The sequence below is a fragment of the Prionailurus bengalensis genome, chromosome B1 (genome assembly GCF_016509475.1).
Source record: "Prionailurus bengalensis isolate Pbe53 chromosome B1, Fcat_Pben_1.1_paternal_pri, whole genome shotgun sequence".
In the NCBI taxonomy this organism is placed as follows: Eukaryota; Metazoa; Chordata; class Mammalia; order Carnivora; family Felidae; genus Prionailurus; species Prionailurus bengalensis.
In genome coordinates this window covers 45,095,966-45,240,144 of record NC_057344.1, presented here as the reverse complement: position 1 = coordinate 45,240,144, position 144,179 = coordinate 45,095,966, and the positions used below count along the sequence as shown (strand labels likewise).

At 47.2% G+C, this 144,179-nt stretch overlaps 1 long non-coding RNA gene and 1 other non-coding gene across 3 annotated transcripts; both read right to left on the bottom strand.

The window, feature by feature from the left end:
* Window positions 1–36,875: 36,875 nt before the first annotated feature.
* On the bottom strand, window positions 36,876–36,983 carry LOC122479231. Its single transcript, XR_006296296.1, has one exon. It is a non-coding gene; the product is annotated as a U6 spliceosomal RNA (small nuclear RNA).
* A 7,503-nt stretch (window positions 36,984–44,486) lies between these two features.
* LOC122473756 lies at window positions 44,487–97,041 on the bottom strand. Of its 2 annotated transcripts, none has more exons than XR_006294710.1 (4): window positions 96,692–97,041; window positions 95,662–95,791; window positions 94,268–94,468; window positions 44,487–44,662 (listed from the first exon to the last, which is right to left on the bottom strand). It is a non-coding gene; the product is annotated as an uncharacterized LOC122473756 (long non-coding RNA). The 2 variants fall into 2 exon arrangements; XR_006294709.1 differs by lacking the exon at window positions 44,487–44,662 and adding an exon at window positions 63,009–63,243.
* Between the last annotated feature and the right edge of the window lie 47,138 nt (window positions 97,042–144,179).

Genomic DNA, 144,179 nt, shown 5'->3' with positions numbered 1-144,179 from the left:
ACTTCACTTCCCTAGAGGTTTGTGCTTGGCCCCACCCACCTGACCTGCCTTCATTTCCCTTCTACTTGCACATCCATATAGGCTGCTTCCTCTGCCAGCAATTCTCACCTTCTCTTTTTGGCTGGTTAGCCCTACTCACCCTTGAGATCTCAAAGCAGCTGTCACTTCCCTGGGGATGCTCTCTCTGCTCTCCCTGATGAGGTAAAACCCCATCCCCACTCACCACAGGCTCTGGTGGCATCATATTCTGTGTTAGATTTGTTGGAATGGTTGTTTTACAAATGACCTTCTCCCCCCTACCTGCTTTTGTTCATCATTGCATCCACAGCACTCAGCACCTGGTGGTCTCTTAGCAAATATTTGGCTGTATCCATTCTGTCAGGAATCGTAGTGTTTATTTCTAAGCTCCCTAAGTGGTCTCTTATAAAAACAATTTGATCTTGTTTCATAATTTCCTGTTCTTGTTTCATGGAAATAATCTCTTTTATCTCCTTAAGGATATTAAATATAATTGTTTTAAAGCCTGTGCTGCTGGCTCTACTGTTTGTTTCCTTTTGCATAAGAACGTATTTTATCATCACTCGTTCATTTTGAAGGCTTTCCTCAAATGTTTCATAATTTTTCACTGAGTGTCAGTCTTCTGTAGCAGAAGTGGCTCACATGTAGCCAGAGTGGCAGCTCCTCTCTGCATTCTTAAGGAAAAGTCACTCTTTAATCACCTCACGCTTAGAATTCTACATTTCCTGCTCACATATTTTACCTCAATTTCTCTCCAAAAGAACTCTAGGTAGTGGAAAGAACATATCTTATGGTTAGCTACATTTTACAATTACATAAACTAAAATTCTGAGAAGCTGTATTTTCTAAAATCAAATGGTTAATGAAATATCCTATCCAAACTCATAGCAGACCACCCAATTCCATATTCCACACTCATCACACCACACTATTGCTTTCTTTCACGTGGATCTACTCAGAGGTGGGCATATTAGTCAGGGTTTCCAGTTACAAGGGACAGAAACCTGGCCAAGCTAACAGACCAAAGAGACAATTTCTACAACCCAAGAAAGGCACAGAATTCTCTTTATCCATCTCGTGCCTCTGCTCCTCTGTGTGTTCACTTCATTCTCTCCTTCTGCAGGTTCTTTTCTCCACTTGGGAATGTGCCTGGCCTCCAGGGACCCCATCCCAGCAGCCCCGCCCTCCTACTCTCAGAGGAAAGAAAGAATTTCACTCTCCCAGCTTCAGTTTTTAAAATCCTCAAGAAGGATTCTGGTTGGTCCCGTTTGTGTCACATGCTCACCTCCTGAACCAATCACCATAGTCATAGAGATAAGATATTATCATTGGCCTGATCTAGGTTATGGACCCACCCCTGTGCTGGAAGGCAGGGCCTAGTGCCAAAATCACATGAGTGTGTTTTCCCCTTGTTCTGTGGATCACCTAATAGGATTTGCATTGGATGGTTGCTCAGTAAGTCTTGCACACATAAGAACAGTGATTAGAAAATGGGTTCAGAGACATAGCTGTATATTATGAAAACCTGTCATGCTTCGGCCCGATGTAGTGAGAAAAGTTGGACTTGGATTTCAGACTCTGGGTTCAAATCCCAATGCTGCTCTTTAAGAACTGTGTGACCTTGGACAATATGCTTAACAAGAATACTTGAGTATTTGTTATTCTCTTGAGCAGATCTGCTCAACTTAACTTGGCAGATCATAAGTCCTCAACAGTTACAAATAAACCTCTCCTAACATCTGTACTGTCTATTTCCTTCCTAACTGTCCAGAAAGCAGTGATTCCCAGCCAAGATTTGCAGCATTCCCAGGAATATCTTTGGTTGTTTCAAAATTAGTCATGAAAGTCTCAAAATGTTTTAATAAAAGTTGCTTTAGCTCCTATCACTTAGAAAAAATGATTGTATTTGTGTCTCCTTTTTAGAAGGAAGGCATGAAACCAAATAATCAGAATTAAACAAAGGGTTGTTGTAGGCTGAATTGTGTTGCTCTCAAAATTCAAATGCTAAAGCCCTAATCCCCAGTACCTCAGCCCATGACTGTATTTGGAGACAGGGCCTTTAAAGAAATAGGTAAGATTAAATAAGGTCATATGGATGGGCCATAATCCAATATGACTGGTGTCATTTTGGTGACCAGTGTCCTTATTTGAAGAGGAAGAGACACTGGGGAGTGTGCCCAGAAGAACAATCATGTGGAAAGGTGGAAGAAGACAACCATCCACAAGCCAAGGAGAGAGGCCTCAGAAGAAACCAATTTGGCCAACACCTCGTGTTGGACCTCTAGCTTCAAGAACGGTGAGGAAATAAATTTTGTTGTTTGGGCCCCACAGTCTGTGATATTTTGTTATGACAGCCTTAGCAAACTAATACAGTGGTGTCACAATTTTTAAAAAGAAAATGTAGGGGTCACTATCTCCAATCAAGAAGTCCATTTCTATGTAAACTCTATCGTGTTGAGACAAGATCCTACTCTGCTCCCTCCAAATTTATTTCAAACTCTTTAGTTATAGGAAAAATAACAACAGCAGATTACATAAGCTGTATTCGACTACTTCCATTAACCAGCACATTGCATCTAAACACTTTCTTCCATCTTCTTCCATCCATCTTCCCATATCCATTGAAGCCAGCTCTTCCTATGCCTTTCCCTATTATGCCATGGCCAAGGAATTGCCCTTTATGGACCAGACATGAGTCTCTTTATTAAGTCATAGGCATTGCTGCCCTAGTAGGAGCCCCATTGTTTGGAGAAATGTAAATTATAATTATACTAAAGAGAGTTCCCTTTCAGGGCACCTGATGGCTTATTCAGTTTAATGTCCAACTTCTGCTCAGGTCATGATCTTGTGGTTCGCAAGTTCGAGCCCTGTGTGGGGCTCTATGCTGACAACTCAGAGCCTGGAGCCTGCTTCAGATTCTGTGTCTCCCTCTCTCTCTGCCTCTCTCTCTCTCTCTCGTTCAAAAATAAATAAACGTTAAAAAAATTTTTTAGAGAAAGAAAAATGTCTATTCAGGTCCTCTGCCCCCTTTTTTAATCATGTTATTTGGGGTTTTTGTTATTGTTTTTATTGAGTTGTATCAGTTCTTTATATACTTTAGATATTAACCCCTCATCAGACATATGACTTGCAAATATCTCCTCTCATTCAGTAAGCTGTCTTTTCATTTGTTGATAGTTTCCTTCACTGTGCAGAAAAGCTTTTTGGTTTTCTGTAGTCGCATTTATTTTTGCTTTTGTTTTTCTTGTCCTTGGCTTCAGATGCCCCAAAAATATCGCTACAACCAATATTAAGGTGCCTTACTGCCTATGTTTTCTTCTAAGAGTTTATGGTTTCAGGACTTACATTCAAGTCTTCAATACATTTTGAGTTTATTTTTATGTGTGGTGTAAGAAAGTGGTCCAGTTTCATACTTTTGCATGTTGCTGTCCAGTTTTCCCAGCACCATTTGTTGAAGAGACTGTCTTTTTTCCATTGGATACTCTTGACTCCTTCAAAACTGATGCCTCTTTTAAGGGTTTTGGGGAGAGTTAAATGTGACAGTGTGCATAAAATACCAACATGTTGTTTGGCACATTCAGTGCTCAAAAACTGAGAGCTACAAGATACAGTACACATCTATGAGAATGGCCAAGATCCAAAACACCAACATCAAATGATGGTGAGGTTGTGGAGCAAGAGGAACTCTCTTCGGTTGCTGGTGGGAATGCAAAATGTTGTGGCTTCTTTGAAAAGAGTTTGGTGGTTTCTTACAAAACCATACCCTTACCATGTTATCCAGCAATCACACACCTTGATATTTACCCAAAGGAGTTGAAACAATTTCCACATAAAAACCCACATGCAGGTGTTAATAGTAGTTTTGTACATAATCTCCAAAACCTTGGAAGTGGCCAAGATGTCCTTATCAAGTAAGTAAATGGATAAATAAACAGTGGTATATCCAGACAATGGGATACTATTCAGCATAAAAAGAAATGAGCTACCAAGCCATAAAAAGACAGGGAGGAACTTTTTTTTTTTTAATTTACATCCAAGTTAGTTAGCATATAGTGCAACAATGATTTCAGGAGTAGATTCCTTAATGCCCCTTACCCATTTAGCCCAACCCCTCCAGTAACCCTCTGTTTGTTCTCCATGATTAAGAGTCTCTTATGTTTTGTCCCCCTCCCTGTTTTTATATTATTTTTGCTTCCCTTCCCTTATGTTCATCTGTTCTATGTCTTAAAGTCCTCATATGAGTGAAATCATATGATATTTGTCTTTCTCTGACTAATTTCGCTTAGCATAATACCCTCTGGTTCTATCCACGTGGTTGCAAATGGCAAGATTTCATTCTTTTTGATCGCCGACTAATACTCCATTGTATATATATACCACATCTTCTTTATCCATTCATCCCTTGATGAATATTTGGGCTCTTTCCATTGGCTATTGTTGGTAGTGCTGCTATAAACATTGAGGCGCATGTACCCCTTCGAAATAGCATATCTGTATCCCTTGGATAAATACCTAGTATTGCAATTGCTGGGTCATAAGATAGTTCTATTTTTAATTTTTTGAGGGAGCTCCATACTGTTTTCCAGAGTGGCTGCACCAGTTTGCATTCCCACCAGCAGTGAAAAAGAGATCTTCTTTCTCTGCATCCTCGCCAACCTCTGCTGTTGCCGGAGTTGTTAATGTTAGCTATTCTGACAGGTGTGAGGTGATATCTCACTGTGGTTTTGATTTGTATTTCCCTGATGATGAGTGACGTTGATCATTTTTTCATGTGTCGGTTGGCCATCTGGATGTCTTTGGAGAAGTGTCTATTCATGTCTTTTGCCCATTTCTTCACTGAATTATTTGTTTTTTGGGTATTGCGTTTGATAAGTTCTTACAGATTTTGGACACTAACCCTTTATCTGATATGTCATTTGTAAATATCTTCTCCCATTCTGTCTGTTGCCTTTTAGTTTTGCTGACTGTTTCCTTTGCTGTGCAGAAGATTTTTATTTTGATGAGGTCCCAATAGTTCATTTTTGCTTTTGTTTCCCTTGCCCCTAGAGACGTGTTGAGTAAGAAATTGCTGTGGCCAAGATCAAAGAGGTTTTGCCTGCTTTCTCCTCAAGGATCTTGATGGCTTCCTGTCTTACATTTAGGTCTTTCATCCATTTTGAGTTTATTGTTGTATATGGTGTAAGAAAGTGGTCCAGGTTCATTCTTCTGCATGTTGCTGTCCAGTTTTCCCAGCACCACTTGCTGAAGAGACTGTCTTTATTCCATTGGATAGTCTTACCTGCTTTGTCAAAGATTAGTTGGTTATATGTGTGTGGGTCCATTTCTGGGTTCTCTATTCTGTTCCATTGATCTGAGTGTCTGTTTTTGTGCCAGTACCATACTGTCTTGATGATTACAGCTTTGTAGTATAGCTTGAAGTCTGGGATTGTGATGCCTCCTGCTTTGGTTTTCTTTTTATCTTTTTTTCTTTCTTTTTTTTTTTAAACATTTATTCCTTATCAAGAGAGAGAGAGAGACAGAGTATGAGCATGTGAGGGGCAGAGAGAGGGGGAGACACAGAATCTGAAGCATGCTCCAGACTCTGAGCTGTCAGCACAGAGCGCAACACAGGGCTCGAGCTCACAAACCATGAGATCATGGCCTGAGTGGAAGTTGAATGCTTAACCAACTGAGCCACCCAGGCACCCCTTGTTCTCTTTTTCAAGATTTCTTTGGCTATTCAGGGTCTTTTCTGGTTCCATACAAATTTTAGGATTGTTTGTTCTAGTTCTGTGAAGAATGCTGGTGTTATTTTGATAGGTATTGCATTGAATATGTAGATTGTTTTGGGTAGTATCGACATTTTCACAATATTTGTTCTTCCTATCCAAGAGCATGGAATATTTTTCCATTTTTTGTGTCTTCTTCAATTTCTTTCATAAGCTTTGTATAGTTTTCAGTGTATAGATTTTTCACTTCTTTGGTTAGATTTATTCCTAGGTATTTTATGGTTTTGGGTGCAATTGTAAATGGGATCGATTCCTTGATTTCTCTTTCTGTTGCTTCATTGTTGGTGTATAGAAATGCAACCGATTTCTGTGCATCGAGTTTATATCCTGCAACTTTGCTGAATTCATGAATCAGTTCTACAAGTTTTTTGGTGGAATCTTTTGCGTTTTCCATGTAAAGTATTATGTCATCTGCAAAGAGTGAAAGTTTGACTTCCTCCTGGCTGATTTGAATGCCTTTTATTTCTTTGTGTTGTCTGATTGCTGAGGCTAAGGCTTCCAATACTATGCTGAATAACAGTTGTGCGAGTGGAGCTCCCAAGACAGGTAGGAACTTGAAATGCATATTACTAAGTGAAAAAAAAAAACGATCTGAAACGGTTATACCCTGTATGTTTCCAACTCTATGGCATTCTGGAAAAGGTGAAACTATAGAGATGGTTAAAAAAATCAGTGATTGCCAGGGGCTGGAGGGAGGGAGGGAAGTATAGCTAGAGCACAGAGGATTTTTAGGGTGGTGAAAATACTATGTGTGTTACTATAATAATTGGAATGTATCATTATACATTAATCTAAATGCATCAAATGTACAACACCAAGAGTGAATCTTAGTGAACCTTTGTGTGACAATGTGCCAGCACAGTTTCATCAGTTGTAACAAATGTACTACACTGGTGGGGGTTGTGGAAATGGGGGAAGCTATGTATTTGTGGGGGCAGGGGGTTCATGAAAAACATTGATGCCTTCCTCTCAGCTTTGCTATGAACCTAACACTGCTTTTAAATAGTAAAATCTTAAAACAAAACAAAACACTGGCGGGGAGGGGGGGTGTGTCTGGGTGGCTCAGTCAGATAAGCATCTGACTCTTGATTTTGGCTCAGGCCATGATCTCAAGTTTGTGAGATCAAGGCCCACATCGAGCTCCAGGCTGATAGCACTGGAGCCTGCTTGGGATTCTCTCTCTCCCTCTCTCTCTCTGCCAACCCCCCTCAAAATAAATAAATAAACGTAAAGAAAAAACCACATGGGGCACCTGAGTGGCTCAGTTGGTTAGGCATCTGACTTTGGCTCAGGTCACGATTTCACCGTTCATGAGTTCCAGCTCCGTGTTGGGCTCTGTGCTGACAGCTCAGAGCCTGGAGCCTGCTTCGGATTCTGTGTCCCCATCTCTCTGCCCCTCCCCTGCTTGTGCTCTGTCTCTATCTCAAAAATGAGTAAACATTAAAAACATTCTTAAACAAAACAACACTGTGGCTAGCAGTATTTCTAGCCTGGCCATTACAGGACCTTGGGCAAATTACTTAAGGAAACGGGACAGCTATCCTTTATTATCTACATGCAGCAAGCCCTGCTCGGGCACTGTCATGGGTTATATCTGCTTCCCCATTTGTGCAGCGAAGGGGCAGGATCAGGTGATACTCAAGATCCAGCTTGGACATCTACCATCGTGAAGGCCTGTACTAAGACCACCAGGCCAGGCGAGACAAGGCAGCACCAGGGAGGCACTGGGGCCTCGGGGGCCCCACAAGGATTTCCCAGAAATCCACCGGGCCCTTCAGAACTCTCAGAGACTACTGGAGCATACCCCCACTCCATACCCACGTATTTTTACACCAGCGGTGAGCTTGGTGAGATGGCCCCGCTGGTGATCTGAGGATTCAGAGCGCTTGGGATAATCAGTTAAATTCTTATCAAGTTATACCTTTGATTTGCCCATGGGCTTGGGGGCACGTGCAGGATTCTAGGCCTTACCCCGGACAAGAAGTTTTTCTCCTCTTTATGACAGTACTAGTGGGAATGGTCATGGTTGTTTTCTGAGCACCCAGGGTGTCTCAAGCCCTACACATATATAATTCTCACTCACATTATTCTTACTGAAACCTCACAGCGATCTCGGGCTACAGATGAGGAACCAGAGGCTGAGAAGTGACATAACCTGTCCCAGGTCTTACGGCCAATAATTGAGCAAAAATCAAAACCCAGGCCTGTCTGAGTCCAAAACCCAAATTCTTTCTGCTGTGGCCTACTACCTGTCAAAATGAAATGGACAGTCTTCACAGCCCTACCAGACAGAGGTGGGCCTGCTCCTGAGGTGCCCTCACAGGCTGCAAACAACAAAGGCAGAGCCAGGAGAGGGGAGCAGGGGCCCAGCTGGGGGTGGACAGGGCGCGGGGCTTTTGTTAAGTCCCTTGGGGGAATGAGTCTCAGGCCCAGAGGTGGTCTCTGTACTTGGTTGTTGTTTTTTTTTAATGGTTTATTTATTTTGGAGAGAAAGACAGAGTGCAAGTGGGGGAGGGGCAGAGAGAGAGGGAGACACAGAATCCCAAGAGGCTCCAGGCTCTGAGCTGTCAGCACAGAACCCAACTCGGGGCTCAAACTCACAGACCGTGAGATCATGACCTGAGCCAAAGTCGGGTGCTTAACCGACTGAACCACCCAGGTGCCCCATGGTCCCTGCGCTTAGAGGACACATTTACCTTCTTCCCCTAGCAAAATATTTCCTTGTTTGTGGCAAATGTGACCAAATCGGCCCAACCCCAGTTACCCTTGACTGGGACTCTGTCTTTCCAGCCCAAGGTGAGGCCCTCCTGGGGGACCCACCCCCTACCCGGCAGCCCTCCCTTCTTCCTCCTCCGGTCCCCTTCCTTTCTTCCCACAAAACCTCCCAGCTTCATTTCCATAGGAAACCTGGGCAGGGCAGGAGGGAAGTTCCTTCCCGGGGCTGCTCCCCCCACACCCAGGAAAGCGATTTTTCTCCTCAGCCTCAGGGCTTCTCTCCTGCTGCTCGGTGCTTCCCCAGCCTTCACAAAAGAGGCTGCGGGTGAAGGTTTTTACATTTAATTTCATTTCTCATCATTTTTACCCCTTTTGGATGGTTCACATCTGAGAGTCTCGGTGGATTAACTGGCCAATCAGATTTCATTATGAGCCCAAGTAGTTCTTATCATTAAACCTGTAATTTATTTCTTCTGTGTTTCATAAAATGTGAAATATTACCATTCTCCAGGAGCTTGAAGAGAGCAGGGATGCTCCATTAAGTCCAACACTGCTCCTCCATAAGAGACCATAATTATATGCGGATTTTTTTCGAACAGCTAAGTTTCTACTTGCAGATGCTAACAAAAGAAATAAGCTTTTAATCCAAACATAATTAATATGAATTACCTCCCCAGTACACCCTGGCTTTGCACCATTAAACTTAATTTTTGTTTTGCATGATAATTGTGTTATCATTACCGTTTATAGGAGAACTCAGGGACCCTCACTTTGTTTTCAGTCAAGACCAAGGGGACTGGAAATGACTTCCCTCCCCTCTGCCAGCCAGAAGCCCGTCGGCCAACCTCCCTGACCTGGCCCTTGCGGCCCCTGCGGCTGGGGGAGCCCCGGGGCTTTGCGCCACATCCATGGCCACAGGCTTCTCTCCCACACAAAAAGGAAACCGATCCCTCCTCCTAGGGTGGAGGCTTTGCTGGGGCTGCCGCCTAATCATCAGCATCGGCGTCACCATCACCATCACCATTATTATCATAATTGTTATTATTGTTCCCCACTGTAATGAGCACTGCACAATCTCTTTGCAGCATGCTCCAGCTACCCTGCCATTGGTTATTTCTGCTAACTATGTGGGGAGTCCAGACTCTGAATTATTGAAGCAAAGCCCCAGAAAAGCTCAGATTGAGCACCAAAGCCCTGGGCTTTATTCAAACTTCTGCTCAAGACTCTGTTCAAGGCCATTTTTCTCTCTCTCACCCCTGTGCCTCGGTTGCCCTCTTTCTCTTCCTTTCTACTTTATAAGGAAGACTCATCTTTTTTTTATAAATCTGAGAAGGAAACTAATACCTTTAGAGCTGGGCACTATATATATATATACATATATGCATATATATACATATATGTGTGTATATATATACATATATGCATATATATACATATATGTGTATATATATATATATATATATACACACACACACACACTGTGGCCTACCATGGAGTAGATACTGTGAAAATTCCATATATATATATATATATATATATTCATGACTCCTATCATCAAGGAATTTATAATCTACTTGAGGGAAGAATAGAGATGCCCAAATGTTTTTAAAAAGGAGAGGAATTATATAATCCAAAACGACAACACCAAAGATGGGAATCGGAGCACCTGCTGGTGTGAGCATTAGTGGAAGAAGAGATAGCAGACGTGTTCAGGGAAGATATAGCATGGGAATAAGAGCTGGGGCTGGCCTAGAAGGATTTGTAGACATGACGTCACAGAGCAGGTGAGGGTGGAGAAGGGGGAGCACAGGCCAGGAGGAAGGAACACACAGAGCATCGTCGAGGATGGCAGATGGTAAGGGGATCAAACTAGCTACGGCAAAGTAACGGGGTAGAGGAACAGTGGGAGATGGGAAAGGCCATTCGGAGTCAGAATCCGGAGAGTTCTGAGCACGAGGCCAGGGAATATAGTAAAGGGGGGGAGGGGGGCAGTTAATGGAAGTGACTTCTTTAGCTGGTCAGTCTGGGAGCACCCATAGGAGGGTTAGACCAGGGAGAGGCTGAGGCCAGGGAGCCATCCGTTGCAACAGTGAGCAGAGATGAGGGGCCTAGCTCAGACGGGACAAAAAGAACTGAAAGGAGGAATATCTGAAAGAGAATCCACAAGAGTTGGGAAGGAAAGGAGTGAGCAGAAGGAACACGTGGGAACTCACAAAATTTCACAGAAGTGATCACTCTGTGTCTCCTACAGACCACTCAAAACATGGCACACGGTGCCTGACACAGGACAAGCACTGGTGACTATTGGCTTTTGTTACTAAGTATTAGTATTAGTGTTTCATCCTGATTTACCCTCTCAGTATCCTTGTGGAACTGTCCAGGATAGCTCTGTTATGCACATCACATAGCTGCGCAAGGAAAGCCACTGAGAGACTAAGGAATGACCCACACGTAATCTTTTTCTTCTTTTACTAACCAAAGCAACAACTGTTGTCCTTCAGACTCTTTTCTCAACAATATTGTTTTAAAAAAAATCAGGATGGTGGGGCACCCAGGTGGCTGAGTCAGTTATGTGTCCGACTCTTGATATCGGCTCAGGTCAAGATCTCACAGTTCGTGGGATTGAGCCCCACGTCGGGCTCTGCGCTGAGCCTGGAGTCTGCTTGGGATTCTCTCTCCCTCTCTGCCCCTCCCTTATTTGCTTGCATGCTCACTCATGCTCTCTCTCTCTTCCTCTCTCTCTCAAAATAAATAAATAAACATTTAAAAAAGATAGAAAGAAATGTTTCCAGAAAACAGATGCTTTCCCAGTATGATATAAGAATTAAAAAAAAAAAAAATCGGGATGACAATAATGAGGAGCATCCCGGCCAGACTGCAAAATTATGACTCTTGTCATCAAGGAATGGACGAGATTCCTCACCAAGAGTGTTTCACATGCAGAAGCCATGCCACCGAGTGGTACATCTTCAATCTCAACACACTTTCTTTTCTCTAGGGTGGTGGAGTGGGGAGTTGACACCCTCATTGTTCTTCAAGCACACGGCATCACCAGGAGCTGGAGGATGCTGTTGATGCCCCTCTCCCGTGATATTGGCTCCATTTTACTTGGCAATCTAGTCACCAATGACTTGGATAATGCATTTGGTTGCAGAGAAATTTTGCTCTAAGAAAGACCCTTCTATGAAAGCAAGACTCATCAATGGCCCAGTAGCTGTAAATAGCGAACACAATTTTAAATTCATACAAAGGCTATATGAGCTGTGCTGACAGCTCAGAGCCTGGAGCCTGCTTGGGATTCTGTGTCTCCCTTTCTCTCTGCCCCTCCCATGCTTACGTTCTGTCTCTTTCTCTCTCTCAAAAATAAATAAACATTTAAAACAAGTTTTTAAAGCTGGAGAATGCACATTCTTGTTTAGAGAGAGGCCTTTATAAAAACTTTCAATGTAATCATATATGCATATTAAAGAATTTTTGGCAAATACACACACACACACACACACGAGATTTTTAAAAAAATCTTTCCCATCCATTGCTACCCATGGTCCCTATTGCATTTTGTCAGCTTTTTCTTCCAGTCCTTTCCCTGTGTTCTGATGGGCAGTTTAATGGAATTATAACCATTCAGTCTGACACCATTTCCCAAAACTTCATTCTGCGGAACACTAATGCTTGGGGATGGTAGTCGACGTTGGTTGGATAAAGGACTGCGGGGTACAATAAGTTCAGAAGCAGTAGGTCAAACCACAGAATTTCTCAGAACCTTCGGTGTTGATGTGCATTCGGAAGTCCTAAGTGGGACATATGATATCAAGCATTTCCCAAATACATTTGACACGGGAGTAGGATTCCAAAAAACACACTGTGGAAAAACGCTCCTCTACAATTTTGTATTCTGCGTATCATAAGCATTTCCACATTTTTGTGCACCTCCTTCACATCCTTTTAAATCACAGCATAATAATCTACTAAGAAGATGTACCAGAGATCACTTAACCATTTTGCTACAGTGAGACATTTCGATTAATTTCAAATTCATTTCAAATCTTGCTAATAATAATAAGGCTGCTTGTTTGAAAAAAAAAAAAAATGAGGATGTAGTGAGGATTAATTTCTTAGGACAGAGTCCCAGAAGGAGAATTACTGGGTCAGAGGGTATTCATGTTTTGAGTTCATGGTGCATGGTACCAATTTGTTTTTCAACACGTCTGTATCCATTTTCACTACCCAGCACAGTGTGACTGTGCCCACATGCCACACCCAGAGCCAGGTGATTGGTCAGAAGGCTAAAAGTGGGGCTGCTGATGGCTACCTTCATCAGCCTTCATTAGCACCCCCTCTGGCGACAGCTTTGGCAGCTGTCAGATCGGGTACCAGCCCCTCTACCCTCCTCCCGCCTTCTCTCTCTCCCAGGTCCTCAAACACAGGCTCCAAAGTACCTCTGATTTGCGCTGTCTGAGCTAATTGCACAGTCAGAATAAAGACTGCACCAACATCCCCACCCCTGAACACTAAAGAGGCATGAAAGAGGTTCTGCTCCCAGTAGGGTGCCGGTAAATATTTAACAACCAGCTCTCCAGGGGAGAAAAGACCCTGATTTGTAGCATTTGCCACTCTGCAGTAATGACACTCTCACCATGACTGACTTCGTGCTAACAACCTGTGAACGTAATGTCACTGGGCTTGGAGTTCAGAAGGTCTGTACCAGACAGGCTCTTGGAAGTCAGGAAAGCCAGCTCCGGAATCACTGCCCAGCCACAATTGCTAGCCCGCCGAACGTCTTTCTTCTCTCCTCCCTCCATGGCTCCAACCCCCATCTGAATTCCCCTTCATGTCCAACCACGCCCAGGATCCACTTGAGCCCCTGCTGCTCCCACAGCCCCTGAGCTGCAATACCATCTACACACATCCCAGACTGGGGCTTCAACTTGATTCACTACAGACGTCCATGGGGTTCAACTGTCACGTACTCTAACCCATAGCTACCTTCACTCTATGCCATCAACTCAGACACCACAGTGCAGCTGTCCCCCACCCCAGCACTCTGCTCTGGCCACAAAGTCTTGGCCTATCTTGCCTTATGCACATCCCCTCCCAGCTCCTTGCCTCCCTACTTGGATATCAACCAGGCTCCTGATCTCTATCTTTGCCTCCAGGTTCCCACCCGGGATTTACTCCACGGATCTGGTGACAAATCCAATTTCCACCTCCATAAACAATTAGATGATATTTTTAAATCATTCTCTCTGGCTGTTGCAGAAGCTTCCTTTGCCAACCCCTCTTTTCCCACCCCACCCCATGATCTTGTATACCCCCTCTGAGGATTAAATGGTCTCTCCACCCAGTAGGAGACCCTGGTACTTTTCCAATCTTCCACCCCCGGGATCAGGCACCCTCCACTGTGCCCTCCACTCAGTATGGACAGGGATTTTTCACTTCCAACAAACTTCCAAATTAAACTCTTCATTGGAACATCTTGCCGTGTGTCCCCCTCCAACTAACTGGATAACCCATAATTGTCCAGTCCAGAATCACAACTGGAAACCGCTGAGTCCCCTTAAAAAACCTGTAGCTGCTGCCCAGGCCATGCCATGGGGAACAAGTGGAGTCTGCCATTCCTAATATCAGGAGTCTCAAAGAGAAAACACTCTCCCAACCACAGCGCACATTACGTCCTGGCTAAGGCTCCCACAGCCCTACTGCGTACTTTCACTCTCATGGTCCGTACAGACAACCTGATAGCTCTCATGGGTCAGCCTCAGCTAGGATGAGTAGGCTAGGATTCAGAGGAAGAAGAAAAAAGTGAAAAACCCAAGGGGACAAGGAAAAGGAAAAAGAAAAAAAAAATGGAAAGTAGAAAGGAACAGTAGGGCACCAGGGGTAACAGAAGGCATTACGTTCTCCAACATTTCATTGGGATTTCCAGATCCTAGAAAATGTAAATATTTTTTTTCGTTTTGCCTAAAAACAAAACAGAAAAAAATAGATGCATTACATTCAAGATCCCAACGAGGATCCACATCCCAACTACTTGCATTGTTCATCCCATCCAAACGTGTACGAAATAGTTAACAGTAATATTCCTGAGTTGAAGCAGGGAGGGTGCTTAACAGTGTTACAAGGAAGCATATGGATCCCCATATTTTTTACCAAAGGCAATCTATTCTAAGCTCGGACTCAATCTGGAAGTTACTCTTCCCCCAAAATGAGTCAAGCTCAAACCCCTTCACCCTATCACCATGCAGGGCACTGTGCGGAATACGGGAGCAGCAGGCGGGAGGAGGCAGCGAGAAATAGAAAGCTAGGATCATTCAAATAGAAATCCCATATAAAATAAAGCTAGTAGTTGGCATTTGGCTGATTATATTAGAGGAAGCGCCCTTCCTAAGGAGTACGGCTGGTAAAGATTCTTCACTTAAGCGAACCTGGAGGAACTGCATAAACAGAGACAGATAATTTTCTGTGGTTAGTAATGAAGAGCTTGATACGAGAAACACAATATCCCAACCCAAACCACTGGGGCAGTAAGTATAACACAAGGCATGGCAGGGGGGTGGGTGGTGGGCGGGGGGGGGAAGGATAACCTGAAAGAAGAAGGGTTGAGAGTAAATCATAATAAAAACTATCTCCTTCTTCCTGCCCCCAGCCACACATGATTTGGTTAATTCCTTAATGAGGATGGATTGTAATTAATATCAGAACTACACAGTATAATTATTGCGTATAATTATGCTTGAGTTAACTGTAGAGTAAAATCGCATATAGCTTGATTCTATAGCGTGAGTCTTCAGTTACTCTTTTCTGCAAGCGGGGAGGGTGCTTCATAAGATCCGTCAATAAAGGGGCACCTGGTTAGCTCAGTCAAAGCATTCAACTCGATTTCGGTTCAGATCGTGATCTCACAGTTCAGTTTGTGCGTTCAAACCCCATGACAGAGTCTGTGCTGGTGGTGTGGAGCCTGCTTGGGATTCTCTGTCTCCCTCTCTGCCTCTTCCCCACTTGCTCTTGTACGCTCTCTCTCTCTCTCTTACAATAAATAAATAAACATAAAAAAATTTTTAAAAAGATCCTGGGGCACCTGGGTGGCTCAGTGAGTTAAGCATCTGGCTTCGGGCTCAGGTCGTGATCTCACGGTTCGTGGGTTCGAGCCCCGCATCGGGCTGTGTGCTGTCAGCTCAGAGTCTGGAGCCTGCTTCCTGCTTCAGATTCTGTGTCTCCCTCTCTCTCTCTGCCCCTCCCCTGCTCGTGCTCCATCTTTCTCTCAAAGATAAATAAACATTAGATAAATAAATAAAAATAAATAAGATCCTTCGATAAAGAACATCTCCGGGAATATACGTGTATCAGGTAGATCCTTGGCTGTTACATTCAAGGTTGTGATGCTCAGAATTGCCAGTACCAAGCAGCTTATATCTCTTACAGATTCTGCCTTATACAGATTTATTTGTATCCAATGGGCCAGCCCAGAAAAGAGGCAGCTACTAGCTGATCCAGAACCTGCCTCAGAATTAAGGTCACCTCTTGGCCCTCAGGTTGCTGAGGCCTCATGTGGACTCTGGGGGTTGTTTCTGTGGGTCCCTGACCCCCTCATCTCTAGAGGCTACGTGTCCTTAACCTGTGTCTCTCTCATCCCATTTTCTCCCCCACATCGTCTGGAACCTGAAAGCTCTTTCCACTCCTTTCCTGATTCTCAAAGTGCAATCTATGGACCGCTGATGGTCATAAAGTTCAACAAAGGAAGGACAGCAGGCCTCCAACGGCTCCAAAATGCACACCGCACATAATTAATGAAACGTGGACTTCTCCAGGATGCAGTCTGTGGGGTGCGTGTGTTGGGGGTGGGGGGTGGTGTGTTAGAGAGAGAAAGGGGCAAAGAGACAGGTCTGGTCTCCAGGTGAACCCCAGAGGATGTGGGGCTGGGGGGGAGGGGCAGCCAATTCACTAGGAGCCATTCTCCCTTCTCATTTCCCACCGGCACTGGGGTGGTGTTTCTTGCACAAAGACTTTGCCACCATCTTGGAATAGCTGCTCCTTCCTCCAGGGTCCGTTTTCATTCCCAGCACCCACCCTTTCCTCATCCCCATGCCCTATCCCCCAGAGTGGCTATAAGAACCCTTTCCAGGGGCATAGGACATTATCTCAGGTGAAAAGACTTCTTTACAAATTAGTTAATTAATTAATAGAAGTATCTACTTCTAACTCTCCCTTATGAACTCAATTTCCCTGAACACTTTCTCTCTTTGCTCTCCAAAATCCTTCTCTCCTCCTCATTCATTAGCCCTCCTGGGCTTCCTGCAGCATGGGGTCTGGGGTAGCTGAGGTTCCTGGCCCAAGCTGTCTGCTGCTCAACAGTAACTGAACAGCAAGCCTCTGGCCCTATCCCTTCCAGCTTCATCATCCTCTAGAACAGTCTCAAGTGTAAACCTTTTTTTTTTTTTTTTTTTTTATAAATTTTTTTTTTCAACGTTTATTTATTTTTGGGACAGAGAGAGACAGAGCATGAACGGGGGAGGGGCAGAGAGAGAGGGAGACACAGAATCGGAAACAGGCTCCAGGCTCTGAGCCATCAGCCCAGAGCCTGACGCGGGGCTCGAACTCAGGGACCGCGAGATCGTGACCTGGCTGAAGTCGGACGCTTAACCGACTGCGCCACTCAGGCGCCCCTCAAGTGTAAACCTTTGACCTCTTTTAAGAACCACTCAGACCAGCAGCGCCCCCACGTCTGGAGGGGTCAAAAAGGCAGAGGATGAGCAGAGAGCTCTGTTCCCCCAGGACCTGTACGCATCTATCCTCCGCTGTCCTCTTCCAGCCGGTAGTACCATGGCTGACCTGCCAGACACCAGGAAGGGATGCAACCACCCATGTCTGCCCCCAGCCCCAGCCTCCTGTCCCCTCAGCCAGCTTTCAAAGGCCATCCTTAGACAGAGTAAGTGACACTAAAACCAGCAATTCTCCACCCCCCCACTCCACCCCCTTCTGCCCACTGATAATAATGGGCCGAGACACTTTTATTATCATTATTAATTAGCACTTTCAAGCAATGGAATTAAATCAATATGGTGGACTGAAACTAATTTTAACAAGCCATTGAGATCAATCATTGGGACTTTTATCTACATAAATGCCACTAAACTCAGCTCGTTAGTGTAACATTAGCTGGAAAGAAAAAGAAGGGAGACTGGCGGGGTTTTAATTAGGAAGACATAAACCGAGCCACAATTTTTCTTCTTTGATTTGCTTTTAATCTCGTCTGCAAAGCTCTTCTGGTGCTGCCCGGGCTGATTTTCAGTCCCAGGCCACTTCAGCACAAAGGGGAGGGGACAGAGTGAGGAGAAGCAAAGGGCAAGCAGCAAGGAGCACTCAGATGGGGGCCCACCCCCAGAAGGACCCGGTTATCTCCCCGTAGCCCCTAAATCTGAAATCTCCGATTCTCCTTGTCAGAGCTGACTACTGTTCCCTTTTGTGTTCACCATTGTTTAACATTTATTCATTTCTGCATTGCATGAAAATTATTTATGTTCATTGATTCATTCAGTGAACAATAGATGAGCACTTAATATGTGCCAGGCACCCTGCTCACTGCCCTAAGAGAATTAAAAAAAAAAAAAAAATTGAGTAAGATGTGGTGTTATACCCCCGAGGAGCCTGCGTCTGGTCTTCTGTCCCTCCTAGATTGATGGCCCCTGGAAGGTAAAGACTATAACTTCTTTATCTATGTACCCCCCACCCTATCTAGCTCTATGCTCTGCACCTATGGAAACCCAGTCAATGTTGGGGTTAGTGGTTAAGAACCCACATGTCTCCCCTCTCTGTGTCTGGAGCCTGCCACACCACACCTTCCCCATTCCGTGGGCACGTAGCCCCTTTCTGATCTCTACGCCTCTGCTCTTGCTGTCTCTTGCTCTAACAACACCCTTCCAGCCTTGTTCCCTGACCATCTATGGCTTCTTATTCTTCAAAACCTGGTTCTCAGGTCGCCATGTGAAGGACAATCGTGATCTGGCAGTCTGGGCTCCCCCAGCCGCCCAATTCTCACCCTGTGATCACCACTGCTCCATATTACTGTTCTCTTCCAATGGGTCCTGCCTGCTGTTCTACTAAACTGTGAGCACCTTGCAGGTAGGGCCTGGACTTCAGCAATCTTTCTATCCCGGATGCCTCCTCCAATGCTTGGCAGGGAGCTGGCACTCAGTGCAGAATGTAAGCAAGCGTGGAGCCATCTATGTTTACCAAGATCAGGGCAAAAACCCAAGTCAGCATTCAAGGTTCACCCAAGCCTTGCCATCGAAATACTTCCCAGTATTTCCTCTTCAACACAAGCCCACCATTCTAGATGTGCTTTGCACATTCGGTTGTCCACATTCTTGCCCATTCCACATGATCTTTTCCCATGAGTCCTGCCCTTCCTGCTCACCTTTTCAGGTCTGACTCAAGCCCCATCCACCCTTCCCCCCATTCCATGCAGCCCTTCTCATCACAGGAGCCCTCCCTGCTCTCTCTTTGTTTGGCTTCCATATGGGCCTTATCACCAACTACCTTCCACTACTAGATACACATTGTGCCCTGGCTTTCCTTCTGGGCACGGAATAGAAATCTGTCCATGTGGTACTATTTCTAGGAAGCAAATCATTCCTCAGGGCAACAGAGTGCCTGAGGTCACATATATAGCTTTACTACTTACTACATTCATGGCCTCAGGTAAATTACTTAATCTTGCTATATCTTAGTTTCTTCACCTATAGAATGGGTATGTGCTTGAGTTTTTTATAAAAATTAAATGCATTAAATTGTATAAGGCACTTAGCATAGTAAGTGGTCAATATGTTTGTTATTATTGCCATCGTTGCTATAATTATTACTATTATCAATTTGTTGTGCTCTGATTTCACCCCTACCTAGCAACCTGTTGATTATAATTTGGCTTCCCTACAAGAAAGCCTCACTGATCCGTTAGTCAACATGAAAGAAAATCAGTCTGTGTATTAGACATGTTTCTCTTTGCACATCGCTAAGTCGACCTCCTAAATTTTATCTATCAGTCTTTTATGGGTTAGATTCCTAAATCCAGTTCAATCCTGGATATACTAGCAATCAAATTCCTGAGGCTGAAGCCCTACATCTTGGTAACCATACCATGGAGCCACCAACTTGGGGCTCTATCTGTGCAGCCAGCAAGGCTTTGTGGGCCGTATCATGTCTTAGACTTGTTTTTCTTCTATAAGCAAGCTGCTTAAAATCTCTGAGCTCAAGTTCTTATCTGTAAAACAAGGAAAATATTGTAGCACCTGGATCAAATGGGTGGCCTTGAGAACTGGATGGGATAATGAGTTGAAAGACCTAGACTACAACCTTGCACAATAACTGTTACCTGTACAAGCAATTAATCATTATTCCACCTCGCCATATTTTTTTGCTCTTACGACAGTCTGAACAATACATTTACATTTACAAAATGCTTTCACATGTGTTACCGTACTTCTCGTTGACAATCATTCCCGCCTAACAGAGAAGGAAATGAGACCGAACAAAGTCACTTTCTCAGGGTCACACAGTTTTCAAATTACAAAGCTGGAACTCAAACCCAGGTCTTCCCCCAAGAAATGTCCTTTCTTTATAAAACATCTGCCTATCTGATACACATCAAACATACAAACAAAACCCTACTGTTTGTTTAATTAAACTTTAAAACTATTGTTTGAAATTTTGAAATTTTAGCAGCACTCTGAATTCCTTCCACATCCCGCCCCTCTGGCCCCCACTAGTCATACTAGTAAGATACCCTGCTTTTCAATGCCCTGGATCAGAAAACTAACCCACTTGCTCTATGGTGGGTTGCTCTATGGTGGCCTGACAAATGCAGGCCTGGAGTCGGAGAGCTGACCAGATTTTCTTCATCCCTCGGGTTTCTTCATAGGGCAGCTTGTTCTGGGAGGAGCCATCTCTACAGCATCTCCTAAAGAATAGGACAGGCCTCAGACACAGCAAAGGCCTCCCTTCATCCTAAGGGCTGTTCGTATGTTCCTGTGTAGTATGGCAGGTTCTCAAGTCACAGAAGCTTGGAAAAAAATACGTTTACTTGATAGTCACAGATATGGTTGCTGTTATGCTATGAAGTAGCTAACACTAGACAGTTTCCTCTCTGGAGAGTCCCCACATCTGGATCCCCAAATCACAGATGGTGGATGGCTATAGGCCTTGAGGGTGGAATCCTTGAAAAAAGTTGAACTGTGTTACCCCTCTGTGCTCTGGTGAGCTGTCCTTATGCTCAGGGCCATGGGCAGCCCAGTCATTACCCTGTAGTTCCAATTTTCAACTCAGTGCTATATTTTGACTTAGAAACTAGACATATCAATTGCCCTTATGACTTCCTCTTGAACTGAACTCATCACCGACCCCTCTCCTCACCATCTTCCTGCCCCTACTAAAAATGTCTTAACTTCCTCATGTCTAACAATGGTCCCACCATTCTCAGAGCCTCCCAGACACAAGACCCTGCAGTTGTTCTTAAAAATTCTTTCATTGTAATTCTGCAAATTCAAGGAGTACTAGGTATAGGTGTAGACTGGATACAAGATGTAGACTTTGATCATGGCCCTTCCCATTTAAGGTTTAGAATCTACAGGAGTTCCCAAATTTGTCTTCCTAACAGCAGAGTTCTTCCTAGTCAATCTTTCTAAATCAAAAACAGCAAACCTCTTCCAAAAAGGGCAAGATAATAAATATTTTAGGCTGTGTGGTTCATGTAGTCTCTGTCACAACCACTTAACTCTGCTGTTGAAAAGAGCAACCATAGACAAATATGAATGAATGGGAGTGGCTGTGTTCTAATAAAACTTTATTTACAAAACAGTGGAAGGCTGGATTTGGCCTATAGGCTGCAGTTTGCCAACCCCTGTCTTATATCTTTCTTGTACTGATCTTCCTTAAACACCGTAGTTCTCAGCATTTTTGCAGTATTTTGCAGAAGCAGCATAATTAGGTCCAAAAACAAGATGGCAGTTTTAGTCTTCTGTAGCAGACATTGGTGATGACCTGTTTCCTATTTCCTTAGTCCACCTCTGAATACCTGCCGCCTCAGATGACAGATCCTGGGAACACTGATAGTTTCCCACACGAGTCCATATCTCTCTGCTTCACTGCCCAAGGGTGTTCTGTGGTGCTCTGGGAGCTTGCTTAGCTGGTGCTCAAAGAAGAGACACTGGGCCTTTAACACCCTGAAGTTCAACCTCACCAATGGGATGTGAATTGGTATATAAATATTACACCTTCCCGTCCCTTGGGAAGACAGTTCTGAGGTGCATTCTATGTGGATCCACAGAAAGTCCTATTGAGAGCCAACTGCCCACAGCAGTAACCAGTCAACCAGCTTCTCTTCATCAGCTCTTGTCCCAGAGCTGCCACATTTTCTCCAACCCCTCAGTTGCTCCCTAGCATCTTGGTCTCTGGGACTAACCCAAAATGTCTCTGACTCCTAATCCAGGACATTTTCTTCTCATTTTATTTCCCTTCATAAGTGTCTACAGTGGCACTTTTGCTTCTGACAATAAGAAAAACTAAGCAGCCTAAACATATCTTCTGTATTACTCAGCCACAAAAAAAGCAGGAGATCTTGCCATTTGTGACAACATGGTTGGGCCTGGGGGTGTGTTATGCTAAATAAACCAAGTCAGACAGAGAAAGATAAATGCCATACGATTTCACTTAGATATGGAATCTAAAAAACAAAACAAATGAATAAATAAATGAACAAAAAGCAAAACTTGACCTATAAAAACAGTACAAGACAATGGCTGCCAGGTGTGTGGGGGTGGAGGGATAGGCAAAATGGGTGAAGGAGAGTGGGATATACAGGCTTCCACTTATGGAATGAGTAAATCACAGGAATAACGGTACAGCATGAGGAATATAGTCAGTGGTGTCATAATAGCTTTATATGGTGACAGATGGCAGCTATACTTGTGAGCACAGAATGAGGTATAGAGATGCTGAATCACTATGTTGTACACCTGAAACTAACATAACATTGAGTGTCAACTAACTTAAATCAAAAAATAAAAAGAAAAGAAAAGAAAAATATCTTCTGACCCTTAATAAAATAGCTAATTAATTAATGTGGCTTTGTTGTGAATAGGAATTGGGAGGCTACACCTTGACATTATTCAAGGGTGAGGAGCAAAACCCAAGACCTCCACATAGAGCTATATCCGCCATGAAAGTACAAAGTGAAGAAAAGATACAGCCTCCTAACAAAGGAAAACTGCCTCTGTGGTGGCTTTATGTATTTTTTCTACATATATAAAATAATATCCCCTAAGAATTCATAACCTAGATCTCTGTTTTCACTGGGGTCAGGAGTTTGGATTCATACTATGCACATGTAAAAGAAACCTCCAAGTCAAAATTAAAGTTGTCCAAATTTGGTAGTGCCCCAATTCCAAACAAAAACAAGTATAACCCCTTCTGGAAAAAAGGTCCTCAACACAGACCCCATAGATGATGTTCAAGCAAATAAGAGCTCAAGTAAAAAATTATCAAACGCAAGGAGAAACAAGCTACCATACGTCGGCATCAGCAAATAAAAAACAACAAACGTGTGCCCCCTCATATTCTGGATATTGGGTTATCAGAAAGTGAATATAATATAACTAATTATGCAGTGTTTAAAGAACATAGATAAAACTGGGAAAATGAACAAAGTGCAAGAAAACTTCAAAACTTAAGAAAATAATGTTAGCTGAAATTCAAAATATAATAATTGAAATTAAAAACTCAAAGCAAAGGTTTAACATCAGACTAAACACTCCTGAAGAATAAATTAGCGACACTGAAGAGAGCTGATTATTTATGTAGAATCTAGCATAGTGTTAGGAGATGGAAAATATGAATGAAAGAGAGGTCAAGAAACGAAGGATGGCATTAGAAGGCATAGAACATGTGTAATTGAAGTTATAGAAACAAATTGAAAGAGAGGCAATGTTTAAGAGATAATGACTAAGAATTTTCCAGAATTTGTGAGATGTAGATCTATACATAAAGGACACACAACTATACAGTGTAAATAAAATGAAATGCATACCTATGCACTTGGTAGTGAAACTGCAGAACAGCAAAGACAATTAAAACATCTTTTCAAACATCCAAAAGACTGATTACCAAAAATAAAAATATGGAAAAAAAAGGAAATTAATAATTAGACTAGCAACAGACTTCTCACTTGTGACAATGGAAGTCAGAAAATAATGGAAAAATATCTTCAATGTGCTGGGAAAAAATAACTGTCAATCTTGAACAGTGTATCCAAAAAAACTTGTATTTCAAGTTCCTTTCAGATTAAAAAAATTAAATAGTTTATTGCCAAGATATCCTCACTAATAGACTTAATTTAAGAAATATGAGGCAGTTGAGTGGCCCAGTCAGTTGACCAGCCAACTCCTGATTTCAGCTCAGGTCATGATCTCACAGATTCATGGGTTCAAGCCCTGCATCAGGCTCTGCACTGACAGTACAGAGCATGCTTAGGATTCTGTCTCTCTCCCTACCTCTCTGCTCCTCTTCCACTCATTTTCTCCCCCTCTCAAAATAAATAAACCTTAAAAAAAAAGAAAAGAAATAAAATAATCCTGGGGTGCCTAGGTGGTTCAGTCTGTTAAACATCTGACTGTTGATTCCAACTCAGGTCATGATCTCACCATCATAGGATTGAGCCCCATATCAGGCTCTGTGCTTGGTGGGGAGCCCCTTAAGCTTCTTTCTCCCTGTCCCTCTACCCCTCCCCCTCCCTCACTCTCTCTCAAAAAAGAAAAAAAAAAAAAACTAAAATAATACCAGAAAAGAATGCAATGCAAGAAGGAATTGTGAGCAATGCAAATGGTAATACGTATAGAAGTTAAATATAAATATACTTTCAAATGTAATATAAACACATTATATATGACATTATATATAAAAAAACATAACATACAGCATAATGTAATTTAAAGTTATATATTAGGGTACCTGGGTGGCTCAGTCAGTTGAGTGTCCAACACCAGCTCAGGTCATGATCTCACGGTTGGTGGGTCCGAGCCCCATGTCGGGCTCTGTGCTGACCGCTCAGAGCCTGGAGCCTGCTTTGGATTCTGTGTGTCCCTCTCTCTCTGCCCCTCCCTGGCTCACACTCTGTTGCTCTCTCTCTCTCTCTCTCTCAAAGATAAGTAAACATTTAAAAAAATTTTAATTATGAAAGATCTAGAGTGGCTCCATATTGCTCCATTAAGTTTAAACTCATCAGCATTTTATGCCTTTCCCCAACTGAGTACAGCTTCTTTGACTCCTGCCCAGTAAGGGTTCCTTGCTCTAGAGGGAATTCCCTGTTGCCATTCTTCAACTCTTCATTCCACTACCAGATTAATTCATATCTCCAAGACTTTCCTCATGCTCCTCTTCATCTTTTCTTCTATCTACAATGCAAACTCTACAGTTCCTAGAAGAAAAATAATAATAATAATAATAATAAGACATGAAGCCTTCCAGAATTTACCCCAGACACAAGGATCTCTCAGTAACATGAAATGCTTCTGGGACTAGTGAACTCTGTCCGCCAGACACCCTTGGTGTTCAGTGTGGGTGGCAATCTTGTCTCTCAACTAGCCAGTGAATTCCCGAAGAGCAAAGAGAGTCTGATATTTCCTTTTACATCTCACTACCTCTAGCCAGCACTGGAGTCAGAAAATGCACTCAGTCAACATCCACTGAAGAAAGGATAGCATGGGATCCTTTCTTAATTTTTAATTTTCATAGAACAGGTTCTGTTTGAGAATCTGGAACACCTTTATGTCTTCACTTCTCAAGTCTTCCTGAGGTCCAGTTGTATCCTGCCACACATCCCTTTCCTACTTAAACCACTTAGCTATTTTTAACCTGTTCAAATTTATTTCTGTTACTTTTTGACCAAACAGTTCTCATTAAGAAATGTCCGTCTAAGACTCGGGGCAACTCAAGTTCATGCCTCAACAAAAATTACAAATTATCACAGCCATTGATCTTCAAGATTGTTCACAAGCAACAAAGCTGTGAATGGCAAGGGTGTAATGAGTTAAATTAGGTGTTCAAGATCCACAACTAGTTCTTTACATGGTAGTAATGCAAACCTAAGTCTCTTGACACTCATTCCGGGGTGCTTTTCATTTCCCGATGTGCTTATGGATGTTATTTTAGAAGTTATAAGATTCTTTTCTCTTCTGAGCCTCATAAAAAGGGTCCTGATAAAATAGCAATTAACCAATACCTTTGCCAATAGGTAGCTGAGAACTATGGGATGTTCCTTTATTATCCATGTATTCATTCAGCAAATATTTATTGAGTGTTTTTGTGGCAGGCATTGTCCTAAGTGCTAGGGACATTCTAGGTAAGGGAGTCTTGACAATAAAGTAAATAGGTCAAATATATTTTATGTCAAATATTGATGCATGCTATGGAGAAGAATATAGAGGGAAGGGCATTAGCATTGTCAGGAGGTTAAGATAGATACCTCAGGGTGGACAAAGAAAACTTTCTTTTGAGAAAGACAACATTTGAGAAGACAACATTTGAACACAAATATCCTAAGAATGGATGCAGAAATAAGGGAAGAATAAAAGAAGAGATAAAGAAAGAATGAATTAGAAGTGAGTTGCCAGTAGCTCTTGGATAGCCTGCTAGGCCTGATTCTATGGTCTTTTCTTGGACCCAAAAAGATAACAAGGACAGAGAGCTGGCAAGGCTGTTCTGCAAAGCAAAGAAGTCACAGGTCTGGCTGAACTGAGTAGTAAGCTGAGGTAGAAGCCAGCAAATCTTGCCTCTCAAGAAGTAAACAACAGAAAGAGATGCTTTAAGGACCAGAGTTTCCCACTTTCATAGCAGACTTTTAAATTTCTTGGCTTCTTTCTCTCTCACATAGATATCACACACTATACACACACATGCATACATACACATATACACAGGTGTGCATGCACACACATACAGCCATGTACACATATCAGTTCCTAACAGAATATCTGACAAGACACTCCCTCACTGTTTTTGGAAGCTTTGAGGCAAACTCTTAGGACTTCTATGATTTCACCAGGTTACTTATGGGGAGAAATCTATAGGCCAAGGAACTTGGTTGGGAGGTTGGGGGAAGAGTTATTTGAACACGCACAGTATGAAATCCTACCACTAAAACAAACAATCAAAAAAGACATGGAAAATAATTATTCTATCAAATTATCTAGCAATTGCCAGAGATTAATCTGTTTCTAGAACTCTCCTGGGCTCCTCTGATATCATCTAGGAAGGTCCAAGACACTGATGTAACTGTGATATCCCACCTTTCATCCATCCTTTGAATCAACATGGGCCTCCTCCTGTATTTTCTATGGAAAGCATGGGTTTTGGAGTCAGACCTGGGTTCAAATCCCAGCTCTGTGTTTGACAGAAACTTGTTTTTATGCTTAATTTTGTTAACTGTTTTGTTTTGGTTTTGGTTGTTTTGTTTTGTTTTGTTTTGTTTTGTTTTGTTTTGTTTTATTCAGCATTGCACAATTTCTCCTACCTGCTGTTTATTTCCAAGGACAGATCTGGTTTCCTTGACTATATTACTCAGTAAGCCACTTTATGAGTCCTTCTAGGGGCATTCTGGAGTAACAATGAACTGTCCCAAACTGCTTCCTAGGAGCTTTCTATTTCTTTGTCTCATACAGCCTTTTAAAACCCTGTCATCCCAAGAAATTCAGCTCTGGCTCAGCTAGCATACCATGTTCAGCAAAACAGAAGTTTCAGTCTCTCTGATTCACTATCCCAGCTAATGACTTCCATCCTCAAGGCCACCTCAGGGTTTGAGATGACTGTGGAGTTCTAGTCATCATGTCTGTGTTACAGGTCTGAAGGAGGAAAGGCAGAAGGACAAATAGGGGCTCCTCCAGGCTGAGTCATTACCCTTCAAGATGCCCTCCCCAAAGTGCCACTTATATCTCACTGGCTAACACTCTGTTACATGGCCACACATCACTGCAGGAAAGGCAGCAATATGTCCTGTTAAAAGTGAAGACCTATAATTAGGGAGGAAGAGGAGAATAGAAGTTTGATTGGGCCACCAGTGGTCCCTGCCAAAGTGCTGGAAGTCACCATTAAAGCACATGGAGATGGGAGGCCTCCCACACACATGGATCCCACATTAAATGAGGACCTCAAACCCTCATGCTTTTGCACCTTAACTCAAGCTCATCACCAGCCTGGAGGCTTATCTGCCCTTTTAAGCTAACTCTAGTCTTTCTTTGAGACAGCCCTGCTATGGTACCTCCAGAAAATCTTCCTTATCCACTGCCCAGTTCCCCACCCTTCACTCTCTGGTTTTGCCTATTGCGGTGCTTTTCACATTCCTTGTAATTCTGTGTTAACTGATCTTGCCAGAGTAATAACCAGAATAAGAATACATCCCTGTGCTATACTAAGTGCCAGTCAATTTATTTATTCCTATTATTTCTCTCCTTTTCCCTGCTTTCTCTTTCTTGCTGCCCATTTTTCTTTCCATATTTTTCTTTGTCTCATTCCTTTGCCTGTTTCTTGGGTCTGCCAGGAGCATTGAAGGTAGGTCATCTTTGAGTTCCACTGATGGTCTATAAGGTCAAAGAGTATCCTGATCCTGAATCCATTATATCAAAGCTTGGAAGCCAGAAATTGGTCACTAATGGGCCTAAAAAGTCAATACAGCTCCCAATCTGTCTTAACTTACTCTTAAGAAAGAATTTATGCTCTAGGAGAATCTGGTCCAAATTATGCCATTTCAACGTCCTTGATCTTGAGAAATGACAGAGTTTCCTTTATAAAATATTGTGACAAAGAAGGGGGAAAGTACAAAAAAATGCTGCAACCTTTGCAGAGTGCATGTAGATTTCACATGAGTTGTGGGTGTCCTTGTGTCACTTTGAGTAGCTTCTCCCAGTTGGGCCTTCAAGACCATACCCCCATGGTTGAGACAGATTACCAAGGAACCGGGAAAACTTCAGTCAGGAAGAAGTTACTGGGACACAGGGCTTCCTTCCATAAGTCCTCCTGGATCAGAAGGTCCTTAATTGTGTCTTGGTGTCACGTCTTAGAAATGGCCTATAGCAGGGGTGGAGACAGGGGTGCTAGGTGTGTAGATGAGCTCCCTAGGTGATGGGGGCTAGCTGCAAACGTCCCATGAAGAAAGGCCAAAAAGCATGGAAGAGAAATTCTCTGATAGCACTGCCTGAAGCAATGAAAGACAAACCCCTTCTTACAAGGCAGATTCAGATTTCATATCAATTTCTAGGTTTAATTCCCTTTTATTTATTATACTCAATCCTTTTGTAAAGTCGTGTTTATAAGCTCCTTACTTATCTTTGTGGGCTCTATAGTATAAAGAGAGAGGTCTCAGCTCAATACAAGACCCAGGGGTGAAAGCGGAAAGTTTCTTTTTCCTCCTTCCCAACCCTGAGGTCAAGAAAGTAGCTGAAATTGTAATTGCTGAGGAGATCAGAAGTATTTACTTTTCTTAAGAAAGGTGATAATCTATAGCATAAAAAAAATCAGACAAAATTTCCTGCTAAAAAACTTATTAGGGTACAATGGAAAACCCCTAATATTTTGATCAGAAAACCTGGGTTTAGACCTCTGTCCAGCCACTTACTGAGTGACTCGGAACCATCTACTTAACCTTCCTGAGAATCAGTTATCTCCACTATAAAAGAGGGATTATAAAATCCACTTCAGAGTGATGTCATAAATATTGAATGGGATGTTACACCATAAATATAAATAAATAGCTTATATTAGAGTAGGTATCTATAAATGTACTTTTGAACCTGATTCAGACCCTGGAAGAGAATGCCAGGGCAAAGACTCTTACACTCCTTTCCTAAAGCTAGGGAAGTTAGTTTACTCCTCACGAATACTTCAAGATACTGACATGATTTCACTAAACTGCTATCAATAAATTCGTATTGAGTAGCTAATACTACTCTCTCAAGCACTGGCAGGGAATGGGGTGGCATGGCGGGATACAGAGTCAGCTAAGTGAGATTTACTGTATGCAGGACCTTACAGTTTACGTGGGAGAGAAGACTAACCCCCTAAAGAGCCATCAGCAAATAATAACCCTCATCCCAAAGGCTGGGGAGCCAATGTGTGTTTCCGCTAAGTTGCCGAATACATCTAATCTTTTTATATATTCAGGAACAGGTAGGAAAACTATGGCGAGGGTCCATACGTTCACCAAGAGATGCACCCATGTGAGATGGATTTATGCCAAAACTTCATTTATCATCTATCTGATCACAAAAAGTTCCCACTTTGACTGGTGGATCACAGTGGCATTTGGCAAGACCAGTGCCAATTCAGAGCCAATTCACTGTGCAGTAAATCCCTGAAAGGTCTGAGAATTTCCTTTTATCTAGTGCACGTGAAGTCTAGTAAATGGCCCAAGGCCCCTTTGGAGAAGGCTTGGAGGAATATTTACAGAATATGGTTGTAGCAGGGTTGCATGTTCATTCTCGAGGGAGACCAGCCTCCCCTTCATTCAAGTGGCTCAGGTTCTGTGATCTGGCTTATACCTGAAGAGTAAGAAGCTAAGACTCTATTGTGCCCAGTCAAATTGAGTTCCTGGATGTCAGATCTAGAGTGTTTCTTTTATATAGAGGAAGTAATATTTTAGTAGCCTGCCCATCTATTTCACTCCTAGGGACACAATAATCAATTAGTCATGGTCAAAGAGCCCAGCAGGTTATTTGGTTTACCTCTTTATCCCTCCTTCCCATTATAGTGATCATGTCTACCTTGTCCCTAGCAGTTAAGAGCTAGTCCTTGGCCACAAATTTTCCAGCATCCCCATGGAAATCAGGGAGCATATCTTCTAACTACATCTCCTCATGTGTAGTGAGGACGCCATAATGCTTTTCAAAGATGCTAGTGTTCTCATCATTAATATGGTACCCAATTTCTCCTCTTAACAAAAGGAAGAAATAAAGAGAATTGTCTAGGGCCTTTGGGAGGCTATAGTAAGAGTGTGGAGGAAGGGCATGCAGTTTGCATATGAGAAATTCACTCCCATATTCCTATTTCATCAAACATTTGGAGTCAATCTACATTATGCTTCAACATCACTCAACATAGACCATTTTTGAGTCAAAATTTCAGCCAACCAATCAGGTAAATTAATTTTCAGAGATACTTCTAACATTAGATCTATCCTCTCTGCTACATGCACCAATATAATGAATTTGGTTTGATCCAGTTTTATATTCTGTCCTCCTCGTTTTGACACCCTTAGAATTCATTCCCATACATGTTCCATGCACATTCATGCTGCTATAAATTAGCAACATTTTGCATTTGTATCGGAGGATAAACAGAAATGGGGGCTGGGAGGCTTGAGGAGAATAGGCACCTTCACAAGGCACCCGTTCTAGGTGACATTACTACTGGGTCTTTAACAAAGAAAGAGCTGATTTTGTCAGCCCCAGAAGAGCAGGTTGCTTCCTCTTACAGGCAAGGAGACTGGAGAGTTCAAATCTCAGTTTCAAACAAGTCAACCCAAGCAGAAACTTGGTGTGTCTATGACTTCAGCTGACATTATGACTATACAACACAGCTAAATTTCAAGTGTAATATTCATCATGGTTTGCCTTGTACATGGGAAGAGATTCTTTTGGGCTCTCTATAAAAGCACACTGGTTGTGTGAACACCTGAGTTGCAAATTTAAACTTATCATTATCTATGTGTGACTTCTGCAGTGCAGTTAGAAGCATCTATTCCAGGTTACAGTTCTGATAATTATTATTATTGCCATGTAAGTCAAATCCAGTAGCTACTTGGTCCCCAAGACACTTAGGACAATAAGCACTTTATCACAATCAATCGTAGCCGACAATTTTATCATATTATCGTTGCACGGTATGGATTTGCCATTGGCAAGGAGTTCAACATTGTGTTCAAAGCCAGCAAAAAAACCAAACCAGGCCCAGACATTTTTGAGGGTCTTTTTCTTCTAAACACTTCCGTTACCAGCATTTTATCCACCAGTGTCCAATCAGAAAAACAGACCACAGTAAGTATATCAACAGGAAAATAATTTAATTAATTACACAAGTACTGGTAGCCTGAAAAAGCAAAAAGAAAACATTGAGCTCTTACGTTGCTAATAACTAGAGGAAGCAGCTACCAAGCTAGGGTTTGGGGGACAAGAGGAAGAGGCTGAGGTTATCAGATCAGAAGTTTGAGGGAGGACCCTCAGGAAGCTGGACCCTCAAGGGCTTATACCACTGAGGAGTAGACATAATTGAATGCAGCTGGTCCCTCAGGAGTTCATAACAAGAACCCAGAGAGCTGAGACTCAGCCCTCAGAAGAGGTTTGCTGCTTCTGCCCTCACAGCTACTGGTGGTATCTCTGAGGAGTCACTCTAAGGCTGAAAGGCACTGAAAGGAGCTGGAGGACAGAACTAATTGCTGCCTTCAGAGTGAAATGTTCTTGCTGAGCATTGCTGATAGGTCCAGAAGTAAGTTGGAAAGCAGAATTACCTTCCAATTTCCTTCTAGAATTTCCTACTGCAGAACCTAACAAGAACACAGATGACAAAGAAGAAGGTTGTTAGCAGAGTCCGAACACTGGCATTACAGAGCAGAAACTACAAGGGTGTACTTAGAAATCAAAGGCAGCAGCTTAATTACTAGTACAAATATATCTTACTAAAACTGACACAAGAAAAATAGAAAACCTTTATGTTCTGACCAGTAAATGATTTAAGAAGTCAAAAGTCTTCCTATAAAGCAACCTACAAGCCCAGATGGCTTCACTGGCAGGTGCTACCAATTAGTCAAGGAAAAAATAATTCCAATTATACACAACCTTTTCCTAACTCATTATATGAAGCTAGCATAACTTTTTTATCAAACTCAACAAGGATAGTACAGAGAAAATTATATTTCTATTTCATCCATAAAAAAAATCCTACACAAAAGACTAGTAAGATGAATTCAGCAACATATAAAAATGGATAATGTATCTTACCAAATTGGATTTATTCAAAAAATGCAAAGTTGATTAAATGTTAGAATATCAATTAGTGTAACCCAATACAGTAACATGTTAAAGAAAATATAATCCAAACATCTCAATAGATGGATAATAAAAGTACTTGATAAAATTCAGTGTCCATTCCTAAATTTTTTAAATACTTTGAGGCTTAGGAATAGAAATCATTTGTCTGGTATGACAAAGTTTATCTATTTAAAAAATTATCAATAATATACTACCAAAGTGTTAAACTAGGAAAGTTTCCCCTTTGAGATGTGGGACAAATGAAAGAGTTTTCTATCACCATTTCTTTTCAACACTTTATTAGATGTGCCAGCCCATGCAGTGAGACAAAAACAATACTGTCATGGGGTGCCTGGGTGACTCAGTCAGTTTAGCATCCGACTTTGGCTCAGGTCATGATCTCAAGATTTGTGAGTTTGAGCCTTGTGTTCAGCTCTGTGCTGACAGCTCAGAGCCTGGAGCCTGCTTCAGATTCTGTGTCTCCCTCTGTCTCTGCCCCTCCCTGGCTCACATTCTGTCTCTCTCTCTCTCAAAAATAAAATAAACATTAAAAATGTTTTTAAAACTACTGTCATTAAACACAGATAATATGATTGTGTACATTAAAAATCTAGAAGAAACCACAAATTAATTCTTTGAATTAGTAAGAAAATTTCAGGGTATGTATACACACACACACACACACACATATAATCATCAATGTACAAAAATCCATGGTATAAACCATTCTGAGATAAGACAGTAGTTTCTATTGGACTAACATTCTCACAGATAACACATACAAAATACTTAAAAACCTACTATTTATGGGTACAGAGAGCAACCAAAAGCAGCCAGAAACTGGTGAGAAGTCAAATTTTGAAATAAGGAAATTGCCCTCGGTCTATTTTTGCCCAAGTATACTTTATGGTCTACATAACATGAGACACCTAGATGTCAAACAGAAAGCTTGACTGGCTTACTCACTTACTGGCTTAAAGAGTCAGGAAATGGGCTTCCATAGCAGCTGAATAGTAAAATGAAATTTCTGTAAAAGAGTGAGACATGAGAAGAGCCTCCAAATCTACACATAATTCCACCTAAATCATTGTCCAACCCCTGAACTTTATACAAGAGAGGTTCTCAGGAGACCAATGGGAACCAACAGCAGCATGGCTGAAAGAACTGAACCAGAGCAAGGATTTCAACTATTGCCTACTGCAGAAGAAATAGTTCAGAGTTTCAGCACAGCCAAGTTAATGACTTGCTAGAACAAAAATAAACATTCTTCAAAGAAAGATAAGGGATATAGTGTCTATAATTTATCATTGACAATGTCTAGGTACAATAAAAATTACCAGACAGGGGCAGACTTCAGTCAGTTAAGTGTCTGGCTCATAAGTTCCAGCCCTGCATCAGGCTCTGTGCTGATCGCATGGAGACTGCTTGGAATTCTTTATCCCTCCCTCTCTCTCTGCCCCTCCCCACTCATGTGCTCAAACTAAATAAACTTAATAGAAAAATTGTTTTAATTACTAGACATTTGGGGATGGGGGAATAAACAGAAAAATGTGACCTAGAGTCAAGGAAAAAAATGTTGTCTATAAAAACCAAACTCTAGATCCCAGATGTTAGCATTAACAGAAAAGAATTTAAAGAAACTATTATAGAGGCACCTAGGTGGCTCAGTCAATTGAGCATCTGACTCTTGATTTTGACTCAGGTCATGGTCTCGGGGTCATGGGATCAAGCCTTGCATAGAGATCTGTCCTGAGCATGGAGCCTGCTTAATTCTTTTTCTCCCTCTGCCCCTTTCCCCTGCTTGTACTGTCTCTCAAATAAAAAAAAAATTTAAAAAGAAACTATTATAAATATGTTCAAAGACTTTAAGAAGCTAATATCATAATGAACAAACAGATAGGGATCTCAGCAGAAAAATGGAAATTACAGAAAAGGACTAACTGAAAATTTACATCATAATTATGGTATCTAAAATGAGAAGGCACTGTATATTAACAGCATATTGGAGATAATAGAAGATAAGTTCAGTGATTTTATTGATAAATCATTAGAAAGTATCAAATCTGAAGAAAGAAAGGACAAAATGTTTTTGAGAAAGGAACAAAATCTCAATGACCAGCAGGAAAATATTAAGGAAACTAACATTCATGCAATGCAATGAGAGTCCCAGAAGGAGAGGAGAGAAAAACTAGAGAAGAATAAATATTTAAAGAAATATGGGGAAAACTTTCCAAATTTATGTGAAAAACATAATCTATACATCTAAGGAGGTCAGCAAATCCTGTAGAGGATAAATCTTATGAAAACCACATGTAGGTGAATTATAGTAAAAACGTTGAAAAGTAATGATAAATTGATAATCTTGAAAGCAAAGGGAAATGATGTATTGCATACAGAGAACAAACAGTAGGATTTATGGCTGAGTTTCTCATTAAAAAAAAAAAGAAAGAAAAAAAAAAACAATGAAAGCCAGAAGACCACGTAAAGACATCTTTAAATGGTCAAAAAGAAAAAAAAAAAAATCTATCAGCCCAGAATTCTATATCAAATGAAAATACTTTTACAAAGTGATGCTGAAATTTTTAGGACAAAGAAAACTGAAAGAATTAACTGGCCATGAACCTGAACTATAAGAAATGCAAAACAAGTTTCTTCAGGTTGGAGGGAAATGATGCCAGATGGAAACTAGAACTTACTGGGAAGAATAAAAGCACCAAAAATGGCTAATAGTGGGTGAACATAACAGAATATTTTTTGTTTCTTTTTTCTAACATCCTTTTAAAAGTACATAACTGTTTTTAAAAAATTATGACACTGTATTGTGGGATTCTTAACATATGTAGATGTAATATATAAAGCATCAACAACACAAAGAACTCCGGAGAGAATTAACAGACTATACTCCTGTAAGACTCAAATTTTAGGTGAAGAGATAAAATATTAATTCTAAAAATACTCTGTTAAGTTGAGGATGCATATTTTAATCCCTACAGAAATCTTTAAGAATACAAAATGAAGAAAGGCGAGAAAGGGAGGCAAGGAAAAAGGAAGGGAGAAGGAGGAGGAAAGAAGGGAGAGAGGAAGGCCAACGCAAAGGATGGAAAAAAAGGAAGGAAGAACTTAGGAACAAAGAAAGGACGGGAGACTTGACTTTGATTTTCCCAAAAGGAGGCAGGAAAGGAGAAACCATGCAAAAGCAGGATAAATAGAAAACAAATGGCAAATGGTGGAGCTAAATTAAACCATGCCAATAATTACATTAAATCTTAATTGCCTAAACACTCCAATTAAAAGGCAGAGATTGGCATGTCTGGGTGGCTCAGTTGGTTGAGTGCCCAACTCTTGACTTCGGCTAGGGTCATGATCCCAAAGTTGTGGGATCGAGCCCCCTGTGGAGCTCCATGCTGAGCATAGAGCCTGCTTGAGATTCTCTCTCTCTCCTTCTGCCCCCTCACCCTCTCACACTCTCTGTAAAATAAAATTTAAAAAAATTAAAAGGCAGAGATTGACAGGCTGGATTTTAAAAGTAAGTTTAAACTATCTCCTGTGCATAAGAGATGTGCTTTAAATCAAAAGACACAGATAGGTTGAAAGTAGGATGACAGAAAAAGATATACCATATAGACACTAATCATAAGAAAGCTAGAGAGTCTATATTAATAACAGGCAGAATGGATTTCATGAGAAGTATTACCAGAAATAAAAAGTGACATTTCATAATGATTAAAAGATCAATTAATCAGGAAGACATGACAATCATAAATCCCTATGAACTTAATAACAGAATTTCAAGATACATGAAGCAAAAACTGACAACATAAAGGAAGTAATAGATATATCCATGAAAATTGAAGGCTAATACCATTGTCTAAGGAACCACAGAGCAACTAAACAAAATAATAAAAATATAGGAGATCTAAACAACACGATCAACCACCTTCCCCTCCTTATCATTTATAGAACACTCCTCCCATGACAGAACATATGCACTTTTCCACGGCCACATGGAACATTCACAAAGATAAACCAAAAATCAAGGGTCAGTATATTTCAAAAACTTGAAGGGGAATTTGTGCAGCATACCTTCAGGTCTACCACAGGAATATGAATACATCATCACTGGATTATACTGCAATATAATCACTTTGGACTCTATACACATATATATACACATGCATACATTCATATTTACAAATATGTGTATATTTTTGTGCGTTAAAGCAAATGGGACAAAATGTAAACAATTGATGAACCTGGTATAAAGATATATGGGAGTTCCTTGTACCATGCTTACAACGTGTCTGTGATTTTTTTTTTTTTTTTGGAACGCTCCATGAATTTGCGTGTCAATCCTTGCACAGGGGCCACGCTAATCTTCCCCGTATCGTTCCAGTTTTAGTATATGTGCTACCAAAGGGAGCACACAACTTGTCTGTAATTTTTAAATTGTAACAAAATTTTTTCAAAGTATCCCTATATACCAGTAAGAGGAAATGAAACATTTTGTTTTATTTTGAGAGAGAGAGAGAGAGAGAGTGCGCCAGCACACAAGCACAAGTTGGGGAGAGGGGCAGAGGGAGAGGGAAAGAAGATCTTAAGCAGTCTCCATACTCAGCACCAAACCCGACCCGGGGCTTGATCCCATGACCCCGGGATCACAACCCACTTGGAAATCAAGAGTCAGACATTCAACCGACTGAGTCACCCAGGAGCTCTGGAAATGAAATATTTTAAAAGATACCATTTTCAGCCAAGTATCTAAGCCTTATGGGGAGAACTAGAAAACCTTGTTGATAGTCTTCAAAGAAGATCTAAAAAGAGAGTTATACTGCATTCATTAACTCTAAGAGTCAATATTATAAAGGTTTAAATACTCCCCAAATTATTTGTAGATTTGGTAATATTTATTTATTTGATGTTTATTTATTTATTTTGAGAGAGACAGAGAGCAGGGGAGGGGCAGAGAGAGAGGGAGAGAGAATCCCAAGCAGGCTCCATGCCCCCACACAGAGGCTGATGTGGGGCTTGAACTCACAAACCGTGAGATCATGACCTGAGTCAAAATCAAGAGTCAGTTACTTAACCGACTGAGCCACTCAGGTGCCCCGATTTGGTAACATTTAAATCAAACTTTCAACAAAGATTTTTTTTATTAACAAGCTGACTCTAAAATTTATAGAGAAATGCAAAAAGACAAGATTAAGCAAAACACTCTGGAAGAGGAAGAAAAGATAGGAAGACATTTACCACCAGAGAGTAAGACATCATAAATCTATAGTAAGGAAGGTTGTATAATACCAACGTGGGGACAGACTTCCATGTACGGACATTTAAGAATAGGAGAGAGATGTCATTGCAGATCAATGAGAAATGAAGAAATCTGCCAACAAATGACCAATAAGCATGTGAAAATATGCTCAACATCATTAGCCACCAGGGAAATATAAGTTAAAAAACGAGGTATCACAATAGACACTAGAACAGTTAATATTAAAAAGACGTACCCTACCAAGTGTTGGCAAGGACACGAAGTGACCAGAACTCTCACAGGCTGCCGGCACGAACAATTTAAAATGGTAAAACCACTTTAGAAAGCTGTTTGGTGGTTTCTTTAATCCATCCTGAATTGTTCCTGTGGCTCCTGTGGTTTTTTTGTGTATAAAGCTGGTTGATGGTTTGACTTACAAAGTCAAAATTGTACCTACTGTATGACCCAGCGATGCCACTCCTACATAATTTATCATATGCCTTGGAAGCTTTGCTAATGATTGCCAAAAACTGGAAACATTCCAAATGCCCATCAATGGAAGAATGGAGAGACTGAGATCTGTTCATACAACGGAATACTACTCGGCAGTAAAAAGGAACAGACCGCTGATAGATCCAACAACACAGATGAAACGCAAAAGCGTTCTGCTAAGGAAAAGAAACCAGGCACAAGAGAGTATTTTCTAGATGGTTCCATTGATCAAATATCGGGAAGAGATCAGTGATGGGAGAGGGAACTGACTGCAAAGGGGCAACAGAGAACTTTTGGGGGGAACATGCTCTATGTCTTGAGGCGGTGGTGACCACATGACAGTATACAGTTGTCAAAAGTCATCCAACTGTAGACTTCAAAAGGGTGAATTCTCTTGCATGTAAGTTATACCTCAATAAATCAGATTTTTGACATTTTAACTAAAAAAAAAAAACACATGACGAGATGGCGTTAAATACCAACCAGGTTGGCAAAATATTAACTTGGCTGATACCCTGGCGAGGATGGCAGGAAGAGTTGCAGCCTAGGTTCTCAGGAAGCAGGCTCTGAGACGGAGCCTGGTATCGGAGAAGTTCATGAGGGGCCAGCCTCTAATAAAGGGACAGGGGAAGAAGCAGAAAAAGAAAAGCTGCTAAGCCACAGGCCTGACAGAGCCCCGATGGGGCGCTCTGGAGTGAGCGGTGCTCAGCAGAGTGGTCCCACCCACAGTCATCCTCCCACCCACGGCTGTCCCAAGCTGTCCTGGGAAGGGCGTGTCCCAGCGCAAAGGCGGGTCTGCCGTGGAGCTGGGCAGCATGTCTCCCTGGAAGGAGAGTCCATGCAGCCCATCTTCAGGTGTACCACAGGAACAAGCGCACTCTATTGATGGTGTTGTGACTTAAACAACCATTCTGGACACCGGTTTGGTAAAGCTGAAGCTATGCATGCCCTATGATCTAGCATTCTATCCTTGGTATATACCTTTGTGAGATGCGTTACCGTGCGTACGGAGATAAGGGCTCATCACAGCACTCTTTGCCATGGGCCCAAACTGGAAACAACTCAAAAAGTCATTTTGTAAATTACAGTATATTCATGTAGTGAAGTCATCAATAAATTATTTTATATTAACATATATGTATAGGGGCACCTGGGTGGCTCAGTCAGTTCAGCGTCCGTCTTCGGCTCAGGTCATGATCTCGCGGTCTGTGAGTTCGAGCCCCGCGTCGGGCTCTCTGCTGACAGCTCAGGGCCTGGAGCCTGCTTCGGATTCTGTGTCTCCCTCTCTCTGCCCCTCCCATGCTCATGCTCTGTCTCTGTCTGTCTCTCTCAAAAATAAGGAAACATTTTAAAAAATTAAAATATATATATATATGTATAAAATTTTGTCTATCAACAACAATGAACAAGCTATAACAATAAGGTTCACCTGGATGAATCTCACTAACATAATGCTGAGCAAAAAAGAAGTCATGAAAGAATACATACAGTATGCTTTCCTCCATACAAAGATTCCAAATTGGCAAAACTAAACCCTATGGCTTGGAAATGAATATATAAATTGTAGATCTATGGAGTAAAGTAGTGAAATGAGTTTCACAGAAGTCAGGCTAGTGGTTATGCCAGAGGCAGGGAAGGGGGGTGCTCAAATTAGAATAGCACACTAGGGAAAGCCTCTAAAGTTTCATCATCCACGGGTGTTCACTTCATAATTATTCATCACGCTATACATACATGTTGGAAATGCTTTTCTTCATGCATGTTATATTTCACGACAAAAACAAGGAGAAATGGCACACATAATGGTTAAATGGTTAATGGAAATAAGGCTATAGGAAATAAGAAAAAAAGAGAGGGTTCAGGGGTCATATAATGGTTATCGATCATCTAAAGAGCTGCTCCAGAGGGCCCAGCTAGGAACTTTGAGAGAAAGAATTTTCTAATGATTCAAACGCATGAAATGGGTTGATCTCAACCCGTCTTCCAGCTCTGAGGTCTGAGGGACAAAGAACTAGGCTTTGATAGGGAAGTAGGGGGAGCCAGGAAAAAAAAAACGAACAAAGAAGGAAAGAGCGCATGTTTATTTTTAAAACAACTGTCAGTTGATGGATCCCTGCCCCGTGAGCTAACCTACCTGCCATTTTTCCTTCGAAGGCCCTGCTGCTATTACATAGGCAGAGTGAGGGTTTTAGCTGAACCTGTGCCCCAGGTGGTCCTCCAGACACTCTGTCCTCAGGGAGGCCCAGCGTCTCCTTAGAAGGAGAACAGCACTGGGGCTGCCCAAGGTGGCTCCAGCTACCCTGAGTCCATCTGGACGCACAAGGCCTTGTCTTCCAGACACATCCCCAGGCTCATCACCACCCAGAAGCATGAGAAGCAGAGAGACGCAAGACAAGGAATACCGCTACCGTTGGTATTGATGATGATGATGAGCTCTGACCATGCGTTCAGCATACATTTTCTTGTTTAAATAATCAAGCTCTGTTTATGCCTTCCACCCACACTGCCGTATTCACTGTGACTCATAGATTACTCCCCCACTGTGTGCCACAGCAATCAGGAATGTCCAGCAGAAGGTGAGCACGCTTGAGTTAGACACCCTTCAGGGTGCAGGTGCGGGGAGGGGCATCTGGTCCTCATTCTGGGAGGAGTAGCGCCCTGTCTCTCACTGGTGAGTCTCCTCATCTCCTTCGGTGCTCCCTAACCTTCCGCACTGCCCACCGTATAATGACTGACATTAACACAGCACGTCCTGTAGGGGAGATACAGAACTAGAAGCTTCTCGTGTGTATTTCACGTATCCATGTTTCACTGGTGCGCAAACCAAAGCTCAGGGTCCTTGAATAACCCCCCGCAAGGTCACGCAGCTTGTACAGGGCAGGGGAGATTTCAAAAGACCTCCTGGCCCCAGTGCTTTATACTGACTTCCCCTCCAACCTGCCACTTCTGCCCCACGCCCACGGGGGCAGACCACCCACCATTTTCTCAAGCAAAGGCCCAGCTGACTTTCCAGGTCACGTTCTTTCTTGTCTTGCCTGTTAATGGGCATCACCCTACCTGACTCCTTTAACAAAGCCAAGGCGTTTTCTCCACCCTGCCGCATAACAAATATTTCTGCCATCTCTCCCTACTCCCTTTTCTGCTTAAGTTTTTGTGAAATTCTGGACAGACCATGAGTCTCTTTTCCACAAAGGCTCATTCCGTATTTGCTTAGGGAGCAGAAGACAGAGCAGACAAGGGCGGAGGGGTAAGGGGCTACAGGTGTTTCGAGCCCATACTGGTCACAGTGAGCGAAACCCATAAAAACTCGACAGAGTCTGACGCCATGGGAGAAAACTAGTTTTAACAGCGCGCATGCGCGTGTTTACAGCTGCTAGGGCCCGCCCGGTGTGCCTGGGTCAGCGGGGCAAGCTCGCCGCAGGCATCGTCCTGCCCAGGGACCTAACGCGCCCCACCCCCCGGGGCCCCCCACCCAAAGCACAGGTGCATATTCGCGGAGACTGCCACAACCCCCGATCGGGTCCTGAATCACGCGTGACTCACTTGTCAGCCGATTTCTCTGCAGAAAGCTCTTAGCAGTTAATTTCTGGCTAATTTATTATCCTTCAGCTTAGCCCTACAGCGCCATTAGCTAGGAGCCTGACACGACTGAGTGAAATATTGTCTAATTTATTATCTTATTACTCCTCTGGAACAGGATCAATTAATTACCCATTAAAGTATTTCAGCTGCGGAGATTTATTAGGGACCCTCTGCATTTTAACAGATGATTAGTTATACATGTTTGTTTGCTTGAAGAGCAGAGACTAGCAAATGAATAGAGGCTATGGAGGAGAGAGAGGGGAGCCGGAGCCGTGCAGCAAGAGGCAGTTAATGGATCTCCTCTGACTCCGTGAAAATGGAGCAGTCAATGACAAGAATTATCGACTCATTCACTTGCGGTTTTGAGATAACCATATGTACAGCGGAAGGGGCGGAGGGGGAGAAAAACCCTCACTCAACTGCTTTTTCCATTCAATAAATTCGCTTCAGAATATATTGGATTGGGGTTTGATGGCTATTTCGTGTTTTGCAGAGTGCTGACACTGGTATGATTCAGTAATTATTGTTTCTTTTAAGTTATTGCTGTAATTTTGCTCTCTAAGATCCCAATCAATTTCTGCCTCTCAAGGGCACGCTTGAAAAGCGATATTTGAAAACAGCCCTCTGATAGATTGTGCTGCTACACAGTGGCTGAGACAAATAGCCTAATCTGGCACAAATTAGCTTGGCTTCCACAGATAGTTTTATACAGCGATGTAAATTATATTGTCAGGCCCAGTCACTTTCCTGCTTAGAGTGCAGCTAACAAGGAACCATGGAGACATTATTGGTGCTGCCGTGCAGTCCCTGGGATGCTGCAAAGCCATTTGTAAGGGGCGAGAGAGAGAGAGAGAGAGAGAGAGAGAGCTAGCAGGGGCGAGAGAGAGAGACTTGGGGTAACAAAAGCAAGGTAGTCAAGCAGAAGCGAGCTAGAACAAGGAGGCGTGGAGGAAGCCCAGAGTCCTCTTGATCGGGGCTGAACTAAACCCCTGGAAGAGGAGGCTCCTGAGTGTGAGATGGGCGGGCCCACTCCGTGGCAGAGACGGGGAGGGAGTGAAACGCTCTGTCTGGAGGGCTGCAAGCAAGAGAGGCAGGGCTCTGTTGGAAGCAGCACCGAGAGGAGGCAACCCGAACCCCATCCTCCTCTCTGCCTGGAGAAATGGTTTGCGCTGGCCTGGGCTGGGGGAGGGCCCTGCGATGTGCTGAGCAGAGCAGGAGAGAAATGTGCTGAGCTGAAGCAGGGCCGGGCCGGCACTGGCCACCCGGGAAGGCAAGGCAGAGTGAACAGACCAGCTCGCCCGATGGAGGGGGCAGGCCCCAGGCCCAGTGAGCGCCCAGTGGGGCTCCATGCTCCGTATCCTGTGGCAGGTGGAACGAAGTCTGCCTCAAAAGCGTTGTTCCTATGCCAGCGTGGGGAGCCTCCTGACCTTTGCCTTCTCTGCCTGGCTGTCAGGATCCTCTGGGACCTGGGGCCACTCGCCTTGGCCACCACAACCCGACGCTGCTCATCACCACCCAGTCAGATCCGGCCCCTTCACCATCCTCAACAGTCAGCAACTCCTTCCCCTTCTCTCACTCCCATCCAGCGCCCTGTCTTCTTGCACCAGGGACACCCCCACTTCTCCAGGCCCCTTCACAGCCCCTCCAAGGAGATTCTACCACAGGGCCTGGCAGCGGAATGCTGCCTTCCTGCCTGCATTTGGCATCTGTGGAATCAAATTCCAAGTTTTTGGAGGCTCACTTTAGGTGCTGGGATAGAAACAGGCCCAGCCCCAAGGGCAGTAACCAACCGCTAACCTAACTTGTCCTGGGACAAGTCCCCAGGCCCAGGGACCGTGGAACCCACTCTGGAGTGTGTCAGGAGCTTAGGCGAGAGGAAGGCCCTGTGGGGGGCTGACCAGGGTAGTGCCAGAGTCTGGGTAGACAGCGGTGAGTATGGAAACACCACATTCACCTGCCTCGGCCTGGATGGGTCCCAGGGGAGCCCCCCTACCGATGCAATCAGCGGGTTTGGGTCTTGGGGACCACACCATACAGTCTTCCACCCCTCCAGTTCCAAGCCTGCGCCAACATCATGGTCAAAGGCCATCCTTGGCAAGTGACCGGACATACATTTCTCAGAGGTAAGCAATGAGGAGGACACTTAACTGACAGCCTTCTGAGGGGAAACAGCTTCCCCACACATGTCCTGAGCCTCTTTGTCTGATAATGACCCGAGAGCATTTGCTGCTTGAAAGAAAGCATTTGCTCTGAGTTTCATTTCGTCTTTCCTGCCCGCCTCACTGCCATCTGATACTTCTGAACTGCTCTCGGCCAGATGTCTGCCCATTCCTGCTTAGAACTTACCTACCCCTCGGTGACTCCAGGAGGGAGGCCGCTATTCCTGTTGGGTTTATTTGGAAAATGAGAGTCACATGCACAGATGACAAAAATACAACATAAGCAAGAATGGTGTTGACTCTCCAACCAATCTGATGAAAATATTGTTGTCAAGCAGAAGGGCGCTTGTATTTCTTTAACCCTACCGCGTGACAGATAATGCTTTATGTAGCTCACACTGTCTAAATTAATTAAGGTAATGCTGTAAAAATAAACTCCAAGATGTATGAGCTCTCCAACACAATAGAAGTTTATTTCCCACTTAGCCTAGTCTAAAATAGCATCCCTAACAAGAGGGTGGTGCTCCTCCAAACAGTGAGTGGGGGCCCTGCATGAGTCCATCTTGTGGCTTTCATCTTCAACAGGGGGCTCCCAAGCTCGCTGTGTATTCCGCATCAAGTCTGAAAGGGAAAAAACATGGCGGTGTGTCCATGGGAGGGTCCTAATGGGCCAGGCCTGGAAGCAGCCTGCATCACTTCCAAGGGGTGTGCAATAAACGTCTAGTAGATGAATGCCTGTATGAGCGAGGAAATGAACGCATTCCCCATCTTCCCAGCAAGAACTAGTAAAAAAGATGAGTTTCAGGCAGAAAGGGGAAAAAGAAAACTAGGTCTCTTCTATTTCTCTGTTGGTATTTGAGCCATGACTTACCGTATTAACATTTTTGTGTTTTCTCTAGCAATTATAATGCACCAGAATCTCAACTTTCCATAATCGTTGCATCTTTTCATGCAAAATGCAAAAACTTTGCGACTGGATAGGTCAGTCTACCATCTCTCCCCATCTTTTATGCCATATCTTTTCCACCTTTATGTGTGATGAAACCCACAAGACAATGTTAGAACATACGCTTTAAATGTCATGTGTATTTTAGAGAAATTAAGAAACTAAAAATCACATTTTTTATTTGCTCCAGACATTTACCATTTTTTGATGTTCTTCACTCCTTCATGAAGATCTGCTTTTCCATTTGGTATCATTTCATTGCAATCTAAAGACCTTCTCTAGCATTTGTTGTAGTGCGGACCCACTGGCAATGAACTCACTTGGCTTTTTTTAGCGAAAAATGTCTTTAGTTTGCCTTCGTTCTTACAAGATCTTTTGACTGGATATAAATTTTGGGTGGACAGAGTTTTTGTTTCTTTCTTTTTTTTTTTTATCACTTTAAAGACAGTCTTCCAGTATTTTCTTACCTTCATCAAATCATTGTCTTCCTAGATATAATGTGCCCTTTTGCTCTGACTGCTCTCAAGAGGTTTGCTTTCTCCTCTGGTTTTTCATAATTTGCCTATGATGTGCCAAGGTCTTTTCCACATTTGTCCCATTTGGGGTTTGCTGAGATTTTTGAATGTGTAAATTTGTCTTTCATCATATTTGGGAAATACTTTTTTCATTATTTCTTCACATTATTTCTTTCTATTCTTTTTGTTTGTTGTTTTTTTCCTTTCCATTCTTTCTTAAGAATGGACAATTCATGCGGCACCCAGGTGGTTCAGTTGGTTGAGTCTCCAACTCTTGATTTTGGCTCAGGTCTTGATCCCAGGGTCGTGGGATCAAACCCTGTGTCGGGCTCTGCACTGAGCATGGAGCCTGCTTAAGATTCTCTCTCTCTGTCCCTCTGCCCCTCTCCCCACCTGCACTCTTTCTCTAGAGAGAAAGAAAGAAAGAAAGAAAGAAAGAAAGAAAGAAAGATTTATATTGTCCTAACTTCAAGTTCACAGACTCTTTCTCCATCATCTCTGTTCTGCTTTTAAGTCCACCCAGTGAATTTTTACTTCAAATACTTTATTTTCAACTTCTGCTGGGTCCTTTTAACAGTTTCTATTTCTCCACCAAGGTTATATATTTTTTCATTTGTTTCAGACATATTTTCTCATGTGTTAATGAGTATAGTAATAATAACTAATTTAAAGTCCTTTTTCTGCTAATTCCAACATTTGGGTCAAGAAAGGATCAGTCTTAGGATGCCTGGGTGGCTCAGTCAGTTAAGCATCCAACTTCGGCTCAGGTCATGATCTTACAATTCATGAGTTCGAGCCCCGTGTCAGTCTCTGTGCTGACAGCACAGAGCCTGGAGCCTCCTTCGGATTCTGTGTCTCCCTCTCTCTCTGCCCCTCCCCTGCTCACAATCTGTCTCTCTCTCTCGAAAAAAAAAAAAAAAAAAAAAAAAAAAAAGATGGAATCTGTCTTCACTGATTGTGTTTTCTCTTGAAAACAAGTCACATTTTTCTAGCTCTTTCTGTACTAAGTAGTTTTGGATTATATTCTGGACATTGTGAATGTTGTGTTGTGGGTACTCTGAATTCTGTTACATTCTGCTGAAGAGTGTTAAGTTGTTAGTGTTGCAGTTGTTGTTGTTATAACAATAATCAAGGCAACTAGATTGGTTGGGTTGAAATTGTCCATTCTGTCTTGTGGATGGCAGCTCAAATCTCAGTCCAATTCTTCTATTTTTAGCTGAGCTGCTTGGATTCTATCCCATGCATGCTGGAACCTGAGATTTGGGTGCAGTTTATATTTAGCAGCCATAGTTGCCCAAAACTTTGTCATCTGCTCCCTTAGGCCAGGAAAATTGCAGGTTTCCTAGAGGAGTTTTAGCTGCCCCCACGTGGGATAGACTGCAGCTATGGGCCATAATAAATGGAAGGCTTACCACACACTATTCCTTTCTCCCAGGTGTCAATCGTGCCTTCAGGTGGCTGTTTCTTGAGTTTTGTCCAGAGTTTACTGTTACCGTCTGTTTTGGAGGGGATTCGTCCAATCGGCGCTTAACTTGGCCATGCCGGAAGTAGAGCCATCCCAATGTATTTGGTGGTGGCAGGAAGCTAGATGTTTTAATAAGACCACCCTTCATAGTTCCTGGTCATACTGCATTTCATAAAACTTTAACCTAACTTTCAAAGGTGAAAGAGGTGTTGTGGCAGGAGTGTGGAAGGAACAGAATCCAACTAAAAATTCAGACATGACTGGATCTTTAACGTGCATCATTACACGTGTCTTTAACACATCAACAAGCATTTCCTGGGCGCCTGCTATATGCCAAACAGGGAATTTTCAACCAGAGCTCTTAACGGATAGGGTACATCAAAGCTCCTCCAACCCTGATTAATGTGAATATATAGGTTGTCCTGTACCACGTGAGGCATAATGAACAATGGTCACTATTCTAAGTGTCAAATGTGTGCCATGCACTGGCTCTAACCATCACAAGAACCCTGCAATTTTGTCATCTTTATTTTACATGAGCAGTGCTGTGGGGTAGAAAATGATCAGGTGTCAAAGTTAGATAAGCTGAGGTTTTGATCTTAACTTTGACACTAACTAAATGACCACAGCCTAAGGCCAATTGCTGGACATCTGCAAGCTTCAGTTAACTTACCTATAAACACTCCAAGTTGTCATAATGATGAGAAATAACGAGAATAGAACAACTAATACAGAACCTGGCTCATCGAGCTACCATTTTTTTTATAGACAGGAATACTTAAGATTAGGTAGTTTACATAACTGGCTCACAAATAGAAAGTTGTCTTGCCATCTAGAAAATGCCATAACTGGGTTTCAACCTCATGTCTGTGTATTTCCTTTATAGCTATAAGCTGCATTATCTCCATAATAATATCGCCATCAATTATGGAGTATCTATTGTGTCCAAGAACTATACTAGGTTCTTACCATATGTAGAGACAGCCCTGAAACTAACCAAAAGATGAGAAAAAATAAGACCCTCGGATCAGGTAATTTTTCCCCTTATGGAATCATGAAAATTATGGTGATATTTCTTTATGATATCATGGTCTTTAAGATATTTCTCACTAACCCAGAGTTAAGGTCTTCTCTTGGGGGAAGCACCTTCCCTTGATGGAGTTGCTGTCTACCCCAAATGGTAAGAGAAAGATAAAATGGCTGTTCTCCTGGAGAAGCAGAGGTCCTACAAATGGCCACCCGGGAACCCTTTCGTTCGAGAATACATTTAAATGGCTCAGAGGGGTGGGGAAAGAATGAAGTTTGGACAGAGGAATATTTCAGGCCCCCTCAAGCCACTGACACAGTCAACAGCCCTCTGCTCCTTTCTGTGCATCGGAGAGTCAAGCCGGCTATTATTCACTCATTTCATATCTTGCATTTCAATCAAATTCGGAGTTACAAGAAAATTGCCTTTGTCAAGCCGTCATTAGTGGGCTCAAGATTCTTGACGAGTATACACACAGACCTTCCGCACCCACATAGTTATTTAAAGCGATCACTGAATTCACTTAAAAGCAATTATCTAGTGGGTTGGCCAGATTCCACTTCTCTCCTATATAGCACGACACGTTTTATCATTTCTGTTCAGTATCCCACATCATTGACTTACAGGTTGGTGTTGAATGTTAGTCACATTGTCAGGCCTACTGGTATATCTATTCATGTACTTATCTGTTCAACAAATAATTCTCCAATGCCTGCCTGTGTTGGACACAGAAATTAGAGATGTGCACTGTTGTGTTTTACGATCTCTATCACAGCCTGATACAGTAGACAGTGTCCTGGCTCTGAAGCCAGAGATCCGGACTCAAGCTCTGTCTCCTTTCTTCACCAAATGAAAGACCTCAGCTAAGTCATTTAACTTCATGGAATCTCAATTTCCACACACCTGTAAAGAGGGAATAATTTGCTCGACATCTCTGACTAACGAGGTCTTGTGAGGTTCCAACAAAATCATATAAACAAAAGCATCAACATTGTACAACAGTATATAAGTATAAGCTATCATTCTAATTAAATACCACATGTCATTTATATTTATTGCTATATGTTTTCTTCACTATATGTTCCTAATAATTTTCATGAGCAGAGCTATTGCTATTATTATAATAGGCAAGCACTACACATTATACAAAAGCTTTGCATAGAGCAACCGAGGGTGAGGGGTAAAGGAATTTTTCAAAGATAGTATATCTTAGCCATCGTTTTCTCCATCAAATAAAGAAGACAACCCAGCCTCTTGGAGCTTACAATATAGTCACAAGTACAGATACTGACGATTTAATTATTGGTTTGATTAGTGTTGGTAAAGAAGAATGAACAGGGGCCAAAGGAGCATAGAACAAGGAGAGGGCCCTAGCAGAAAGGAGGAGGGCCCCCCTGAGAAGATAATCCCAAAGTTGAGCTCTGCAGGATATGCAGTAGTTAACTGAGCAGGGAGGGAAGCAGAAGGAGTGCTCCAACAATGAGAGAGGTATGTTTGAAAGACCGGAACCGAGGGATAGCAAAGCCAGATTTAGGTGTCGAAAAAAACCCGCTGTGCCAGGACCGAAGAGAACCAAGCTCAGAGAGGCATGAGATCAGCCTGGTGACTCAGGCAGAGGTCACATCATGCACTGTCTTCTAGGGCGCATTACAAATTTGGGTTCACGAAAAGCCATGGAAGGATTTTAAGCAGGAGTGATCTTATCATATTTTCCTTTTTATGAAGTAACTTCGACAGTGGAACGGGACATTGATCTGAAGGGGCAGGAGTAAGTGTAGGAAGACCAGGGAAGGACCTACTGCAGTGATCCAAGAAAGAGATCATGGTACCTTGTACTCAGCTGGTGGCGGTGGGATGGAGAAGTGTCTATATCTAAAATATGTAAGAGATATAAATAGCGAGAGTTTGAGAAATACTGATGTGTAGCAGTGAGAGAAAGACAGAACTCGAGAATGATCCCAGGTTTCTGGTTGGAGCGACCGGGTATGACAATGACACTCACCCAGAAAGTAACTGTAGGAGGAGCAGGATGGAGAGGAAAGATAGTGAGCTGCGTTTTGGGAAATATGAACTGTGAGGGGCCTGTGGCAGCCAATCGTCCTCCCAGACTTCATTCTAGGGAAGCTGGGGGGGTGCGAAAGGAAAGCGCCAAGAACCTCGATCTGACAGTTGGATAAAAACTTGTCCTTGTGCCTTAGGTCATTTTAATAAATGTGCTTGATTTCTCATCATTCTATGGGCGGTGATGAAAGTCCAGGATCTTCCATTTTTCACTTTCACAACAGAGGGTCCTGGGTCTCGCCTGATGCAAGGCTCAGGTGGTCCCACGCTCCCCAGCTTAGCCTGTGACGAGGTGTGGTCCTGTGGGTTGGGCGTGTAAGTGCCATGTACGACTACGGGCTCACTTTCTGAAAACGGAGCTGGTTGCCCTCAGCTTCCTCTTCCCCCTTTGTGCATGTGCTGGAACATGGTGCTTTGGAGATATCTGTCACCCTGTGGAAGAGGACAGTGCCCCAGATGGTGGAGTAACAAGATAGAAAAAAAAAAAACTAAATCCCTGGGCAACTTCATGAAACAGACCTACTTGCCCTCCCCGGAATGCCCAGAAACTCTGGACTCTGGTGTGAAACACAAATAAACTGCAGTCTTATTTGAGCCACCGTATTTTGTATTCCCTTTGTTACAGCAAAGTAGCCAAGTGGAACTGCCTGGTAAAAAAGGTGGATAGAGGGTCTCAGGAGAGCCAGAAAGTCTTCAGAACATAAGAGGCTATCGAAGCTGTGGCGAAGAGATAAATAGTCTTGGCAAGAAAGGCAATCAGGTGAGAAAGCAGAGACGTGGGCAAAACCCTAAGGACTCCAACGGAAGAGGCAGGTGCTAAAACCCCAGCTGACGAAGCAACCTGAGAAGTGACCAGAAGGTGAACGGACTCCAGGAGAATGGGGCGCTCCGGAAGAGAGTGGTCAGTGCTGGGAGGGAGCACACAGATTAGCGTCTATTTGAGTTCATGGCTTGGAGCTCACTGGTGACTTGGGGAGAAACTCTGAGGGCATGGAAGAGAGCAGAAGCCATGCCCAAGTAAACTGAGAGGCAACAGAAGCGATGCGTACAGCATAGCTGTTCAGGAAGTGGGGCCGAAAAGGGCAGGGACGAGATAGCTAATCCAGAGATTACGGCAGGGGCAGCATTTTTTAAAGTGGAAGAGATTTGGGGGCGCCTGGGTGGCTCAGTTGGTCGGGCGTCCAACTTCGGCTCAGGTCATGATCTCACAGCTCATGAGTTCGAGCCCCGCGTCGGGCTCTGTACTGACAGCTTGGAGCCTGGAGCCTGCTTCGGATTTGGTGTCTCTGTCTCTCTCTGCCCCTCCCCTGCTCACGCTCTGAGTCTCTCAGGAGTAGAAGTCATAGTACTACGTCACAAGAAGGTGAGAAATAATGGGACGAGTTAGGGCAATGGGGTGGAATTGGCCACAGAGAGAAGGAAAAGACATGGGCCCTATTTTACGAGAAGGGAAGCATTTTGCAACCACACATCTGCTCTGCTAAACTGGATCCAGGTTCACAACCGCCTTTCTTTCTGTCATCACATTAGACAACCAATTACCAAATCAGTCAAGTGGGACTAATAAAGAGTTTTGGAGTAAACATTTATAATAATGGTCTAGTTTTTGCAGAGTCTTGAAGCCAACCTAATTAGTGGACACTGGATGCCGAAGCCGTCTACATTTTATTATGTGTGCTAATATGTGCGTACAAAATACAGGCAAATCCCAATTAGAAAGTTAGAATAAGAGCTTCTCGAAGGCAGGAATTTTATACCATTTTTGTTTTGAGTCCCCAGCACTTAATGGATGCTCAGTAAATATTTCAAGGATTTGGTTAAAACGGGGTTTCACAAAACAATTATACTTCTTTACCAAAGAATTTGCCGCTAGGTGCTTTCGAATTAGCCAGTAGCCGTGTTGCATTTAACCTTTGAACAAAAACTCACATTCGAATGTTGGCTATAAATGCCGTTAGCATTCTGCATTATTACCACAGAATCTAGCCACCCCAGTAGTTCAGGGACATATCTATGAAGTAAAATCGAGAACCCAAACCCTCTGAGGTCGGGGAAAAGAGGGTGTAGAGAGCCATTGGAGAAGACAGCAGCAGCAGAAAAATTTCCGAAATTTCAAAAGCGGAGAGGTCGTGAGTGGGGAGGGGGAAATACAAAGGACCCTCACCTGACTAGCCAGTTGGATACACTTTGTCTTTGTGCCTCGGGTCTTTTTAATTGATTTACTTAATATCTTATCATTCTACCATGGGTTGACAAAGTCCAGGGCCTACCTCTTTATCTTGCCCCTGAGGTGAGTGTCTCCTTGAGGCCGAGAAGTGATTACAGGAAGGAAATACGCAGCTCTCCGGCGCCAGTTTTTACCGGAGCTCTAAAACTCACCCTACCTTGTCCTTGGTTTCTGAATTATTAGTCTACTCGCCCTCTTTGCCCCCTGTCAGAAGATGTAACTAAGACACACTGACAGTTCCTGGAGAGCTGTGTTCGTCTCTTCCGGGTCACTGCAGGTCGCCCTCAAGAACACAGCTCAGCTCGGACGATTTGGTTGATGGGAACCCCCCGCCTTCCGTCTTTATCTGCCTTCGGGAACAGAGCAGAGAAGGGACTGGGGGCATTAGAAACGGCACTTCCGGAGAGAGACGAGCCAGGGCCACCCCTCCATTTGTGGGTGAGAAGGATTGCCCGAGACAGGGAAGCAATTGGCCCGAGGTCGTGCAGCCACGGGGAGCGGCAGGCCGGGACTGGGGTTCTGATCTCCTGGCTCCTGGCCCAAGATTTCCCTGAGAGACCCCCAGATTAAGACCTTCTCCCCTTTGCAAACATTGACTCCCAACCATGTCTACCTTTTGTTACACCAGTCAGGAAAGAGAAGGATATAGGCATCTCTGTCCATATGCTCTATTTTTTTCCTGAGAAATCATCTGGGGCAAGATCTGTTCCTGGGTGGCATATGTTTTCCATTTTACAGCTTATTGTTTTATGCAAAAACACCTAAGAGGTCACAGAGACTCAAAAACTCCCCTTGGCGTGCCGCCTTCCTTCTGAGCATCTTCATAGCCCTTGCACCGCGCCCCCTCCTAAAACTATCACTCCCCAGTATCTAATCTACCTGGGCTCCCTATTCCGTTTTGTAAACCCGTCCTCCCAAAGCGAGGCATTCGGCCTCCAAAGGCCACCCAGTCCACAGCCATGCCTTAGAGATGGCCAGGGAGCAAAGACAACCCTCAGCAGGAAGGGCCGCACCTCCAGGACCCTTTTATGTCTTCCAGGCATTTGCACACAGATATTTATACATGCATCCACACGCACACACATGCAAACACACACACAGACATGTGGCCCCCGCATGAGCCAAAATGGGGAAGAAAAAAAAAGGCCCACGCAGGAAAGGAGAAAATGTCCCCTTTATATCTGCAGGCTGCCTCCAGCAAAAGCATTCCTAAATACGATAGGTTAAATATATTGCTGCCATTACACTCTACAAGAAACACATTCCATAAAAACGAAGGTGCTGTAAATTATACAAATATGATGCTAACAAGCCAGGAAACGCGCCGCTAATGAGGTCAGCTCCAGAACTCCCGCAGCGTTGCAAATCAGGTGCCAATCCTGCATGTGAGGTACAAGAACGGCTTTGGGTCAGCATTTTCCAAGTGCGTTTGTAACCTGCTGTTTGGTGTATGGTTGCACAGGTAGATAAAAAGCCTCCACTTCTCCCCCCCATGGCAACCCCCCCCCCCAACTTTGTTTATGTGTCAAATATCCAAGCCAGCCGAAGAGCACGCTCCGCATTAATGTACCTGACGATTATGCCTATTGTTCTCCTGCTCGGAGTGGAGAATTAGTCACTCAGATGTGTAAATATTGGTTACAGTTTTGAAGCATGCAAGCTTTGTGTTTCTATCAGCCCCATTCCTGGAGGAATTATGCATGCTGTTGGCACCGGGTTTTGTACACACTGTATTTGCTAAAGCTCTAAAAATCAAATAAACATGTTCTCGGCTCCTGAATTATTAGTCCATTCACCATCTTTCCCCGTTAGGGGGGGAAACAATAAACACGCCGAAATGTGGCATTTAGGAACTGCAACAAGATTTCTGCTTGGCATTTACAAGTTGGAGAACAATCGAAACACCCTTCCTATGCCTTTGTCACAAGGCCTCCGGCACAGAGAGCCAAGAAGCCTCTGAAATCGCTCCTGACCTGGGGGTGGACATGACCTTCCCCTAGGGTCCAGGTGCAGCCTCCACTCGTGGATATGTATCAGATGTGGGGACCGGAGTCGTTCCCAGAGACGAGGGCAGAGAGGGAGGTCGAGAATCTGGCCGTCACACCATCCCAGTTCGGAGGCCAGAGCCACACCTGTGAAGAGCAGCCTGGTTTTCCCCTCTGAGAGTTCCAGCCTCTATGTCCTGCCCACAGTTGGGATTTGTGGAGCTACAAGACGGGGCTGAAGAGGCTTTGCTCAGAATGGTTACTTAGAGTTACCCAATATGCCAAAGATCCCCTCAAACTGGCAGCCATTTGGAGGCAGAGAGGGCAGTCGATTTGATAGGCCAACCCCATAGTTATTTCTTGGCTTTTTTTTTCTTTTTTTTTTTTTGGGGGGGCCATACCAGGATCCAAGGTAATTCAGGTTTAAAGCCACTGAGGGTGACTGAATAGAAAAGTGAGGGGTTTCATGTGAGATGCACAAAAGAATGTAAGCAAACATTTAGCAGATAAATATGATCACAAAAATATCTCCTACATCCCCCAACGCTAAGCAAGGTATTTATGGTACGGCTTCAATTTAGAGCCCACAGCAGGGGAGGGAGGTAGTTTTGTTCTGAACCGCCTGGCCTAGCCCTAGTCTCAGACACCTGTTTATACTCTATCGCAAAGGCTTTATTGAGTCTGTTCTCCCCAGTCTAGGGGCCCTGCCGTGGATCTATTTGTATACACATATCCTAGGTTTTGGAAATAACTTCAGCACATAAATGCCATTATTTCCAACAGAGTTGGTGTAAACCATATTTACTACTCAAACACTCAGCTGAAAATCGAGCTGCAAGGAAACAGTAGCAGCAGCAGCAGCGACAACAAAGAAATCAGTGACAGCTACAAACCACAGCCACAAATCAAACAAATTCGTAAAGTGGCCTTGAGGTGGGAAGCACAAAGCAAAGACATAGCAAGATGGCGGGCGGTGGCAGGCACTCAACATACAGGAAAGAAAATTGAATTAGTAGTTCCCTGCTCTAAATTAAATACAGACTACGTGCGGAGAGCACACAGGGACGTCAAAAGGCACAAGGAAGGTATGGAGGGACAGTGGCCACGGTGAGAGGCACTCGTTCTCACTACCATAAAAATCCCGACAGTCTATATGATCATAGACCAGGGGGTCTCAGGGTCTATGCAGAGAGTACAGGAGCATCTCCCTGATATCCAGCACCAGCCCAACAAAAGGAAACGTTAAATGGGCAGCGTCCACACAAGTCAAGACTCTCTCTCCCTTGGAGGCGTGAACTGTCTTGACTGACTCCTCCAATCAAGAAAGGCAAAACCACAACACCAGAGCCAAATGCACACCCCACATGGGAATTTCCATTCAGTCATTCACTGTTCAGACAAGCATTTACTAAGCACCTGTTATATGTTTGGCACGGGAGAGGATAGAAATATATGTAGGGGCGCCTGGGTGGCTCAGTCAGGTAAAGGTCCGACTCTTGGTTGCAGCTCAGGTCAGGGTCTCGCGGCTTCATGGGTTCGAGCCCCGCATCCGGCTCTGCGCTGGCAGCATGGAGCTGCTTGGGATTCTCTCTCACTCCTTTGCTCTTTGCCCCTCCCCCACTCATGCTCTCTCTCTCTCTCTCTCTCTCTCTCTCAAAATAAATAAATAAACTTAAAAAAAAAGAAATAGGGGCACCTGGGTGGCTCAGTTGATTAAGCGTCCAACTTTGGCTCAGGTAATGATCTCACATTCCACGGGTTCAAGCCCCATGTCAGGCTCTGCGCTGACAGCTCAGAGTCTGGAGCCTATTTCATATTCTGTGTTTCCCTCTCTCTTTTTCCTCCTCTCCTCACACTCTGTGTGTGTGTCTCTCTCTCAAAAATACATAAACATTAAAAAATCATTTTAATTTTTAAAAAAGACACTATTGTCTAACAGGGGAATAAGAAACGTTAAATGAGAAAACCATGGTTAAATAAGAAAATGACAATGGCTTTTCAGAAAAAGTCTAAACAGCAGTGCGTAATTGATGACCAACGGAGACAGTGATATAGGCTGTAAGTGCTGACCACGTCTCAGGCAAAGAGAGAGCGCTATAGGCAGGAAGGCTTCAAGGAGGAGGTGAGCTTTGAAGGTAGATAGGACTCAGCCAGGCAGAATACAGAGAGAAGCAGAATTGATGCAGGGGAATTGGGGTAAAGGCCAGGAGGTGGGAACACACATGGAGTGTTTGGGAAGTCTGAAGTGGCCATTTGGATGGATGTGCCAATGGGCCTCTGTAGGACATTTCTCTACAGGAGAACGGAGGCAGGTAAAAGTTCGTTTCTACTGAACACCAAGCAAGCTAACGTTAGAGACCAGGTCATGGTTAAAACTTACCTGTAAGGAGCACAGAGCAGCCTTCACTAGAAGGAAAACCTGTATTCATATATTTTACATAATACACCTAGGGAAAGTGAGTAAATGTCAGAATCGACACAAGGCAGGGTGTGGAAGAAGGCGGATGCATTTGTCTGCAGTGTGCCTGTGCGTATACATGCATTAACTGCACACTGGGGGCTGTGTACGCCCCCTTCCCTCCTGGAAAGCACTGAACCAGCACAGTATGCTTGCACACAGCCCTGCTTCCACTCAGGCAAGCTGTGTGTGTTCGAGGCAGGGGGGAGGGACAGTGGGGGAGGGAGACGGGGAGACAGTTCTTCAGGCCAGCAGAAGGTACTTGAACTCTGTGGGAAGGTCGGCTGTTTGTAACAAGGATGAGTTGAGCATCACCATAACCCAGGACAGACAAAGTGTGAAATATGCATTTTTCTCTTTCATTTCACACTATTTTTATGAGACCTCGTGTAGATGCAGCAAGCAAAGCCCTTGGCTTGAGCCCTGTGGGTTGGCAGATTTATTACTGAAAAGAAAGAAAGAAAGAAAGAAAGAAAGAAAGAAAGAAAGAAAGAAAGAGGAAGGAAGGAAGGAAGGAAGGAAGGAAGGAAGGAAGGAAGGAAGAGAAAGGAAGGAAGGAAGGAAGGAAGGAAGGAAGGAAGGAAGGAAGGAAGGAAGGGAGGGAGGGAGGGAGGAAGAAAAGGAAAGAAAATGGTTCAGCTGTCTTGCCAGGTAGAAAGGATTATCTCTACTTGAGAGAAACCAGACCAAAAATGACTTGCCCGGGCCGAGAGGAGGACCCCTGCTCTGCCCAAAGCTGTGTGCCTTCTGCTGAAGCCAGAATTGCTACTAATTCCTAAAATGGTTCTTAATCCCATCTCCAGCCTGGCTGCGGGAACCAGACCGTCCCTCTCATAGATATTGTCCCCAACCCCTTTTGTGGCAAACTCTCGATGCCTGTCCCACCATGGTGCAGTTGCCAATCTGACGCATACTGACCATGGACCTAGAAGTCAGCCCCCGGCTGGGTCCCATGGGGGGGGGGGGGGGGGCTGAGTCTGGAAAAACAAATCGCTGCCAGTGGTCCGGGCTCCCACAGAAGCCTCCCTGAGTCACGAACCAGGACCTCTGTTCTGAACCTTCTCCATCCAGGGCTCAGCCCAGAGCCAGCGCAGCCTTGAGTCAAATACCTGATCTCATTTTCACAACTAGTAAGGCCAAACGAGTACCAAAAATGGGCTATTAGAATCTACAAAACGCTCTTCCACTCACATCATCTCATTTGACCAATTTGTCCATTTTGACGGGTTTTACTAAACTCTTGCTATGTGCCAGGCACTGTGCTATAGGCTCTGGGCATATGAAGGGTATGAAGATGGAGCCCCTGACCTTGGGACAACGCTCACAGATCAACAGCCTGCTTCTCCCAGCCCCTATTCGGGTAGGTATTACTTTTATACGCAGGAAATAGTTGAGGAAACCAGAACCCCCAGAAAGTAAGTACTGGTCCAAGGCCGCAGACCCAGCAAAGGAAAAATCCATACCTGGGAGCTGGTTCATCAGAATCCACATCCTGCAGGCTCCTCACTAGCTTAGGGGCTCTCCAAGGCTCTGCTTCTTGTGTTTGTCTCACTTCTCCCGCCACCCTTAGAACACACTACCCTCTCACTTCTCTTCTCCAGTGAGCTGGGTCGCTTCTTGCCTTTATCGAAGGCCATGTTCCTCCCGTAGAGATCTTCAGATCGGCCGCCCTCCTGCCTCCCAGTACCTGGGCCTAGTGTCTTCCTCCGGCTTCTTGCTGCTTGCTTGCCTTGGCCAGGGAGAACTGGTTGGCTCTTCCCACCTCTCTAAATCTTCTGCTTCCCAAACCCTGCCTGCCCTCCAAAAACTGAGCTTCCAGAAAGTTCTGGCTGGAGCTTCTTTGCCAAACTCAGCAGAAACAAAGGAGCCATGCCCGCACCTTGCCTGTCATCAGCCCAGCCTCCAGCACCTCTCCTGAGTGGCCCTGCCATCCTGCGGGAGCATGCCTCTTGGCCTCAGCTTACACCTCCTTGTCCCACACCCTTCCCCTCTCTCTAGCCCCCGAGGGAGTGGGAGATTCACGTTTGCAAAGTACTGTGAAAGAGAAAAGAGCCAAGCACTTCCCATCCACAGGAAGAAAGCAATTTTAATTGAAAAATGAAATCACAGATTACATGCAAATCTTTGTTGGCAAATTTCAATTACCACCAAATTAAATGCATAGCTAAGCTAAGCATCTTTGGGACACTCCATGTAATGTTTGCCCGGGATACATCCACATCGATCAGAGGAGGGCGTGATAGGTGTCTTCCTGCAGAAGTCTCCAGGAAGAATTCAGGGAACTCAGGCTCTAGCCACCTGGGGTCCCCACACTGAGACTATCTCAGCCAGAAAGTGGGAAAAGAGGGCGGGAAAAGACAGGAGTTCTCACTACATTTACCCATTCAACCTTCTGTCTTTCAAAAAAAAAAAAAAAAAAGCAGGCATCAGCAAAGGCAAAATTAGAAAATCTTCTACCAGCAACAATATTAAAAATTGTGCCCCCAAAATGACCCCGGCTTTTCGTATTACTTTACAAAGGAGAACACCAAAGCCCGGGGAGCCCCTTGATCAAGCCGAGGCGGCCAGCGGCAGAGCTGAGCCATGAACACAGGTTCTATCATGCTTAGGACAGGATTTGGCTCCGAGATGGTCTAGGGAACCCTAAGGAACAGGGTTCACGCTCTGCGGGAAGCCGGGGATGATAAAGCTGTTTCCATTCTCCTATTTATCATCTCATTCTCATATTGTACTTTGTCTTGTTGGCTGTGTCAGGTACGGTGCCCACTGCCACATCCCATTCAGCATGTTGGACACCCAGGGACCACGGGCTTGCGGTGACCCGGGCACCACGCCGGGCACAGGGGCTGCAAAATCGGAGAGCTGGGCGCTCTCTCCTTCCTCGCCACCACGATCACGTCATGCGGGTGCTGCGACTCCCTACGTGGACACTGCCCCAGCTGTGCCTGAGATTGGCTTTAAAACAGTCTCGCCAACCAAACTGTAAGTGCGTTAGGGAAAGGGCCACGGTCATTAATCTGTGCGCTGCTTTCTCTCTGTCCAGTGCACTGGAGTATGTCTCCTAATGTATATTAATGGAAAGTAATCCACATTGGAAAGAAAACTCTAAAAGCATGGTAGTTGCTTCTCGGAGAAAGTGGGGATGGCTGTGTGAGGCTTCACCCTGAATTTCAAGGCGGTGCTCCTAGATGTCTTTCATCCAGGCAGGAAGTTTCTTATCACTACGAGATAATTTCCATGTTGGCCAATACCCAAGTGGCTGGAGGACGCCGGGGAGGATTCAATTAAGCAACAGTCATGCCCATCACAGCATCTGTCTTGCCCTGGGACACCCCTGCTCTTGCCCGCTGTCAGACCCCAGGACCTTCCGTACACCTGGTGCGGGGAGAGGTGGGGAGAGAACAGGAAAAGGATATGGTTTTCAGGCCTGTCCCCAGGGTGGGACGAACCCGTTCTGTGAGTCGGGAACAGCCGCCAAAGCCAGGGCCCCCATCCTCAGTCTGATGAGAAAAGCCAGAGGGAGTGTGACAGGCCCGGGCTGACGGGGAGAAAGTCCCCCCTCAACAGGGCCCGGGGGGGCCCTAGCGAGGGCGGCTCTCACTCCGGCTCCGCCTCTGCAGAGCATGTGGGTTCTCGCGGCCTTATCTGCCAGATGGCTCCCGGAGGGGATGATTTATTAGGTGCAGAAAGCTCGCTGATAAATTTTACTGCAAGTCCCCGGCAGAAGACTGGGGGTAGCAACGGCCCAGCACAGGCAGCTCTAATGGAAAGTGCCGTCACCAAAGAGCAAAGCATTATTTATGACTGTCTGTAATGCCGTTCGGGGGAAATTCATCATCGCCTCCCTGCTCCGTGCAAGCAGGGGACAGCAGCGCTGCGGGGCGGGGGAGCTCGGGACAGGTGGGGAACAGTTAGAGCTTCTCTGGGAATCTGCCAGGGGAGAGCAAGGCCGTATTTTCCCGGAGTGACCCCGCTCCCCTTGTCAAGCGCTGACCTACAAGTCCCCTCGCCATCACTCCCCGCCCCCACTGTCCCCGCCCAGCCTCTCACCCTCCTCCTCTGGTCTTGGAAACAGGGACAAGAGAGAAAAAGGATGGCGTTTTCTTGGTCTCCGTGTGGGGTGCGGCTTCTGAGCCCTCTGTGGCTTGAAGGCAGTCCTTTCCAAAAACAGGCGTCTAGACCAGTGAACACTCCAGTCCCCACAGGGCTCAGAGCAAGAAAGGGGATGTTCTCCCATTTTGGAAAACTGCAAAAGAAACAGTCTTGGAACCAGACAGTGGCCCAGCGCGGGTCACTGGGCATCGGGGCCAAAGAGCTCAGAGGCTGGCTTCCCTGGGAGGCCCTAAAGCACTTTTCCTCCGCCCCCCCCCCAAGGTGTCTTGTACTCTCACCTGGATGGAGACATTTGGGGGTGGCCCTATCCTAGCCCACCCCCTTCCCACCAGGTCAACAAGTGAGGCCCCAATCCCTATACTTCCTTTCCCTAACTCTAAAGTAGTCAGTGATGACCATCTGCCTCACATTTGAATTATGTATGTCTCAGTCTGTCTCTCTTATCAAATTAAGTGCTCCTTGAGGGCAGGGTCTGTATCTTCTTCATTTTTATATTCATCTCGGCAGTAAGCAGAGCTCCTGGCACATAGGAGCTCTTGATAAATGCTTGATAATAAAATCACACTGGCAGACTTAAGATATACAGGGATTGTGGCCCCATGTGTTCTTACACATCTGTCACCGTGCTGGTATTCCTAGCATTTCAAAGTAGCTTGTCCCCACCCACGCGTCCATCCACTCGGTATAATGGAAAGAGCACTGGATTAAGAGTCAGGAGGGATGGGTTCCAGTGGGCAGCAACCCCAAACATTCTTTGAGTACAGAACATGACTCAAGTCAGATGGCACCCCTAAGGCAGTAATCAAACGTGGGCCGCTCGGTTTGCTTCTGCATGCCTTGGTGTGCTGGGGAGTAAAGGAATAATAAAATCTGCCGGTCCTAACTTACAGGACTTCTATGAGAACGTGAGTATGGTGAGGAGTAGGGGATTTGAGTTCTAGGAAGGGAGGGAACAGCTGTGTCCAATGGTTCTCCATGCCAAGAACTACACTTGAGCCCTTTGTAGGCATTATCTTGTACAAATACCTTCACAGCAGTTCCACGGGGTCAGTTTTATTACTATACTCGGGGTCTAAATTTGAAAACATGGCATCGATTCCTTCACTAACAGGGAGGCTTTGAGTTGTGGAGTCACTTCCCCTCTTGGGGCCTTTTATTCTCATCTAGGAAATAAAAGAGTTGGAGTCAACGCTCGAGAAGGTCCCTTCAGCTTCAAATCCCTGTGACTCGTGTAAACCTGCCGTCACGGAAGTGGCCCAGGCAGCTCTACTCCACTGCAGGGGTGGGGTGTCAATGGAGGATCAGCATTTCCAAGAAAAGAAAAGCTATGCGTGAAGGGGCTACTTGAAGATCTGGGATTTCAAGTCACTCTGACAGGAAACATCAAAGAACATAGAGCTAGAACCCACTGTGACTGTCTCCCAAGGAGAGGAGAGTCTGACAACTTTGGGCCCAAGAAGGAAGCAGATCAATGAGGTCAGGGGGACAGGAGAAACCTTGGGACACTGGTCTGCAGGGTCGTCCAGCCTCTGCCCACCCTCAACTAGTGAGGACAGTGACAATGATGCCCCTGACAAGTCCCCATCAATCTCTTTGCCAGCTCCGCGGCTGATGTTTTTTACAGAATCCTGACCTTTTAGAGCCAGGAGAGACCTTTATGCACAGATTTGCATGGAAACTGAGGACCAGAGGAGTAAAATGACTTGCCCAAGATAAAAGAGCTACCTGGAAACCAAGCCTTGTGACCACTGTTTTGTGCTGGGTGGTCAGTCAGTGCAGTGGGTGCTGGGCCAGTCCTCTCCACATGCACTTATGGGAGGAACATCCAGGTTCTTCCATGAAACGTAGGGGATTTGATTCTAGGCTCAGGGGCTGGCTTCCCTGGGGGGCCCTAAAGCAACTTGCCTTTCCCCCTCGGTGTCTTGTGCTCTCACCTGGATGGAGACATTGGGGGTGGCCCTATCCTAGGCCACCCCCCTCCCACCAGGTCAACAAGTGAGGCCCCAATCCCTATACTTCCTTTCTGTAAGTCTCAAATGTAGGGGATCTGAGTTACGTATGTTCCACATATGTAAGAATCGCATTGCTGTTTTTGTTTTTAGTAACAATAATGGTCTGTAGCCTTGTATCTTTTCAAAAATACAAAGTTTGGGCATAAGAACAATCCTAGTACAGTTTAACAAACTGTATTCATACAAACGTAGACAAATAAAAGAGCCAGTAATAAGCAGTGGGTTTTGATCAAGCCAGTGAGAACAAGCCGGTGAGAGTCTTACAGACCACTACTGGTGTATGTATCAGGGGCCCTTCTCAGCTCTGACTTCAGGTTTGCATCATTGATGATGGTCTGGGCTCCAGCAATCTCAGAGAACAGAATATTTCTTGGAAACGGCAGGTGGAGTGTTCTAAATAAGAATAAAAGATGTGGAGTTAGACAGCCTTAGGTTTAAGACTCACATCCACATCCTGCATCATCACCCAAGGCAAGTTATTTAACTTTTCTGAGCCTCAGTTTCCTCTTCCGGGGACAATAACTCCTTCATAGGATTATTTGAAGGACTGCATCAGACAATGTATGTATGATCCTAGTGAAATGCCCAGTACAAATAGATGCACAATATATAGTATTTGAGTTCAGAAACTCAAGGGGGCTCAACCATTGACCGGAAATTTCAGGACAGTCTCCTCTTGGTCAACATGAACCAATTTCTCTCAACTCTTCTCTCTCAATTCCTCTTAAACCAAATAATGTAGATGCATGACCATTCAGATACACCCTGAAGATGGGTCTCCAAAAAACATGACCCACATTCATTCAAATGACCAATCCCTTTGGAAATTGAGACTTCATTTCCATTTACCAAGTGACTACAGTCTTTCAGTACCTGGAATAAACATGGAATATAAGGTATCTCCGCCATGGCAAATGAGTATGGTATTTTTTGCCAATTATCCAATGACACAAACAAGGGCGAGAACATTCCTATTGTTGGAATATTCAACTTCAAAACATAGGTTTGTGAAGTGGTCTCTGGTATACTGCAGAAGAATTACTGAGTGTTTTGTAGACATGATCATTTCTAAGCTCCAAGACCAGAAAAGTCTGATTTCGTCTAAAACGAAGCCCAGGAATCTGCATTATCCATAAACCAGAGATTCAGATGTACATCCAGGTTGAGAACCAGTGATCTAAGCCAATGGTTATTTTTTATGTATACCTTATTATACTTTCTCACATATGTTCTGTCTCTTTGAACTTCATATTTATACCATTTGGCCACAGGGATGTTGGGAGAAAGGACTGAGAATACTTTTATCCTTGTCTCGTGGTCTCATGAGCCACTCCATTTATATTTTGAGACTCTCACTGCACTAGATGTTATAAAAATTTCTCCCTGCTTTCAGACAGTCTTTGGGTTTCACAAAAATGCACCTAGTATTTAGATAGCAGTCAGTCATTAATATTTTAAAACAAAAAATGGCAGGGGCACCTGGGTGACTCAGCTGGTTAAGCATCCAACTTTTGCTCAGGTCTGATCTCACCATTCATGAGTTCAAGCCCCGCATCAGGCTCTGTGCTGACTGCTCAGAGCCCGGAGCCTACTTTGGATTCTGTGTCTCCCTCTCTTTCTCTGCCCCTCCCCTGCTCACACTCTGTGTCTCTCTCACTCAAAAATAAATAAACATTAAAAAATTTTTGAACAAAAAATAGCAAACAGGATTCATCTGGCATAATACAACCAGTCAATTGGCAGGGGCCACCTGGAACACCTGGGCATTCTGAGGACAAGCTCAGCTCAGGAAAAGGGTGTGCTGGTTTGATTAGTGATGCCTGGCATGGGTACAGTCTAGAAAAGAGTCAGAAAGATGCCAAATTTTTTCAGCTTCACCTTCACGTATATTGCTTCCAAAGGATAAAGAGTCTTCAAAATTGATTGAAAAAGTGATATTTACATGTAAGTGTTTCATTCATACTGCCGTTGACAGCCTGCTCTCCGCCATTGTTATTTCCCTAACTAAATCGAAGGTGCAGTCAAGAATCTGTGTGTTTCCGGACCCTGTGGAAGAGTACACACCAAGCAGCACTTGCTTTCTCCCCCACTGGAATGCAAGAAGGTTGTTTTTGTGGTTTCTCGCTGTACGTGCACCATCAGGACAGGCTGCGAGTTGTATAAAGGAATCGCTCTTGGCATTCCCTTTCCCATCCAGTCTGCCTTCCCTGGAAATATTCCCTCTATCCTAGATGCCCTTCCCCACTCTCCACTCTGTTTTTATTGCGACCCCACTGATTATTTAAGGTCCGTATCGAGAACTACTTCCTAACAGAAGACTTGACGAAAGACTTGACATTCCCAGTTGGAACTATTCTCCCACAATATTTAGTGACTTTATAAAAGCACTCCTGACTGTTTGCCTTGTTATCCTAGTTAATTGTGTGTTTGTCTACCTCTCCCCCTAGTTGTCAGCCCTTGGAGAGTAGAGACAGAATCATATTCACCATTAGAGCCTCGCAACACCAAGCATACAGAGCTGCCCTTGTAAGTAATCGAATTAAACTGGAAATGCAGCTGGGCTTTACTCTGTGAAAGAGAGAAAATAACATATGGGGCGAATCCTGCAAAGGGAAGTCTTCTCTGTGTTTTATGCTCTTCCTGGTGCATTTGTGTGCAGGGAAGCCTGTGTGAGAAAATGCCCCAACCACTCATCCTCCAAGACTCTCGCCCTGCTTCTTTGGATGATGCAGAAAGAGCACAAGAGTCCAGGGTTGGGCGGTGGGGGGGGCCTAACTGAGGCTTGCTCAAGGAGGTTTGGCTTCTGGGAATACTCTTCCCACCCTGCAGAACACCCTGCTGAGAAGCATAACCAGCAGGGATTAGCACAGCAACTAACACCAGACCTTCCAAAGACAGCACTTGCCTGGAGATGTGGTCAATGCAGCAGACAGGGGTCCGGCACCCAGCCCCCCAGCAGCCTTCCCCAGCCCCGAGAGTTCCAAGCAGTTGGGCTTCTGGGCACAGCCACCTGTGCTGCCATCAGTCTAGACCCAGGACTCTCGGAGCAGGTGAGGGAGGCAGGCGGGAAGAGGGAAGCTGGGGTTGGCCAATAAATAGAAGCGAGTCTGAGACATCAGCTGCCACTGTGGAGTCTGGGGTGCTGCCTGGCCTTCCAGAGGTTGTTCATTTCCTCCCGGGCAATGTGCCCACAACATGGGTACCACCCCCAAATTAGCTGGGCTTCCTTGCTACTGATCCGGAGACCAACCAGTGGGGTTTCCTAGGGCACAAGGAACCCAGGAAATGGGAGGAACAAAAGGTCACATGCATCATTTGGCCTCTTCCCTAAAAATCAGTTCTTATAAAATTATAGGACTGTGAAGCTCACGGAAAACTATTTCAAGCTCTTCATTTTACAGATCAGGAAACTGAGACCTAGACATGCCAAGTGATTTCCTCAAGGACCTCCATCTGGCTAGTGGTGGGGAGGGGGATGAAGCCCAGGCTGTCTGCTCTCTAGTCCAGTATTCTTTTTTTTAAGGGGTTGGGAGGGGCAGAGAGAGGGAGAGAATCCCAAGTAATCTCAGCACAGAGCCCAATGCTGGGCTCGATCCCACAACCCTGAGATCAGGACCTGAGCTGAAATCAAGAGTTTGAGGCTTAACCAACTGAGCCACCCAGATGCACCCCCAGCATTTTTTCTAACACAAGCTTTAAAATCCACTGATTACCGATTACTAGCTTTTATTCAACATAGGTAAGAAAATACATGCTTTTTGACAAGGCACTGATTAAAATGACTAATGTATCCAAATGTTGTTTTCTATGTTCACTTTCAGCTCTCAAAATCATACTGGACAGACAGTTTAGGTTTTGCCAAGAGAGAAGATTAAAGGGAGAATGGAACTAACATTTATTGCACGTTTATGTCCCATCCATCATTCTAGGCATTTCTATATAAGTTACCATATTAAGTCCTCACAAAATCCAGAAAGGAAGTATTAATATCCCTCCTTTTATAAATGAGTAAATGAAGCCTCAAAAACACTAAGGGGTTGGCTCAAGAAACAAAGCTAATTGATGGCTGAATCAGGATTCAAACTCAGATCTCCTGGCTCCTATGCCAGTGTCTTTCCACTGTTCCATGGTGCTGCACTCTTGGGATTGGGGGCTTTGGTGACCCTATGATTGATGTTGCCCCACATACCCAATGAGGGCCAAGGCAAGGCAAGGGGGCAAGTCAGGGCCAGATGGTCATTGTGACTCCCAAGGGGTTTTCCCCCATTGCACAGCCACTCAAGGTAAGTACCCTCTGTTCTACCCTGAGCCAAGTCCTCAAAGGTACCCAGCCTCTAGGTGGCTGTAAATTAGACTACGGCAATCCGCCTCTGCTCGAGGTTGGGGTAAAAGACTCTCCTGGCCAAAGGGGGCTCTCCTGGCCACACCCTAAAGAGGGGTTTCCTCACAGAAGCACAGAGAGGAGAAGTCTGTACTCAGTGTTTAGTTCTAATAGGTCCCCTCCCTTCCTTACAAATATGCTATGAGGACAAATGAAGCAATATACCTGAAGTGTTTGAGAGCTTTCTAAGTGCGACATAAATATAGCAATGGAGCTGCTGATGCTGATAACAATAATAACAATGGTGATGACGGGACGATATCCACGGTCATAATTTAAGGAGATATTTAGAATGAGAAAACCCAACCAAAATCAATCCACTGAACTTTATTTAGAAGAGAGGCTGCTAATAAAAATATTATGGGACTGTGAACTCTTGGGAAATAATGATGATTTTCTTCTATTAAAAGGCTCATCAGATCCATTTCCAATGTACAGCTCAGTTATTTGTGGGCTCTTTGCCACTCAGTGCAACAAGTTTTCTATAAAGAGAAGAAAAAGAAGAAGAAGAAGAAGAAGAAGAAGAAGAAGAAGGGGGGGAGGGGGGAGGAGGAGGAGGAGGGGAAGGGGGGAGGGGGAGAAGGAGAGGGAGGGGGAAGAGAGGAAGGGGGAGGAGAGGAAGGGGGAGGAGAGGAAGGGAGAGGAGAGAAAGGGGAGGAGAAGAAGAGGGAGGAGAATGAGGAGGACGAGAAAGGAGGGGGAGGAGGGGAAGGAAGAGGAGGAGAAGGAAGAAGAAGAGGAGGGGAAGATGCCATCCCTGCTGTGCACAGAAGCCCTGGGTTTTGGAGATACAAATGGCCTGTACAATGCCAGCTACTTCCGTTGACTGAGGGGACTGGCACTGGCGAAGGATCTGTCTGATTTTCTTCCTCCTCTCATCCCCCCACCCCCATCAGCAGCTGCTGTACAGTTTTTATTTAGAGTCAATAATAGTGGAACAATAATGAACGGGTGCTGTCTTCTTGGACTTGGTAAGGTCACATTCCAAAGATAAATCTACCCAAGTGTAAGAACCCAACATGGAACGTAACATGGAGTACCCACTGCAGCAGCTAACGGAATGCTCCCATGTCATATGGGGCTGATCCCTATTTGTTCAGATTACTCTGTTTAAGGCAGTCTAGGTGGGGAGATTAAAGCCTCAGACTAGTAGAAACAGCAAGGCTAGGAAGAAACACATGAAGTAGAAACCAAACCCCAAGGAGAATGGGGCAATGAAGAACTGGGCAAAATCCTAACTCAGATCCAAGCAGCAAATGGATCCCCATCATCTCATACTTCAACTGTGTCAAGAAAATGGTAGTGGAGAAGTGGCTACCCCAATGCCATTTTAAAGATGGAATGTTGAAAGCCCGCTAACCAAGTGCATGATCAGGAGATAAAAAGACAATTGCCAACAGCATTTTAGAACTTGCTAAGGCATCTTAATTCTGAGTTCTGGGAAACATCTCCAAACACAGCATGAAGAAGCGGACCACAAGGGCAGTCAAGGACTGAGACTGTGGAATGAAATTCATCTCCATGATTCTCCTTAAGAGATGGTATTTGCCACTGGAAAAGGCTGGACAAGGAAGCCATATGGAGTAATGCCGGGCTTTGTGTATGGAGCGCCTTTGCTCTTGGACTTAGGTGGCCATGGGCTAGTCACCCTGCCTGGCCCTGGGTGAACACAACACAGTTTCCTGTGCACAGAGGAGGCCAAACCGCGACATGCCAACCTGATGATTCCCATCCAGGCACGGGTATACACCCTGAATGTGCCATCTGCAGGCATTCTCAGTGAGGAAGAGGTTTCAGGACATCTCAACTGAGCTAACCACCCTGATCCACCTTGAAAATTAGTGAAAAACTGGACCATTTTTCGCAGCTGTCAGAAAGCAAAAAGGATCTGTCCACTGGCAGTGATAAGCTACCTCCTGCCCTTCTAACCCAGAGTTCCAAACACTGGACTCAAAAGTGTTTCTGCCTCTAATTGAAAGAAGTAAGAAACATGCTTGTTCCTTTGTGTTTTTCCTGATGGTAATTTAAAGCATTGTTTTTATATTAAAACACAAGTGTGTTGTGACCGAACATGCAAAACGTGGATGACTTTTTAACATTAAACACTAAAAATCACACGTGTAACACTTACTAAGAGAGGTTTGGGGCCATGACATGCCTGGAGGATTTGTCCATCCTCCTCCATCTTTACTTGGGTGAAAAGGTTGAAGGAACTCCGTTCTGAGCTGGTAAGCCCACTCTCTAGCTAAGGAATTCAGTCGGCCACCTGCAAAATGACGAGTCTGGACATAGTCTATAGACATGTGGCTCTGGAACTTTTTTTCCCAGAAGTCTCAGGGACAGAAGAGTCTTGCATCATTTAGGATGATTGGACCAGGATCTCCATGTTGCAGGAGAATAAAATCCATGACTTCCAAAAGGCTGTTGCTGATTTATAATGCCTCCCTGGCCCAATGCCAGACTTTCTCTACCTAACAGTGCACAATGATCAGTAGTTCCTTTCCCTTCCTTCTTTACTGTTCCCTACACCCAAATAACGCTTCTAACTTCCACTCTTGCCTCATCCCAACAAGATATAAGGAGCTGTGTCCCAAAGAAAATAAGGCCATTGCCTCTCCAGCTTCATCATCACATAAACAAACTCTTTGCAAAAGCATCCACAATACAGACACTATCACCCCTCTTCCTGCTAATGGGGACGGCTACCACCTTATTTTATACCCTGCTTCCACTTAGTGGTAATTCCAGTGTATCTGGGTCTATCATGGAGCCGGAGAGACAGGGAATCATTGGCCATGCCAGCTTCTAGTTTCAACTAGAAGTATAACTCTTGGACCTAATCATCATAGAGATTGCTTCTACCCACCAACTAGGCAGAGTGAAAGATGCCTGCATTTTGCAAATGCTGCTCACGCTTGTAATAATTCAGCATGATGGCGGGTGATGCCCTGTCCTAGATGCAGTCTCTGGTCTAAAAACATGTCAACAAAATCCAAGGCCACTTCATCGCCATTTATTGAGGCCTATACCAAAGTGGTAATTTGGCCCTTAGCTAAACAACAGACAGTCAGGGTTTGCAGTTAAGAACATGACCTAAGTACATCCTTGGCTGACGTTCAGCCCTTTCCGGGCTTCGCTGGGATTCTGACCTCATTCTGAGCCGTCCAGCCCATCTTCAAGGTAAGTGGGGACTGTTTGACCCAACAATCCTAGACACAGAAACATTTTTTAATAAGAGAGGGAAGGTTCCGAAAGAATGTTCAATAATGTTTGAATTCACTACAAATTGCTGGGTAGATGGCTTGTGCGAAGGGAATCCAATCTCATTTCCAACACTCTCAGATTCACAGTGCTGTGATTGCTTCTGGAGACCTAATATTATATGTGTGGAGTGCTAAAGCATTCCTGTTGGGTGTCACATCTTGTCTCCAGGGAACTTAATTACTTTCACTATAGTTCTTTAACCATACCACCCTACTCAACCACATCCACAAATCATGTATCTATATAATTCCATCACCCATGATATTGGAGTGACAGCATGAGACAAGAATTTTTAAAGATTTTTATTCACTCATTGCTTGAAAAAATTCTCAATGAGCTCATATTATCTGCAGATACTTTGGTCTAAGTCTTTTCTGCCTGGATTTATTGGGACAACAGAGTAAGCGGTGAAACACACACATTTAATGTACAAAATGTCAACAGGGTAGACTCTCTTTACTCCATCACACTCACCATCTCCCTTCAGACTAGACCCTCTACCTAGGTCCAGGAAAAAGATGACCAGTAGGAATGCCAAAGAAGAAGACGGAAGAGGAGGAAGAGGAGAAAGAGGAAGAGGGGGGTGAAGGAAAAGAAGGAGAAGGAAAGAGGAGGAGAAGGAGAAGAAGAAGAAAGAAGTTTTTCACTTTTGAGTTTCCAGGAGAAATCCCTACGATATAAGGACTTTCAGAAATAATTTTGCCTTTCCTGGACCCACCATCCCCACTGACTTTAGCACGCAACACCCACCTAAGATGGGCGTCCTCTCTCTCTGGAACTCATTACTCTTCATAAACCACCTCGAACTGAAAACCTAAGCACAGCACCTCCACATCCTCACCTTTGCTCAACGCCCTCCCCGCCCCCCCCCCAAAATGTGGCTAGGAAGATCAAGTGGGAGCCTCTCGAGTCAGCCCCTTAAACATAAACAGCAGCAAGCATTTTTTTTAATATGAAACTTATTGTCAAATTGGTTTCCAGGCAACACCCAGTGCTCATCCCAACAGGTGCCCTCCTCAATGCCCATCCCCCACCCCCCGTCAACCCTCAGATTGTTCTCAGTTTTTCAGAGTCTCTTATGGTTTGGCTCCCTCCCTCTCTAACCTTTTTTTTTTCTCCTTCCCCTCCCCCATGATCTTCTGTTAAGTTTCTCAGGATCCACATAGGAGTGAAAACATAGGGTATCTGTCTTTCTCTCCCTGACTTATTTCACTTAGCATAACACTCTCCAGTTCCATCCACATTGCTACAAAAGGCCATATTTCATTCTTTCTCATTGCCAAGTAGTATTCCATTGTGTTTATAAACCACAACTTCTTTATCCAGTCATCAGTTGATGGACATTTAGGCTCTTTCCATAATTTGGCTATTGTTGAAAGTGCTGCTGTAAACATTGGGGTACAAGTGCCCCTATGCATCAGCACTCCTGAGTAGCAATCATTTTAAATATTTAGCACCTAATAGTAAGCATATCTACAGTCAGGATAATTACTGCCTTTAGATACAGATAAGTGTGCAAGGTAGCTTTTGCACCATTTCTGTTTGGCCCCAATGAGAAAGTTCATTGACAGAATCTTTTATCCTTTCTTCCCAAAGTGGCCCAGATTCATGCCATCATGCCATTTGCCTTCCCAAATGCCATTATCCATCCATAAATCTAACAAACACTTTCAGCCCCAAGAAGCTCCTATTTCTAGGCAGCAAATGCATCAGTTCTCAGCTGACAGTGATGTCACTCCCACATCCTCCATTATCTTCTAGTGGGATAGCCTATACCTCAGTCTCCCCCTCTACCAAATGGGCCGCACGGCATGAATGGCATCCACAAAGAGACCCAGGGACGACAGTGTCAAGGAAATGATCAGACCACCAAAAGTGAAGATGTGCCTCAGTGATCCTTAAATAGAAGGGAACAGTGAGACCCAGCGAGGGGAAAGAGCTCAGCCAAGCCACAGAGCTGTCAGGGCAGAGCTGGGAGCCGCCACCCCCAGTCTCCTGTTTGCAGAGCAGCGTTCTTTCTCCCACGTGGGAACTCTCTTCCACAGAAATGAATGCCTTCCAGTCCCACCCCCACCTGGGGCTGAGCTTCCTGGAGCAGGCAGAGCCTTATCCCTTGTGGGGAGATGGGTGGCACTTTTGATCCACTGCCAGGGGATGGCCAGCCACCTGGAATCCCTGGCTCCAGCATGCTCCCCTCCATCCCCATGTCTGGGTAAAGGCTTCCACTCAGCATGTGTGTAACTCCGAGCCACATGACACTGAAATGCTAAGTGAAGAGTAATTAACTTTTGCTTCTGAAAACCCACTTTAGCTTTCCATAACTCTTTGGGGGCCATTTCAAGGAAGCCAAACCTCCCGCACATTCTCCCTCAGCAATAAATTACCTTCCTGGCTTTAATTAGCTGCCGGAGTGCAAAACGGGGCTGGGTGCTGACGTGGCGGCTTTCCCCACAGGTCCCATTCTGTCACACAGACTCCGGGAGAATGGCAGCTGCGAGGAGGGACGTGGCGGGCAGTGGACTCCTTACCTGCCCACGGGGCGGGAGGGGGGCAGCACAGAAGGGTAAGCCTAGATGGAGCTAAAATCTGCAGTAGATGAAATTCGTTGCAGGGGCCTCAGACTCCCCCTTCAGCTCTCCTGGCCCCTGGGTGAAGAGTCCCAGGCCCATCTTCCCCCTTGCCAGACTCTCCCTCCTCCAAACAGCCCCCAAGCACACACACACTAGCCCCCAGGTAGCCAATACCCTGATCTCCATTATCATTTTTCCTAAGGGACAAATTACTGACAGAGCTTAATGTATTAGCCCTCCCAAGAGAATCTGCTGTATAATTGTGAGCTTAGCTGGAATCCAAATGCATAAGTCCCTAAGTATGTGATTTCAGTGACACCCGTGGGCTGAACCGGCGTTGGCTGGGAGAAAAGGAAAAAGGCACCCTGGGAATCCCCGCCACCATTCCAAGCCCAAGATGGAGATTTGAGGTCCAGTTAACCCTGCCTCTAACTACAGGTGTGACCCTCGGCAAGTCCCTGCCTTTCTCTGGCCCAGCTGCCCAGAAGAAAGGGGTGATAGATGAGCCAGAGTCCCCCTGGGCCCTGCCATGCTGATTCTGGAAGTCCTGAGTGTGGGAGTTGGGGTCGGGGTGAGTGGTGAAGACACATCTAACCCAGCCTCAGTACACGGCTTGTCTTCTCCTGAAATCTTCTAGAATCTTCCATCTGGGCAGGCGGGGGGGGGGGGGGGAGGGAGGCACTGAGTGGCACCACCCCGCGGGAGGAGGCAGCCGGGCAGGGCTGCACCACACGTTCCATCCCGGGAGCTGTCTCCCCGGTCCTGGGGAGGAGCTGAAGCCCCCTCTCTCCCCCGGGGAGCACACTTATGCTAATGGTGGCTGCTTCTCAAGGCTTACACCTCCTCTGACAAGCGAGAACCTTCCAAAGCCCAATTACAGCCTGCTTTCTCCAGCCTTTCCTTTCCTGGGGGGAAAAAATTGAAAATAAGAAGTGCAACCAGGAAGCCCCAGATGGGCCCCACAGTCGGAGGCGGGTGACAGGCGGCAGGGCAGGCGGTGACGGAGGGGACGAGCAGTGGCGCGCCCGCAGCAGGGCCCAGCTCCCCCGCCGCTGCCCTCCGCTCCTCCCCAATTAGCAGCTGCCGGGCAGGCGGGCAGGTAGCCGGCCTGTCACAGCTGCCTGACAGGCCCCACCATTCCACCCCCGCTGACGGCCTGGTCCCCGGCCTGTCACACCCCACGCGAGGGCGAGAAGTGCCCGCGCCCCCCCCCCCCCCAAGGAGAGCCCAAGGACAGAGGGCTTGGCTCCAGCCGCCCTGGAAGAGGTCTGGGGCTGGAGGGGACCCGCCACCCTCATCCCTCATCCCGGCCCTGAGTGGACAGCAACGCCCAAGAGGGACGGGTAGCAGAGGGACCTCCCAAAGGGCTGGTGGGTCCTTGGGGAATCCTAGGAACTGGAAGGCAGAGGCCTGCTCAGAGGGAGAAATTTGAGCAGCCCAAATCAAATCACCGTGAAATCCCCTGGCCCAGCTAACTACACAGCCCCGATGTCCTCTGGCTCGCCTCTTTCCAAAGGGCACTAGGCTGCGATCTGGTAGCACCTCACAATTTCCTGGCCCGGTGATCCCGTGTAATGAGATGGCTGGCTCCACGTCCCACAGATGAAAGCCCTTGACCTCCTCCTGCGGTCTCGGCCTCCCTCCAGACACAGGCACCAAGCTCCCACGGCCAGAGCACCTGCGGAAGCCCAAGCCCCCGGTCACTGGGTGGATCTTCATAACTACCACCTATTCAGTGATTGGAGTTAGAAGTCCTCGTTCTCGCCGGTTTTCCTGGGGAGAGCCCAACCCCTCCGAAGCTTGCGCGCCTTGCATGCCTGGATAGCTGAGTGGGGCTGGCTCTGAGACCCTGCCGTGGGTACAGAAAACCCACCCATCTGTGCTCTCCCTAAAGCCAGGGTGCCTTCTACACAAATAAGAACTGGCTCCTGGACCCCAGTGTTATGGGAGCCCTGACTCTTCCATGCCACCTGGACTAGAAATCAACCTTCATGGGCAGCCACTGTTGGCTCGGCACCTTCAGGAACTATATCCGCCCTTTATCTTGTCCTTACATTTGTGTTTTGGTCCTTTCAGGCTGCTCTAACAGAATAGCACACACTGGGTAGTTTTAAACAACAGAAACATTTCTCACAATTCTGGAGGCTGCAACGTCCAAAATCTAGGTGCTGGCAGATTTAAGGTATGGTAAGGGCTTGCTTCCTGGTTCGTGCATAGACGGCGGTCTTCTCGCGTGTCCTTACATGGTGGAAAGGGCCTCTTTTGTAATGGCACTACTCTCAGTCTTGAGGGCTCTGCTCTCATGTCCATTCACCTCGCAGAGGCCTTGCCTCCTAATGCCATCTTCTTGGTGTTTCAACGTGTGAATTCTGAGGGCACACAAACATTCAGTCCATAGCAATCTGTCTGGAAAGAAATCTACTCTCCCTGGCACAGATTCATGGCTTTGGCTATATTCGAAGAAGGCAGGGTAGGAGCACGTGTGCCCATCCTGGAAATGAGTAAATCATCTGGGATGCCTCAAAGTCAGGGTGAGGTGGAAAGAAGAGAAAGTGGTCCACACTGGTAAAGGATGAGGTAAGGATAAAGAGTATGAGAGGCCAGGTGCGAAAACTCCCAAAGAGCAGGGAACGCATCTCATTGGCCTTCCTATTCCTAGTCAAGGGTAGTGCCCCGCCTTGGTGAACACCCAATCAACATACATTTGCTGAATGAAGGAGCGACAGGAGTCAACCCATCTGGTGGCATTCCTGGCTCCTTCGGCCCTGGGAAGATTTTTTTTTTTTTCAACATTTATTTATTTTTGGGACAGAGAGAGACAGAGCATGAACGGGGGAGGGGCAGAGAGAGAGGGAGACACAGAATCGGAAACAGGCTCCAGGCTCTGAGCCATCAGCCCAGAGCCTGAGGCCCTGGGAAGATTTAATATACATTCACAATTCGGCACCAGTTCAACTGCCACCACCCCTGTGGACAGCCCCATAAGGAAAGAAGGAGACAAGAAAGACACTGGAAGGAGAGAATGGTAGGAGCGCACTTGGACTAGGCCAAGCACCATGTTCTCCACCCTGTATGAGGATCTCCGGCATTCCAAGCAATGTAAGCAGCTCTAGGAAGCCAGCGTCTGGTTCAGAATTTGCAAAATGGTACTAGAAGGGGGGAAGGAGGAAGGAAGAGGAGAGAGAGGGAGAAATGAACAGCTCCAAACTGATCGCTAAGCTACAGAAATACTTACAAATATATAACCTTTCATTTGCATGTGGCAACATCCCTCTGGTAGAGGGGAATATAAAGTTATGGAGACGTAGATAAACAGAACCTACATGCCAGCTCCCATCCATGGCAAGGAGGAACATATATCAAAATCCTTAATTATGATCCCATTTGTGCTTGCACGGTGAGGGATAATCATTTGCCATCAAAGAGATGCCCTTCCTTCATTAAAGCCATTGAGACTCTCAGGAAGTGCTCAAGGGTTTGAAACTCTGTATTTGAATTTCACACATGCTTTTTCCTACTGGGACCAAAAACTCAATCAACACTTGATAGTGCTGATACCAACATTCAAGCCACAGGGGTCTTCACTCCTTCACAATTGGCCTACAGATAGGACCTGGGTAGTAAGCTTGCTCATCTGTTTTTCTCTGGATTCCTCTGTGTGTGTGTGTGTGTGTGTGTGTGTGTGTGTGTGTGTGTAACACATATACAAGCCTGTGTCTTTTTTTTTTTTAATGGAATTGCTGTGGGAATAAAAAGGACCCAGGCCAAGTTGAAGACGGGAACAATTAACCTCATCTCTCTCAAATGTCCAGAGCCCAGCTGCCCAGGAGTGGAAATCACTCCTCACTTTCATCGCAAAGCCAAACCAACATGAACAGGTTGCTTAGAGACCAGGCTTCTCTTTCAACTCTGGACCCATGCCTTTGGTCCATGCCCAGACAGGGGCTAAGTTAGAAGCCAGAGCTCAGAGGTCATTACTCTTTTCTTCAGAAGTTCTTCAGCAGAGCCTTGATTCCGATTTGCCTTTTCTGTCCCTGTTTCTTACTCTAGGATTCAGGCTGAGCCAAAGAAAGTCAGATTTCCTGACTCAGCCAACTATGTCTCAGGGAAAGCATATTGAATGGTATTGATGCCATAGAGTGGAATGCAATGGAGTGGAATAGATGGAATATAGTTTTGAAAAACTCTACTGCCACCAAAGAGGCTTTGCCTTTCCTTAAGCTTCCCCACTGGAAGCAGTGGGGGGTTGAATAGAGTCAACAGCATGCTATAGCATTGTCTGTAGCATACTGGTCTATAGGCTGCTTGACTGAAGGCCAAGTATTACCTATCTGCCTTGAAATGGGATTTTCATGTGCAGCCAAAGACGATGATAACATCGAATCCCGTCACAACCTAATGAGTTGCTAATGTCCATTTTATATATGAGGAAGCCCCGACCCAGAGAGGTTAAGTAACTTGTTCAAGATCATACAGCTAGTAAGGACAGGGAAGGAACTTAGACTTAGCCCTCTGTGAATAAACTAGGCACAGGCAGGCAGGAGGTTCCAACCTCTGCATGGATATGATTAGTTTGGCCCATTTCAATATCAAAGGACTCATGAGAGACACAAATGCAACACCACCTTCTTGAATTACTGACAGAGGAATTTCCTCTGTGATTTCTCTTGCTTTGGTATCAGACTGTCCTTGGAGCTCCTTCATGATGAGACAAGGGCAGGTGTAACTGCATTTAACAGAAGGGAAGTCTGGGGGCACAGAGAGATGTGATACAGTGAGATGTTGGTGGGCAAACCCAGATCCTAACTCCAGTCACCTGGCCACTGTCCTGAATCTACTCCCACGCCCCAGGGCACGGCCCTGCTTCCTCCCTGCCCCCCATGTGTACACAGGCCAACGCACTGAGCTGTGACTGACAGCCCTAGACCTCAGGGATCGAGCCTTCCAGATAAAGTTCTTGACACCAGATGCCTTTGGAGCAGGCAGGCAGTGTGGGGAGGGTGGCTGATGGGGGAAAGAAGGACAAGGCCCTTTCTAAAAATAGAGCGAGAAAAGACCAGAAGAGTAGGTGGAAAGTCCCCGGGACAATAAGGCAGCAGCCCTCATAGCACCAGCCCAGTGGAAGAGAGGGGGCTCAAAATACCGCAGCCAGAGAGGCCAGGGTGCCACTCGGGGTCCACGAGCCCCTCACTCCACCCCCCGTGCAAATTACCCACAGGGCTTCCCAGACAGCATCAGGCCCTGCCTCCCACTTCACCGCCAAGTCCCAAAGGCAGTTTCTCCAAGGAGATTTCTGGGCCTAGACCAGCTTTTCGTTCTTTGCCTTCCCCCAACTTCCACTGAGGCTTCTTTCTGAAATTCTCCAAATGGAAAAAGTGAGAAGCATAACTTATGTCTCCTAGTGGATGTAGAATCTAAAAGTGACACTCTGCCTCCATGGGGTCTCCTGATATGCACAGTCCCCGGTCAAGACCCTGGCTCACCTGTCACCCCAAATGCACCTGCCATATCCCAGGCCCAGGCTCAGTGCTCTAACATCACAGAGTAGAAAACGAAGTCACTGCCCTAAAGAGACTTGCCATCTACGAAGTTAAGAGTGTTTACTCTGCCACTAGAAATTTAGAGAGACCACTAACAGTAGTGCCTCGGTCACCCCTCTGAGTCCTTTGGCAAACTGTGCAATCCTCTCTCCTTAGGGCCCAATGGCAGAAGCTGACCGCCCTTGTGGGGATAAAGATAGGACGCACTGATTGAGCACCTCCTGTGTGTCAGGCACTGGGCAAGAAGCCTGACCAATATTCCCAACGTCCCTAACTCTATTCTTCAACTGAGGTACTGTTATCTCCATGAGGAAATCGTGGCTCAGAAAAGTCAAGCCGACTTCCCACAATCCTCCAGCCAGTGAGGGCAGAGATAGGATTTAAATCACACACCCAGAATGTGATGGAATCACCCCTGAGCAGAGTGGATAGTTGAATCACAACAATAATTGAATAAACTGCCAGGACCAATTTCCCCAGCATTTACTGAACACATGCAAAAAAAACAATGTTTAGATTGATGTCGTAAATGGGGACAACCTCTTTGGAGAGCAATGTGGCAGTATCGATCAAAATCTTAAATGCACAAATCCTACATGCCAGAAAATTCATTTATTTGAATTCATCCAACTGTATGAGGATGCTTACTGAAGCACTGTTTGTAATAGAAAAAAGCTGGAATCAACCTAAGTGCCCATCAATAGATAATAGGTTAAATAAACGGGTTCATCCATAAAATGAAATATTAATACTATGCATGAATTAAAAAGGACGAGGTAGGGCCATGGGTACTAACATGAATGCATGTCCATAAATTCTTTTTCAGCGAAAAAGCAAGCGGCCGTATTATATGCATAGTAGGATACTGCTTATGCTTAAAAGCATTTTATATATAACACACACATACATATACAGCATATCCATGCTTAAAATGTCTGGAAGCCACATATGGAACTACTAACAATAGCTACCACTAGGAGGGGGTGAGAAATGGGACCTTCTGAATTATTTGGTTTGCTTTTACAGACCCCGTATCAAAGGTTTTATTAATAGTTATGCAGATCACTGTGTTAACACCTGTTGGAAAGCAATCCTCCAGAGGAAGTAACTGAGAACAGAACACCAAAAGCTTCAACACAGGAGGCGAGAGTCAAGGGATTGAAGATCCTCTGTAGGAGCCCATGGCAATTCATGACTGCTTGGGTAACTCGCATTCACTCTTACCTGGCCCTTTATACAAGAGCTGAGGCACCGGAAGAAAAGTAGAATGATCATGGTGGGCTCTATCATCAAAAGACCTAGATCCAAACCTGGCTTCATGATGTTGAGTGGGTCATGGGTTCTCTTGGGACCCAAGTTTCCTCACCTATAAAATGGGTTGGTGCTAGAATCCACCACATGGGATCCCTGGGAGGGTTCGTTGGAGAAACGAATGTCAAAGCACTTTTTAAAGATCAGGTTGGAAATAAATAAACGTTGGAAAAAAAAAAAAAAAAGATCAGGTTGGAAACTGACAAAAGGAAGTGAAGTCACCCTTGACTGGTGCCTCTCACTCGGGGAGGCTGAGTCATCAAAGAAGACGGTCCCACCCCAACACTGACACCACCCTCTCCCCTCTGCATTGACAGGACACAGGAAAGAAAACCACCAAGGGCTCACAAACTCTCCCAAGAACATCACCCCCTTCAATTCCAAACTCAGGAGCTAGCGGTCTGGGACTGTGTGGCCATGGAAAATGACCCCAGTGCAAAGTGCCCTCCAACGATGAGTCTTCTGCGTCAGCCTCTAAATCCCCAAGTAAATATCGGTTCATTGGTTTGTTGATTAAAATCACGGATGGCGTGTCTGATGGCTGCCCAGAGACCCAAGGCGCTGAAACAGCAATGAAACGACCCAGGAATCCCTCCACAACCAGCCTCACATGATTCCTAAACTTAGCCCTTTGCTCATACCCTCTCCCTTCTTTTCCTCTCCTTTTCCTACCACTGCCTCCCCAGACCCGCCATGAGCCAACCCTCCCTGCATCAACAGAAATGCATTCCCTTAAGAGCACCCCTAGGCTGGAGAAAATAATAATTAACTTAATAGGCTGATATAATTACATGAAACAATGATGATAATAACAAGAATACAGACTTTGGAAAAAGAAAACTGAGTTGGATTCTATCTCCACCCCTTATTAGCCCGAGTCATCTTGGCCAACCAAACCTCAGTTCCTCGGTAAATTGAGGCTGGTTGTGAAACAGCTCACGCAGTCGTTAAAAGACAGGCAGGGGAAGGCACTGCTGTGCAAATATAAGTTACAAATGCAGGTATCGTTAAACAGCCATACAGTTAAAGTTTCCACGTGCTCGTTAACGTGGTCATCTCAATAAGCCCAAGAGGTGTCAAATGAAGAGAAATGAGGTTCCAAGAGGCCAGGCCATTTCCCCAAAGTCATTCGTCTGGGAAAGGGGACTCCTGAAGGGTGGTGTTCAGACACTGAGCCCAGTGCTCTCCCCACATCATGGGGCGGGCGTAGGGAGCTTGTGTTGGAGGGTTTCTATTGTCTGGCTCAGGGGGCCAGCCAGGCCAAGCGTGTCTTGTCCGACCCTCCACCATCCCAGTTAGCATCGCTCAGGAAAAAGCTATAGGATATAAGACCCAGACGTGCTGCTGAGGCTGCAAGGCTGTCAGCAGAGAAATGTGACAAGGCAAGGAATAGCCAAGAAAGGGAGTTCCAAGAGCTCGCTGCGGGAACACACAGGAGCAAGCCCCACCGAGACGCCTTTTAAACCAGCAGTGCTGAGGGAATCTCAGAAGGGACTTGGGAATTTTCTGAGTCAACCCCTCAGAAAATTCCCAAGTCCCTTCTGAGATTCTCAACCGAGTCTTCGATCTAGAAAGTCCTACTGAATGCCTGCTCTGGCAAAGGACAGGGCTGGGCCTCAGATGGGCTAGGAAAACGGGCTCTGTGAGTTCTCACTTCCTTCCACGTTTAATTGCGTATCTTAGGCGTGTGTTTTCTCTGCAAGGAAGTCATACTCCCTTGTATTGGGCAGAGAAGATGCAAATGCATAAAAATATAATGAAATCCAACTTAGGAGGAGTGGGGATCCCAGGGTGAGTGCCAGCAAGATGAGCTTTAGGCATCCAGAAGGAGAAAGTTCCACAGGCTCAGAAAGCTGAAGACATACCTTTAGAGTGAAGAAGAATTCTTCCTGTCTAGGAGCCACAGCAGAGTGGAGTTAAAGCAATATTTCATATTCAGGGCATGCCTCAATTTGGCATGTCATTATCTGAATTTTTTAATTACATAATAGAGTATAACAGAAAACATCAGACTGCGTCAGATGTCATAAAGGTAAGTAAACACAAAACTTACAAGCACACACACACACACACACACACACGTATGTGTATACTGGCCCACACCGGAAAATAGTTTTTGCTATAGATTGTGATCCAGAGAGTTTGGAAAACACGTTCAAACGGAACTAGAATCAGGAGAGAGATGGATGTGGGGGAACAGTTATCTTATTGAGAAGCAAAGGAGTAAACAAAGGTGAGCACTGAGGAGAGAGGGTCTGGGAGAGATCCCCATCTCTCATGGAGCCAGACCCACCTCCCTGACTGCAGAATGCTCCCTCCCAGCCTCCCTCCCCTCCCTCCACCCCCAGCCAGAACCCTTCCTGCTCTCCAAGTCAGCCATGACTAGTCCATGGCCCTGACCAGTGACCCCTGCTTCTCTGACCTCCTGCGGCTCCTAGCACCCCATACCAAGCACACCATTCTTGAAGTGTTTTGTGAGCAAGGCCACGCGCAAAGTGCCCAAGTCCTGGAGTAGCTGTGTGACACTGGGCAAATCATTTAGCCTCTCTGAGCCCCCTCTTCTTCATCTGACAGTGATATATGGGAAATGAATGTATGCACCTCTTGTCTCTTTTATAATTTTGTAAATATCTCTCAAGGGAGAACCCCTATCTTCTACTGAGCCTGTAAAAACACGAATTAAAAACACACCCCCCCCCACGGTGTTGTAAATAGTGCTGGACACATGCAAGATACTTAAAATTATTACCCAACTTGGAAACTGGGCCCAGTAAAAAGAATACACCAACACCATCACCATCTATGCCAGGACGGTAGCAGAAAGAGCCATCACACTCACAGCATAGCAGAGCCAGCTTCCTGAGCCTGCGGCCACCGGTCTAGCCACACAGACCCCCACCACGTCCCCCTCCACCCACCCCGGCACCCAGAAAGTCCCGTGTTTAGAATAACGCTCTGCTTGTCACTGCCTTGAAAGTCTTAATAATTTTTGAACAAGGGGGCCCACGTTTTCGATTCGCACTTAGCCCTGCAAATTATGCGCCAGGTCGTGACCACATCTACAAAGACCCACTAACAAGTGCCTTTGCAGAATGCATTTGACTTTTAAAATTCTCCCTTCCAGAAGTTACCACAAGTGATGTTGGCCAGGAAAGCACGTGTATGAAGATCTCTCATCTGGCCAAGGGCAAGACTCCACGTCAGGCAGCTGACCTCCCCGACGTGGGAGTTGCTGACGGGTGGGAGTTAGCAAGGCTTTGATGTGCCACAAATGTCCTTTGTGGGCAGTGGGGGCTGAGCTCTTTCTAGTCACTCACAGTGCTTTCCTAGACCCAGAGTAAAACCAGCCTTGGAGAGGAACACTAACCAAACTGCTCACAAAAAGAGTCTACACGGAAAAGCTAAGGGAGTCTAAATCATTCCTCTCTCCTCCTATAAATAGCGTCTACACACCCACTATGAGCAAAGTCTAAAAGGTAAAACTTGAGGGTATTAAAATGGGGGGGGGGAGTATCTGGTTGGTTCAGTCAGTTAAGCGTCTCACTCTTGGTTTCAGCTCAGGTCATGATCTCATGGTTTGTGGTTTCAATCCCTGCATCAGGCTCTGCGCTGGCGGTACAGATATCATTTTTCTCTCTCTTCTTCTTTCTCTGCCTCTCCCCTGCTCACTGTCTCCCTCTCTCTCAAAATAGATTAAAAGTGGGGGGAGGTACTGAGTCATGGGCCAATCCCTTGCCCTCCAGAAAAGCTATACCCAGATATCCAAGTAATACCATCTCTTAGAGATAGAAGTCCTGAAAGCTCACAGAAGGAAAAAAGGCCTGCAGGAAAGGCCTTGAAATTGGAAGTAGAACTCAGCTGTCACTGGGGGTGAGTGGGGGGAAGCCAGTATTTCAGGAAAGGGAGCAGCATCCACAAAGGCTCCAGAGTGACCTCAGCACGCTATCTGCAGGGAACGCCAAGGAGAGTGGCCACGGGAGCAGAGAGAGGTGCTTAGTGGAGGCCAGCAGGAAATATAACCAGATCATAGGGCAGGACCTACTGGGGAGGGCTCGTATGTCAGCCACCGTGGATGGACTTGATCTTACAGATGATGACAAAGCAGATCAACCCCTGCCTGGTTCTACCTGGGGAGAGAACCAGGGAGAATCAAACTGCTAAAGGCTGGGCTCCCAGGAGGAAGGCCGCCTGCCCCAGTGTGTGTGCTGTGCGTGGTTCGCACCTGCTGCCTGGATGTAGACACATCCCAAAAGGGGAGGGAGCCTCAGGGCAGAGACACCACCGATCTGCCTGCAGGGAATTCTCTCCCTCACCCTGGGCTTCAGCTTTTCTGCCTTTCTCTGAGATTCCAGCTGTCCCTGCGTGGGAGGCTCAGTTACCGCTGGCCAGATGAGTCCCATCTGCCCCACCTCCTCACTGGGTTCTGTCCACATGTGTATGGCACATTACAGTTTGCAAACTACTTGTCACAAAGATTGTCCCCTTTAATCCTCAAGAGCCTCGGGTGGCTGGATGGGGAGTCCAGGGCTTGAAGCGGCAAGCATCTGCTTCCAAATGCATGCAACTTCCTCAAGCCCAGCACAAAGGGTCCTGGTCATTTAACTTCTCTGTGTGCCTGTGTCCTCATCTGTAAAATGGGAAAAAGAATGATACCTACCACACAGGATTAAATAGGTTAATAAACACAAAGCTCTTAGAATAACGTCTGACACACAGAGGCACACGCTCAGTAGATGCTAGCCCCCTCACCTTCAGCATCCTCGTCATTATTAGTGTTGTTACTATGGTTACGTTATGGTAGGACCAGTGGAAGCAAACAAGCTGTGTTTTATAGGAAGCAAAGCAACTTGGGCTTCCGATCACACACCACAGGGTTCTTTGTCAAGGAAGCACCTTGACCCCGGGAAAATGGAAACTGTAGGAAAGAAAGGATTTTTTGACGATAGGACACTTCCGAATGTCCCCGAGCCTAACTGTGAGATGGAGACCCGTCCATGGCCCCTCTTCAGACTAAGTGATACTCAGCCCACTTACCTGCGTCTTCTCTGAGCTGAGGATCAAGGGAAGAATAAAAGTTTTTATTCTCATGCCGCTACCAAAAATCAAAATTGAAATGCAAAGGTGACAGATCAGAGCTGGAAAGACTCTGAGATAAATTGGCTCTACCCTCTTGTTTTAAAAATGCATAATCAGAAGGCTGGACAGGAAAAGTGACTCAGGTCAAGCGAGGTGAACAACGAGGAGCCGTCAGGACCCCAACCGGCACCCCGCCTCCTGGTCCGCCGTGCCTTTTTGTTTGAGTTTGTTGCTGTCATTGGGGTTTGTTTTTAGTCTTCCTACGCTTTGTTAATATTTCTCTACTTTCCAGTTGCAAAAAGATATTTCAATGGGGTTTCTTTTTTTTTTTTTTTTTTTCAATCTGGAGAGCCGAAAGAAACTTATAAGAAGGTTGTGGAGAATGTCAAGGGTGGCAAGGAACACACGTGTGCTTCTCATTCCCTTTCCTCCTTAAGCTGGTGCCCTCGTTCAGTGGGGCTACCCCCAGATCAGCCGCCCCTTAACAACCTATTGGCTTAGGAGCACCTGGGTGGCTCAGTCGGTTAAGCATCCAAGTCTTGTTTTCAGCTCAGGTCATGATCTCATGGTTCGCGAGACTGAGCCCCATGTCAGGCTCTGCATTGACAGCACGGAGCCTGCTGGGATTCTCTCTCCCTCTCTCTCTCTCTCTGCCCTTCCCCACTTGCACTCTGTCTCAAAATAAATAGGTAAAGATTTTAAAAAGCCAAACAATCCATTGCCTTACATTTGTGGCCGTGAAGCCTTGACATGTGAGCCACCTTGAGAGGTGAGCAGAGACCGCATGGTGACCAGCAGAGCCTGGGAAGCCACTCTGTCAGAAATCCCACGGAGGAAGTCTCCTCCTGAGCAGCGGGGGTTCTCTGCTTTCCTGTGGGGCGGGGGTTGGGGGGTGTCTTCTGCCTCCAAGCCCAGCTGACCTATCAGACCTAACATTTCTCTTCCTGAGGCTATGAACCAGGTCTCCATGGGGAAGGTCAAATAACACAAGCATTATAACCAGAAAGACCGTCCTCAGTCAACCCTCAGAGTCCTTCCCAGCCATCACCTCCATGGACTGGAAGGATTCTCTTCCCCTCCTCTGCCTGCAAAATTTCTACTTACCCTGGAATATCCAGCTGATATGCCTGTCCTCTGTGAGAAGGACCCTCATCCAGCTTCAGCCCTTGCTATGTTACTCTATTACAGCTTGGGGAACGACGTCCTCCAAACCAGAGTTGGGAACACAATGTTTCACGCACACAAATGTTTTTAGGGGAAGACAGAATGCTTGAACATGGCGCCATCCTTAGGAAACCCGAGACCTAGCATCACTGTGGTGACAGTACTCCTCATATCCCATCGAATCAGTTCCTCACTTCTACCTTCTCCACAAGTGAGCTCTCCTGTGATACCGGTTTTCGGGATGCCCAGCACCTACCACAGGACCCAATACGCTCGACTGATTGGTTGGTTTGTACCTTACCGCCATTGCCAGTGAATGCAGAGAAGTACCGAGCATTGTTGAATGAACTTCAAAATTCATTCAACAGGAGGAGGAGGCGGAGGAGGAGAAAGGAACAAAAAGAGGAAGGACACTCCACCTTCTCCTTGTTTCTCCCTTCACCCCATGCCAAGAGAAAGTGGTCCTTCCGACTTTCAGGGACACTATGAAGGCCACAGTACCTGTCCTACATATTTGACAGGATTGTGGGGAGAAAGATGTGAGAAAGACCCGTACGATAAAGCATTGTGCCACATAAAGCGATGCATGCTAATGAAGGCAATCCGTTAGCACACGATGGCTGACGTTTCTGAGCCATGGTCCACATTACCTTAATATCAACAAGTGAAAGGGTAAAGGGGGTGTGAAGAGAGGGCAAACCTCCAGAGAACCATTGGACCTCTTCTGGCTTAAGGTCCCTGTAAATCCCAGAGACATCCCCCGACACTGATACTCGTCACCCCCCCCCCCCGCCTCCACCTCCAGCTCCCCCATTACTACTGTGAAATGGAAAGTACTGGAAAAGCTCCTGCTTAGGCTCCTTTTAATTAAGCACACACACAAAAAAAGAACCACCCCTGGGTTTTGTCTGTTGTACTTGTGTTCTCGGGTCTGTTTGTACTTATTCTGAAATTACATAATTAAAAAAAATAATATTAGGTAAATGTGCCCATCAGCCTGTCAAGCCTGCCTGGGCCAACCTTCACTTGGGAACCACAGTGACAGCCCCTTTATTTCTCTTACTTGTTTTTAAGCACAAAATATGTCACACCTGGAAGTAATTAGCATAATTTTTACTAATTTATAGCTAATTACACAATTACTTTTCTATGAAAGGTTCTGGAAAGACACTTGAAGTAAGTTCCACCAAACCTAGTGGCAAGAAATTGCTTGAAAACATTTCGTTAGCTTCGAACATTTAGGAGGAGGGAGGGGGAACACCCAATAAAGTAATTCTTTCCTATTTCAGAGTGTTCAAATATGACAGGGATATAATTTCTCCGGTAATTTGCAAAGCAGAATGTCTAAATGTCTCTGCTAATCCAACCCAACCAGAGGCTGCTCTAAAAAAAGGCCCCCAAAAGAAGCGTTGTTGAGACGCCCAGGACAGAACATAGAAAGCACTGCTTCGCAACTATAATTGGTTTCACGACGGAGCTAAAATGTCGACGGCTCTCCCTCCAGGAGTACACTAACCTTGTGACAAGAGGTGACCCCGGGCAGGTGTCTTTCTCAGCTCCTGAGAAACTGGGGTTCAAGCCTTGGGAGCCATCTGACTCTGAAAGCGAAATTCCAGGCTGCCGGGACCTGAGAGCCTTACGTTGTCTGCACGGTGCAAACACTCTCCAGCCTATTTCACTCAACGAATATTTCTTGAGCCCCTACTCTGTGCCCTGGAGTCCACGGGAAGATTTATAAAAAGGACAATTCCTGCTTTCTCTCATCGTGACGAGAAGGAAAAAATTATGCCTATCCCCCAAGAAGTATTTCTTGAACACAGCCTTAGGCAGAAGGAGGAACTGAAAGGAAGAACCGGAGGCAGCCCCTGCCCTCAGGAGGTGGACAGTCTAGAGACCAAAGCCCCACACGGGAAGCACGTGGCCTAGCCCGGCCGTCTGGGTCCCATCGGCGCCCATGCGGGTGGCTATCGGTGCTGCTGAAATGAAAAGATGAGTGATGGTGACTGGAAGGGTGGCCAAGGAAGGATGACGGAGTCTCGACTGTATGTGACGTGCCAGGGAGGGGTGTGGAGGGGAGAGCCACACTGGTTTCCTGATATCGAGAGTGTGCTGTCAGGCCCACACAGGTGGGTCCTGTGAGCAAAGGTGATGATAGGGGAAGTTCCCCAAATTCCGTAGCAGAAAAGAAGGTGAGGGAGCCAGGAGCACCCTTAACCCCTAGAGACAGCCACCGGTGTCCGGGAAGGCCCCCTGAGACTGAGGTGAGGCCTGTGCCTATCCTGGGGCTGCATATGTGGTGACAGTCAATAGAAAGGAAGAACACAGAGCCATCAGGGCATGTAGGAGTTGTGTGAGGTTGGCAGAATTGGCTGGGAGGGCAAAAAGGCATGTTATCACATGCCTTCACAGCAGGGATAATATCGCCCCAAGGAGGCAGAAACTGATTCTTGGGAGGGCAAAACTCTAAGAGAATGCGATGGTTTGTGGCTCTCCAAAGAGCCACAGTGCATAAACAGATATATTGTGTATCTGCGGTACTAAAACTTCATGTTGAGGGTAATCGGGAAACACTGCCGAAAATGTCAGGGCAGTGGGGAGTGGTCATGCAAGATCAAGGAAAGTTGAGAAACCCAGTCGCAAAAGAAACCCCTCCACCAAGGTGGGGCAGTCAGCAAAGTGTCTGACTCTTGATCTCAGCTCAGGTTCTCACGTTCACGAGATCGAGCCCCGCATCGAGCTCTGTGCTGACAGCGTGGAGTCTGCTTGGGATTCTCTCCCTCTCCCTCTCTCTCTGCCCACACGCTCTCTCTCCCTCTCTCAAAATAAATCAATAACCTCTAAAAATATTTTTAAAAAACCAACAAACTTCTCCACCAAGGTTTAAGCTCTTTGAAAACAGGTCCTCATCCTCCAAGTGGCCCTGCTGTCATCCCTGTCTTCTGAGGGCCAAGCACTCCTTCCAGCGACACGAGTGCCTAAACTTGCCTCTTCCGCTTGTTGCACGTGTCGCTGTGTGGAAATTTACTCGTCGGCAAGTTGGGCCCAGTCCCCTCGATGGGGTGTTTTCTGAGGATGGAGACTGAATTACGCACTTCAGGACCCCTGCTCCTAGCACCCAAAGCAGCAAAGCAGCAGACGCCCCACAAATGTGAGTAAATCTGAGTTCCATTGTCGTACAGTCTGAGGTCTTGCTTTAAGGACCCCTGTGTAGGTGGCAGGGAGGCACTTGGAAGATGTCAAGTTTCTGCCAGCCTCACCTCAAGGCAACTGAGAGATTTTGGCAAAGGAGTATCTTCTGCCTCCCACAGGAGAGTAATGTCAATGGCTTACACTTGGCACATTTCTTTTCGTGTTTTCAAATTATTCTCCCAGCTACTGTCATCTGACCCACACAAGAACCCTAGGAGGTAGACGAAGTCATTAATGGCAGCTTTTTGCAGATTCCCTCATTCAGTCAACAGGTATGCCTGAGTGCCTGTGGCCTCCGTAGTGCCGTGTGCCAGCACTAGAAGACAGAGGGGAACGGGATGGCCAAGGCCCTGTGGTCACCTCGCTTACACTCTCCGGAGAGGACATGACTAACAAGACAGGCAACCCTTCTGATAGATGCGAAGAGAAAACAAAAAGCAGAGTAATGACAGAGACACTTTAGGCCCCATGCTGGGGGAAACCTCCCCACCGAGGAGACAGGCATGACATGACATTCTGAGTGAGCATGAGTTGGTCTCTACAGCTAGAAATCAAGACTCAAAGAGGCTACAAGACTGGCCCTATCTCCCGCAGCCAGAGGAAGGCAGGTCTCTGGATCCTATCTGCCCAGACCACCTCTTTTTTTCAACTGTTCCCCCCTATGAATCTGCTCCCCCTCCGGTTTCCCAAGTGGAGACCTGAGTTATAGGAAAGGCAAATGCACACGCGCGCACACACACACACACACAATCTGCTACCTACAAAGGAAGCAGCAGATAGGCAGACAGGCAGCGAGAACACCCAGCCAGAGCGCGCACAGGACCCAGCCTGGGCTCTGCTCTCTTGCAGACCTGCCAGGCGCCTCTCGGAGGAGCACACCGCCCCCCTCCTGTGGCCAAGTGGCCGCCCTGTGAACAGTGTTTATTATTCATCAGGCGTGATGAGACTGTTCGGAGATTTCAGAGTCAGCTGGTGGTTTCATTACAAGCAATCAAGGAAGCTTTGGACAATTCATGGGAAGGTTGTGACGAGAGGTTGCGTAGAATCCTAGTAGCTCTTCTAGCACCCGAATCAAAGTCTTCTTACTCCTTTCCTCCCCCTGCACCCCCACCCCAGCACAGACACTTGAACGTTCATTCTTTCCCCTAAACGTCAACACCTCTGGTGACTCAGGGGTCAGTTGTTTTCTCCCTCCACTCAACAGATGTTTTATTCCTGCTCCAAGTCCCTCCACCTTGGAAATTCTCCTTGACCCTAGAAATAGAACACTTCTTCCGGCAGGCCAGCACCCTTTAATGGACACCTCCAGAGATACATGCTGGGTCACCACCCTGAACTGTGAGCTCAGCAACGGCCGGGAATGAATTCGAAAGATGGCTGAGGTAGGTATCTGCGTCACCCGGCCCACACGGTGAGCAAGAGGCAGACTTACCGTGTGCCTTGGAGCCTTCTGGGTCTTTGCACACATTTTCTCTACTCCCCACTACAAACCTACGAGCACACTGTTAGGAATCCCCATTTGGCGAGTAAGGAAACTGAGACTAACAGTTTCTGTATCTAGGACGTCACACAGCCACTAAGTGGCAGACCTAAGGGTCAAACTCCAGTCCGTCTGAACGGAAATCTGGTATCTTTGCACAACAGGGTGGTGCTTCTGGCTTTTCTCAGCCTCGGCACCTCAAGGCACCAGCTGTGGAAGTGAACACTTCCAGCAGGAGTGAATCTTGGCCACCCCCACAGATGCACAAGGACAAGGTGAAGGTCTCTCAGAGCTGCAACAGAGGAATGGGGCCTGGAGGCAGGCAGGAGCATCTCACCTGGCAAAGGAAAGACTATTTATGGCCAGGGCTTCTGTCCTGGACAGCTGGTGACCACGGCCAGGGCCAGTAGCTATATCCACCCCACTGCTGTCCAGGATTCACTGAGGAGAGCACTCGCTTTCTTGATTCCAGAGCAGGGACCCTGAGACTGAGACATCACAGCTGGTCGGATGACTCACCTGGGCCAACCACCTGGTTTGAGGGCTCATCCTGATTAAGCTGGGAAAGGCCCCATTCCATTGGTGAAGGAGACGCACTCCTCTCTCTGACCTTATTGACTTGACCTGGATGAGTTTTCCCATGTTCAGGAAAGTTGGTTTCGGGGACTGGCTGATTTTTTTCACATGACACTGTTCCTCAAGTAGTAAAAGGTCCCGTGGATTTGAGGTCACGAAACCAGAGTCTGAGGCCTGACCTTGAACTGACTACAATAAACGGACTGCTACGTTGGGCACGTCACTTCTCCTGCCCGGGCCTCAGGTTCTCCACCTGACAAAGGAGAGGGTGTGGGCAATGATAATCTGAGGCTTCCAGATCTGGAACTCTATCATTGCAGGCTGCCCCGGGATGGTGTTTCCCTCCAACACAAACATTGCACTAAGTTATCAGAGGGTGAGAGGTGACAGAGAGAGAGACACACACACGGGAAAGTAGAAACAAAGGCCCAGCAAGATGGACGGAGACAGATCAAAGCAGGGGAAGCTACCCAGCCAGAGAAAGGAGGAACAGCCTGGTGGTGTGGAGAGAAAATTAGAGCCCCTGATGTAAGCAGACTCTTGCCAGTATTGCTGGAAACAAATAGTGACAGATTGCTAACATGTTACAGTGAAAATTACCAACATGATGAGACTTTTGCACCATAACCAGCACCTCTTGTTATCCCATTAACAAAACTGATGAGACCAAATTGCTAATAGGAGAAAACTTTCATGTTGGATTATATCACTCTTGTCTTGCATGGGGAATGCAGTAAAGGGCAAACTGGAAGGCACGCTGAAATCTCCCCAAGAGCCATTTTACCTTCGACGGAGGTGGAGAAAGCCCTAGAATGCCCCCCTCTTCCTTTACATCTAGAAACACCCACAGATGCCACCAAGCATCTCTCCTACCACGGCTCCAGACGTCTGTCCCCATCGCTGAGCTGGGCTGGGAAGAGCTATCTGTCATTACAAAGAACAAGAGCCAGTGACCTTTACAAAGCACACAGGGGACACTGGCAGGGCCAGGGTGGCCCGGAGGGGACAAGTGGAGGTGGTAGGTCCGAGCGTGTGGAGTATTGGATGCCAACTCACTTCCATCTGCCCCAGGAACAAACCAGTATATCTGAGCTCACGATTATTTACATTTTTACCACCCCCAGCTGGCCACTGCCCACTACAGCTGGGGCAGAGAGAGCCCCAACTCTTCATTCCATTAGTCAGAGTTCAAACTGTCATCGAAGCCCTGGGAAGTGTAAGGAACAGGACACATCTGGTTCTTGGAAGGATTTGCCCAGGCATGTCAAGAGGATCTTTCCTCTTTGGGCTAGGGAAGGATTTCCTGCTCAAACTCAAGTCATATGCAGAGAGAGCCAGATTAAGAACTCGCTTTATGTTCGCTGCTCTCCCAGAAAAACCCGCCAGTGACCCAAACCTTTCACGTCTGAGGTGTTTTGTTTGTCACTGGGATAATCACGGACCACACCAAGCCCCCCACTGCCACCCCAGAGGAGGGCTCATCTGCGGGCCTTACTCCCTGGTCGTTACTCAGAAAAGTAATTGGCCCAAGATTATTCTGAGTAATTAAATGGCAAGGGTTTTTGTATACCAAACAGGGACTTGTCTTTGTCAAAAAGTCTTTACAAAGTACCCGAGTGCTAGGTGTCAGACAGGACAAGTTTTTTAATCATGTTCAAATGATTTATTTAAACGTCAAGCCGTGTCACCTCACTTCCTTTCATTTTTCAGACTGTTTGTGTTTTTTCTGGATGATAAATTTATCTTCAGACAGCCTCAATATGACTAATTAACTTTGAAATATAAGAACCAGATGTGTGAGTTGGAGAGCTTTCTGAACTGATGCCAGACGGGCTGGTGGGTTTTTCTTCTTCTTCTTCTTCTTCTTCTTCTTCTTCTTCTTCTTCTTCTTCCTCTTCCTCTTCCTCTTCCTCTTCCTCTTCCTTGCCTCCCCTCCCCCCCCAACCCTGCATTTTCTCTCCCTGCTGGCCCTGAAATTACTAAGCAGAGACACATTTAGTAAATGGAATCACAGGACTCCAGCTAACAGTGAGCACCCACTGTTTTTTCTCTGCTTTCTACTGGTTAGCCTTTCAAGACCCCATGCTCTTGCTTTGAAAGTGACCCCAGGATGCCTCCCTGTGACTGGCAGAGCTGTCCTAGGAGGAGGGGCTGGGAAAATTCCCTGGGCCCACCCCTTCTTTAATGATCTATCCCATGTGGAGCAGGGAGCTGCCAGAATGTATTTGCCACATGAAAGTAAGTCACCCTACACTATGACACCGAGTGATTTCTTCTAAAGAGTCTTCCCCTGTGAAGGGCTCCTCAGATCTGCCTCCTCCCTGCTCCTTTTTGATGAGCAACCCTGCGCACAGCACAGGAGGAATGAGCAGGGGTGGAGGCTGGCGATTAAGTCTCTCAACTCCCTAAGCTACAGTGCTTTTCAGTAATGGCACATTTGGGGGTTGGAAGCTGCAGATCTGTGTGTGTGTGTGTGTGTGTGTGTGTGTGTGTGTACGCGCATGCACGTGAGTGCCTGCGCCTATGTATTTCACTCTCAGGGACAGGATGGGTGACAACAAAAATGACAATTCATTTCTCCAGGATTTGCGTAGTGAGGGGGAAAAGACCAGAGTGTAAAGCAGGAGCCGGGTGCCTCAGTTTCCCCATGTGGCCATGATAGCCCACTCTACCCGGTCTCTCCACCAGAAGTAGGTTGAGGTTATGTGAGATCACAAATGGGAAAGTGCTCTGAGCACTTGGAAAGACATGCACACATCCTAGGGGATTATTAGGATAATTACCACTATTATTATATCATCATGACCAGTATCATTATCATGCCTCTTAATGTCTGAGATTTTTCACCTGGGATAATCTCACTCACTTGCAAGGTCAGTGCAGTTCCTGACGATGCCAGGCTCCAAACGCAAGGATAAATGGCGAGCTTGGTTCTTTTCTTTCTCAGGAAGAATGCCCACAGAACACCTTCCTGGGCCCAGAGAAAGGAAGTGGTCCCACCTGACGCCTCAGACTCCATGCTGCTGGTGGAAAAGGACTCAGCCACTGACAAACGTCAGCACGTGTGCTGTAAGGGGACAGAAGGGCCAAGTGTCAGTCCCCTTCCCTCCCCCAGAGAGCAAGGCAGGTGGGAGGACTGGGGACAGTGGCTGCTGCCCCTCCCCCCCCCCCCCCAGCCCTCCTGGATCTCTGTGAAAAACCTAGCTCCCCGCTCTGGGGACAGGACAAAGATGCATGGAGCAGGTTGGATCCTCAAAAACATAACAAGGTGGCGCAAGTCCCCTTGGATGCCCGTGCCTCTCCTCCCCCCCGATCCCGGCCCCACTCCCTTTCCACAGAATACTTCATTGCTTTCAGCAGAGCCATCCAATCCCTAGTGAGAGGGAGTGTCACCCCTCAGAGGAGGTGTTTGCATTTTAGCAGGAGTTTCTGGGAACTTATGAAGCAAAGGGCTTTCCATCAGTCAACATGAAAAGGAGGGGGAACGGACGGGGCAGAGAGAGCATGCTTCACACTTCCCAAAGCAAATCACGCCTGCTCCTGATGCCCATGAGACATCTGGGAGGCAGACAGATGGACCAGAGCTGGCGGGGAGGGGGGGTGCGGTTCTTGGGAAATTGACACTGAGGGGGCCAGCCTGCTAGTCCCCCAACCCTGACCTGAGGCAACAGGAGGGAAGACCCCATTATAGGGCAGTGAGTCTCACACTTACCCATGGAAGCAAGTCCCCATCCCCCAGCGCCTTTCCCCTCCTCTCTGAGGACAACAGTATTAAGCCCACTACAACTCCTTAGGAAGTGGGAGAGAGAGGCAGTAGGAATACAGAGAACTACAGCTTTATTTGGTATCACCCAACTTTGCAGGACAGACAGACAAACGGATGAGCTAGCAGTGCAATAATCCAGTGAGAGAGAGAGACAGAGAACAGGAGAACACACATGCACGCGCACCAACACACACACACACACACACACACACACACACACACACACCAGTGCAGTAGCAGCAGCCCTGCCCCTGGGGCACCTTCCCAGAGCTCTGAATGCCTAACCCACCACATCTCCCCCCCCACCCCACCCCCGACCCCAAGCCAACCCCACCCCCACGTAGTCAGTCTTTGGGGAAAGCTGCATCAGGGACCTCGGCTGGGTTCTTCCTACAGCACTGCCCCCTTTCCCCAGGGGAAAAAAATTTCAGAAAATTTTCTGACTATGAATAACATTTCCTGCCATGTCAAACTAAGATAATTATGGAGCTTACCAAATCGCAGGATCCCTGATTAACTGACCCGGGACAGGGAAGTCTGGGAAGTTCAGGAACCCCACAAACTGGGAAAGCGAGGGCCAGGCTCCTGGGACTGGTGTGGCACCCGCTGCCTCCCGCAGCAGCCCTGCGAGGAGAGAGCAGACGTGTCTCCACCGGTCTGCACCTGAGAGCCTCCCTCTCCCTCCTGCTCCCTCCTCTCCCCAGTGGAAATAGAATTTGCATCAGTGAACCAGAGGCGCCCCATACTTCTGGCCAAGGGAGCCCACCCTGTAACGCCCCTCCAACTGCACAGACCCACCCAAGCGATTTTTGGAACTAAAAGACCTGGCTTTGCCCCCCCCTCCCCCATGTGAGCACCCCTGCGCCCTCTCCCACTAAGCACACATAACAAGCAAAGAAACTTGACACTGTAACCGACAGGAGCCATCGTTTGGGAGCTGTCAGACGTGATGTCTCAGAGACCCGGGATCCGAGGGCCCTTCCCCCTGTACAGCCTGAGATATTTAATAAAGTAAAGCCCTCAGGATCAAGAGGCTGCAATCCCTCCCATTCCTTCCTACGGCTCGCGCTGGAGTTCTTTAAAGCCTGCCTCGCGTCTGTCTCTCTCTCCAGAAAGCCTTTCATGCCGCCTCGCCAGACTGACATTTTGACAAGTTGCCACGAGTGACATCTGATTTGTACAAATTTCAAGACTAATAAATCTACCTGTCAAAGCGGAAACTTTAAAAGGAGCTAAGCCCAGCGGGTATAGTTTAACAGAACTCAAGTTGATGAAACTGTAGGATGGAGAAATTATATCTGTCACAATCCACCCACATTAGTTCTGCAGAAATGTTGGCAACTGAAACAAACGTCTTTCACGGGCGTTACCGAAAAAAAAATTTTTTTTCTAATAAAAATGTTTTAATTGAAATAGGAGATTAATACCATGAGTAACAAGTAACAGTTCTATTTGTAAACTAACAAATTTTATTTATTTAATTTTTAATTGTGTTGCAGATGTGAGAAATGTCTCCCCTCCTACCTCTGAAGCTGTCTCCCTGGAATCTGGACTTTCCATTCAAGCTGGGGCCCATCAATCACGCTGCAGCTCCCCAGCTCGCTGGCTCTTGGGGTGAAGGGGGGGCTGAGCAACAGCATGCATAGCTGAGGCAGCCCCACTGCCCACAGCCCTGGGTCCTGGCCGGGCCGCCTGGCTCTCTGTTCCCGCATCTGGGCGGGTGCAGGGCGCTGAATCCCTTCCCCCGCTGCTCTCCAGTCTTGACCTGGAGCCCGAAGTCTGGCCCCCATTCTGGGCTCTGCTGTAGGATTTTTGTTTTAAGGATGTGAATGTTGCTGCACGGAGAAAGTTATGTCTGGCTAACTTTTTACTTTATTTTGTTTTATTTTTATCTTATCTTCCCTTCCTGTTTCTGACAAGTCCACTTTTGCCCTGAATCATCACGTCACAGATGGAGGAGCCAGAATTCATAGATCGGGGCGGGGGGGGGGGGGAGAAACCAGGGGCGGATGGGGAGGCCCTTCATGCCTAGAGAATCAGAGAACATGAATGCATCCGAAGCAGAATCCCTCGTGTTCTCTGTCCTTCCCTCGCCTCCTTCACCCCCAGAGTCAGAGAGAAGGCTACATGGCTCCAGCTCCTAGAAGTGGCCTCCAGTCGCCCTTAGGGGTGAGCTGTTTTCTATTTGATGGCGGCCGTCACCTCCAGATAATTGTTACTATTACTGCTGTCTTTTCTCCTGGGAGTTCAAAATGGGATCTCTTTTGCCCTCTCACTCATATGGTTAAGAAGCAAGTAGGCGGGACAGAAAGGATCTTTGTTCTCAAGCTCAGCCAGGGGCAGTGGGCTGAGGTCACCCAGCTTTGCAGGATGGAACCCCGCACTTGAGGGTGGGGCCAGGCCCCCGCTAGGAGACCACGTGGTCCTTCTACTTCCTCCGCACATGGGCTGCCTCCTCCCTCCAATTCCAGAGCTTCTGTTTGGTATTTATTTGGCTGGGACAACATCTAGAAGCTAACACCTTCTTTCATATTTCTTGGCCCGCTCTAGGAACTCGGCGTGTGGAGCTGGTGATAATCAGGATAATGGTGCTACAGCTGAGGAGTGTGAGGCTGGGTCAAGACTCGGGGTGGGGGGGGGGTGAGGGGGGGCGGGTCAGGTGGCAATCAGGGATGATGCCACAGACCCAGAGCAGCAACGCCAATCTGTCTGCCCTGAACTGGGGCGGCCCCTAGTTCTACCCAAGTCTTTTTCCCTGTCCATCAGATACTTGCTAAGCAGATCCCATGTACAAGATGCTCTGTTCTGCACCACGTGAGTTACAGAGGAGTGCAAAACATGATCCTTGCCCCAAAGGCGTTTGCAGTCCATATGGGGTGATGTAACAAGATGACATAACCACATAGATCCTGATCAAGAACCGAGTGATTTCAAGTATGAAAAGAAAGCATGGCGGGCGAAGGTGCCAGACCCAGCCCTGCCACTCACTGGCTGTGGGACTGGGGTAAGAGCTTCCCCCTCTCTAAAATAAGGATGACAAGTCGACACGAAGGCCCCTGGGTTTTCCCTGGATTTTTGAGAAGAGGCGTCGCAAGATCATATATGTGAAAGCTCTTGGTAAACAGTGGAGAGCCTTCACCAAAGGATCAGGTTATGAGCCGGCCTGAACACAGCCAAGGAAGGAGTAAATGAACAAGCGAATGGAGACACTGGCTGGGTCTCTGAGGACAGGATGGAATTCAGCCGTGTCCCGCTCCCCCGGGGCCTAAGGCACCCACAGCCCGAACCGCGGCTCCCAGCCTCCGTCCGCCGTGACTCCGGGGGCCAGATCGGTCCCATCAGAAGCAGGCGAGGCTGACGCACCCAGCAAGCCAAGCCACAGAGTTAGGAACTGCTGGGCTGGGTTTTCTGCTGAGACAGTTGCTTTCTCTCTCTTTTCCCTCAGCAAGATGGTCCCTCCAGGGAAAGGTTCAACTATGCCAAATGTGACTAATAAAAAAAAAAAATTGTTTAAAGGGTTTTTCTCTAGAATAAACACTTCACTTTCTATTTTATTGGATTAGCGTTTGCTAACGTCCAAAGTTTCTCGCCTAGCAAATTGGAGACCATTTCCCTTCCATAATGACCTTCCTCATGTTTGGACGAGGTGAGTCAAGTCTTATGAAAGGCGGGAGGCACACGGCAGGGCAGAGGTAGCGGCCCCAAGCAGGCGCACAGGACGGACACCCGCATTTTGTCAAGGGGCCGCCTTCCCCTTGCAAAGGGAGGCAGGGCGCTTTGCCCCCCCGGACACAGCCAGTCCCTGGTGCAGCTCCCTACCCCATTGCCTCTGGTCTGGGGTCCATTACCCTCACGGCGGGAGGAACTTCACTTTGAGAGGAGAACGAGGCCCGTCTCATCTACTACCTCCAGGCAGCATTTGGGGTTTTACAACCAAAGAGAAAAGAAAAAGAAAGAAAAAAAAAAAATCCTGAACTGTTTTTCAAATGTTCTGGGTCTTGGCAAACCCCAAAATGCCTTTTGCCAAATGCTTTTTCCCTTAATTTTCAAACCTCGGGTGTATTTCCAGAACAATCCAATCCATCTGCTTCTGATTCATTTACACTTAACTCATTAGGAGGCTGTTGCGTAAGGAGCGGTTTGACGTCCCCAAGATCCCCGGGTGAGGGATTCTTCTTCCCCCTTTGAATCTGAGGGAGGCATCCTGCCAGCTGGGCATGGAGCACAAACCCCCCAAAAAACGGAAAGCCTGGCTTGAAACCCCACGTCCCCAGGATGAGACTAAGGTTCTCGTGTGTCCCACCCATCACTCATCCTGCTACACTCTTCCCATCAGATTATCACCATTATTGCTGTTATTGTCGTTAAGGATACAACAAATGGCCACATATTACCGTGAAAGGCTTTGCATCGTACTCCGCAGCGTGCTAGTCTCCATTCATACACCCTTGACTCATCTGTTGAGACCTTGAACGAACGCTCCCAACCAATGGTGAGCTACCAGCCGGGCCATGGGTGGGGTGTCAGATACAAGACTTAACATCTAAGCACCAACCCCAGCCTTGCCTGCCTTCCGCGAGGGCTGGGAGCTCTACCAGGAAGCCCCAGAGAAGAGAGGTGGGTAAGGAGCAGCTTCAAAGGGCAGAAAGCAAGGCTGGAGAATGTGGGGACGACCCAGAGGAAAGCACAGAGAGAGAGGCTGCTGGTGTCCAGAGATGTGAATGGCCGACCATCCTGAGCTACAAGCTTCTGCTGCACCACAGGGACTTCCCTTGCTTTGCCAGAGAAGAAGCTCTTCCGTTCCACTCTCCATTCTTTATTATCATGCTCACATCCACCTTTACTCAAACAAACTTAACTGAAAAAGAATGTATGGAGAGCCTCTTACATGTTCACCTCTGCCCTGTGCCGGGAACCACAGGGGACTGACTTTCCCTTGAGAATTTGCAGCCCATCTCAGGGGGGACGGGGGGGGGGGGGGGGGGGGGGTGGAGCTTTTCGTTGTTCGCGACAGTAGATCTTTAGAAGACAGCCCTTGGCCAAATGAGCAAGGCAAAGAGAGAGCATGAGAGCTGTCGGCTGAGGAGAGAGATCTCATGAGTTGGACCAGTCAGAGCAACTCCACAGAGGAGGAGTGTTCCAGATGGGCCAGCATGGGAGATTAGTGTTGGGCTAGGTGGAAAGGAAGAGAGGGTTCCTGGAGGAGGAAATAGGGATGACGGCTGATTTATGGCAAAGAACATAGCATGCTTGTAGGGCAGTAAGAGCAGCCATGTTGAGAAACAGACGCAGATAAGAAACTAGGGTGTAGGTGATTCAGCTTAAAATCTGGATTTAATCTCAAAGGGCAAGAGTGAGTCACTGGAAGGTTTTGAGCAAGGAAGCGTGATGGAGAGAGCAGTGTTCAGGGGAATAATCTAGTGATAATGTACGAGGTAGACTGGTGTGGAGAAAGAGTGTAGGCAGGAGACCAGTCGGAGTCTGTTGCAATAATTTAGGCATGTCATGACAGGGCTCTAGAACAGTGTGGTGGCAGTGAGCAAGGATTAAAAAAAAAAAAAAAAAGAACAGATATTAGAAAGATCAAATCAATTGGACTTGATGATTCAGTGGCTGGAGGACCTTGAAAAGGCAGGGGGACGGGGAGGGGGAGCAGTTAAGAGAACACAGAAACCCAGGAGTTTATCAAGTGAGGAAAGAACATTCTCCACACAGATGGCATGCGTGTAGGAGTTAACATGTGCCAGGCATGGTGCTAAGTGCCTCCCGTGAACTACCTCACCATCGTCACCACAAAACGGGAGAGAGGGCGCTGTCATTATCCTTGTTGTGCTGATGAGAAGCTGGGACCCAGAAAGGTTTATTAGTTTAGCCAAATCCACACCAAAGGGGTGGGGACTCTAACATTTAACCACGGGAATCTGCTGCCTCTTCTTCCCTAAACCAAGCCTCCCTCCTGTCTTACTCACTGACCCTCACACACCTCACACTCACTACAAACCATCCTGAAATGCCTTCTGTAGTGCCTTTACTTACCCAAATTGGGATCAAGCCTCCCTCACCTCCTTCCAGACATTTGTCACCACCTCAGCTTCCACGACCTTCTCTCTTTACCACCTCCTATAAGATTCAGAACTAAAGCCTTTTTCTAATTGCCTTAATTAGCATCTAATCTCACGCCTTTTTCTGTTGCCTTAGTCAGTTCCTATGTTCACCTATTTCCCGGTTTGGGGGGCTTGGTGGTGGAGCTGAGCCTGAGTCCCAGCCTTGCTTCTGAACTAGTTGAGTCGCCCTGGGCAAGTTACTCAACCCCTTTAAGTCTGTTTCCCTAGCTGTCAGTTGGAGATAAAAGGGTTACTGTCTGGATTATGTGACAGAACGCCTGGCGCATAAAAGACACTCAGTGAATGATATCTATCAATATTATTACTGGTGTTTTCCTTAATAATCTCACGACGCACAACGTTATATCCAAAGTTTTAGACGTAGTAGGTGCTCTGTGAATATTCTTCCGCTTAATTTCTCCACCATTTCAACAGCTACGTACAACATGTCAGTGTTCACTCCTTACAGTCTTAAGATTATTACACGTATTTCACCACATTTTAGACAAACGCATGGGATGAGGGATCCTGTCGTGACATGCTTTTGATGGAGCATCTCCCAACTGGTTCCAAACAACCACAGCAGAGACTGAGGCGTGTAAGCCTCCCCTTCTCCTCCCACCCAGGGGATGCGGGACTCGGCCCAGCTGACAGCTGGGCTGGTCCGGGCAGAACCGGGGCCCTGCCCCAAACACTGCCTTCTGAGACCCCCATAGCCTCAGCCCAAGACCACTCCGTGAGAGGAGGGACTCCTCCTTCTCGGCCCCACTATGTCCTCCCTGCTTTCCTTCTTGCCACCTAGAAGGCCAGTGTCGGGGCCCCCGTGGCCGCTCAGAGCGCCTCCCCAAGAAGACTGCCCGAGTCTTCCTCTCTCGTCCCCCAAGAACGCCATCAAACTCAGCTCTCCCCAGCGAATGCCTGACAGACTATAAGAACTTTGCCTATGAGAGCAAAAGAGGGCACAGCCTTAACTCTCCCCCAAAAATGACCAATGCGGAAAAGAGGTGACTAGATGAATCTGAGGGGCCACTGGCATTTCAGTGGTAGGTGTCGTAAGCAAACACCCTACCCTTGTTTTGCGTTCATTCATTCATTCATTCATTCACACACTCACACACCGTGACAAATCTCAACAAGCAACTCTTGCACAGGATAGATATGGACACAGAGATTTAAAAACCAAAGTGGAGGCCTCCAGAAGGGAGGAGCCCAGGCAGGCAGTGGGGAGCCACAAGGATCACGCCCAGGATGCGTGCCCAGGGGCGCCTGCAGCCCTGCCTGCAGCAGGTGCATCCGCTTCTGACCCTTGGGAGCAAGCACCAGACTCAGACTGGTCCAGGTAGCCATCCGCTGGCCCCCAGAGTCCCCAGAGGGCCTGGCTGCTGGGAGAGAGGAAGGTGCAGGAAGACAAAGACTGAGCCAGGATGCTGCTTAGGACACATTTCCCATGGCTCTCCAGGGAGAGGCGGCCCAGGGGGAAGGGAGAGGAAGCCTGGGGCCCTGTCTTTCACCAAGCAGGGGAATGTGGGCGGGAGAAGTGCCCCACGGCCCCCTCACTTCTCAGCAAGAAAACCACCTCGCTGGTGGGCCTGCCTCCATCAAAGTGTCTCCTGCAGTGGGGACAACAGGGCAGTGTTTAGGCTTTGTGAATTGCCTCTCAGTCCTTGGCCCAGGACTTTCCTTTCTTTCTTCTTTTTTTTCTTTTTCTTTTTCTTTTTAATGGGGATTCGAGGCCAAAAATACACGCTCTTTCACATACACGCACACACACACACACACACACACACACACACGCACACACACTCAAAGGGAGGGCTGGCGGCAGGAGGAGTCAAACCCCAATGCGCATCTCAGGCTTTAAACATGCACAGGCTGTGCTTGGGGAAAATGTCACCGCTTGGCTGAGAGCATGGGTGGCACTGGCAGGCAGGGAGAGGCAGAGAACGGGAACCGAATTTAGGAGTGACTGGAAGGTCGACAAGGAAGAAAAGCCAATGCGCAGCACAGCGTATATACATAGAAACGAGAAGCGCTTCTGAGCGTGGCTCTGGCACCTGCAAGGCGGCCACAGTGACCTCTGGGCATAAAGAGCTGGCCCGTGGTCTCCTCGTGGGACGTGACACGCAGCAGGCTCCTCCCTCCTCCCAAGCCCTGGTTGCTGCTGATGCCCGTTCTCGGCACGTTACTCTCCGACCTGTGCCCCCATCCCCAGGCCACCACCTGCACGTGGGGCCCGTCCAGTCTCCCAAGCTCACTCCCGTGTCCACCTGAGTTCAGAAGGTTTCAACTTTCTGTGAAACACTGATCTCCTGCTCCCTCACCATTCCCCACACCCTGGAATGTTGGATAGTTTGGGCCACATCTGATTTAGCCTTTGGTCTTTATCTGCCCTTGTTATGTGTTCTAGAGGTGCCAGTATACATCTTGTGTCTCCCACTAGAAACAGCATATTCTCCAAGCTGAGGCACGGAGCCATTTGCTTGTCTTGTCTTCTGGCCACTGTGGCCCGCACGGGGTTTAGGGACAACACGGACAGATAAGGACACAGGGGGCTAACTCGATTTCAACCTCACATTACTGACCGGCCACCAAGGGCTCACATGACTAGAGAGAGTCCCCAGGCCCTGCAAAACACCTGCACACCCTCCTCCTTTCCTCTCGTGAGCAAACGCGCTTTTCCACGTACCTTCTTCCACCCAAAGCTCTTTCGCAGGGTGCCCCTTCTTTTCCAGCTCAGTCAAATTGAAACCTCTTTGCCCGATGTCTAATCATATCCAGTGGACTAGAGTTGCCATATTGTATCAAAAGAGGCCGAAAGCTTTAGACTCAAAAAACCACAGCACATGGGGGATTAAACCAGGAGAATTTAGCTCGCTTAACTGTGATAAAGTCTGGTTAGGGAGATTACAGCTGTGTGTACCCGAGAAGTAAATATCTTCGAGCTCTCACTAGGCCGAGAGGAAAGGAGGGCTTGTCTGGCAATTTTATCATCTTGCAGGAAGAAAAAGGAGAGGAGAAAAGGGAGAATAAAAGATGAGAGGTGATAATCTCTGAAGTTGAGCTCACTCTTGTGTTACAGCACATGGCAGAAATAGAAGATAACCATGCTGGCAGTCTCGCTGCGAGATGGTCGGCTCACTCAGGAGGGCCGCCTGCCTGCTGCTTCGGAGCCCCCCAAGGGGCGTGCATGGGGGGCACAGGGTGAGAACTGGTCCAGGCAGAAAAAAATGGGGTGGGAGGGTCCCAGGAAGAGAGATGTGCAACACAGAAAGGCTGTCTCATCTCCTTTCTTCCAGAATATATATAAAATATATATATAATATATATATATAACATATAGTATATTATATGTATATTATTGGAGTTGGAGGATATATATATATATGTATGTATACATATATGTATACATATATGTATATATATATATATCCTCCAAATCCAATAATATTATACCTGGAACAAAATTTCAAACCATGAAATGAAGGGATTCTCAACCATGGGCAAGATGGCAGGATGGACAGAGGAGTGCTTTGCCCAGAAATGGGGTAGGGGAACTGGGGAATGTGTGATTTGAAAAGCATGATTTATGCATGGTTTACCCCAAAATGTAAAAAAGACTAATAAATGGCTTTTGTAATATAAATGGCAGCAAGCAGTGCTCAATAAAATTTCCCTAGCTGAGGCGGCATGATTTTTAAAAAGAAATGGTTAGAAAACACTGATTCCAGGGGCTCCCGGGTGGCTCAGTCCATTTAGCGTCTGACTCTTGATCTCGGCTCAGGTCATGATCTCACACTTTCATTGAGTTCGAGCCCCATGTCTGGCCTGCTTACATTACTAAGAGCCTTAGATTACATCAGAGCCTGCTTAGGATTCCTCTCTCTCTCTCTCTCTCTCTCTCTCTGCCCCTCCCCAGCTCATGTGCCCCCCCCCCTCATTCTCTCTCTCTCTCAAAAATTAATAAAAATAAACTTTAAAAAAAAGAAAGAAAGATAACACTGATTCCCGTTCATCCTTCCCATTTCACAGGCCAGGACACTGAGGCCAGGAAAAATAAAGTGACTTACCCACAACCACACAACTGGTTCCCAGGAGAGCCAGGAAAAGAAATGAAATCCCAGATAGAAGAATTATTCTTGTTCCACCACTGGGCTCCTGGCATACCCCAAGAGCTTCACCCCAAAAGTATCATTCCTGGGCTCAGCCTCTGGTTGTGGCCACCCGGCTTGAGTCCTCAGCATAACCCAGGGCCAGAGCCTTTGAAGGAAGGGAGGGAAGAAGGGAGGGAGGGGAAGAAGGAGGAAGGGGGAGGGAGAGAGTGCAGTGGAGGGGAAGGGAGGAAGGAGAGGGAGGGAGGGGGAGGGAAGGGGAAGAAAAAAAAGGGGGAGGGAGAGGAAGGGAGGGGGAAGAAGGGGGAGGAAGGGATCTTTATCGTGAGGATTCATGATATCCTGGAAAAAGCATGGGCTCCTGACATCAGGATTTGAATCATGATGCCTCAGCCTACGAGCTGGATGACTTAGAAAAGGACTTGATCACTCTGAACCTCTATGTTCTCATCCGTAAAATGGGGCTCATTTTGTTAGTTTTTCCACCATCATTTCCGGTACTTAAAACTACAGACTATCAGACATCCCCTGAGGTCATGTAGAGCTTACCTCATGGGCAAGAAAACTGAGGGCCAGGCCGGGGGTCCCAGGCTAGCACCTTGTCCCCAGCCCAGTGCTGCGTGGTGTGGCAGTGATAACCAGGAACCTGGTGCCCAGCTCTGAACCTGCTTGTCAGGGATGCTCTCCTGACCCCCCTACTCACTTTAAGTGTGTAGGAAAATCACAAAACCTTTTGAAGGTTTCCCAGTGGTGGTGCCTCTCATAAGGAAAATTGCCCTGGTGTCTCAACAACGTTAGAGACCAGACCCTGTTCCAGGTGTCCCAAGAAAGAGCTGGAGCAACGGAATGAGAACGTTAGCTCAAACATAAGGAAAGTTGCCCTGATGAGTCACGGGTGGAAAATAATGGAGATTGTATGGGTTTCCTTTTGCTGCTATGACAAAATACCACAGGTTTCGTGGTTCAAAATAACACAAATGTATTATTCTCTTATACATCTGGAGGCCACAAGTCCAAAATGGTTCTTACAGGGCTAAAGTCAAGGCATTGGCAGAACTGTGTTCCTTTCTGGAACCTCCAGGGGAAAATCTGTTTCCGTGCCTTTTCTAGTTCTTAGAGGCTGCCTGCATTTATGGGCTTGTGGTCTCCTCCATCTTCAAAGCCAGCAATGTCCGCTAGTCTTTTCCCCATCACATCACTGACTCTGAGTCCCCATCTCCTTCTTTCACTTATAGGGACCCTTGGGACTCCTTTGGACCCACCCAGATAAGGTCAGCCCATCTGCAGCCTTCACTCCCCTTGGCCATGTAACATAACCTGTACACAAGCTGCAGAGATGAGCATGGGGACCTAATCGTGAGGGGTCCATTATCCACAACACCCAAACCTCATCATCACTCTCCTCCCTGCCAGGGTGACAGAAGGCACTGTCAACTAATCGCAACACTCACTCCTGCCTCAGAACCCTTCTTAACCATTCTTCTGGCATTGGCGTCAACCAACTGGACTTGAGCTAGAAGCAAAGTCTACTTGCTAGCCCTGACTACAGATGTAAACTATAGAGGAAGGGCAAGATGGTTTCTGAAGTACTGATATCCGCAGGCCATCCCAGAGTTTTGGTCCCAACAAAAGACGGACGCTCCCCGACTGCAACTCTTCCTTCCCGTTTCCGACACCCAAGCGAGTCCGCTGGCTACATGGATCCCTCTCTGCCCTCCCTCTGGGACCTCAGCTGATGGCAGGACATTTTCCCGGTCAGGTCTTCTGGGGGATTTTCTGTCTGAGGACTCAACTGTCCCAAGTGACCCCCTTGTTTTAGGGTCACCGGCCCATCCTCTTCAGTCTCTTTCCAGATCTGCCGAGAGCGGCCCGCAAAGCCCTTATTCCTCACAGGGAAGAAAATGTTCTTTCCACAATATCCTCCTCACAGAAATGTGCTGGCATTGCCCCCTGGGACTGCCCCACCAAACTGGTTTGCACAGTGAAAAACTGTATCTGTTTCCCTTAAAACCAAATGTGTCTCACAACCGCAGGACAAAGTTGTGCCGTGCCTGGCCAAGAGAACATGCGTTTGTGCAAATGTTCCAAGTCCCTGACTCAGATTTGAACTCCATTTTGTTGAAATGGAGAGGAAAGTATGGTTATGTGACCTGGGGGTGGTCCTCGCTCTTCTACTGGCTGGGAACACAGAGCTGGGGCAAGTCCCTTCAAGTCTATATGGGCCTTCATTTCATCTAGTCCAAAAAAGAACGTTGGGCCATCTTAATTCTAGGATTTCTTTAAATTCTTATAGCAAACAGTTTTGGCTCTCACAGCCTGGAGTGGTTCCAAAAGAGAGTAATGAGAACAGTGGGGGACTCAGAACCGTGGGTCTAAAAAGTGACAAAGGACATGGGGGTGTTCAACCAGGAAAAGAGAAGCTGGCGGGTGGGGCCCAGGCCCCCCCTCTTCCCTGCCTACAGCCTATTTGTATTAGTAACAATGACTTAACTTTCACTGGCTCACTCAGGGTATCAGCCCCTCCATAATTAACCCCCAATATGTCTAGGGGTTGCCTCATGTGTGCACAAGACACACACACAATTTTCCGGCCATCTACCATTTTGTTCCCTTTGGCCTGCTCTAGACCCTCTACCAGACCACTGGTCACCTCTTGCTGGGTCTTACTGTCCTGCAGGGGCTGGAGGCCCCCCGAGGCCAAAGAACGGTGGGGTTCCGTGACATGGTAAAGGAGAGAGCTTCTGCACCACCTCCCCCCCATTGTGTGTTTGACTCTAAAGGCGAATCCCAAAGCTGGTTCCCCAGTGACTACCACGTGTCAGTTCACACCGTGCTTTCCATATGTCTGTACAGCCTCTTTGCTCTCCACAGGTTTTGTGAAGAAGCCCGATGGGGCCTGAGATGCGAACCAAACCCAGTTGTGAGCCATTCACCAGACCATGCTCAGAATTACGCCCGCCCTGCTGCAGTCAAAGCTCGGTTACCAGGCCAGGTGTTTGTGCTGGTTCCTTCTTCCTCCGCGATGAGCTCCTTCCCAGGAGGCTCCCTTTGCACAGGCCAACCCTGGCAGTTCACCAGGCCTGCTCAGACATGCCTGACCAGGCCTGGGCTCAGGCTGGGACTCACCGTGCACTTCATGTACACCAGCCTGCCACGGGGGAGAGGCACTGCCCTTATGCTTCCCAGCCACAAGGAGACCGATACTGGAAGCTACAAAGAGACAGAAATTTTCCTTCTGTGTTGAGCCAAAAATCTAATGGATCTGTCAGTAGGCATAATGAAATTTCTCAGGTGGTCATGAGCGTTCTGTCACGTGAACTATTGAAGTCAGACGGTGCCCCAACAGGGATGTCATTAAGAAGATGCCCCGAGTGTCAGACATTGCCCCGGAAACCTGTACATCCATCATCTTTCACTAGATAGTTCTGGCTGGGAGAGCACCTCCAGAAATGCCCTAGAAAAAAAAAAGGTGCCAGGCTGAGCAAGTTGGTTTTGTTGCCTGGGGAGGATACCCACCCCGAATTCCTCTTCAGACTCTAGCTTTCAAGGTTGAGACCCTCCTATCTGCAGATGGAAGAGGTCTGCAGATGACCTTCTCCCACCCAAGTACGAACAGGCCCGACTGTAGCCATGACCCTCTGCAAACTGCAAGGGTGTGCCCACGTGGTCGAGTCCAGGAAGACCAATTTGGGGGGCGGGGATCAAGTTCACTCAGGAAGAAAGAGAACTCGGGGAGCACATTAGTTACCCTCGAACGTACTAAGGGCTGCACAAAGCAGAGGTAACATTCATATCTTCAGCAAACGCTGGATTGGAGTCAAAAGATGAGACTGGGCCATAGCTCTCCCTCGTGCCCAAACTGTGGGATTTCGGGTAAGTCGTGCGCACTCAAAGCCTCTATTTCTTCAACATGCACGTCGTAAGACCGTTGTGATGAACATGAGATAATGCTGTGACAGCACGCTGTGCACGCATTGGTATTCCCCAGCCTGGCTTTCCATGCGTCTTATTCAGCTGTCTACAGCCAGCGCCCGGATCCCTACCTGGTACAACATCCCGGTGTTCAATAAACGTCCATTGAATTCTCCTCTGGAGAAACATCTCAGAAGGCAATCCATAGTTAAAGGTTCTGGGGAAGCTACATCCATCTTTAACTGAGGCAAGACCTATCGAACAGCCAGAGCAGCCTACCAGGCTGATTCAGAGGCAGAGAGCTCTGCCCCGTGGAGGTGTTCAACCCCAGGAGGCCTGCCAGATGTCAGAGGCGCTCTAGAATGATCTCTCCCTACAGAATGTGGGTGGTAAGCGTGGCAAAGCCACATCAAGCTGTAGCTGCCTCACCGGACAGCCGCCTCACTCACCAGCCCACGCACCTGCTGCACGCCCCAGCCCCTTAGCACATACGTGTCAAACGCAGGCCTCACCACATCGCAAGTCACCGTGTGCCAGGCAGCTCCGAGGCACTCACGAAAGACTGGCAATGTGAAGACCGCTCGTGCCAAGGCTTTGTGGAAAACCATCTTCTCTCCCTAGACCTCCAAATCCAATACTACAACATGGCACTCTTCGCTTATGTATCAGTACCAGATAAGTGCTGGATTCACACACTCGCTCAACGAGCATTGATTTAGCACCTAATCTATGACACGTGCTGCCAAGGGGGCGGGGTGGCCATGTTCGGGATGACAGCAAGTGTAGGGTATAGCATGCACTAGAACAGATCCGCCCTGCCTCAGGGAGCATTCCTATCTGTCCGGGAGACAGATGTGAGGCAATAACCAAACAAATAAACGCATAATTGCAAACCGTGGTCTGCCATGAAGGCAAGGTAAAGGGGATGTTGAGGGACTCTAAGGGTGCCACAGTCAGAAGAGGCTTCTCTGGAAAAGCGGCGTTGACCTCAGCCTGGAAGCGGAGTCCAGGAAAACCGGCTGAAGAGCAGAAAGCAGGAGCAGCGTTTGTGAAGGCCTGAGGCAAGAACACGACTGAGACAGTCCAAGGGCTGAGGGAAGGTGCGCACAGCTGGGAACAGTGGGCAAGCAAGCCAGAGGGCCATGGGGAAAGTTTTGTCTATCTTACCCTAAATGCAAAGGAGGACCAGTAAAGGGTGGTTCAGCAAGAACTGAGGAGATGGGATTTGTGGCTTTAAAGAAAAGTCACCCCCCTGAGGAAGGGGGGGTGGAAGGGACTCACGAGTGGAAACAGTTGAAAAGCTATGGGATGGCTGGGGCGCGGGCTGCCTTGCACAAAAGCCACGGGCGGGGGCGGGGGGGGGGGATGGGGGTAGGTAGTACAGAGTATCGATTCTATTTGAGCTGCCCCCTACAGGGAAAGGTAAAGGAGCAGGGGAAAAACAACACTGGGCGCTCCAGGAAAATTATGGGAATAAATTTCAAGCAACCCTCAAGTCTTAGAGTCTGACGACACATAATTACAGTCAAAAGATAGATCTTAAGCCCAGATCGTTCACATAGCCCCAGGTTACTACTTACAGAAAAAAAAAAGGATAGGAGGAAATATACCAATATGTTAACAGCCGTTATCTTAGATTACAGGTGCTGTTTATATCCATCCCTGTGTGTTCCTGTTTTCCAAGGCTTCTACAGTCATGTATGTGTTTCTTTACAGCTAGAAAAAAAATCCATATATTAATTTAGGAAATGATAATGTCATCTCACTTCCTGGGTGCGTCTCCAGGAAAGATGTTCAAGGTGTCTGCTGGGATTCCATTCTCCTGTCGGGGTGGTTATCCTTCCTACAGAATAAAGAGCAAGGAGGGCTCCTGGGTGATTCAGTTGGTGAAGCGCATCTGGCTTTGGCTCAGGTCATGATCTCACAGTTCGCGGGTTCGAGCCCCCATTGGGTTCTGTGCTGACAGCCTGGAGTCTGCTTTGGATTCTGTGTCTCCCTGTCTCTCTGTCCCTCCCCCACTCACTCTCTGTCTCTTAAAGATAAATAAACCCTAAAAAAAAAAAATTTTTTTTTAATAAAAACTAAAGAAAAAAAGCAAGAGGCATTCACAAATCACAATTATCAAATTCTCCCAGAAAGTCCCTGATCCTTAGGACAAAAGCGTGCACCTATAATTGCTTTCTTCACCTGCCCTGGTAACACACACGGCTCCTTTCTGGGTCTACCCCCTAACCTTGCCTCCTGGCCCAGCTTCTCCGCTGGCTACCTGGAACCCCACCACCCAGGCCCTGGCTCCTGGCTGCTGCCGACTGGACCAGAGATAGATATCCGACTCCAGTTATACCACCTGGATTCGCTCTCTCTGGAATCTGGAATTGACACAATGAGACTAAGCGGAGAAAGACGGTGGTATATGAACAAAAATGGCGGTCATGTGGCGTTGGGCACGGCTGTTGCAAGCCAAGGCCACGAAGAAGACAGATGCTCCAGACCTGGCCACCCACCTCGTCCCCCAGGATAGCCTGTCCCTTCTTAGACGTCTGTGAGATGACCTATTGTGTCCTTTCAGTATACCCTGGATACTTGAATTTGTTTGAGGTGTTTCTCTCCTTAGAGCCAAAGAGTTTTCAGCTAGGAGATTCTCCTCGTGTTGAGCTAATAGCCCAATTTCTCATTGTTTTCAGCAGATTACCTACCCTGCTGACCATTAAGCTTCTGCCCAGGGTACCTGGAGAAGGCCATGGGCGAGGGTCTCTTCCCTTTCATAGGGTTCCCTCCAACTTCCCTCCAAGTCAGGCCAAGCTCCAGCTCCAAGTGGGCTACGACACCTGCACTCTGCACGGACCAAACAAACCCAGAGCAGACTGCAGCCCCCGCAAGGCCATCCTGCATCTCCATCAAGAAGCACTCAGTGCCCTGTGACCTCACGAACTTCCCGAAGGCAGATCTTTGCCCCTTGGGGTGAAGCCCCTGCATGAGGGCCAAGGGCCCAGCAGCCACTGCCTCGAGCCAGAGGAAAGAGGGAGTTTGACAGCTCCAAGGTAAAGCCTCTTTTTATTAAGACAACACAGCAAACTCTTTTTAACCACAGCTGACATCACTCTAATAAATCACCATCATGTCTTGTGGGATAGAAAAAGCCAAAACACTGTCACATTTGATTTTGCTGGCTACTCGCGTCTCGAGAACAAACCATGTGTTTTTAATCAACAACACTTTGTTTTGCATTTCTCAGACCCCAATACTCTTTAAATAGTTGCTTTTACCAGAGGGCTATTTTAAACCCAGGGCCAGCTTCTTCGCAGAGGACATTAAGAAACAGAACACCACGTTACCGGTTCACCAGGCTTAGCCCAGGCACTTTCTCTGCTGGGATGATTATGTCTCCGGAGGTTCTATCTGTCTGTTTCAGAGGGGGGCTTTCCTCTTCCCTCTTTGGGAATTTAATTAGATGTCTTCCCAGAAAGTTGGAGTTTTTTGGTTTCTCTAACAGGCAACCCATGACTGGGTTATGGGAAAACGGCAAATTCCCAGCCAAAGGAAACAGAGAAGTCACATCTGGGACTAGGATTCCAGAGGAGGGAAAGAGGAGGTGACAGAGGAGGGGGACTGGTGGAGGGGAAAGGAGCAGTAAAATAAGACTTCCAGAACGGTACTTGTCGATTTCTGCGTGCAAGCAGGCCCCAGACTTCTTGGAGGCAGATGTGCTTGGGCAAGCCCACTGAAGCTTGCCTGGGGCTTATCCCCTGGATTTCTGGGAATGAGCGGCACCTCAAGGCAAAAGCAACCCGTGTGCAGGAATCTTCCACTAAAAGAGGCTGCCCACCTAACTGCCCGATACACCAGGATCTCAACAGTGATTGGCAGCTGGGTTCCTCCTGCCCTGACACATGTCTCCAACACCCGGCTTTAGAAAGACAATGAAAGGGCCTGAGACAGAAGGTCCTGACCTGAACCACAGAAACACTCAGTGCTGTTTGCTGAATAGTTAACCCAATTGAATGATCCAACCAAAAAATATAGGCGTGGCTACCATGTGGTTCTGGCGTCAACTACCATCCCTCAGCCATATGGCAAAATTATTTTCCTTGGTGACTAGTGAAAGCCTCCAACATGGGCCAGGTTGGGCTTCCTTCTTCCATAGCTGTCCTAACCATTCATCCCCTCTTGATCAGATCATGCGTGCCACGCAGGGTGGTCCCAGACCCACGCCACTACGTGCATGTCAGACTTCCCACTTCTTGGATCTGAGCTGATAGTCTAACTGGAGAGGGCTCTCAATTGTTCAACAAAGTTCATTCTTTCATGAAGGGTCTTCATCAACCATAGATCGACTCTGGTTCTTCCTTTCTCCATTTATTATTCTATAAACTCATGAACTGTGGTGTTAGCATGATCCCACCCCATGGAAAACCCATTCTGTCAGGGTCCTTGGCAAAAGGGCTTGCCCCCAAACACCCCAGTCATCTGCACCTGTTGGGAGAAGGCAATAGTTTATATATGTGCCCGTCATTACGGGGGAAAAAAATCTTCCAGACTGAGTGCTATCTGGAAGACCCTTTCCCATGACTCAGAAGCCCTTTGTTCTGGTCAGTTCTATCTCTCTCTCATCAGTGCATCCCCTCTTTCCTGGGCCAGCATTAGTAGCCGTTTACCCTCAGCCTCACTGGGATCTGCTCCAGAAATATACTCCCCTGTGGGAATTTCATTCGGCCATGTAAGGGTCTTAAGCTTATTATTTACAGGTCCAGGTTAGAGATTACTTTTTCCAGTTGGGTATTACAAGTGGATACTTAAAACTCATGACCCGGGCCCTTAATATTCCATGGCTAATGTTTCCATTCATTTGGTCGTCTTCACAGAATAAAGTAGAAAACATGAAAAGATATTGAAACACTGGAAAACATCATCTGGTTGCTGTTTATATGGGTATTGAAGACTGGGTTCAGAAGGAGGCATGTGCATGCACACATGTGTGTGTGTGTGTGTGTGCGCGCGCGTGCGCGTGTGTGTGTGTGTGTGTGTGTGTGTTGAGAAGGACTTCAGATTCCAGATTCCAGAATGGTACCTGGCAGGAACACCCTTCAGCAAGCCTCTGGAGCTGCCTCTCAAGTGTTCACTTTCTGTGTTCACTTCCACCTGCTTCCCAGGTCTCCATCCATGGCCATGGCCAGGTGCACTGAGCTATGAGGATCAGGAAAGGATGGAGCCTTGCCACCCAAAGTGTGGTCCCTACCCAGGCATTAGCAGGCCTATCAGCAATGCACAGGTTCTGCTGCCCCACATGTACTGATGCAGAATCTTCATTTTGTTAAGATTCCCCAGGTATTTTCTATGAACATTAAATTTGAAAAGCACTATTTCTGAACCCTGGCTACACATTAGAACCACCTGGGGTTTAAGTCTACACTAATTAAATCAGAATTTCTGGAGGTGGGGCCCAGGCTTTGGAATTTTAACTAACCTTCGTCATTTCAACGGACAGCCAGGGTTGAAACCGCTGGTCTACAAGAATAATCATTTAGTGAGCATCAGCTATGTGCCAGATGTTGATTAGGAGTTTTATATAGGCCCTCTTTGTCCTCACTGCAACCATCAACGGGTAAACACTGCCCTTCCCATTTTAGTAACGGCTTGTCCCACGGCCCATGGCCCTCACCTCAGAGCCGCCGTTCCAACCAGAGCCTGAACTCCAGGCACCACACATCTAGCCCGTGGATGGTAGCAATATCCCCACACCTGACTACCACCGACCAATGGAGAAACATCCAGGAAGCTCCAGGAAGCCCAGGCTCAAAGAATACAGTGTTTCTCTCACAAACAAGCAAATCAGGCCGAAGTGGGAAGAGCAAGATTTAAGAGACCCACTGTACAGCGGAGACCGACAGGTAGAACCGGCCATGCCCTCCCTGGAAAGGCCAGGTACCCCAGCTCACAGACCAAGAACCCTACCACCGGAGGGTGTTTCCAATGGCTCCTGCCTAGTCATATCCACAAAAGCCAAGCCAGCAGGAGAAAGGATTTCAGCTAGATTTTATGGGACATTTATGAACAAAACGTACTTATTAGTAAATAGTAATTATAGGACAGCAGGTGCCCCAGGGAGAGTAGGTAACATGGGATCTCATTTTCTAATGCCCTCCATGAGCAAACCCTGTTTGAAATTAAAACATCCTTGCTGTCAACACGACTGTTTAAAGAGACCCGGGCTTCTGTAATGTAAGCAGTAATTCTAATGCCTGCTGTTAATTGAAGGCTTCATCATTTACAGGGTGCTTTCACATATACTAATGTGTTTAATCCTCACAACAAGCCTGTGAGGCAAGTATTTTTTCTTATCCCATTTGATAGATGAGGAAACTGAAGTTCCAGGCTATGAAGTGGCAGGCCCAAAGTCCAGAGCTAGTGACTGAATACAGAGCTGGGCATTCGTTCACAGGCAAGGCCAGTGCCTTCCAAACCACACTCAGGTCATTCAGTCAAAACTCTGATCCCACCAGAAAAACTGTCCTCCTTCACTTTTTTTTTTTTTTTTTTTGAGAGAGAGAGAGAGAGTGTGTGTGTGTGTGTGTGTGTGTGCACAAGTGGGAGAGGGGCAGAAAGAGGAGAGAGAGAGAGAATCCCAAGCAAGCTTCGAGATGTCAGTACAGAGCTCAACACACCATGAGATCGTGATCTGAGCCAAAACCAAGAGTCAGACACTTAACCCCCTGAGCCACCCAGGGGGTGCCCCTCTCCTTCCTTCTAGAATCCCTTTGCAGCTGGTCTGCAGAGCCTTTGGCGTCCTATGTGCCATGTGCAGGCTGAACTCTAGGGAGACATTCTTGTTCCCATTCTTGTGTCTGAGACTTAAGGCAGCTTTGAGCAGGAGTTTGCCCACCCAAACGGAGAGCAAGGGCAGGTAAAGCTTGAAGAGCTTACACAATGCGCGCGCGCGCGCACACACACACACACACACACACACACACACAGAGTATTTCGAGAGCAGGACATTTTCAGGTTGACGTTTTAAGTCGCCCAAAAATTCTGCGAGCAAGTCATGAGCAAAAGAAATCATGAACACTTCCAATATGGCTACCAAGTCATAAACGTCATCACCAACTTGCAAAAGATTAAGGAATCTGGGAACAAATTAGCCTGGTGTAGACAGTGACTTACGGAGAAGTCTCAGAGAGGAGTCAGAAAAGCCAACAACTTTAAATCCTGTAAAGTTTCTTAATCAAGTTACACTATTATTTGAAATTGGCAGAACACCATTGGCTTTAGTCCAAAGACATAATATATGACTTTTTTTTTTTTTTTGGTTTTCTTTTTTAAGGGCATTAGGGTTTTAGTTCCTTTTTTCCTTCTTCTGGAGGGTTGGGTGGTTTTTTTTTTTTTTTTTTGGCAATATGTCGCTTTCTTTTCTCAAATCTGTTTCCATCCAACATGCATAAAATGGAGCCAGTTCCAGGGAGTCCTACACCTCCCTTCTCCTCATGCCCCTAGAAGAGCTCACTCCTTCATTAAACCAGCTAGCCCCATGGCCACAAGCAACATAACACGATTTTGTGCAAATGGCTGTCTGCTCTTCCTGGTTCCCCCTGACAGTTCAGCTGTCTCTACACAAAGGTGTAAGAAAGAGGGTGAAGGAACCCTCACCAAAGAATCGCCCAGAGATTATGGGTGAAACTTCCCCTTCAAAGGCTGCCTCCGGTCCCCGTTCCCACAGCTGACCTTCCTCCCGGAGGCTTTGTTCACGGCTCCAGACCCGCCTGGCCTTTGTGTTGCCCCCTCGCCTTCCCGTCGCCCCCCCACACCCCCACCGCCCTGACTCTCCCAGCCTCTCCAGGGCCGCCCTCTTCCTTCTCAGGGAGCCCCCAGCCAGGCGAGCAACTCCCCTCCCACAGGCCCTGAGAAACCCGGAGATCAAAGAGCTCAGCAGCAGGGCCAGGTGTCCGTCCTCCTCCACAGGCCACAATTAATCAAGCCGCCTGACTCACAAGGAGATCAAACCCGGCCCCCCGCCAGCTGTTGGTTAAAGCTGGCCTTCAAGTTGCCCTCATTAAATTTCCTCTCCCTCTCTCTTTCCCTGCTGACTCCTGTCCCGTGATCCATCTATCTCTTGGATCTTTCTCTCAGCGCTCTTCCTGTCCCTTCCTCTCTCCTTCCACTGCCTATCAGTTTTTGCTTTCCTCCATTTCCTTGCTTCCCCAGCCCCGACCCCGCCATGGCCTGCCAGCCACCACACTCTGCTGTCTCTGCTCGAGTCACTTGGAAATCCATGGTCCCCAGACTCCCTTGCCTGGACCCCCTACTCAGACTCCGATGTTCCAAGAGGAAGTCTGGGCCGGGCTCCAGGGGTGTCCGAGAGCAGGGTCCCTGGTCCTCACGGCCAAGGATGGTCCCAAGGCCACCTGCACTGAACTGAATTCACCTGCTGCTCTTTGCAGCAGACGCAGACCTCTCCCGCACCACACACGTGCGTGCACACACACATACACACACACAGACAGGCACACAGGCACATACACCCACCATGTCTGGGCTACCCTTCACTCCCCGCGTTTGGAAAGCCCCTAAGCCCTCGGAGGGAGCTTCCCAAGGCAGCCCCCACTGGGCCAACTGGTCAGCCCACACCTCAGCACAGTTTGCCAGCCTCCAGCGGGAGAACCATTTCATCCATGCACAAGAAACAGGGGACACCACCTAGAAGCTGGAAAACGGGCAGAGATCCTTTCTTTTCCTACCAGCTCTGCCCAGAATGAGGAAGGATGGAAACCTTGGATCCTGACTTCTCCTCGGCTGATGTGTTGAGAATATTTACTCCAGTTGTCTGGGGTTTGTTTTTATACACTTTTTCCTACAACAAACACTGGTGCAAAAAAAAAAAGTGAGTACGGGCTGCAGAGTACTGCCCTCTCTCTTTCCCGTCTCACTATATATACATCTATGTATTTTTTAACTTGTTTTCCATTTCAGTGGTTCTTAAAGCGCACAGGCGTGAGAAAACACAGATGGAGTGGAGCAGGCAATGTTGTAGCTGTGCACAGAAGACATCACACCATGTTAGAGATTTTTAGAAGACTTGGAAGACCTCAGGATGCAGAGAGGTTTTTTGGTTTGGGTTTTTTTTTTCTCTCCCCCCCCCCACCCTTTCCTTATATAGTTGGAATCTTCTCTTGCTTCCTCTCTCAGTTCTATTTCTTTATCCCTGGCATCACCTGCTGCCTCTGGGAACACAGAGTCCCTTGGCCTGGGTGACTGGGTCACTACGGCTGCCCCGGGTTTGACCTCTGTTACCTGCCCGTGTTTCCCCAGCTGTGGCAAGGCGAGCCTGGGGTGGGGGCGGGAGGGGGGAGAAGCCATCCATCACCCCGGCGGCAGCACAGGCCTGAATGGGGGCGAGAAGGGTCAGCACTGGTGCGCACTTGGGCAGGTTGGAGGGGGCGGGGGCATTACAAATTGTGAAGCTATCGGAGCCGGGCTTGATTGATGGTGCAGAAAGAGGGGCAAGATGCTGGCACCTGGGACGAGCCTGTGCTCCAGTCCTCCACCAGCTTCCTGTCGGCCCACCCCCAGCAGCCCTTTCTCCCAGCTTTCTTTTTCTTGCCTACTCACAGCCCATCAGTCAAGCCGTGCCCCGAAGCTGACCTTTTGCAGAGAACAGCCAGCCTAAAAGAACCATTTCTTTCTGAAAAAGCTCACCAAGGGATTTTATTAATGCTGGCAGGCCCACAGTCAACAGCTTGCCACCCCTTCTTCCTGTCCCGGCCGCCTGCCTCCTCCCCTGGGGGTGTCGTTGGCTCTGAGCAAGAAGGGGAAGGGGCACGTGTGGCCCGATTTCTTTAGCAGCGCCCCTGTTTCTCTCTCGGCCCCAAACCCACGTCGGCCACAGGTAGGGCCCGTGGGACTGACAGTCACCTGTGGAGCCATCAGGTGTCTGCCCAGCCTGGGCTCTGGAAAGCAGCCATGGGTGTTTCCGGAAAGGCATCGTGGCCACCCCTGGGAGAACGGTGAGGATGGGCTAAAAAGTCCGGCTGGAATGGGGAGGAGGCGTGCTCAGAGGTGGGGCAGGGGGTGGGTGCACGGTTGGGCACTTTCTAGCTGGCAGGGGGACCTGTCCATCTCTTCCGAGACCACACAGGTTGCCAGTCACGCCACCGTGGCGGCACAATGGAACAGAGTGGGGACATGTCGGGGCAAACGGTCATGGAAGATGTTTAATAGAATTACCATTAGGCCTCGAGTTAATGAATCACAACTGCAAGAAATCATGATAATCCAGCAGGCATTAATGACAGATTAGCTTCAAAGCTGCCATAAAAGTGCCATAATGCTTACCTAACGGCATGATTAATTCTCCCGGTACATAATGGCTTTATGGGGGAACCAGGCACCAACAGAGGCTTGACAGCCGCACCGAGATCCCCAGGGCGCCGGGGGCACCCCCACCCTGCCCGGACCGCGTGGCTTCCGCTCTGCCTGGAGGCAGCTGGCCCCACTGGATTGTGGGTAGGCAAGGGCAGCTGCTCTGGCTTAGCCCAGAGCCGGCCCAGGAGGGCGACGAGGAGCAGTCCCCCAGAGCCCCTGCAGCGCTTTGCACCTCACCAGTTAGCCCCTGTCCAGGGGAGCCAAGGAGTCAGATCACCCCAACCCTGTGATTTCCTGATCACAGCTCCTGTGACCAGCACTGCTGCTCGAAGAGCCCCATCCCAGTCCCCCAGATCAAAGGATCCAGCACAGAGAAGTCTGGAAAGAGTACATACCTCATTTCACTGCACTTCTCAGACATTGCATTTTTCACAAATTGAAGGGTTGTGGCAACCCTGCTTCGAACAAATCTTTCAGCGCCGTTTTCCCAACAGCATTTGCGGCTCACTTTGTGTTTTGTGTCACATTTTGGTAATTCGCACGATATTTCAAATTTTGTCACTGTTGTTATTGTTATAGTTGTTATGGTGATCTGTGTTCACTGATGACACCTTCACTGCAAGCTTGGGTGATGGTCAGCATTTTTTAGCAATAAAGTATTTTTAAATTAAGATACGTACTTATGGGGCACCTGGATGGCTCAGGCGGTTAAGCAGCCGACTTCGGCTCAGGTCATGATCTCATGGTTCGTGAGCTCGAGCCCCACGTCGGACTCTGTGCTGACAGGTCAGAATCTGTGACAGGCAAGATTCTGTGTTCCTCCCACCCCCACCTCTGCCCCTCCCCTGCTCATGCTCTCTCTCACAAAAAAATAAACATTAGAAAAAAAAAATTTTAAGTTATGTACTTTTTTTTAGACCTAATGCCACTGCACACTTGATAGGCTACACTGTAGGGTAAACATAACTATTACATGCGCTGGGAGACCAAAGAAGTCAGCTGACTTGCTTTATCCTGATACTTGCTTCATTGTTGTGCTCTGGAACCCAACCCGGAACATCTCAAGGAATGCCTATACTGACCGTGGAACTCACCACAACTGTGCTCCTCGCCAGCTGTGTGGCCTGGCAAGTCACTTAACCTCTCGGTGCTCAGGTCGTCAGGCTCTGATTCTGTGCCTTAAACCACTAGACAACCTCCCTATAGTGGCCCCTGATAGTTATTAAGCACCCACTTGTATTCCACGCATGATGCAAATCTCCTTGTATGTAGTATTTCATTTAACACCCCCAACAACGCTATGAAATGGTTAGTTATCACTGTTATCTTCACTCTCCAGATAGGGCAACAGAGGCCTGGAATGGTAAAGCAGCTACACAGTTAAAGTAGCAGTAGATGTGGAAGCAGGCAATACTCCCTAGTTCCCTGCTTCTCTATCAGCCCTCTTCAGCCCTAATGCCATCATTTTAACACAGGAGAAAAGCAGCTTGTGAGACACTGAACATCATCCTGTGTGAGAAAGAGAGACTCAGCTCTGCTCGACGGCCTTCCCCGTACCCACACGGCAGTGGAAAATCTGTGAACTGAGTGGCAGCCCATCGGGACTCTCCATTTCCTGTTGCCCTTGACTCTGTGGACCCTGTTCTGACAGTGTTACCTTGGGCACGTAACCGCTCCTGGTTTCTGTCTCTGTTTCTCTTTCGCACAAAGGGAATAGTGATAATAATAGCTTGCCCACCTGACAGCAGGAGCGTCTTGACCCCTCAGGGCTCAGATCCGCCTTTCCACAACTCCACGAAAACCCAGGCCACTCTCCTGAGCGCACCCACGGCCTCCACTCTAGTGCCTGCCACCGTGGTCGGCCCATCTTCCCATAAATATGGAGGCAATTAGCACAAAGCCCAGGTCCAAAGGGAATTCACTGAGCCCTGTTCATCTTCATAATGTTGAAGAAAACCCCCCAGGAGGCCTGAGTCACTGCTGTGGCAGGCGGACTGCTCCTGGCCTGATTAACTGAACTCTGTGAGAGGCACGCAGCCCTCCCTCCAGACTTGCTCTCTGCCCACACAACTCCAGGGTTCTCACCAATGGAGAATTGCACCAAGCTGCCACCGACACCCCACAAAACAGGAGCAAATTGGTCCTTTCCTGCCAGAGAATCCATGGGCTCCAAATTTCCCCCCAAAGTCTACGTTTCTTTTAAATTCCAAAATCAAATGGCAAACCATCACTCAATCAGCAAATATTTACTTTTAGAGGGCACCATGGGAAAGGCCGAGAAGATTCATCCCATCCCTTTGCAGCCCTGAATCCCTTGCCAGACATATGTGCCGCCAGCATTGGGTGGGTTTTCTGAAGGTGACTACCTTCTTGTAGCCCCATTCTCTTGTCTGAGCAGACTGACTGCCCAGCGCGTGTCAAGCGGACCCTCTCGCTTTAGTTATTAAGTCGTAAGATCCCAAGGTTGGAAGAACCCTCAGTGATTATTTCTCCAACCCCTCCCCAAATCTACCCCCATCTGCTATCGACTCCTCTGAGTCAAATATATAGTTCTTATTTCAACATGCTGTGCTCAGTGAAAGCTCCATAAATATTTATTAATGGTGGTGCCCATGATGAATTAACAGCCAAAGCTATAAAATTAAAGTTTCACACAAGCAGAGACCCTGGTGAGAAAGAAACTGCTACATAAAGTTTGAAATTTTTCAAAATGACAAGCGTTCACACACGCATACTCACACATACGCGCGCGCGCACACACACACACACACACACACACTGTGTGGCAGATGGAGGCCACAGTTCTTTCTCACCTATCCAGAGAATCACACTGGAAACCAGGAAGTGGCCTTCTTATACAATACTCATGCCTTTGTGAAGGCTTCTCAGAGGCCAGTCAGCCCGGCCTGTTGGGATGTGCCCAGCCCTTGACGCAGTGTCTCTCTTTTGTCTCCTTGCTGGAATCAAGGGCCAAGGCAACTCCCGAGAAATAAAATGGTGCCAGTGAGGGTTTGATCAAGTGTCCCAGCTGGGCTAAAGTAAATGCAGTAAACACACGCGATTCTACGGATGCTAAAAGTTCAAGGGAACAATCCGGATTAGGCCAGGGACCTGAAACAAGAATTTTTCACATGGTAGCATATACCTAGAAGGAACTACTGGGGAACATTGCCATAAAGAAGTCAAGAACTTTGAGGCTTAATGGGTAGAGACCAGTCGTCACTGGTCCATCAGACTTTGCAGCCCCTGACCCCTCCCCCAACAAGTTGATGGGCATGAACACACTAACTGTAGTCTACAAGCCTCCCGTGGTTGCGTTTGAGATGTAACTGACAGAGCTAACTCCTCCCCTCCTCTGGACCTGCCGGGCCCCTGGAACTGCACCCCCGAGGCACCAGAGCTCACAGTCGGCCCTCTCCATCTTCGTCCCATTTGACTCGGAGAGCGAGTTCAGGGGCTTGCTAAATCTGAGCCACACACTGAGCCACGGAATTACCTGAAGGTCAGGCAGAAAGGGGCCCTGCCACTCCTGAAGCCAAACGAGAGGGAACCATTTACAAGCTGGTCGGGTACGTGGGCTAAAGAAAATCTCAGCCATCCTGGAAGAAGAAAGCAGAGAAGACCCTGAAGAAATGAATTAGAGCCTGTACTCAACTTATATAGTGAGATCGCCTGTGTGACTCACTTCCTCTGCATGGGTCGGTACCCCGAGGCTCCCTCCCACCGGAGGAAGCTGGTTGTAGAAGTGGCAGGGAGGGCGTGAGGCAGGCAGAGAAGTCGAAAGGGAAAGGCCTAAACGCTGAGGACGAGGCTTAGGAGGACTCTTCCACCTTTTCCCCACTTCAGCCCTTGTGGACAATGTAGCGAAAGATCCCCCAAGAGCTATGAAGAGAAGCAGCGTAAGCTGTGCTTGCCCTGCCCTCCAGTAACCCTGCTCCTTCTGGTTTTCCCCTGGACTCCATGCTGGTCCCCTTCTTCCAGCTCTTGTTTTCCGTCTGGTCCCCAGGAGTCCCCTATTTGGACACTAATGCTGGTGACTGACCAGACAACCTGGGAGAAGGCAAAGAGAGTGGGAACCCACCGATGACCACCAGCGTTTAGTGGCATCGCCCTGTGCCCTCTGCTAGGCAAAGTCCTCCAGCGGGAAGATGACACTGTGAACGTGGACAGAAAGAACACCCACGGGCCAGCTGGCAGTGCTCGTTGGCCCCTACCCAGCACAGGCCCGTCTTCCCTGGCTGCTGAATACTGTCTCATGATTCTGCTCTAGTTTTTGCTGTTTGTTCCTGCCCAGATGGGGTGTCTGATCTTGCCATGGCCAGTATTTTCTGCAAAAGGGGACCTGGTACACTTTTATAGGAACCCAGTGGGTCTCTGGGGCCAGACTGTAATGCTGTCCAGATGCAGAAAAACAGAAGGGCCATTCAAAAACAACCGAAATATCAACACACTTTGAAAGCGGTCTGTTAGCACTGTCATAAGCACAATAAACAAAACAATGAAACCATCAGAAAGCACCGTGAGACAGTCAGGCTTTAGGAACTTGGCTTTGATGACTTTAGAAAAGCAAAGAGAGGGGGCAGAACCAGTTCCCACTTGGGCCGAGGCTTGTTTGTTCTGCTTATCTGAAGTCAGAGCTCTAAGTAGTCCCCATCGAGATGAGAGGATCTACAAGTTTCCCCCTTTGCAACGGGCCCCCTCGGCAGAGTGGCACAGCTTGCCACAGGCGGTCACTTTCTGCACGTGGCCCATGAGACGCCTATTTGCATACCACACGCCCATCTGCTGGAAGGCCCTCCTTCCCTCTGAGTTTGCCCAACAAACAAGCGAGCTCACCCAACGAGAGATCCCTTGCTGGCGTTCTTACCCTGTGGGTTCTGGGAGATGAGATGTAGGCTGGTGGGGACAGACTGGCCCTCACGCCCTCCCCGACACTTGGTTAGATACCCCCTCCCCAGGTGAGTCGGCGAGGACTCGTCGGCAGGGTCCGCCGGTCCTGCGTTTTGGAGAGAGAGGCTGAGAGAAAAATGGGAACTGTTGACCTGGCACACACAAGCCTTCCAATTTGAGCTGTGGGGCTGGGGCTGGGGCTGTCCCTGGGTGAAATGAGGCCACCCGCTCACCAGTCCCTCAAGCTTGTTTCCCACTGTCTCCACGGCTCAGGCTTTGCCTAATTCCCAAAGCGGGCGCTGGCCAACTCGTCTATCAAATTACCTGCCAGTGGTTTAAGTGAGCTTAGTTCTTTGAGGTGCAGTCCTGCATTTTGACTCTTACTCAAACAAAATAAGGGATTCATAAATTGGAGGAGGGGGCGGGGGGGTCTGAGGCAGCTATCTGCTGCAGGAGACAGGGCTCTGGAAGGGAACAAGGTTGATCCTGGGTCCCTGTTCAGCTGCCCATTTGTTGCTCCCCCTCTTCCCATACACATACCCAGTTGGCCAGCCTGCTAGGCCCTACAGTATGGGCAGGTGAGTCAGAAGATTTAACCATGGTCTCTTCCTAATTGGAAAAGCAAAAAGAAACTAAAACAAAAACAAGGGGCGCCTGACCGGCTCAGTCGGTTAAGCGTCTGACTCTTGATTTCAGCTCAGGTCATGATCTCAGGGTCGTGGGATTGAGCCCCGCATAGGGCACAGCACCGTGTGGAGCCTGCTTGGGATTCTCACTCTCTCCCTCTCTCTCTGCGCCTCCCCGGCTCTCTCTCTCTCTGTCTCTCTCTCAACAAAGAGATAAACTTTAAAAAACAAAACAAAACAGATACGCCTGCTCCAGGCCTGAAGACAGAAGTCCACTCTGCTATAATCCTCCCCCTTCCACAGCAAAACGCTTGCAGTCTCTGCATTTTCGTCTGCATCTGGTTGTTTTTCTGGAACAGAGAATGATTCCTCAACAACTGGTAAAAATTCACCGAACACCTTCGCTGTGTCCAATCACCTCCTTTAACCCCTTCAAACATCTCAACAGGGAGGAATAATCTTGGAACCAAAAGCTCAACGTTACCAGATGCCTTCCCTGTGATGGAGGGAGCCCCAGGCACCACAGGCCCACCGCTCTTCAAGGCCCTGAGGCCTCCTAGCCAGCGAGGAGCAGACGACTGGGACTCGGTGCCTTCAGAGTGGTCGCCTTTCCCTTGGTCAGCTTCCTGCGGCACAGAGGCAAGGGTCCCATCTCTAGCACATGCTGGCCGCCAGCCTCAGAGCAGGGACAGCTCATTCGCATGACTGTTATAAGGACTAGAAGAGATCAGTGCTTAGCAAGGACCAATGCACAGCGCGGCACAGAGTACTCATTACAGGGAGGCAGTGTGGTCCTTCACAGGCTTCGAGCCATCCTGTTTGGTACCTGTTTCCTGGCTAGATGACCTTGGACCAATTACCTAACTTTCTGTCTTGGTTTCCTCACCTGTAAAATGAGGAAAACCACATCTATCTCATTGGGGCTGCTGTAAGGATTAAATCAAATTAAGTTAGCTACTTGTCAGCTAGGTAACCTCAAATGTAAAATGTAGATACTAACTGACCTAATCCTAGGGAGGTTCTGGGGATTAAATTTGTTAATACACATAAAGCATTTAAAATAAGGTTATACAATGGTTCACTATCATTACCATCAGAATAGAAGTTCCCTGAGGGATGATTTCTGGTCTGTTCCATGCACCGATACATTACCAATAGGACATGGCCTGGTACATACCACTTAAAATAGTAATTGATAGAATGAACCATTGAATGCTATGGAACAGAGGAGTGGGGCAGATTCCGTTCCCAGAAGGCTTCCTGGAGGAGGTGATGCCGAAGGGTAAATAGAAGTTAGCCAGGCTGAGAAGGTGGGGAAGGACATGCTCGCAGAGAAACGAGCACAGGAAAAAGAACCTAGTATGAACAGGAAACTTCAAGCAATCTAGTATTTACAGAATAAAAAGTACAAATCAGGGAAAGGCAGGAGACGGTAGCTTCCCTCCCAATGATGGACCTTAGTTAGTGCGACTAAATATACCCTGGAAAACATACCCAAATGTGAGCAATTGAAAAAAACAGCTTCTGTCAGCCTCTCCCCAGGGTTCAGACCAGTGGGCCTCATCCAGGACAGCCCCAGAAATAGCAGTTTCCATGAGCCCTCCCTCCCTGGGAAAGTCCTATTACAAGGGACCCTAACCCATCTGTCTGCAAGATTTCCCGCCCGCTTGGAGAAGCAGGCGACCATGCCTGTGAACTCTGACCCCATCAATCCCAACAGGGGCTGGGGCAGCATTTACATCTTCAAAGGTCCTGGTAAATGTTAGCCAGCAGCCTCCTTCCAGCCCCCAACCCTCACCTCCTCCCACTCTGGGCCACCAGGGGTCAGGGACCTGGGTCACACCTGGTTAGGCCTAGCCCAGGCCCTGTTCAGCCCAGCACCTCGTCCTCAGAGCTGTCCTTTCCTCTCTCCACTGCATCACTTTCTCTCCCCCACACACTGAGCCCCAGCCTAGGGAAGGTGCAGGCCAACAGAGAGGGGGCCCTACAAGGAAGGCCCAGGACACCTTCCAAGGGGCCTTCAGACAACAGGGGGCTCAGGTCAGCCACCCTGGAAGGAGCCCTGGGTTCTGGATTAAGGGAAGGGACAGGACAGGCCTGTAGACCAGGGTCAGCCCCAGCGACTACTCGATCAAGCAGGTTTCAGTGACCTCTCCCTGACCCCAGTAAGCTCCCAGTTGTCCCTCTGATCTCCTGGAGTCAGGGAGGCCTGTTAACTTTTACCAGACTCCTTTGACATGGAGCAGTGCTAATAAGAACCTGGGAGGGAGGTTCACTCAAGTGTCAGCGGCTCAGCACAGCCCTCCCCAGCCTCACCACCTGCACCCGGCCCTGTAGCTCCAGGCCGGAGCACCTGCCCCTTTGCCACACCACAGGACATTTGAGGAACAGGGCCCCGGGCCCAGAGAAGCCAAAAGGGAGCCCAGGCCCTGGGAGTCTGCCTCCACACTGGTCCCACCTCAGACCCCAATTTCCCCAACCGGTGGCTCTCATGACATCATGGCCTCAGCTCACAGTCCAGAGCAGGGCCAGCCCTGGCCATTTCACAGAGGAGGGTGCAAGAGTACCCCCAAAGAGTCAGGGCCTTGCCATGGCAGAGCTGGGACTGGAACCAGAGATCAGTAGCTCTCTTGAGCTTTGGGGACGGGCACTCAGCCAGTGCTGAAAAAACAAGCAGGTAATGCAGGTGGCTAGCACTCTCCGGCTCAGCCTCCCTGCTACTCTTTTCCACCCCTGACCCAAGGCACGCTTCCCCTCAGCTCCTACCCGAGGTGGAACAGGCACGGGCAGGTTAGTAGACTAAGTATCAGAGGCTGGATTGTCACCTCAGCTCTACAATAATGAGCTGTGTGGCTGAGGAAAACCACCTCCCCTTTCTGTGCCTCTGTTTCCCCACTTGGAAAACATGGGGCAGGTGGGGCTCTTAGATCTCTTCTCATTCCACATTCTCTGAATCCAAGTTTTCACTGCCTCCAGTTTCTTCTACCGCCCCCCACCCCCACCCCACCAAAATCCGCCTCAAAAACCCTGTTAGAGTCTTTTGGTTTGGCCGCAACATTTGTAGCCAGAAGGGTTCATCTAGCCTAATCCTTTTATTTAAAAAATGAGATAGCTGGAATCCAGAGAGATGAATTAGCTGAATGACCTTGAGCAAGACACCTAAAGGCAGCACCGGGCCCGGAATTCAGGTGTCCTGGTGCTTTGTTCTTTATGCTATGCCAGCTGGAGGCTCCAAATCCCCCAGGGAACCCCCCTCCCTCCTCAGAGGGAATGGACCAAGTTCTTTGCCTGGCATTCCGAACCTGCCACTCACTGGTCCCTGACAACCCCCCACTCTGTAGTCAGGCTCCCTCTCCTCCCCAGCAGAGTCCAGAAACGGTCTCGCCCCAGCCTCGGCTCGTGAAGACCCCCATCCTACAACTTGGCCAAGTTCAACTTCCCCCACTCCTTCCCAGAGCTGGGGGCTCACCCGGCCCTGCCCTCCCTCCCCGACCTCCCACAGGCCACAGGTCTCAGCCATGACTCACCCCTTTTTTTTTTAATTTTTTTAAGTTTTATTTAATTTTGAGAGAGAGCATGAGCGGGGAAGGGACAGAGAGAGGGGGAGACAGAAGATCCAAAGCGGGCTATGCTCTGAGAGCAGCAAGCCCAAGGCAGGGCTCAGAATCACAAACCGTAAGATCATGACCTGAGCCAAAGTTGGACACTCAACCGACTGAGCCACCCAGGGGCCCCATCACCCCATTCTTGAAGGTATCACCGCCTCTCTGCCTTCTCCACACAGCCTGGAGTTGAATGCTGGCTCTACTGCTCACTAGCCATATGGGCAAGTTACTTTGCCTCCTTGTGCCTCAGTTTCTTCATATGAAAAGTGGGGGTCACGGGAGCGCTCACCTAAGCCAGTCATTGTTAGACATGACTAACACACGCATGTACTTAAAACAGTGTCTGACACATTAGATAGATGATAGATAGCTAGATGATAGATAGATAGATAATGTATATATTGGCTACTATTATACTTTATGTTTCATGTATATATTTTTCTCAACTGTAAAGTATCTCTGAATGCAAACATAATAATGTATTTCTTGATAACTTCCAGGTCTGTGGGTGATGTGGATCAAGGAAGTGTTCAAAACTGGACTGATAAATACATAAAACATCTAGTCTCTTTTTTTTTTCTTAATGTTTATTTTTGAGAGAGAGAGTGAATGGGGGAAGGGGCAGAGAGAGAGAGGGAGACACAGAATCCGAAGCAGACTCCAGGCTCCGAGCTGTCTGCACAGAGCCCGATGTGGGGCTCGAACCCACAAACCATGAGATCGTGACCTTAGCCAAAGTCCGAAGTCTGGCGCTTAACCGACTGAGCCACCCTGGCGCCCTAAAATATCTAGTCTTTTTAAGGGGTGACTCAACATCGGGATGAGCTAGCTCATTATGGGAATGCTGTTCATCGTCACACCTCTGGGACCTAGAAACAGCACCTTGTCTTCTATCAGAGTATTCCCCAAACCATGGAGATTCATCTTAAAATTGTAAATGCTCTTTCCCATCTCCTGCCACCAGCAGAGTCCCCTCAATGCTGTTGGTTCACCCTCTCTGCTTGGTGCCTAAACCAGCCCCTTCCCGTTCAACCCTACCAACAAAAGGCTGGTGGTGATTGATGGTGACAGTGACCTCCAATCTGCGCTTGCTCTTGTCCATGAGGCCCCCAGCAGCCTCCACAACTTTTGAAATGCAGACTCCCCACCAGATGAGGCTTCTGGTTTTCTTCCCCCTGTGAAGTGGCATGTTTGATCTGGACCCTCCTGGGCTCTCTCCAAACGTCTGGGCCCTGGAATCACTGCCTGCCATAGCCTGCCCACCAGACTGCCTTTGCGGGTTCAGGGCTGAAGCTAGACAGACCTGGGTTCAAATCCCGACTGTGCCACTTTTAAGCTTTGTGTTCTTCTGGACTCTGAATCTCAGGTTCCTACCGTGAAGAAGGAAAATGAGGCATGTCCCAAGGAGTCGTTGGAAGGACTGCCTCAGATGACACACGAAGCTGCCAGCACCATGCTGGCACGTTGTCATGACTCAATAAATAACCGTCATGGTGAGGAGGGAGAGGAGGAGGAGGATTATAATAATGTGAAGGCAGAGGGTTGTCCATGAGGACTAACTTTGACTCAGTTCTTCTCCTTCCTCTTGAAAGGAGGAAGCACACAGACATGCACGCACACGCACGCGTGCACACGCACCTACATCCTGCCCACAGCATTTCATTCTCCCTGCCCGGAACGCCTCTAGCTGCTATTTGGGACAACCTAGCCCCATGGAGCCGTCTCCTCCTTGTCCCTTCCTCACTCATCATTCGGGGCATCTGCGGCCCTGACACATGTCCTCTGCAGCCAAGCTGCCTGAGACCTGCTCTCCTTACAAAAGAATCCGTTTCCACTAAACCCCTGAGCGTTTCACATGTCGTCATTAGGAAGCCTCTTGTTTACTCATCTTCTTTAGTTTATTTGCCCAGTCCACAAAAATATTTGGTCGGCGTGACTTCCTGTAACCAAATGTGGGTGCCCAGCCGAAAGGTATCAAGCCGCCTGTACTTTGATAAGGCTGTGGCTGGGGCCGACCGCCATTTTGAAACAAGCACAGACCACAAGAATGCTGGGCAGGGCCTACCCCCTGCAACTGTAACCAGATTTCAGCGCCGTGGGACCCATGAATCACAGGCGTCTGGGGAGGTGAAGAGGATGAACCCCTGGTGCCAGTGAAAGCCCTGGCTCCTGTGAGGTGGAGGGGGGGAGCAGAGGAAAGAGAATCTGAAATGTGCCAGCATCCCCTCACTGCAGAGGCTACTCACAGGGTGTAAAACTTCAAGTGGAAACATAGAATAGGCGTTTGCATTTGACAGGAAAGGTTTGACTTTACCTCAGAGTTCTAGCTCTACGCGCTATAGGGCTCTACGGGCCCTCTCTCTCTCTCTCTCTGTCTCTCTCCCTTTCATTCTCTCCCAGAGCCCCACACTTAGGGCCTTGAATGATATTCGAAAACAGACTCCCTACACCCTTAATTGTATGGGAATGCAGCGGGCCAGAGGAGAGCCCGCCTGCAAGTCTGGAACAAGATAACCCTGTTTAAAGAATGTCAGTAAACACCTCTGAGAAACAGCCTCCCTTGGAAAGGCAATGGCGAAGGAAGAGATTTTTCCAGGCCTCCATTCCAGGAAGCTCGTGGGACAAAGAGATTTCCCTGAAAGAACCCCACGGATGTGATTGCGGCTCCTCTCTCGGTTCCTGCGTCCCCGGGGGGGTTCAGAGCAGCGGGAGATGGGGGCCCGTCTGGGGAGGGGGAGGTCTTGCGGGTGAGGAGTTTTAACAACTGAAATGCAGAGACAAGCATCAGAAGGACTCATCTATTCCCCCTTGAGCAAAATCAACTGAGGGAGAAGGAAGAAAGGGAGTGGGGGGAGCCTTCCAAGTCGAATGAGTCGCTGAGTTAAATTACAGGGGCCTGGGAGGGATGATTAACAACCCTCATGGTTTTCTGCTTCACAGCCATTACTCACCCCAAACCTGGGGCTTCTCGGTTACATAGCCCAGCGCAGGCCGACCATTTTTTCCATTGACTGAAAACACATTCTGACTGAAAACAAACTTTGGATCCCCGAGGCTTGGCAGGCCCTGGGTCCTTCTCCATATTTAATCAACGGGAAGCTAAACACTTTCAATCTGTGATGGCTCATTTGGACGGGGTCTCGGGGCTTTTGCTTGGTGCCAGATATAATAACTCTCCTCTCTCTTTTCTAAGGCCTATTTTATAATTTTGCTGTTTTTCAATGTCAAGCCCATCTTTTGAAGAATTTTTATTGGATTTCCTGCTAGACTTCAATGAGGATTTTTCTTGCTTTGGCAGAAGTATCAAGCAGAACAGGGGAAAAACTCAATCATCGTCTTGGAGAGTCGTGATGGTGCGTTGGGGGGGGGGGGGGCGGGTGGTCCTTTGTCTGCTCGCACACAGTTTTCTAGAAGGCTAGAGGCCCAGTGGCCAGCTTTGGGAAGTCCTCTGACTTTGATTCATGGGGTGACAATTGACAGGCAAGGCAGATGGATGTCAAAAGAAGGGAAGCTGGGACAGGAAAAAGGGGAAGTGGGAAGTGAGCCTTGAGTGTGAGAGAGAGCCCAAGGGCGGGTGGGTATATTCGAGTCAATGTCTGCCACGCGAGGCCCCGCACCACCGCGCATACCCAACCGTGCCCGTTCACAAGGGCTGCTGGGACGCTGAGGAAATGGTCAGGCAGACTCTTACCCAACAGCATGACCCCCTCAGAGCTGCGGATACCCCAAGAATGGACAGGAAGGGCTCCATCCCGGAGGCTCCTGGTTTACCAGCCACAGCGACAGTCTCTGCTCCTGCTCCCAGGCAACATTCAGATCTTCAGTGTTTCTTCACAGAGATTATTCCCCAGAGGAAGCAGCTTGCCAGTGAGTGACAGCTTTGTTTGCTCATGTTTTCCTCTCTTCCCAGAGTCAACTTTCAGAATATACCAGGATGTTCCCTCTTACTCCTGGACTTTCTTTTCTTGTACCCTATTCCTTTTTATCTTATTTTATTTCATTTTATTGTATTTGGCGAGGTTGGGGGGGGGGGGGTCTCTACAGAGGATTATCCAGAGAAGAGAAGTGGTTCTTTGTCCAACAGCAAACGAGGGAAAGAGAGAGCCTTTTGATACTCTCTTTTCATGTTTCACTTTTGGTGACTTTTGATGTGGAGATGTTACATAACCACACTTCACACCTCCCTTTATTAGCCTCATGTTTGACAGTTCATCTTCACATGACTCATCTTCTTATTCCCATAACAATCCTCCGAGAGACAGGGCAGGTATCACAATTGTCATTTCTGAGGTAAACCAACGCAAGTGACAGAGGCCACGTGACTTGCCAGAGTCCCAAGGGTAGTGAAGCGGCCAAACCAAAGTGTGAGCCGGGCTGAGCACTATTTTCTACTTTACCATCAACTGTATACGTTGAGGTCATGATTTCACAGTTTGTGGGTTCGAGCCCTGCGTCGGGCTCTGTGCTGACGGCTCAGAGCCTGGAGCCTGCTTGGGATTTTGTGTCTCCCTCTCTCTCTCTCTGCCCCTCCCCTACTCGCACTGTATCTCTCTCTCTCTCTCAAAAATAAACATTAAAAAAAAATGGGCAAAGCTCCCCTATGTCAACTCCCTGTCGCAGAGTACATTGAGAGTTGAGATGTCCATGGCAATTTTCACCACATCCACAGACCACAGAACAATTTAACTTCAGGCCAGACTGCAAGACCAGGCTTCCAGGGCATCTAAGCCCCTCCTCGTACCTTCCATTTCCAGTCAGAGAAAGTTCACAAAAAGGTCAGGTCAACAAAAGTTCTTATGGAATACCCACTCAGAGCCCAGCAGTGGACTGGTCAATGCAAAGAAAAGATATTATCCCTGCTTCTGAGAAGTTTACAGTCCAGATGATGAGATGAGACACACATAGTATCCCAGGATGTCAGAACTGCAAAGGACCTTAGCGGTCACCCATCCAAGTCCCTCGTTTACCAGCGAGGAGATGGGACAGTCCAGAGAAACAGCGAGTCAATAAGGACAATTCCGAACAGTATTTAAGTTGATGCTACAGACAGCAGTGGGGGAAGCCAGTCAGAGGAAGCAAAGTGGCCAGGGACATGTTCTAGGAGAAAACAAAACTTGATCTCGTCCCCGGAGTGTACGTAGAACTGAACGGATGGACAGGGAGAGAAGGGCCACCAAAGCAAAAGGGAGAAGGGGAATCTGAGTCCCGTGTGTTCCTGGGACCATACGGGGGCCAGAGTTTAGAGATGGAGCTGGAGTAAAGGGGCGGGGGGGAAGGATAGGTAGGAATCAAGCCTGCAAACCTGGCTGACACCAGCCCGTGAGAGACCTTAGGCAGTCAGGAAGACCGTGCACATGACACTGGTGAGAGGTCTCATGAAAGTCAGGGTAAGCCTAAGGGCTCTTGCTGAGCAGCGAAGCCCTACTCATGTAATTTTCTAACCTTCATACCCACAACTAACAACCCAGCTGAATTAACCCAACGGACAGAGATCCAATTTGTGCTATACTTTGAGTCTGGAGAGAGTAGGGACCCACCCTACTCTGCCATGGGTGGGAGGCAGGTCATCCTTCCTCCCCAGCGACCCTCTTCATTCCTAAAGCCACCACCTCCGTGGTCCCTGGGAGCTCCCCAGCTCCCAGCGCCTGGCCCATGGCTATTCAGGAGGTCCTGGGCATAGGCTAAAAAAGCAAAGAATAAAGAAGCAAAGAAGAGGGAGACTATCTCAGAATACTAAGAGCTCATATCTGATGATGGGAAATTAGAGCAAAACCCTCTCCAGGATATCAGAGAAACTCCGAGAAAATCGACAACTGGCGCAGAATTTTCTCCAGCCCCTGGGGATCCTGGGGGCGTTGTGAAAGCTGGAAAGGGACTTCTCCTGTGTCCCTGTCTCCCTCCTGCACCCCTGTTGCTGGAGCATCTCCACCAACCTTTGTTCCTTTTTGCATTCCAAGCCTGCTCCTCAGTTTACCTGTGTTCGCCTAAAAAAAAAAAAAAACAAGAAAATCAGCCCTCTTCCTTCTTAACGGAGCCTGAGATAAAGACAAGTCAGAAGGTAAGAACCAAAACACTTCCGGGGGAGGGCGTGGGTGCTGTTGCAGTAATACTAATAATGACCACAATAATGTCATTGTTACTCTGCCTCCGAACACAAAGCCTGTCTGCCCTCATGAACAGACCTTTGTTCTTCCAGCAGCTTCCATCTGAAGGGGAAGCACATCTTCCTGAAGGTTACATCAGCAACCAGCCTTCCATCTTCCTGTCCTAAAGAATCCCTGACACTACTCTGAACATCAGTTCCCCAGGTTTCTAAAGCCTAAGAAACCTTTTCCTGACAGGCTTCCCTCAGAGAAGAAGGGCCAGCCCCAACTACCCTCATTTCCTACTCAAGGGCACCAGGAACAAAACTTGCCCACCCAGCCCGGCAGACGGACCGCCTTGCCCATGGAGACCCACCCATCAGCTCTGATCTGTCCTAGGAAATTCAAATTCCACATCCCTTGATTATGAGCAATCAACACCTTTACGTTGTCCTCAGGCCAGGCCGTTTCCAAACAGGATCCCCACAGCCCCAAATGACACCCACCACACCCCAGGGCATGCAGCAGGCGAGCCGGGTGTCCTTACCTCTCTCCACCTTCCCACTCTGGACTGTTCTCTGTGCCCCTCACGGTTGCCACAGGTCTCCCAGACCCGCTCTGCCATTTGAGGCAAGGAAGCACGCTATGGTATTCCATAAATTACTTGGCAAGAGTGGATGACAAAAACAAAATGTAATTCAGATTAAAGTCACCCTCCAGCTGAAATGATAGTTTATTAAATAAACGGCAGTGCTGCCAATCAACCTTGCTGGTAACCGGGCCCCTTAGATTAATCTTTCTGGGGCTGATTTAGGATCCACCTGGGCCCTCTGAGAAGATTCTCCCATCATTTCCTCCCCATCTCTCTGGATCAGGCTGCTGGGCTTGGCGCAGTTGACAAATTCCCCAAGTAATCCCTCAAAAGATTGGAGAAATGCTCCAAACGCTCCATTAAATTTATTTTCCATGCTTTAAGAGACCCAAAACTATGTCCAATAAATAAGTGTTCCCTGTGATTTACTGAAATGCTCCTCTGATTTAAAGTTATAGGGGGGAAAATATGGAGCCCCTGGGAGCCCAGGACCAGCCTTGCAAGTGAGACCAGATGTGAGATTTTTTGCCCGGGGAGGGCGGAGGAAGGGGGGGGCGGGGAATCGGCCCAACTGGTGGAGGTTTGAAAGTGACAATGTCTGAACCCCGGTTCTCGGCTTTAACATAAAAGGTCCCCAGTTGAGCATTCTTTCTCACAAAATTTATTGTGGTTGTAGTTAGAGGGGGAACCATCAAAAGAGTAATTCTGGCCCTTGTTTTGCAGAGCTCTTTTGATAAATATGATACTTAGAAATATGCCTCCCACTAGACAGAAAAGCCATATAGTTAAAATGAAGTAATCTGTCAGTAAACTCGCTAGAATCAAAGCCAAAATGAAACCTGTAAAAGGAGAAGGAGAGGGAAAAAAAAAAAAACAAAACTCCACTTAGAAACGCTTGAGTCAAGCAGGGGAGAAGGTGGAGATTAAGAATTGTCCTTTATTCAGATATTTTTATCTACGGAGTTAAAAGCGGAGATTTATTTTTAAAGGGGGCTATTTCTGTTCCAATCTCCAACAGATGGGCCTGTGTTCCTGCCTCTCTCCAGCAGCCCAGGCTCAGCGAAAACAGCTTCTCTTGCGAGCTGAAACTTACCCAAACGAACCAGGAATAAAAACTTTTAGAAGCAAACGTAACCTTTGGAGCTGCTTGGTAAATATTGGGTCTGTTTACTACAGAGGCCCAGATGTGCCAAAACCCGCAAACAAACAGGAAGGCGGGAAAACGGCCAATGTGCAGACTAAACCGTATATGAATATGTGTCATACGTACGTTGCATATGTGTGGGGGGGGGGGGTATATCCGTGGTGATTCTCAAAGGCTAAGAAATGTCCCCGTGGGAAGTGTCATTGTCAATGGATTGTTCCAAGTAGTCTATCTTCAGGATCTACTCCCCTAAGAGTGTCCCATCCACCTGATAAATCACCTGTTTGGACAATGCCTGTTTCATGGTCAGTGATGAAAGATATTTGGGGTAACTCCCTTGGTGAAATTAGGCCCAAAGCGTTTCTTATTCTTCTTACTCTATCCCTGAACCAAAAGAAATTCCACTCCAAGGCTCCGTAGGTTCTTGGGTGAGGCACTTTGGAAACCTTCCAAGGTAGTCAGGCCATTACAGGAAAACGTTCTCCTCCTCACCAAGCAGCAGCCGCTGGGCGGGGCAGCCCTCCCAAGGCCTCATCCCAGGAAAAGCCTCCTTTTGTTGTGTCTGCTTCCTGTCCCCAGAACAATGCCCGAGGCAGCCAGCCTTAGAGAATAGGAAGTCCCCACCACTCCCATGCCAGGTTGGGATGCAGGGAGACCTACCTGCCTTTTGTCCCGTGTCCCCATTTACCCCAACCAACCGCAGGAAAGATCCCTGGTGTATACACAGCCCGGGACAAATGACAACATTCAAATTCTCCGTTTCCTCCACCAGCATTTGTACCCTCTTGACGTGTGCCTACAATGAACGTGGGAGAAGAGAGGAGAGAGCCGAGGTGTCGTGGAAGGGATTTTAGACATCAGAGGACTCCAGGTCTGATCCCAGCTCCGCCAGTGGGCCATCAGTATGACCTGAGACCAAGGCTTCCCCTCACAGACCCCCATTTCTTTATCTCAGTGGTGAAAGGTTGAACCAAATGACCTCCTGTCCTCTGACTCTTAGGGAGCTTCGTCTTTCCGTGGCACCCATGCTGGTCTGGACAGAACTGGAGGGTGTAGAGTTTGAGCAGCACCTGTGTTTACACTGTACAATCTGCAGTTTACTGTAATAAAATCATTTAATACACTCATAATTTTTTTGGCAAGGGGTTGTGTTTATGGTGAGCAAGACGGAGAGGGAATGATTGACTACCACTGATTAAAACGATAAATCAAAAACAAAGGAGGGAGGACTCGAAGAGCACAAAGCCACAGGCAAATCCAATTTAAGTCTCAAGTTCTGTGCCTTTGTGGGAACAATTGCGTCTGATGATGAGCCAGCCCTGGAGGTGCCCCCCCCAACCCACCGCCCGCGGCTGGGGTGGGGGTGGGCGAGGTGGAGGCGGGGATTCCTACCGCTCCACTCCCCAGGGTTTTATCCTCTTTGGGTAGAAAAATAAGGAAATGGTTTGACAAGAACCAGTTTTACAAGAACTAGTTTTCTTGGGCCACCGTCCTCCAAAAGGATTCGGAGGGAGGGCCGGGAATAAAGGAGTGCATGCGCACATGCTTGTGCGTGTCCAGGTAGAATAATTTGAGCAAGACCTAGAAGGACTTCTCAGATTCACAACTATCCCTCCAATACACTGCCTGAAACTGCACGGCGAGCAAGGATTGCTTAAGATTGCCGATGCTTCTGACCTCATAAGCACTGTCCTTCAACAACAGAGTGCCTGCTACATGCCGGGCGATGTGCCAGGGCAGAAAGGTTACAAAAGATCCTTCATTCACCAAATGTTGACCGTGGCGTGGGCACTGTCCTAGGCCCCGGGAGGGGACAGAGCAGTGGAGAAGAATCCCTGACCCCATGGGAGGGGTATTCTCGCGGCATTTACACGCTCACGAATAAACATCACATTGGCCCCAGAGAAGAAGACTCATAGGCAAACAGCACGTTACAGTGTGATGAATGGTAATCCAGATATGCCCAAGGGGTCCAGAACACTGAGAAGGTGACTTCTGCTCTGGCTCTTAAAGAAAGAGAAGACCCACCCATTCACAGCTAGGGATGGCAATGCTCCAGGCAGGGGTCACTGCATGAGCAAAGGGGAAGGGTTGTGGAAGAGCCTGCTGAAGTTGGAAGGGAGAGAATTGACACTCCAGGGAAGGGCTGGGTATAAGCTGATTATCTGCTTATCAGCTAATGATTTAGGTGGTCAATTTCACTGCTCTTGGAGAGCAAGTCTTCAAACAGCAGAGGCCAGTGTCTGGAAGGGGAGGGTCACAGAACTGGGAGGCTGAGTGAAGTCAAGACAGACCTCCCGTATGTCACAACTTTGCTTAGGACGGTGTGGTGGAAACAACGACTGAACATTCGTGCCCCCTCTGACACCATGTGGCATTGTTTCTGGGGAGGGGCCTTCCTTCCAGTTTTCAATTCCCGCACCTACTCCTTCCCAGGTCAGTTCATGGAACTCACCAATGGAACGTGAGCAAAGGGGCTGCATCGTGTCCAGTGTGTCCCGTGTGGTTAAGGCTCCCACGCGCTCCCTGGGCAGAGACCCCTCCACAGAGACAGTAGACAGACGCCAGGCACTGAAGCTGGTGCCAACCATTTCAAGGACTCAGGTGAGCCAAATAACCAGAAGCAATCTCATCAGAATTGTCACTAGTGACAAAGACACTCATCAGGATTTTTATTTGTGGTGAGCCACCAAGATTCTGACATTGTTTGCTACAGCAGTTGGTCTGCTGTTGGTCTTAACACAGCTAGACCCATTCCCAGTGAAAAATCAGTTTATAGATATCCCTGCCATAGACCGGGTTCTCCAGGAAATGTCTGAGACTGAGAACCGTGTGCAAGGTTTACTGAGGAGTGCTCTCGAGACGGACACCCATGATGGAGCAAGGGACACAGCATGGGGGCAGAGGGAAGACTTGAACTATAATGCAGTCACAGCAGAGGCCTGAGCCAAAGCCACAGGAGCTCCGAAGCTGGGATGGCCCTTAGCGATGTCCTGCCTTGAAGTCAGAAGTCCACACTTTGTAACCCTGCCTCAAGCAGTCATTGGATGCAAGCTACCGTTGAGGAAAGGGTGTGACCTTGGGCGAAAGCTGCCGCACACGGCAATCTCTGGAGACTGAGACAACAGTTGTGAGCCATCGGCAGTGAAGGGAGAGCATTCCTCAGCCAGAAGGCATACCATAGCATCCACCACAGTCCGCTCATTGTGCCACCAGGTTTCACTTGCTTGGTACAAGTTCATGTCTCCAGGGTTCTGATTGGTCTCCTTTCCCAGGGAGACTAAACTGGAGCTCCTACCACTTCATGTGGTCTTGGGCTGCAACTGATATTCATCATCTCCCTCTGCTGCAACCCATTCACAGAATCGCTCACACCACCCCACCCCCACTGGTACTCTAATGGTTTAGGGGCTTATTTATCAGGGCGACCCAACCTTCATCTTTGAAGGAGAAATCTAAGCCCCTGGCCAGCATGCCCTTCTCAGGACATGACTGCTATACTTGTCCATTACCATCAAAACTGGACAGGGAAAGGCCATGAGATGTACCAAGTGACAGTCGCGTCCTGCCCTGCCCTCCTGGTGTATCAGCAACCCTGCCCCTGCTGGTGATCAGGGTCCCCTGCACCTGACAGGGTAGCGACTTCCATCCTGGCCTTCTTGCCTCTTGATACAAGGAGTAGGAAATGACCAGGCAGTAGCCATCAGTGGGGCTCAGTGAGACTTTTGCTTTGTTTCTTGGTTGAAGCCTTCTCCAAAGAGCACCACCTTGAGCCCCACATAGCCTAAAGTTGTGAGGATGGGAAACAGGTTCCCCAAACGGGTCACTAAGATTCCCCAAAACAGGGTGCCTTCTGTGTCACCTCAGTTTCTGGCCCAATATATTCTACCTGTCAGAGACATGCACCACATAATCTCATTAATTTAGGGTACATACTGCATCCTAGAGAATGTACCTTGTCTCCATAAGGTATCGTCTCCACTGGCACCTCAGCTATGCCCTCAGAAGGCTTTTTCCATTTCTTTATCAGACCAACAATTTCTGGATTGTAGGACATATAAGAGGACCAGTTGGTATCATGGTCACACGGCCACTGCCACCCCTCTCTTACTGTAAGCGGGTCCCTAGGCCCAATGCCATATTGCACAGGATACCATATTAGCGAACCAGACTCTGCAAGGCCTCAGATACTCATATTAGGTGACATCACATGGGCAAAAAGATCAAACTCATGCCCAGAATATATGTCAATGCCTGTTAGGTTGAATCACTGCCCCTTTCAGGTAGAAGAAATCCATTATAATCAACTTGCCACCAAGGGGAGGGACAGGGACTCTCTGTCGGACTCCTTTGCTGTCAGTGTAGACATTCAGCAGCAGAAGTAGGAGGTTCAGCCTTAGTGAGTGGCAATCCATGCTGTTGGGCCACACATGGCCTCCGTCTCTGCCACTGTGGCTACTCGGTTTATGCCCCCGTCATGCTAGCATGGAAAATGAGGTCAAGAGAGGGAGCCGATAAGAAAAGACCAACTGGCTGAGTGATTCTGTCAACCTGGTTAAGCGCTTAACCATGATGGACACTCGCTAACGGGCTTTAATAGGTGATACAAAGATCATGCTTCATGCCTGCTTCCGTAGGTCTGCCCCCACAGGTCTCCCCCAGACCTGCTTGTCCCTCGTCTCCAATATGTCTCCTTCCAGGTGCATGACCAACTAGCCAAGCCATTCGCCACGTCCCAAGAGTCATTACCTATTCTTGCTTCAGGCCACTCCTCTTTCCACACAGAGTGAGTCACATGGTGGTCTGCCCAGAGGCCGGCTCACTGGGAGGGTTGCTCTTGGCTGCCGTCTTTCAGGTCTTGTCCTGAGTGGCACTGTAATTCACTTGCCATCCAGGTTTGGCTTCCACACACCTACCAGGTTAACCCATCCATGAGCCAAGCTCAGTTTTTTCCTCCCCTGTCAATTGGTCATAAGGGAACCCTCTGCTTCCTTGTGGCCACAAGTGCGAGCAGAGGGAAGGTCACCAGTACAATGATAGCAGACATGAGAGTTTGAGCCACCTGCTCAAGCAGCTTGCTTGTGTCCTTCAGCACTGCCCATGCCCACATGCTGACGTCCTACTGCCATGTCATTTTGGATTGCTGTTGGCCTCTCCGACCTTTGCCTTGGAGGGTCTGCCAGAACCCGACTCCTGATGGCCAGGCTCTGTCTCTACCAGTAGCATGCCAAAAGCTGTTTTTTAAATGGTAAAGATGGCATGGTCTTGCCCTAGAACCCTAGAGGTCTGTATTGTGACTCTCCTATGAAGAGAATGACAACTGTTCCCTTCATAAATACCTCTAACATCATAAAGTCTATCAGGTCATACAGCCCAGAAAACAGGGATCTTTCCACCTTGGACCTTATGCAGAGTCATCTCATGTCTGGGCTCTACTGAAAGCTGAAAGCCTTCTAGGTCATTAGGTAAATGGATCAGAGCTATATTCCCAAGTAGGAAACATACTGCCTCTAAAACCCAGAGATGCTTACTAGGTCTCAAGGGTAGAGAATGAGATATGCAATAACCCATTATTTTATTTTATTTTTTTTTTAATGTTTTATTTATTCTTGAGGGACAGAGAGACAGAGTGTGAGCTGGGGAGAGGCAGAGAGACAGGGAGACACAGAATCCAAAGCAGGCTCCAGGCTCCAAGCTATAAGCACAGAGCCTGATGCGGGGCTTGAACTCACAAACTGTGAGATCATGACCTGAGCTGAAGCCGGACGCTTGACTGACTGAGCCACCCAGGTGCCCCTAATCCGTCCGTTATTTTAAAGAGAACATCCTAGCATGCGCCAGACCACTGGACCCCTAAGAGTTTCTCACATATGGTGGGCTCTTAAATATTTGCAGGATTTATCTCCCACTGGCTATAGTGTATGTGTCTTACCAATGCTTCCAATATACTTGCCACTTCTTGTTAATCCCCAGTAAGATTATCAAAATAGTGAGTGTTAATATAAGTAGGGAATGTTCAGATGGCACAAGTCCCTTTAGACTTGATTATGACAGAGGGCAGAAGAGTTCACGTAGCCCTGAGCCAAGACATAAACGTATACTGTTGTCCATCTTGTGTGAATGTAAACTGCTTTTGTCTTCCCTGATAGGTATGGAAAAAATGCATTCATCGAATCAATGGCTACATACCCTGTACCCGAGGCCATTCTAATCTGTCTTGCACAAATACCACTTCTGGCAAAATAATTGCAATTGGAACTCTGTCTTGCTTGGGTTTGCAGGAGTTCACTATCACCCACTAGGACCCACCTGGGTTTTGTAGAGGCCAAACTGGTGGGTTAAATGAGGATATGATGGAGACAACCACCCGTGCAGTCTCTAGGTCTTTAAGAATGACACTAATTTATGACATTTCTTCCTTTCAGGATGCATTATTGGTTTTTATGTACTATTTGGCCAGGAGGTGAGGGAAGATTCAGGGGCCACTTGGTCATTCTTATTCCAGTATCTCTTACCCCACATGTTAAGGAACCAGTGTTGTGGTTCTGCTAACTACTGAGTCTATTCCAGTGACACCTTCAGGAATCAAGAAAATGACCATTGGGTGAATCTGAGGCCCCAGTGGACCCACTGTGAACTACCCATAGCCAAAGGGACCATACTGATGCTTCAGCTTCCTGGGTGTCAATTTTAACACAGATCCTGTGTCCAAAAGTCCTTGATAAGCCTGGATATTCCCTTCTCCCCAGTGAATGAGTATCCAGGTAAATGGTCATATGTACCTTTGGGGAAAGACTGAAGAAGTTATTGCCATTATGTATTTGCTGTGACAATACAGGGCCCTTTCTTCTGGAGACCTGACCTCCCCTTCAGTTGATGGGTCCCCGGTCTACATACTGACTCAGGTCCAGAAACTAGGCAAAGAATACTTTTCATTAGGGGTAACTGCCCTCAGCTTCCTGAGCTTTCATCCTTAATTTCTTTTGGTTGTATGGATCCAGCAATATCCATGTTAGCTGCCCATCTATGTTGCCCCTGGAGACTATGTTCTATCAACTATGTTCATCATTCTCTGCAAGCCAGGCCCCTCTGGCTACCACTCTGTCCTCACTACTCATAATAATTGTGCCTACCTTGCTTCTGATGATTAAGTGATGCCAGTTGGCTTTCTTAGTTGGGAATCCTACCGTCCCCTTTGCTACAAGGGAGTGAAATTCTGTAACAGGATCTCCCATGGTCACCCCTAGCCTACAGAGGACAGCCACCCCTGCATTTCTCAGCAACATTGATGATGAGGATATAGTCCATATCACCTTCATAAATGAGGGTTGGCTTGGGGAGAGTCCTCTGACCTTCTTAGAGAACAGTCAGTGGTGGGTTTTCTAGCCTCACACAGTAAATCTACTCCAGCAGGCTCACTTCTTTAAGGCTTTCCATCCATCTGTCCACTGTCTACCATGGCTGTTCTGGAATTTCTGCTTCGCTGAGTGTGAGCCTTCGCTTTCTCCAAGCTTCCAGGGGTCTTCCTAGAAGCATGCTGGCACTGTCTTCCAAGGTCCTTGTCATATGGTAAAATCCTGAACAAGAGGAGTGT